Raw genomic sequence first — 135,574 nt, 5'->3', positions numbered from 1 at the left:
GAAGGGGGGGGCGAATCAAGGGGGCAGAGATGCCCGGGGTCAGGCTCAGAAGGCCCAAGAATGAACCTGGCTGTGTGCCAGGCTCGGGGGGCGTTGTTTTATGGTGGCGATGGGGAGAATCGAGCCCTGTGCAGTAGAGGGAGCAGACGATACCAGGGAGGGAGACTGGGAAGAGGCCCCCCACTAGACCTTGGCACCCCGAGATTGGGCCTGGGGTCCTGGGAGGCTCTGAGGGTTCCGAAGGCTCTTGTCTTTCTAGAATTTACAGTGATGCCCGATTCTGGCTGTGGCTCAAAGATTTACAGGGTCAAGGATTTGGGGTGGTGTCAGGGACGTGATGTTCCAGAGGCTTGCGGACAAGGGCATTTTGCCTTGGGGTCTCAGCCCTCATGTGCTCTCAACCTTCCAGGCCCCAGCCCCACCCAGAGTGGTGAGGAACGCCCAGGGAGGGCCTGGTTGGGCTTGCACATGAACTCAAGCAACATGCTCCCTGCCCTGAGCGTCAGTTTTCCCCTGTGAATGAGGACAAGACTGGCCATTGGACCCTCCAAGCCCCCTGCCAGCTCTAACGTTCTGGCTGAGAGGGGCCTGGAGAGCAGTGGCATCTAAGACTGGATGGGGGAGCTGAGACTTCGTCCCATGGGTGTTGGGGCAGGGATTCTCTAACCACCTCCCAGTGAACAAAATGGGAAACTGAGGCCATGCCCCAGGTCATGCAGGGGAGTCAAGGTGGAGCTGAAGTCGGCCCTGGGCTCTGTCCTCTCCCCGCCCCCATTCCAGCTTTGCCCAGTCTGCCCTGCTTTCCCGTGGTCAGCTCAGCCCCAGGACTCCTCCTCCTCTAAACGCCGCATCAGTTCCCTGGTCCAGCCCCACCACCGAAGTCCATATGCCTTGAGTGGGCTCTGATCTCTCCTGGCTCCAGGCATTGTATGTGCTGTTCCCTCAGCCTGGAATGCTTTTCCCCTCCTTGATCCCATGCCCAGCTCTGATTCATGCTGAAGAGGCCCAGCACCGGTGTCCCCTTCTCAGTGCAGCCTTCCCAGCCTCTGGAAAGAGCCCTTCTGCCCATTGCACTCGCTCCCGGGTCCCACAGGCTGGGGGCGGCTGTGTTTGGCTCCGGAGGCTCTGGAACACCCAAGGTCCAAGTTCTTTCGGCGCCTCCAGTGTTTTTGTCCCAGGGTGGGACACAAGGGGCCTCCTGCAGCCGGCCCAACAGGAGACACCATGGTGGCCGTGGTCCTTGTGTCCTTGGCTGCCCCTCCTGTCCTGTCCTTCCCTGCACCAGCCCTTACAAAGGCTGCAGCCACCTCCCGATTTTACAGAGGGAGAAACTGAGGGTCTCCAGGTGAACGACCTGCCCTGGCCCCCCAGCCAAGAGAAGAGAGAGGCAAGCCCCAAAGCCATGTCTTCTTCGTCCTTTGGGCAGCAGGCGGCCTGAGCTGCAGCTGCAGATTCGGCCTCTGGGTGTTAAACCCTCAAGTGGCCTCCGGGGACCTACTGACGATCTGAGACAGCTGGGGACGGGTACTCCTGGGAGCTCAGCCCCCTCCCTCTGCTGGCTTCCCTTGTGCGAGGGTGAATTATGGGTCCCACAGGGGACAGACACAGAGAGTCAGAGATTCAGAGAATGTAGGAAGGGCCACGGAGTCACGGAGGCGCTGACACTCTGCCAGGCAGGGGGACAGGGAGAGATGTAGGGTCCCAGCGTGCCTGCCCATCCCCCACGCTCACCCCCCATGTCAGCCAGGACGCTCGACGGGGTGGTCCAGCTAGATCCCCAACCCTGGCCTGCCCTGACCCATCGGATCCAGGCCAGGCCGTATCCGTGGAGAGGGGCTTCCTGCCCCGCCCCTGGAGCTTCCCTCCCTCCACCCTAAGGTTCTGATGTAACACCCAAAACTGGATGGCTTACACTCATATTCTGCAGATCCAGCCACTGCAGGTTCTGAAACGCCATTTCACCCCGAATGGAGTGGAGGCCTGGAGTGGAGGACACAAGGTCATGGTCATTGGGAGGCTCCCTTCCCTAAGGGGTATTCACCCATACACACACGCACGCACACACACACACACACCCCGCCGAACCCGCTCGGAGGCCCGAAGCCCCGCACCCGCCGGCGGTCCCAGCCCCGGGCCGCCATTGGCTGTTGCCATGGCACCAGCCCATCTTCCCGTGCCGCCATTGGCCGCCGCGCCTGCATCCCGCATCCTCCCCCGCTCGCGGTGGTCTCGCCCAGCGCCCGGAGTGGCGGCGCCGCCTGGCGAGGCCCGGACTGGGCTTTGTCTAACGCGGAGTCCTCGTCCGCCCCGCCGAAACCCCGGAGCCCTGGAGCCCGCGCCCCGCGGCCGCCCCAGCCCCGGAGGACTGGGAACTTGGGCGGGGCCGGCGTAGCTGCGCGGAGGGAGGAACCCCCAGGCCCTCGGCACCGCAGCCAGCCCAACCCCAGTGAGATAAAGTAAGCGGGCGCCTTCCCTGGGTGGAGGGCAGCGCGGGTGCGGCCTCCGCCTTGCCGGAGTCTCTGTCCTTTTCTCTCTGCCGCGCCTGTAAGCACACAGGCTGGAGCCTCCGTTTCTTCAGGGCGGAGCCAGAGGAGAAACTGTGTCCCAGGGAGGTGGGCGTCTGCGTCGCTGCAGTTGATCCCACGCAAACACCCACTCACAGGTGTCAATACCCAGACCTCCCAGAGTCTTCGGACAAGACACTGTGTGTCTTGGGGAATGGTGCTGCACCTCTCTGTCATTCAGACAAAACCCCTAGCTATTGGTGCTTTCCTATCGGTGCACACATATCGGATGCGGTCCCCCGAGGCAGCCTGGGGGTGAGGGGCAGGCAGGAGGGAGGAGGTGGCCTTGTGACGATGGCAGGAGTTAGGAGAGGTGCTCCGGGCAGGAGAACTGCATGTGAAATGGCCTGGGGGAAAGAGAGCTGCCGGTGGCAGTGATGCGGGCTGTATGCAGAGGGCTCACAGCTTATGCTGAGGGCACTGGGGAGCCGTGGAGGCATTTGCGCAGGGGAGAAATGGAATCCAACTCGCAACTTTCCCTCTGTCTGTGCATGAAAAGGGGATCGTGGGAGGCCGGGAAGAGGCTGGCGAGGCTGCCCTGGGAGGGGCCAGCTGGGTAGAGCTTGAGGAGCTGGTGGGAGTGTGGTGTTGGGGACCCAGGTTGGAATGGGAGGGAGCCTGATGCGTGGCCCTGCTACCAAGTTCAGTCTGATGGGGACGCAGGAGTGACCACTGGGTCACTCCTGTGGGGGGAATGAAAGGTCTGAGGCTCTGTCTGGGCCATTCCAGAAGAGCTCCTTGGGGGCAGCCTGGGGAGAGGGCCCCAGGAGGGGTCTGGGTTTGCCGAGTGGGAGGGGCATGCACGGGACTAGTGCTTCCCCCTGGCTGGGCATGGCATGGTGGCCTCAGCCAGGACACAGGGCCCCAGTCGGACCCCAGGGATCTTGCTACAGCGCCAGTGGGTCCTGATCCCCAGCTGGGACCCCCGACTGAACCTCGGGCAGGATCAGTATCAGGGTAAGAGAGGGGACTGTGGTCCTCAGGCGCCAGCCTCCCCCACCTGACACACTGTCACCCATGGGACTGTCCTGTCTGCTCCATGACCACCATCCCACCTGGCCCTCTAGTTGGCCCATAAGATAAGCCTGGTAGACCGAGTTCTCCCCATTCCTCAGATGTGCAAACCGAGGCCTGCAGCGGGGGAGGGGCTTGTGTGCTTCCAGCACTGCCTGGACTTGTGACCACTTCCAGGACAGTGTCTGGGTCCCAGTCATGCCTGCTGCGTCCCCCCAGGCTCAGTTTCTCTCTCTGGGAACAGTCGAATGCTGATCCTTGAGGCTCAAGGCTCAGGACTGTGACAAGGTGTCAGATGACAAGGCCAGGCACGCAGTAGGTCCTCTGAGTGGTTAGAATGGACTGACTCCTCCTTGGGGCCGAGCCCCCCCTACCCCTACTCCAGGCCCAGCTGTGCCCACAGTGGGTGGGGGGGCTCCTGGGGGGAAGGAGAGGGAGAATGAGTGAGCGAGTGAAGGAATGGGTGTGCCCCGGTGGTGGAGGGAGAGGGAAGGGGCAGGTGCCCCCCTGTGGGCAGGGGCGGCTGACTGATTTGGGGAGGGGGCTCAGGCGGGCAGGGGGAGGGGGCTCCCAGGGAGGAGGTGGCAGAGGGGATGGGCTGCCATTGGTGCATCTCAGACAAAGGCGGAGGGAGGGGGTGAGGGCTGATGGGAAGGGAACAAAGAGGAAAGGGGGGCCGGTGGTGGGACGGCTCGGTCAAGAGGGCCAAGCCAGGGAGGAGACACCGGCTAGCTGGACAGAGGGAGGAGGCTGGGCTGTAGCAAGAAGGGCAGCCAGACACACAAAGAGCAAGTGGCAGTGGCGGCTCCAGGGGCGGGGGCAGGGGCCTCCGGGGGCTCTAGGGACAGAGGGCTGACCGGAGGGGCATCAGGGCCGAGCAGGTAGCTACTCCGGATCCAGCTGCTGCTGGAGGGGGTGTCCAGGCTGCAGACCCCCAGGATGACTACGGTGGGTTTGTGTCTGGCTGGCTGGCTGTCCAGCTGCTGGGGCCACCATCAGCCCGTCCATCGCTTTCTTAGAACCTTCACGGCGTTCTTATTGGCCAGCATCTGGGCCAGCTGGTAGTCTGTCCACCCAGCCTCTGGGCGGCTGTGCTCATTCAGGAGAGGGTCTTGGCTGTCCGTCCATCTGTCTGTTTGTCTCTCTCTCTCTGGCTGTGTGTCTCTGAGCCTGGTGGCATTGGACTGGTGAGTCCCCCTGCCAGTTTCAACTGTCTGGCTGTCCGTCTGTGTGTCTAAAAGCCCCACAGTGAGGGCCAGTGTCTGTCTGTGTCTTGTCTGTTGGTCAGTTCAGCTGTCTGTCTGAACACCTCTCCGACAGTTCTGTCCCTCTGTCTCCCGTTGTCCCTGCCTATGTCCGTCACTCCACCTGCCAGGCCGTCTGTCCCCCAGATTCCCTGGGCCAGCACCATCCCGCCTGCAGCAGTCCACGCCAGCCACCCCTGCCTGAGACCCAACCCAGGGCTGGAACTTAGGTCGAGGGCCGCCCCCTACCCAGACCCTCAGATCATCCCTCTCTCCTGTGGGCCCAGGCGCTGCAGGAGCTGAAGATGACGAGCTCCGTGGCGCCCTACGAGCAGCTGGTGCGGCAGGTGGAGGCCTTGAAGGCCGAGAACAGTCACCTGAGGCAGGAGCTTCGGGATAACTCAAGCCACTTGTCCAAGCTGGAGACAGAAACGTCGGGCATGAAGGTGCGAGGGGAGGCTGGGCGGAGGACGTGGACCCGGGTCACAGGGACAAACATCAGGGCGCTGGGCCCAGGGATGGGCAGGCAGGACAGGGGCATCTCAGAGGGGGCTGGACCACTGACCGCTCTCTTTCCGTCCTCCATGTTCAGGAGGTCCTGAAGCACTTGCAGGGCAAGCTGGAGCAGGAGGCCCGTGTGCTGGTGTCCTCGGGGCAGACCGAGGTGCTGGAGCAGCTGAAAGGTGAGGGGCTGGCCTGGGGAACCCCCCCCGCACGTTGGGGCCAACCCTGGTCTGCTTCCTGAGGGAGCTGGGAGGAGGGGGCGCAGGGGGCGTGCTGACGTCAGCCTCTCCCTCTGCGCCCATCCAGCCCTGCAGATGGACATCACCAGCCTGTACAACCTCAAGTTCCAGCCCCCGGCTCTGGTCCCTGAGCCCACTGCCCGGACCCCCGAGGGAAGCCCGGTGCACAGCTCTGGGCCCTCCAAGGACAGCTTTGGGGAGCTGAGCCGGGCCACCATCCAGCTGCTGGAGGAACTGGACCGGGAACGGTGAGATGGTGGGGAACCTTGCCACAGGCAGTGGTCACAAGGCTCCACCCACATCATGAGCCCCCTTGCCCACTCCCTGCCCCATCCCCATGTGGTGCCTCAGCCCCCTTTCCTGGCCCAACTGACCTCAGCTGGAGGACAAGGGCGGGGGGGGGGGTGTTCCTGGCAGAGGGGAAGGCTCCTGGGAGACGTCCCCAGGGGTCCTGGACACACAGGCGTCACCAGGGACAGGGCTGTGTCCAGTGCCAGGGCTCACAGTCAGGCCTGGAGCCAGAGAGACTCAAGGCAGCCTTTGTGGAGAAAGGGCTGCGGCCCAAGAAACCTGGGCTTGAGGCCAGAAGGAGGAGGCAGGGTCTGGGTGCCTAGCTCAGCTCAGCTGTGTTGTGTGCGGTCAGACAGGGAAGTTCTGGAGCAGCCTGGAGTTAAGTCCATGCTTTGCTGTCTGACCTCAAGCAAGAACTCTAGCCCCTGCCAGCCTCAGACTTCTGCTCTGTAAAATGGGAATAGCAGTGTCTCCTCACAGGGTGTGAAGAGGGAGACTCTACTGCACCTGGAGCAATCCGAGCCTGAAGTTTGCCCTGTGTAGGCTAGAGGGAGATTAGCCGGTGTTCGAGAGGTGTTAGAACAGCCTCCTCAGAGCCTTTCTCCGAGGACCAAAATTTACAAAAGAGTTACCTTTTTTACTTTCAAATAATTTCTGCACTCCATCCCCACCCCAGTGCCAGGGGCACCACGGGCGAGACTTTGCCACACTACCTATTAAACTTGGCACCCAGTAAGCACCCCAGAAGTGATTACGAAAGTCAGGGTAAACAAACACATGGCAACGTCTCCCGCTCCGTGAGCCCGCGTCCACCGACCGGCCCTCCGCCAGGTGTTTCCTATTGAATGAGATCGAGAAGGAGGAGAAGGAGAAGCTCTGGTATTACTCGCAGCTGCAGGGCCTATCCAAGCGCCTGGACGAACTCCCGCACGTGGAGACGGTGAGCGCGCGGAGCTGCCCGGGATTTTGCAGTGCCCCGCCCCGCCCCGCCCCGCCCCGCCCATGGCGGGGGGCGGAGTGGAGCGGAGGCCCAGCCCTCGCCCGGGTATCGCCCCCCCTCAACTCACCGAGGCCCACCCGCCCCTCCCAGCAGTTCTCGATGCAGATGGATCTGATCCGGCAGCAGCTGGAGTTCGAAGCCCAGCACATCCGCTCGCTGATGGAGGAGCGCTTCGGCACCTCGGACGAGATGGTGCAGCGGGCGCAGGTGCGGCTGGGGCGGAGCCTGGGCGGAGCCATACGCCAGCGGGAGGATCAGAGCGCAGATATTGTTGTGGGAGGGGCGCAGATATTGTTAATGGGCGGGGTTATATGCCTGCGGGCGAATCAGAGGACAGAGACTCCTGCGGGTGGGGCCTGACGCAGGAAGCGGAGCCAGAGTTAAGAGCTGAGTGTGAGCGGAGCCGTAGGGGGCTTAGCGCAGACCCCGGCTCAGAGAAGAGTCCCAGAACGATAGGGACGGGGCCACCAGTGCGAGGAACCGTGTCTGACCAGGACTTGGGCGTTGACAGTCAAATGGCGGGACCAAGTCAGAAAATAGGTGGGTCCGGAGGGATGGCCTGGGGTTTAAGTTGTGGGCGGGGCCAGAGCCTGGGCTTGAGGGTTGGACCTTGGGTGGGATCAGGAAGTGGAGTCAGATAACTGGGGGTGGGGTGGGGGTGTTGAGAGTGGGTGGGCCATATCAAGGAGGAGGCGGGGTCAGAGCCCAGGGTGGGGTTTTGGCAATGGATGGGGCCAAACCAGGGACTGGGTGGAGTCAGCATGGGGCAGGATTTGGACTGGGGACGGGGCCATATTGGGAGTGTGGGCGGAGTCGGAGCCGGGTGGGATTTCCTCAGTGTGCCCTTTCTCCCACGCAGATCCGTGCTTCCCGCCTGGAGCAGATAGACAAGGAATTGCTGTCGGCACAGGACCGGGTGCAACAGACCGAGCCCCAGGTACCAGGAGGGGCGAAGTCAGAGCCCTAGTGCGTGGTGACAGCCCCAGGCAGCAGGGAGACCCCCGGGCCCTGCCCAGGGTTCAGGAATCCGTCTGCGGCCCCCGCCACATCGTCGTGGGGGTAGGGCAGGCATCAGCAGCCTGGGCGCTTTGTGGGGTGCCCCTGGGCGGAACCCGCAGGCCTGGCGTTCTCCCCACAGGCCTTGCTGGCAGTGAAGTCGATGCCGATGGATGAGGACCCAGAGGCCGAGGTCCCCACGCACCCTGAGGATGGTGCCCCTCAGCCGGGCAACAGCAAGGTGAGGGGAGTCTGGGGGGGGGATGCTGAGAGGCGGGGTGGGGGCAGTGGCGGCCGGCTGGGTTGGGATACACAGTGAAGTGGGTCCTGCATCCCTGCTGCATTTGAAGGCCCCTCCCTCTCCAGGCCTCCCTAAAGCATCCCCAGGTGTGGGAGGGTCATCCTGAGTTGGAGTGAGTCGGGAGGTTGGGTTGTGGTGCGGAGCCTGGCGTGGGTGTGGATACCTGTTCTGTATATTTGAGGGGCACTCTGCACTTAGATGTAGGGGGCCACCCCTAGGAGTACTGGTGAGGCTGATGGGGTGGACATTTGGCTCTCATGGGCTGGGGGCATCTCTGCAGTGGTGTGTGTGTGTGTGTGTGTGTGTGTGTGTGTGTGTGTGTGTGTTGCTCCCCGGGAGGATGCAGGGTGAGGGTAGTGGGGTGAGCAAGAGATTCTCCTGGGCTGAAGTCATAGGACTCTCATCCGTTTAGGGGGAGTGCAGGTGGGCCCGTCTGGGGCCAGGTGAGCCAGGCGGGGCTCCCCACCCTGACATCTCCTGCCCCTCGCAGGTGGAGGTGGTCTTCTGGCTGCTGTCCATGCTGGCGACGCGTGACCAGGAGGACACGGCACGGACGCTGCTCGCCATGTCCAGCTCACCTGAGAGCTGCGTGGCCATGCGCCGCTCGGGCTGCCTGCCGCTGCTGCTGCAGATCCTGCACGGCACCGAGGCGGGGGCTGGGGGTCGCAACGGGACCCCAGGGGCGCCGGGAGCCAAGGATGCGCGCATGCGCGCCAACGCAGCGCTGCACAACATCGTCTTCTCCCAGCCGGACCAGGGTCTGGCACGCAAGGAAATGCGCGTCCTGCACGTGCTCGAGCAGATCCGTGCCTACTGTGAGACCTGCTGGGACTGGCTGCAGGCCCGGGACGGTGGGCCCGAGGGCAGCAGCGCCGGCGGCGGTGAGTGAGTGAGCAGCTTCTGTGCGCTGGGCGGCAGCCTGGGCTCCCCGGGGGCCAGGGCAGCACCACTGGCAGTAACAGCGGCCTCTGGCTTTTGCCGGGCACCTGCTCTGTGCCACGCGCCGGCTGAGGCCTCCTGGGAACCTGTGAAGACAGACTGGTAAAGGGATAGCCACAAGGTGGACGCTCAAGAAACGGTCGTTGATTGAATGGATAGATTGTAGTTAACCCTCGAAAGGCGGGGGCAGAGTTTGAGATTCCTAGCTGTTGGGGCCGCCTGCAAAGTTAGTATCAGATGCTAAGCACCAGGCGGGGTGAGGCAGGCCCCCCCCGTTCACTTCAGAGGGGCCGATGCTCTGGGGGTGACCCCGTGCGCCCGGCGGGCAGCACTTTGTAAAGCTCCAGGTCTTGGCAGGTCTGCAGGGTGGAGACTGCAGGGAGGGGCGGGGACCCACCAGGCGACATTTCCTGCAGTGGAAGGGCTCTGACCCGGTCCCCTTGCCCACAGCCCCGGTCCCCATCGAGCCACAGATCTGCCAGGCCACCTGCGCCGTGATGAAGCTGTCCTTCGACGAGGAATACCGCCGTGCCATGAACGAGCTGGGTGAGTGCCCCTCGCCGCCCCTGCGAGCTGGAGCTACCCCCGATCTGGACGGCCTCCGGGCCTCACCCGGTGCAGGGCAGATTCTCGGCACTAGTGGTCCTGGGGCTCAGAGAACAGGGGAGAGGCCGGGAAGGCAGGAGAAAAGGTGAATCGGAGCTACTGGGTGGTCGAGGCGGAGCGACCCTGTGAAGTTTTAGGTTTGGGAGTACTGCAGCATCTTTTCCGCATAAAAGTAATCAAAACATGGGGAAAGGAAACATCAAGGGCCAAACGAGGCACTACTTCTCACCCAGCAGATGGTCAAACCACTCAAAGGTTCTGTAAGGTCTCACGTGGTCCGGCCACATAGACTCGGGCGCTCGAAACCCAATGTGGGTGTGGGGGGGAGCGCCCAGGCGCAGCCTTTCCGGGACGGGCATCTGGAGTGGCAGACATTTTACAAGAGGGCACAGGTCTGGAGTCCTTCCTCCGCCAGCCGGTCCAGGGACGGCTGGAGGTTACCAAGCTCCTTCCGAGAGGCCTGCACACTCAGTGCTATGTTGATAATTCCACGAAGATGCGATCTGCCTTTTTCACTCTCGTGCGCATGTGTGTTCAGAGGGGTTTTTCCAGGCACTCCTACTCTGAGGACCGCTGGGCTGTGCGTTCTGGGGTTAAAAGATTTCTCCGTTTTCATTTCTAGTGTGGTAAATATTTTTTGTTTATTGAAGTATAGTTGATTTACAATATTGTGTTAGTTTCAGGTGTAAAGGGATGCAGTTACATATACATTCTTTTTTCATATTCTTTTCCATTGTGGTTTATCACAGGATATTGAATATGGTTCCCTGTGCTCTACAGTAGGACCTTGTTGTGTATCTATCCTATATATAATAGTTTACATTTGCTAACCCCAACCTCCCACTCCATCCCTCCCCCCAACCCCCTCCCCCCGGCAACCATAAGTCTCTTCTCTGTGCCCATGAGTCTGTTTCTGTTTTGTAGATAAGTTCATTTGTGTCATATTTTAGATGCCACATAAAAGTGAGATCATATGGTATTTGTCTGACATACTTCACTTAGTATGATAATCTCTGGGCTCATCCATGTTGCTGCAAATGGCATTATTTCATTCTTTTTTTTAAGGCCGAGTAATATTCCATTGTATCTATATATACCACATCTTCTTTATCCACTCATCTGTCAATGGACATTTAGGTTGCTTCCATGTCCTGGCTATTGTGAATGGTGCTGCTATGAACACAGGGGCGCATGTGTCTTTTCAAATTATAGTTTTGTCCGGGTATATGCTCAGGAGTGGGATTGCAGGATCATATGGTAGCTCTATTTTTAGTTGTTTAAGGATCCTCCATACTGTTCTCCATAATGGCTGCACCAACTTACATCCCCACCAACAGTGTAGGAGGGTTCCCTTTTCTCCACACCCTCTCCAGCATTTGTTATTTGTAGACGTTTTAACGATGGCCATTCTGACGGGTGTGAGGTGGTAGCTCATGGTAGCTTTTTTTGTGTGTGTGGTAAGCGGGCCTCTCACTGTTGTGGCCTCTCCCGTTGCGGAGCACAGGCTCCGGACGCGCAGGCTCAGCGGCCATGGCTCACGGGCCCAGCCACTCCGTGACATGCGGGATCTTCCCGGACCGGGGCACGAACCCGTGTCCCCTGCATCGGCAGGCGGACTCCCAACCACTGCGCCACCAGGGAAGCCCTCATGGTAGTTTTGATTTGCCTTTCTCTAAGAATTAGTGATGTCGAGCATCTTTGCACGTGCCTCTTGGCCATCTGTATGTCTTCCTTGGAGAAATGTCTATTTAGGTCTTCTGCCCATTTTTCGATTGGGATGTTTGTTTTGTTGTTGGTGGCAGTATGATAAATATTGAGCTGTAACCCAAGTGAACTCTTTGGGGTCCTCAAAAAAATGTTCAGCGTGTACAGGGGTCCCGAGATGGAAATGCTGGCATGTCACTGGTGTCTGTCAGTCAGGCAAGGGATGCGTGATGAGCTGAGTGGCTCATCCAGTGAACGTGCCCCACTCACAGTTCAGTTCAACCTCTTTTTCCCTATTGTTATTTTTTTCCTTTGTGTGGGTTCCCGGGAGTGGAGTTTCCAGATTAAGAAGCAAAAAGGCTTTGGAAGCTCCCCACTCCGACTTATAATTACGTATTTAAACATTTTTAAATTTTAATTTTTTTTGGCCACGCTGCAGAGCTTATGGGATCTTAGTTCCCCAATCAGGGATTGAACCTGGGCCCTCAGCAGTGAAAGCACCGAGTCCTAACCACTGGACTGCCAGGGAATTCCCTAAACATTTTTTTAAACTGTGGTAAATTATATGTAACATAAAATTTACTGTCTTAACCATTTTTAATCTTTTCTTCCCAAACTGAAACCCTGTCCCCATTAACCACTCAGCCCCCCAGCCCCCTCCCCAGCCCCTGGCAACCACGAACCCATGCTGTGTGTCTGTGGTTCTGCCTGTTCTGGATGTTTCCCATCAATGGAATCACACACTCTGTGTCTGGCTTCTCTCTCTGAGCATCGTGTTCTCTGGGTCCGTCCATGTGGTAGCGAGGGTCAGGGCTTCACCCCTTTTCGTGGCTGAGGGACGTCCCCATGTGTGGAGGGACACGGTGTGTTCCTCCGTCATCTGGTGATGGACACTCAGGCCGTTTCCACCTTCTGGCTGTTGTGGCTCGTGCTGCTGTGCACACACACGTACAGGTTCGCTTTGGAAGTTTGTAGGTTTGTGTTGCTAAGCCCCTTCCCCAGGGTGGTCCCCACTGGCGTGCTCTTCAGCAAAACTGCCTCACCGGTCCTGGGTCCCAAGGACGATCCTGTTGCCGAACGAGGGGGAAGGGCTGCGTGTGTTTGGGTTCCTGCAGGTTTTTCCCTTCTGCTCCCGCTGACCATTTACTCTTTAAAAAAAATTATTTATTTGGCTGCACCAGGTCTTAGTTGCAGCATGCAGAATCTTTTTTTTTTAACTAAAAAATTTTTTTTGGCTGCGTTGGGGTCTTCGTTGCTGCGCGTGGGCTTTCTCTAGTGCGGCAAGCAGGGGCTGCTCTTCGTTGTGGTGCACGGGCTGCTTCTCATTGCGGTGGCTTCTCTTGTTGCGGAGCACGGGCTCTAGGCGCACGGGCTTCAGTAGTTGTGGCACATGGGCTCAGTGGTTGTGGCTCGCGGGCTCTAGAGCGCAGGCTGAATAGTTGTGGCGTACGGGCGTAGTTCCTCCGCGGCATGTGGGATCTTCCCGGACCAGGGCTCGAACCCGTGTCCCCTGCATTGGCAGGTGGATTCTTAACCACTGCGCCACCAGGTAAGTCCCCATGCAGAATCTTTTAGTTGGGGCATGCAGGCTTTTAGTTGCAGCATGTGGGATCTAGTTCCCTGACCAGGAATCGAACCCCGGGCACCCCTTGCTTTGGAAGCATGGAGTCTTAACCGCTGGACCACCAGGGAAGTCCCGACCATTTACTCTTTCTAAGGTGAGAACCCAGTTGTCCTAGTGAGTAAAGAACTGTGTGTGCAGGAACCTCCCTGGCGGTCCAGTGGTTAAGACTCCGTGCTTCCACTGCAGGGGCCGCGGGTCTGATCCCGGGTCGGGGAACTAAGATCCCACATGCTGCGTGGATGGCCAAAAAATTAAAAAAGAAAAAAAAAGGAAAAAAAAGTCGCGTGTGTGGGCCATCAGCAGTGGCTCCTGAGCACACGCCGTCTGGTCCGTCCTGGGGACGCAGCGGGGCAGCCACCAGCCCTGCCCTCAGCGGCTTGCTGGCTAATGCTTTGGGAACTTCTCATCTGGGGAGTTGGGGGCTTCCCTGAGGAAGTCACTCTTGAGCAGAAGGGGACTCAGGAAACTGGGCGAACAGTGGGGAAGAGCATCCCGGGCAGAGGGAACAGCATGTGCAAAGGCCCGGCAGCCGGACAAAGTGTGACTGGGGGCTGAGGGCAGAAAAGAGGCGGGCGTGAAGGCGCAGGGCACGCAGGGGGCTGGGCCAGCCAGGCTGCCTGGAGGAGGTGTCCTCAGAGTTGGGCTTCAAAGGTGGGCTTGAGGAGAGCAGATCGGAGGGAGGGGAGGGCGTATGGGTAGAGTGAGCTGCGCGGGCAGAGGCTGGGAGGTGGGCAGGCGGGGTGGTGAGGGGCGCCCCCCTGCCCCCAGCCCTGCCGTGTCCGCACAGGTGGGCTGCAGGCCGTGGCGGAGTTACTGCAGGTCGACTATGAGATGCACAAGATGACCCGGGACCCTCTCAACCTGGCCCTGCGCCGATACGCCGGCATGACCCTCACCAACCTAACCTTCGGGGACGTCGCCAACAAGGTGCCTGGGTGGGCCGGCGGGCGGGCCAGCATCCCCCAGGCCAAGCCCTGCTGGCCTCCTCCCTGCCTCGAAGCAGCACTGAGAGGCGGGGACAGGCGGGGAGACTGAGGCCTGGGGTCCAGGCCACCGTCCTCTTGGCCCCTTTGCCGCCGCCCCTGTGGAGTGGGGGCCTCTGGGCCTGGGCAGGGTGTCTGCGCCTGCCGGAGCCTCAGTCTTCTCATCAGAGCAACAGGGCGAGTGCTCTCCCTCCGCTGTGGTGGTGAAGATGGGGTGGGGGTTGGGGTTCGAGCTCCAGCATGGAGCAGGTGCTCAGTCAACGCGGTAGGTGCCCCCGCCCCACCCCCCGCCACGGCATGACTCCCGTGTCACCCCACAGGCTGCACTGTGCGCCCGCCGGGGCTGCATGGAGGCCATCGTGGCCCAGCTGGCGTCCGAGAGCGAGGAGCTGCACCAGGTACCCGGGGGGCTGCGGTGCTGCCGGGGGCCGGGGGCAACCCTGGGCTCTGCCACCTGCCACCGTGGGGCTTGCGGGTGGGCCCCGTGAGCCACCCTGAAGCCTGGCCCGGGCCCAGACAGCCTGCCCTGCACTCGCCCAGGTGGTGTCCAGCATCCTGCGCAACCTGTCCTGGAGGGCGGACATCAGCAGCAAGAAGGTGCTGAGGGAGGTGGGCAGCATGACGGCCCTGATGCAGTGCGTCCTGCGAGCCTCCAAGGTGGGCACTGGGCGGGGTGCCAGCCACGTGGCTGGGAGGCACCAGCAGCAGGTGGTGAGTTCGCCACCTTGGGGGAAGTCAAGCCAGATGGACAGCCCGCCGCCTGGCAGCGGGTCCAGGCCGGGGGCTTCCAACCCAAAAGATCTTGCTGTGGCCGGTTGTGTTACTTTTTTTTTTTTTTTGCGGTACGCGGGCCTCTCACTGTTGTGGCCTCTCCCGTTGCGGAGCACGGGCTCCAGACGTGCAGGCTCAGCGGCCATGGCTCACGGGCCCAGCCGCTCCACGGCATGTGGGATCTTCCCGGACCGGGGCACGAACCCGCGTCCCCTGCATCGGCAGGCGGACTCTCAACCACTGCGCCACCAGGGAAGCCCCTGGTTGTGTTACTTTTGACTTCTACTCGAAGAGGCATTTGGGTGCCTTGTGCCGGCGCCTCGAGGGAGAGGGCGCGGGGGTGGGTGGGGCTGGGGACCCGCTGCTGACCCCCTCCTGCTCCTGCCCTGTGCCCAGGAGTCCACCCTGAAGAGCGTGCTCAGCGCCCTGTGGAACCTCTCAGCGCACAGCACGGAGAACAAGGCCGCCATCTGCCAGGTGGACGGCGCCCTGGGCTTCCTGGTCAGCACACTGACCTACAAGTGCCAGAGCAACTCGCTGGCCATCATCGAGAGTGGAGGCGGCATCCTGCGCAACGTGTCCAGCCTCATCGCCACCCGTGAGGACTACAGGTCAGCAGGGCGCGGGAGGGCGCTGGGCAGGTGGAGCCCAGGAGCGGCTGGCACGGGGCTGGCGGCTCCCCCTTGGCGCTGAACCACGGGGAGCCTCACCTCGGCCACCTGTGAATGGGTCGGCACGATGCATGCCCGGTCGCTGACTGTTTTTAGTATAAATACATCCCCGATATTGCCTGGGATATACTCGTACCACATTTTAAATTAACTTAGTAAAAATATACGTAGCATTCTAAGTCATATTAATAATGCTTGTTCTTTTTCAAACTATTATGCGCTAAGTAGTAAACAAAGATTATTCTTCATTAACATACATATTAACTTCTTACTAGGTAACGTTAACACTAAGTAATACTTCTAACGTATGAAAATACGTAACCATTAAAAAGTATAAATACATCCCAAATAATGCATGGGATATACTTGCGCTAAAGATTTTACCAATTAAAATAAAACATTATTTATTAATAATGCTAATAACAAACAATATTTAGATTTCAGTTTACTTTAAAAGTACTATCTTTAGTATAAATACATCCCAAACACTGCACGGGATATACTTGTACTAAATTGTAAATTAACATAGTAAACATATACATAATTTTCTAAAGAATAATTAATAATTACTTGTTCTTTATTAAAATGTTATTCACTAAGCAACATTAATAAATAAAACAATGCTTATTCTTCATTAACATAACTATTTATTACCTACTAGGTAACATTAATAATAAGTAATACTTCTAATGTATGAAAATACATAGCTATTAAAAAGTATAAGAATATCGCAAATATTGCGTGGGATATACTGAATTTTAAATTAAATTATTAAAAATAAAAATGCAGGGCTTCCCTGGTGGCACAGTGATTGAGAGTCTGCCTGCCAATGCAGGGGGACGCGAGTTCGTCCCCCGTTCCGGGAAGATCCCACATGCCACGGAGTGGTTGGGCCCGTGAGCCATGGCCGCTGAGCCTGTGTGTTCGGAGTCTGTGCGCTGCCACGGGAGAGGCCACAACAGTGAGAGGCCGGCAAACTGCAAAAAAAAAAAAAAAAAAAGCAGCATTATTTTCTAAATAATAGTAAAAATGTGTTCTTTATTAAAATAAAATTATTTGTAAATACTACTAATAAATAATGCTTCACATGTAGGAAAACACATAACGTTTAAAAAGCATATCCTAAATACTGCTTGTGCTAAAGACTTTATAAATTAAAATAAAACAATTTACTAATTACGCTAATAATTAACAAACAATACTTAGATTTATGTTTTCTTTTAAAAACACTACCTTTAGTATATTCCCGAACGTCGCATGGGAGATACTTGTGCTAAAGATCTTACCAAGTAAAATAAAACATTTATTTACTAGTAATGCCAATAATTAAGAAACAATACTTAGTATTTTTAAAAGCAAACAGAAATATGTCTTTACTATATCCCAAGTACCACAAGATTTAGGTGCCCTAAAATGAGTTATACTATACACTACTATACATAAAATAGGTAATCAACAGGACCTACTGTGTAGCACAGGGAACTCCAATCAAAGGTCTGTAATAACCTAAATGGGAAAAGAATCTGAAAAAGAAAGGATATGTACATGTATAACTGAATCACTTAGCTGTACACCTGAAAGTAACACAACACTGTAAATCAGCTACATTCCAATGTAAAATAAAAATTAAAGAAATAAAATGTGATGGTTTTAATGAAATTTCATTTTAAATAATAAGTAACAGGGGCTTCCCTGGTGGCGCAGTGGTTGAGAGTCCGCCTACCGATGCAGGGGACACGGGTTCGTGTCCTGCTCCGGGAATATCCCACATGCCGCTGAGCGGCTGGGCCCGTGAGCCATGGCTGCTGAACCTGTGTGTCCGGAGCCTGTGCTCCGCAACAGGAAAGGCCACAACAGTGAGAGGCCCGCGTAACGCAGAAAAAAAAAAACCAACCAAAAAAATCGCAACACATTATTTTCTAAATAATAGTAAAAATGTGTTCTTTGTTAAAATAAATAAAATTATTTGTTAATACTACTAATAAATAATGCTTGAGTTGTATGAAAACACATAACTTTGAAAAAGCATATCCTAAATACTGCATGGGATACGCTTGTGCTAAAGACTTTATCAATTAAATTAAAACGTTGATTTACTAATTATGCTAATAACTAACAAACAATACTTAGATTTTTGTTTTCTTTTAAAATCACTATCTTTAGTATATTCCCGAATGTTGCATGGGAGATACTTGTGCTAAAGATCTTACCAAGTAAAATAAAACATTTATTTACTAGTGATGCCAATAATTAAGAAACAATACTTAGCATTTTTAAAAGCAAACAGAAATCTGTCTTCAGTATATCCCAAATATCACAAGATTTAGATGCCCTAAAATGAGTTATACTATACACTACTATTCATAACATAGGTAATCAACAGGACCTACTGTGTGGCACAGGGAACTCCAATCAAGTCTGTAATATCCTAAATGAGAAAAGAATCTGAAAAAGAACGGATATATGTATAACTGAATCACTCAGCTGTACACCTGAAAGTAACACAACACTGTAAATCACCTGTACTCCAACGTAAAATAAAAATTAAAGAAATAAAATGAGATGGTTTTAATGAAATTTCATTTTAAATAATAAGTAATAGGGGCTTCACTGGTGACGCAGTGGTTGAGAGTCCGCCTGCCGATGCAGGGGAGAGGGGTTCGTGTCCCGGTCGGGGAAGATCCCACATGCCGCTGAGCGGCTGGGCCCGTAAGCCATGGCCGCTGAACCTGTGTGACCGGAGCCTGTGCTCCGCAACGGGAGAGGCCAGAACAGTGAGAGGCCCGCCTACCTGCCCACCACAAAAAAAAAAAAAAAGCATTATTTTCTAAATAATAGTAAAAATGTGTTCTTTATTAAAATAAATAATTTGTTAATACTACTAATAAATAATGCTTCAGATGTATGAAAACACATAACTTGTAAAACCATATCCTAAATACTGCATGGGAAATGCTTGTGCTAAAGACTTTATCAATTAAATTAAAACATTGATTTACTAATTATGCTAATAATTAACAAACAATACTTAGATTTTTGTTTTCTTTTAAAAACACCATCTTTAGTATATTCCCGAATGTTGCATGGGAGATACTTGTGCTAAAGATCTTACCATGTAAAATAAAACATTTATTTACTAGTAATGCCAATAATTAAGAAACAATACTTAGTATTTTTAAAAGCAAACAGATATCTGTCTTTAGTACATCCCAAATATCACAAGATTTAGATGCCCTAAAATAAGTTATACTGTACACTACTATTCATAAATTAGGAAATCAATAGGACTTACTGTGTAGCACAGGAAACTCCAATCAAGTCTGTAATATCCTAAATGGGAAAAGAATCTGAAAAAGAACAGATATATGTACATGTATAACTGAATCACTCAGCTGTACACCTGAAAGTAACACAACACTGTAAATCAGCTGTACTCCAATGTAGAATAAAAAGTAAAGAAATAAAATGAGATGGTTTTAATGAAATTTCATTTTAAATAATAAGTAATAGGGGCTTCCCTGGTGGCGCAGTGGTTAAGAGTCCACCTGCCGATGCTGGGGACACGGGTTCTAGCCCCAGTCCGGGAAGATCCCACATGCCGCGGAGCGGCTGGGCCCGTGAACCATGGCCGCTGAACCTGTGTGTCTGGAGCCTGTGATCCGCAACAGGAGAGGCCACAACAGTGAGAGGCCCGCGTTCTGCAAAAACAAAAACAAACAAACAAACAAAAAAGCATTATTTTCTAAATAATAGTAAAAATGTGTTCTTTAATAAAATAAAATTATTTGTTAATACTACTAATAAATAATGCTTCAGATGTATGAAAACACACGTAACTTTGAAAAAGCATATCCTAAATACTGCATGGGATATGCTTGTGCTAAAGACTTTATAAATTAAAATAAAACAATTTACTAATTATGCTAATAATTAACAAACAATACTTAGATTTTTGTTTTCTTTTAAAAACACCATCTTTAGTATATTCCCGAATGTTGCATGGGAGATACTTGTGCTAAAGATCTTACCATGTAAAATAAAACATCTATTTACTAGTAATGCCAATAACTAAGAAACAATACTTAGTATTTTTAAAAGCAAACAGATATCTGTCTTTAGTATATCCCAAGTATCACAAGATTTAAATGCCCTAAAATGAGTTATACTATACACTACTATACATAAAATAGGTAATGAACAGGACCTACTGTGTAGCACAGGGAACTCCAATCAATAGTCTGTAATTACCTAAATGGGAAAAGAATCTGAAAAAGAACGGATATATGTACATGTATAACTGAATCACTTAGCTGTACACCTGAAAGTAACACAACACTGTAAATCAGCTGTACTCCAATGTGAAATAAAAATTAAAGAAATAAAATGAGATGGTTTTAATGAAATTTCATTTTAAATAATAAGTAATAGGAGCTTCCCTGTTGGCGCAGTGGTTGAGAGTCCGCCTGACGATGCAGGGGAGACGGGTTTGTGTCCCGGTCCAGGAATATCCTACATGCCGCTGAGCGGCTGGGCCCGTGAGCCATGGCTGCTGAACCTGTGTGTCCGGAGCCTGTGCTCCGCAACGGGAGAGGCCAGAACAGTGAGAGGCCCGCGTACTGCAAAAAACAAAAAAAAAAGTTATTTTCTAAGTAATCGTAAAAATGTGTTCTTTGTTAAAATAAATAAAATTATTTGTTAATACTACCAATAAATAATGTTTCAGATGTATGAAAACACATATAACTTTGAAAAAGCATATTCTAAACACTGCATGGGATGTGCCTGTGCTAAAGACTTCATCAGTTAAATTAAAACATTAATTTACTAATTATGCTAATAATTAACAAACAATACTTAGATTTTTGTTTTCTTTTAAAAACACTACCTTTAGTATATTCCCGAATGTTGCATGGGAGATACTTGTGCTAAAGATCTTACCATGTAAAATAAAACATCTATTTACTAGTAATGCCAATAATTAAGAAACAATTCTTAGTATTTTTAAAAGCAAACAGATATCTGTCTTTAGTATATTCCAAATATCACAAGATTTAGATGCCCTAAAATGAGTTATACTATACATAAAATAGGTAATCAACAGGACCTACTGTGTAGCACAGGGAACTCCAATCAATAGTCTGTAATTACCTAAATGGGAAAAGAATCTGAAAAAGAACGGATATATGTACACGTATAACTGAATCACTTAGCTGTACACCTGAAAGTAACACAACACTGTAAATCAGCTGTACTCCAATGTAAAATGAAAATTAAAGAAATAAAATGAGATGGTTTTAATGAAATTTCATTTTAAATAACAAGTAATAGGGGCTTCCCTGGTGGTGCAGTGGTTGAGAGTCCGCCTGCCGATGCAGGGGTGACGGGTTTGTGTCCCGGTCCGAGAATATCCCACATGCCGCTGAGCGGCTGGGCCCGTGAGCCATGGCCGCTGAACCTGTGTGTCCAGAGCCTGTGCTCCGCAATGGGACAGGCCACAACAGTGAGAGGCCCGCGTACCCCCCCCCCAAAAAAAAAAGCATTACTTTCTAAATAATAGTAAAAATGTGTTCTTTATTTAAATAATTTGTTAATACTACTAATAAATAATGCTTCAGATGTATGAAAACACATAACTTTTAAAAACCATATCCTAAATACTGCATGGGATATGCTTGTGCTAAAGACTTTTTCAATTAAATTAAAACAGTAATTTACTAATTATGCTAATAATTAACAAACAATACTTAGATTTTTGTTTTCTTTTAAAAACACCATCTTTAGTATGTTCCCGTATGTTGCATGGGAGATACTTGTGCTAAAGATCTTACCAAGTAAATTAAAACATTTATTTACTAGTAATGCCAATAATTAAGAAACAATACTTAATTTTTTTTTTTTTTTTTTTTGCGGTACGTGGGCCTCTGTCTGTTGTGGTCTCTCCCGTTGCGGAGCACAGGCTCTGGACGCACAGGCTCAGCGGCCATGGCTCACGGGCCCAGCCTCTCCGCGGCATGTGGGATCTTCCCGGACCGGGACACGAACCTGCGTCCCCTGCATCCGCAGGCGGACTCTCAACCACTGCGCCACCAGGGAAGCCCAATACTTAATATTTTTAAAAGCAAACAGAAATGTGTCTTTACTATATCCCAAATATCACAAGATTTAGGTGCCCTAAATGAGTTATACTATACACTACTATACATAAAATAGGTAATCAACCGTACCTACTGTGTAGCACAGGGAACTCCAATCAATAGTCTGTAATAACCTAAATGGGAAAAGAATCTGAAAAAGAACGGATATATGTATATGTATAACTGAATCACTTAGCTGTACACCTGAAAGTAACACAGCACTGTAAATCACCTGTACTCCAATGTAAAATAAAAATTAAAGAAATAAAATGAGATGGTTTTAATGAAATTTCATTTTAAATAGTAAGTAATAGGCGCTTCCCTGGTGGTGCAGTGGTTGAGAGTCCGCCTGCTGATGCAGGGGACACGGGTTCATGTCCCGGTCCGGGAATATCCCACAGCCGCTGAGCAGCTGGGCCCGTGAGCCATGGCTGCTGAACCTGTGTGTCCGGAGCCTGTGCTCCGCAACAGGAAAGGCCACAACAGTGAGAGGCCCGCGTAACGCAAAAAACAAAACAGAACAAAAGGAAAACCACATTATTTTCTAAATAATAGTTAAAATGTGTTCTTTGTTAAAATAAATAAAATTATTTGTTAATACTACTAATAAATAATGCTTCAGATGTATGAAAACACATATAACTTTGAAAAAGCATATCCTAAACACTGCATGGCATGTGCTTGTGCTAAAGACTTCATCAATTAAAATAAAACACTGATTTACTAATTATGGTAATAATTAAAAAAACAATACTTAGATTTTTGTTTTCTTTTAAAAACACTATCTTTAGTATATTCCGGAATGTTGCATGGGAGATACTTGTGCTAAAGATCTTACCAAGTAAAATAAAACATTTATTTACTAGTGATGCCAATAATTAAGAAACAATACTTAGCATTTTTAAAAGCAAACAGAAATCTGTCTTTAGTATATCCCAAATATCACAAGATTTAGATGCCCTAAAATGAGTTATGCTATACACTACTATACATAAAATAGGAAATCAACAGGACCCACTGTGTAGCACAGGGAACTCCAATCAAGTCTGTAATTTCCTAAATGGGAAAAGAATCTGAAAAAGAACAGATATATGTACATGTATAACTGAATCACTCAGCTGTACACCTGAAAGTAACACAACACTGTAAATCAGCTGTACTCCAATGTAAAATAAAAAGTAAAGAAATAAAATGAGATGGTTTAAATGAAATTTCATTTTAAATAATAAGTAATAGGGGCTTCCCTGGTGGCGCACTGGTTGAGAGTCCGCCTGCCGATGCAGGGGACACGGGTTCGTGCCGCGGTCCGGGAAGATCCCACATGCCACGGAGCGGCTGGGCCTGTGAGCCATGGCTGCTGAACCTGTGTGTCCGGAGCCTGTGCTCCGCAACAGGAGAGGGCACAACAGTGAGAGGCCCGGGTACCGCAAAAACAGAAACAAAGAAACAAAAAAGCATTATTTTCTAAATAATAGTAAAAATGTGTTATTAAAATAAATAATTTGTTAATACTACTAATAAATAATGCTTCAGGTATATGAAAACACATATAACTTTGAAAAAGCATATCCTAAATACTGCATGGGATGTGCTTGTGCTAAAGAGTTTATCAATTAAATAAAACATTAATTTACTAATTATGCTAATAATTAACAAACAATACTTAGATTTTTGTTTTCTTTTAAAAACACTATCTTTAGTATATTCCCGAATGTTGCATGGGAGATACTTGTGCTAAAGATCTTACCAAGTAAAATAAAACATTTATTTACTAGTAATGCCAATAACTAAGAAACAATACTTAGTATTTTTAAAAGCAAACAGATATCTGTCTTTAGTATATCCCAAATATCACAAGATTTAGATGCCCTAAAATGAGTTATACTATACACTACTATTCATAAAATAGGAAATCAACAGGACCTACTGTGTAGCACAGGGAAGTCCAATCAAGTCTGTAATATCCTAAATGGGAAAAGAATCTGAAAAAGAACGGATATATGTACATGTATAACTGAATCACTTACCTGTACACCTGAAAGTAACACAACACTGTAAATCACCTGTACTCCAATGTAAAATAAAAATTAAGGAAATAAAATGAGATGGTTTTAATGAAACTTCATTTTAAATAATAAGTAATAGGGGCTTCCCTGGTGGCGCACTGGTTGAGAGTCCGCCTGCCGATGCAGGGGACACGGGTTCGTGCCGCGGTCCGGGAAGATCCCACATGCCACGGAGCGGCTGGACCCATGAGCCATGGCCGCTGAACCTGTGTGTCTGGAGCCTGTGCTCCGCAACGGGAGAGGCCACAACAGTGAGAGGCCCGCGTACTGCAAAACAAAAAAACAAAAAACCCCATTATTTTCTAAATAATAGTAAAAATGTGTTCTTTATGAAAATAAATAATTTGTTAATACTACTAATAAATAATGCTTCAGGTATATGAAAACACATATAACTTTGAAAAAGCATATCCTAAATACTGCATGGGATGTGCTTGTGCTAAAGAGTTTATCAATTAAATAAAACATTAATTTACTAATTATGCTAATAATTAACAAACAATACTGAGATTTTTGTTTTCTTTTAAAAACACCATCTTTAGTATATTCCCGAATGTTGCATGGGAGATACCTGTGCTAAAGATCTTACCATGTAAATTAAAACATTTATTTACTAGTAATGACAATAATTAAGAAACAATGCTTAGTATTTTTAAAAGCAAACAGAAGTCTGTCTTCAGTATATCCCAAATATCACAAGATTTAGGTGCCCTAAAACGAGTTATACTATACACTACTATACGTAAAATAGGAAATCAACAGGACCTACTGTGTAGCACAGGGAACTCCAATCAATAGTCTGTAATAACCTAAATGGGAAAAAAATCTGAAAAAGAACGGATATATGTACATGTATAACTGAATCACTTAGCTGTACACCTGAAAGTAACACAACACTGTAAATCAGCTGTACTCCAATGTAAAATAAAAATTAAAGAAATAAAATGAGATGGTTTTAATGAAATTTCATTTTAAATAATAAGTAATAGGCGCTTCCCAGGTGTCACACTGGTTGAGAGTCCGCCTGCCAATGCAGGGGACACAGGTTCGTGCCCTGGTCCGGCCATGAGCCATGGCTGCTGAGCCTGCGTGTCCAGAGCCTATGCTCCGCAACAGGAGAGGCCACAGCAATGAGAAGGCTGCGTAGCAGAAAAAAAAAAAAAAAAGAAAAAGTAAATAATAAGTAATGTTAACACATTAGTATTGTTTCATAAATAGTTTGTTGAGATTAATAAATGAAAGCTTTCACACAAGTACAGCGCATTCAATGTTTGGGATATGCTTTTACTAAAAATGTATCCCTTCCTTTGAAATGCAATGTTACCTGGGCACCTTCCGTTTTGACTTGCCCCACGTGGCCACGGTCCTGCCGGCGGGCGGGTGTCCGGTGGGCTGGGGTCCGGGCTGGGCGGGGGTCTGACGCACCCCTCCCGCCCCTCCTCACCCCTCCGGCCCCCGCAGGCAGGTGCTGCGGGACCACAACTGCCTGCAGACGCTGCTGCAGCACCTGACGTCGCACAGCCTGACCATCGTGAGCAACGCATGTGGCACGCTCTGGAACCTGTCGGCCCGCAGCGCCGGTGACCAGGAGCTGCTGTGGGACCTGGGTGCTGTGGGCATGCTGCGCAACCTGGTGCACTCCAAGCACAAGATGATCGCCATGGGCAGCGCCGCCGCCCTGCGCAACCTGCTGGCCCACCGGCCCGCCAAGTACCAGGCGGCGGCCACCGCCGTCTCCCCCAGCGCCTGTGCGCCCAGCCTGTACGTGCGCAAGCAGCGGGCGCTGGAGGCTGCGCTGGACGCGCGGCACCTGGCTCAGGCACTCGACCACCTGGAGAAGCAGGGCCTGCCCGAGGCCGAGGCCGCCTCCAAGAAGCCGCTGCCGCCCCTGCGCCACCTGGACGGCCTAGCCCAGGACTACGCTTCCGACTCGGGCTGCTTCGATGATGACGACGCACCCTCCCTGGCCACAGCCGCTGCCGCCACTGCCGAGCCCGCCAGCCCCGCCGTGCTGCCCCTCTTCCTGGGCAGCCCCTTCCTGCAGGGCCAGGCGCTGGCCCGTGCCCCGCCCGCCCGCCGGGGCGGCCTGGAGTCCGAGAAGGAGGCCGGCGGGGAGGCAGCTGTGGCAGCCAGGGCCAAGGCCAAGCTGGCACTGGCAGTGGCGCGCATCGACCGGCTGGTGGAGGACATCTCGGCTCTGCACACCTCGTCTGACGACAGCTTCAGCCTCAGCTCTGGGGATCCCGGGCAGGAGGCCCCACGGGAGGGCCGCGCGCACTCCTGCTCCCCTTGCCGGGGGCCCGAGGCGGGGCGGCGAGAGGCCGGCAGCCGGGCTCACCCGCTGTTGCGGCTCAAGGCGGCCCATGCCAGCCTCTCCAACGACAGTCTTAACAGCGGCAGCACCAGCGACGGGCACTGTCCCCGCGAGCACTCGCAGCCCTGCTCGCTGGCCGCGCTGGCCGAGCATTGCGAGGGACCCCTGTGTGGCCAGGCGCGGCCCAGCCGGCTTGACCTCAACCTGCCCAGCGGCCAGGTTGAGCCCAAGGCCCGGGACACCGCGGCCACAGATGCCCGCGTGTGCACCATCAAGCTGTCACCCACCTACCAGCATGTGCCACTGCTTGAGGGCACCGCCAGAGCGGGTGCGGGGTCCCTGGCCCCCAGGGCCCGGAAACAGGCCTGGCTGCCCGCAGAGGACCTGAGCAAGGTGCCCGAGAAGCTGGCGGTGGAGAAGGCGCCCCTCTCCCTATCCCGCTGCAGCTCCCTGTCCTCACTGTCCTCGGCCGGCCGCCCAGGGCCCAGTGAGGCCGGGGACCTGGACGACAGCGACTCGTCCCTGGAGGGGCTGGAGGAGGCTGGCCCCAGCGAGGCCGGGCTGGACGGGGCCTGGCAGGGGCCGGGCGCCGCCTCCCTGCCCATGGCCATCCCGGTGCCTCAGCGGGGCCGGGGCCTGGGGGTGGAGGACGCCACGCCGTCCAGCTCATCTGAGAACTGCGTACAGGAGACGCCGCTGGTGCTGAGCCGCTGCAGCTCAGTCAGCTCGCTGGGCAGCTTCGAGAGCCCATCCATCGCCAGCTCCGTCGCCAGCGATCCATGCAGCGGGCTGGGCAGCGGCACAGTCAGCCCCAGCGAGCTGCCCGACAGCCCCGGGCAGACCATGCCACCGAGCCGCAGCAAGACGCCCCCGCCGGCCCCCGTGCCGCCGGGCGAGCGTGAGGTCACCCAGTTTAGCCTGCAGTGGGAGAGCTACGTGAAGCGCTTCCTGGACATCGCCGACTGCCGGGAGCGCTGCCGGCTGCCGTCTGAGCTGGACGCGGGCAGCGTGCGCTTCACCGTGGAGAAGCCCGACGAGAACTTCTCGTGTGCTTCCAGCCTGAGCGCGCTGGCCCTGCATGAGCTCTATGTGCAGAAGGACGTGGAGCTGCGGCTGCTGCCCCCGGCCTGCCCTGAGCGCAGCAGTGCGGGAGGCGTGGGCCCCGGGCACCGCCGGCGGGACGAGGCCAGCGGCCGCCTCGAAGGGCCAACATCCACCGACCGGGACCTGGAGCTGCTGCGCGAGTGCCTGGGTGGGGCCGTGCCCGCCCGGCTCCGCAAGGTGGCCTCGGCGCTGGTGCCTGGCCACCGCACCCTGCCCGTGCCCGTCTACATGCTGGTGCCTGCCCCGGCACGGGAGGATGAGTCCTGCACCGACTCGGCCGAGGGCACGCCGGTCACCTTCTCCAGCGCCACCTCCCTCAGCGAGGAGACACTGCAGGGACCCCCCGGGGATGGCGGGCCTGCGCAGGGGCAGAAGGCTGCGGGCCGTGCCGCCCCCACCAGGCAGCCCGCTGGGCACCGGCACAGGGCGGGGGGCACGGGCCGGAGCACAGAGCAGCCCCGGGGGGCTGGCAGGAGCCGCGCAGGGCTGGAGCTGCCCCTCTGCCGGCCCCCTAGCGCCTGCAGGGACAGGGACAGCTCCCGCCCGGGCCAGGCACGTGGGGACGGGGCCCTGCAGTCTCTGTGCCTCACGACGCCCACCGAGGAGGCCGTGTACTGCTTCTACGGCAACGACTCAGACGAAGAGCCGTCCGCGGCAGTGGCGGTGGCACCCCCGCGGCGGGCATCTGCGATCCCCCGCGCGGTGAAGAGGGAGTACCCGGCTGGTGGCAGGAAGGAGGTGCAGGCCGTGCCCAAGGTCGCGCCGCCCAAGGCTGCTGCGCCCAAGGTCGCGCCGCCCGCCCGGGCTCAGCCCAGCCTCATCGCTGATGAGACGCCACCATGCTACTCCTTGAGCTCCTCCGCCAGCTCCCTGAGCGAGCCTGAGCCCTTTGAGCACGCGGCCAGCCGGCCCCGAGCCCGTGAGCCAGGGGTCACCAAGGACCCAGGCCCCGGGGGCAGGCGGGACAGCGCCCCCCGCCCGCGGGCCGAGGCAGAGCTGCTCCGGCGCTGCACTGGCTCAGCCGTGCCCAGGCGCCGGCCCCAGGTGTCTGGCCCAGGGTGCCGCCAGTCCAGAGCGGTGCAGCAGGAGAAGAGGCCAGCAGAGGGGCCCCGGGAGCACAGTGAGGAGGCAGCGGGCTCGGACCATGCCTCAGACCTGGACAGCGTCGAGTGGCGCGCCATCCAGGAGGGGGCCAACTCCATCGTCACGTGGCTACACCAGGCAGCGGCGGCAGCCACCCACGAGGCCTCCTCTGAGTCCGACTCCGTTCTGTCCTTTGCCTCAGGGCGGTCGGTGGGCTCCACCCTGCAGCTTCCCCCGCACAGGAAGGGTCGAAGGCCAAGGGCAGAGGGTCAGGCGGGCAGTGCCATGCGGCCAGAGAAACGGGACAGGGCTCTGGCCCAGCGCAGCAGCGGCCTGGAGAAGCCACGTGGCACTCAGAAGGCCGCGTCTGGGGTGCCAGCCGTGCTCCGGGGACGGACGGTGATCTACATGCCCAGCCCAACCACCCGGGCCCAGCCCAAAGGTGCCCCTGGGCCCCGCAATGTGCCGAGAAAGACGGGAGTCCCAAATCCAGTGCAGCCAGCAGCCCCCGCCAAAATCCCTGGCCCCGGGCAGCAGCGGTCTCGAAGCCTGCACCGACCCGGCAAGATCTCGGAGCTGGCGGCGCTGAGCCCCCCTCAGAGGAGTGCCACGCCACCTGCCCGCCTCGCCAAGACCCCCTCGTCGAGCTCCTCCCAGACCTCCCCGGCCTCACAGCCTCTGCCGAGGCGGTCACCCCCGGCCACCCAGGCCGCAGGAACCCTGCCCGGCCCCGGGGCCTCCCCCGCAACCAAGACTCCCGCCCGGGCCCTGCTGGCCAAGCAGCACAAGACACAGAAGTCGCCCGTGCGGATCCCCTTCATGCAGAGACCCACCAGGCGGGGGCCGCCACCCCTGGCCAAGGCAGCCCCGGAACCAGGTCCAAGGGCCCGAGGGGGCCGCCCAGGGCTCGTGCGTGTGGCCTCCGCCCGCTCCAGCGGCAGCGTGGCCTCCGCCCGCTCCAGCGGCAGCGAGGCCTCCGACCGCTCCGGTTTCCGGAGGCAGCTGACCTTCATCAAGGAGTCGCCGGGCCTGCTGCGCCGCAGACGCACCGAACTGTCCGCCGCCGAGGCCGCCACCCCGGCTGCCCAGGCAGGCCTGCCCCGCCGCGGCCGGCCCGCGCTACCCGCCGTCTTCCTATGCTCCTCGCGCTGTGATGAGCTGCGGGCGGCCCCCCGGCAGGCTCCCGCCCCCCAGCGGCCACCCACGGCCCGGCCCGGCCTGGGCGAGCGGCCGCCCCGGCGCACCAGCTCTGAGAGCCCGTCTCGCCTGCCCGTCCGCACGCCAGCCGCCCGGCCCGATACGGTCAAGCGCTACGCCTCCCTGCCTCACATCAGTGTGGCCCGCGGGCCCGACGCCCCCGTGCCTGTGGCAGACAACGCGCCCCGCAGCAGCACCGGGGAGGCCGCGCCGGGCACCACGTGGCGTCGCATCCGGGACGAGGACGTTCCGCACATCCTGCGGAGCACGCTGCCCCCCCGCGCCCTGCCCCTGCTGGGCTCCTCACCGGAGGACGGCCCCACAGGCCCTCCGCAGCGCAAGACCAGCGACGCCGTGGTCCAGACCGAGGACTTCGCGGCTACCAAGACCAACTCGAGCACGTCCCCGAGCCTGGAGAGCTGGGTGACCCCACAGGCCACGACCGGCGGCGCCCCCTCCCTCCTCCTCGGCAGCGACGTGGACGGGCCGGGTCCCGCCAAGGCGCCCGCCCCCGGCCCCTTCGTCCCCGCCAGCCGACACGGTTCCCCCAGCCGCTCCGCCCGCGTCCCCCCCTTCAACTACGTGCCCAGCCCCATGGTGGTAGCCACCACTGACTCTGCCGTGGAGAAAGCCCCCGCCCCCGCCCCTACCGGCCTCCTGGGATAGGGGCCAGGGCTGGCCTTCCAGAACGTCCTCTCCCGGCCCAGGGCCGTCTGGCTGCCCCAAGGGTGGTCCCAGCACCCGCCTGCCCACCCGGGCCCCCGCCCTCTGAGCCTAAGCCCTGCCCGTACGGGCCCCACCCTCACTGCGTAGGCGCTTGCTTCCGTGCCCAGGGGGCTCTGCAAGGAAAGTGAGCTGCAGGGTGGACCTTGCGTCCCCGCCAGGGGGCGCCTACGAGGGCGCCGTCCCAGCCTGGCAGGGGCTGTCCTCAGTAGTGCCCTCCTGGGCTCCTGACCCCACCGGGCCCAGCATCAGCACCACACCCCCTCCCCTCCCCTCCGGGGAGCCGCAGGGAGGTGACAGTGCCCGCCCGCCGACGTGGGGGACCGGAGCCTGCCAGCTGGGGGCATTGGCAGGCAACCGTGGCAGAGCAGGAAGCCTGTAATTACGGGCAAGGCTGAGTAATTTGCTCACGAGGGCTTAGCCGGTTGGCCTGCCTGTTCAGCCTCAGCGGGGGGCACGGGGGAGGGGCGTGGTTGAGCCCCACAGAAAGGCAGCCCCACCCGAGACGGCGAGTGTAGGGAGCCTGGAGCACCCCGGGACTGGCCGGGGGTGGTCTGGACACAGCACCCCCGCAATCCTCGTAAGGAACATGGAGAGGCAGGCGTGCAGCGAGGGCTCTGGCCGAGGCGGGCGGGGCACCGAGGGGAGGCCGGGGCCCGGCTGACCGCCCCCCCGCCGGGCCTGGACTGCACTCTGAGGACGTCCCGGGAGGCGCCCGACCGGCCCCCGGCCTTTCCCTTTTCGATCTCAACCTCCTTTGCGACGCGGGAAGCCCTGGATCTGTGGGCTCCGTGCGGGCACGGCCTCCTCCCTGAGGTCCAGCACAGCTGTGGGACTCGGAGCGGGGGCCCTGGAGCCCACAGGTGCTGGAGGGAGCTGGTCCCAGAGAAGGCAGAGGGGGGAGCCCCGGCATACCTGCACGAAGAGCCGCCCACCGCCTCCCTGCAGAACCCAGCTCTGGGCGGGGCTGCTCTCGGTCGCCCTGCGGATCTAAAGTCACAGTCGCCCTGCAGAGCTGCTCCTGGGGCCGGGGACCCTGTGCCGGCATCCGTCCCTTCTCTGGGAGGAGGGGGAGCAGGGCTGAGTCAAGAGGAGGTGCTGGAGGGGCCCCATCTCCACCCCGGGCACCACCGACTGTCCCTCCCCTCCCTTGGACACCGTGCCGCTGCTGAGACACACAGACTGCAACCTCTCCCTCACACCCGACACACCGTCCTGCAGGACAGGCGCCAGGACTCTGCCTGAGGGCCTGAATGCAGCACGCGAGAAGGGCTGCACCACGTGCCCCTCCTGTGGAGGGCCAGCCGGCAGCAGCAAAGGAGGCCGGGGGCTGAGCAGGGTGCCAGGGACCCGGCCCCCAGGCTGATCACGATCAGATGCGTCTCAGATACCGGCCGCCCCCAGTCCCCGTCAGTAGCCAGAAGGGCGGGACTGGGGGGGTCTTCCGAGCGCCTTCTCAGATATGGGGGCTGAAGGATGCTGCCCACCACCACCATGGGCCAGCCTCCCCTGGAAAAGGGGGACCCACCCCAGCTCGCCCAGCCGTGAGGGCCGGGGTGGGAGCCCCCCGCACTGGGAGACCCGGGCGGCGCTCTGGCCGCTGTGTGCCTGTCTCCCCACGTGGGCCGTGGGGCGAACTCCCAGAGCTACCTCTTGGCGAGCAGCGCAGCCACCGTGACTGGGGGCAGAGGACCCTCCCCGGCTGCCCCCGCTGCCCTCTGTCTGGACCAGGCGTTCTCTCCCCAGGCTGGGGCCATCCTGTCAGGGCCACCTCTGCCTTTTCCAACCCCTGCAGCGGGGCCAGCCATGCCTCATCACCCAGCCCAGCAGGCCAATGGGGGCCCAGGGCCCTGAGAAGATGCGCTTCCTGGAGGAAGGCACTGGCGGTTGCTGGACAGTCGTCTGAGGCAGGAGCTGGAGGACCAAAGTCTGAAGCCCTCAGGATGCCGCCCGGCCACCCGCTGAGGGGACACAGGACACCCACTCCCGGACCTCGGCCCAGGAGCAGACGGACACCACGAGCTGGGTGCTGGATTCGGTGCATCACCTGACCCCTGCCACCCTGCCGGCTGCCGCCCGAGCCCAGCTGTCTAGGCTCCCCCTCCACCCTGCATCTCCCTCCTGGGTCTGCAGTGCCACCGGACATGTGTAAATACGTACAGCCCCGTCCCATCCTGTCCCCCCAACTGTAAAGCCATCATCTGGCGGAAGGAGGCCGCGGAACCAGGCGTCTCACATGCACCTTTAATAAACAGCTGTTGAGTTGCACTCCACAATGCCTGCGCCCGTCTCCGGGGGGACAAGCCAGGGTGGGGGTCCACGTGCCGCCTGCAGAGCCTCGCTCGCCACAACCGCGAGGACGCGAGGGGACGCTCGAGGGCTGAGCCCCAGCGTGACCCGGGGGTGCAGGGAGAGCGCTCAGAACAGGCGCAAGGGGAGGCACCCGGCAGGAGTCAGTGGAGTGTCTCTGCCTGATGCCGGGGGGGGGGGATCTGGAGGGTGGACAGTGCCCCAAAGACAGGCGGCCCCACCCGGAGGCCAGGCCAGGCAGGGAGGGGGGAAGCAGCTCACCCCAGGGGCCCGCTGTTAGCCAGCGCACCCTGGAGGAGGCAGCCTGGCGTCCACTGCTGCCACTAGAGACAAGCCCGCACTGGGCTTGTCTCCTGGGCCTCCAAAGTCAAGTCTCCAGTTTTGGGGTCCCTGAGGGTGAAGCAGACACTCTTTCTTCCTGGGATGCGCAGGGTCTCCCTTGTCAGGGCCCTGCGTGCTGGGTCCCAGCACTGCCCCGAGCTTCTGGGGACCCTGCAAAGGAGTGGTCTATGGGGGCACTGTTCAGGCAGCTACACACAGGGATTTCATCAGAGGGACTCGGGCTCATCCACGACGGGCCTGGCCCTGGGGCCACCTCCAGCCAGCCTACTGCTTCTCTGGTCTTCATGGGATGGGTTTTTTAGGGTGATGCCCTTTTCAAGATCCTCTCCTGCCCCACCACCCACCTGTCCACAGACGAAGGTGTACGGACAGGAGGGCAGCTGGGTGATGGCCCGGGGCAGTGGACTGACCACCACGTCCTCTCATGGCGCCCCCATGTGACAGAACCCCACAGCTGACAGACAGACAAGTGCCCTGGGGGAGCGCCCAGGCCCTAGGTCGGGGTGCCGGGGGCCCTGAGGGGTGGCACCCACCGCGAGGCCCCATCTCAGATCTGGGCCCTGGGGGGGCCACAGCTCCTCACATAACCTTAGCCACTACGCGTCAGGGAGGACACTGAACTCCCCACCCTCTTCTCGGACCCCTGGGGCCCCCCAGTTAACACGGAGACGGCAGAACCAGAGGGGTGGGTCCCACCAGTTCAGTCTGATGCGGGGGGCAGTGAAGCAGGGTCACCAGAGGAAGGAAGGGAGGATGGACGGAGGGCCCTCGAGGGCTGGGCCCCGCAGTAAGTCCAGTCGGGGCTCCTGAGGGCGAGGGGCATGCGCACAACCCGGACCCCACCCTCGGGGAGGGGCCTGTGCCTGGCTGAGGCAGCCCCACCCCCTGGGCGGGCTGTGTCCCCTGGGGTCTCTGGGTGCCAGGCGTGCCTAGGCCGTGGAACAGAGAGCCTGGACCCTGGCTCCGGGACCAAGGGGCCAGGTGTCAGGTGAGGTGCGCCAGGCCAGGTGTCGAGCGGAGGCCCCGAGGCCCCGGGGAGCCGGGTCAGCCCAGGAAGGTGGCAGCTGCGGTGCCCGGCAGAGCCACCTGGCCCACGTGGCTGACCTCCTGCTCCAGCTCCTCGCGTGCCCGCCACAGCTCCTCACGCTGCTGCTTCAGCTGGGCGCCCGCGCGCCACAGCCGCTGGTTCGTGGCCACGTAGACCCGGCTCTGCTGGTAGAGCTGCTCCCGCTGGGCCTCAGTGTCCTCGGCCCTCCCCGAGGGGGCTGGGGGGTCTGGGGACAGGACACGGCAGCATCACTGCCCGCTGGCCACACAGGGGACTCAGTTTACCCCCCAAAGAAAGCAGTGGACCGAAGGGCACAGGTCACAGTAAAGGCCAGACTCCACTGTCCCTCGGCCCCGCCTGGGGGTGGGCTCCAGCTCCTGGAAAGGGCCTTGACCCTGACCATGAGCCGGCCGGCCTCACCTGTGCTCTCAGCAATCAGGGAGGTGAGAGGAGGCCAGGAGGGCATGGACGCACATTTCCCAACGACCACGCTTCCTAAAGGGCGTGGCGGAGGGGTGGGGGGACCAGGGCAGGAAAAGCACAGGTTTCAGGGCCACCTGGAGATACGTCAAGGTCCTCTCCGCTCTGCCTGGTTCCCTTGTCTACAAACAGGCCCAGAAACGCTGGCATTTAACTAAAAATCACTTTATCTGCTTTAGTAACAAGGTGGGAAAGGCCAGACAGTGCACACGGAGGCCAGGTATGGTCCTAGATGTGAACACAGGCCGGCAGGGGAAGCCCCTCGCCCTTGAGTGGCCCCGGCACTGCTCATGGGGTAACTGGGCCCAGGATCCTTAAGTTGGGGCTCAAGTGGCCTCTGAAGACCCAGCCGCGAGCCAGGGATAAATACAGCTCCTGTTCCTCGGGCTGCCCCGTCCAACACGATGCTCCAAGTGATGGAAACGCCCTCCAGCTGAGCCACCAGGGGCTCCTGAGCCCTTGAAATGTGGCTACATGGAACAAAGAACGGAATTTTTTTTTTTTTTTACTATTAAGAAAAAAAAAACTGTCCCACAGCCACGTGTAAATCAGTGAAGTTAGAACACTCCCTCACACTATACACAAAAATGAACTCAACATGGCTCAAAGACTTAAATTTAAGATATGACACCATACAACTTCGAGAAAAAAGCACAGGCAAAACATTCTCTGACATAAATGGTACCAATATTTCCTTAGGTCAGTCTCCCAAGGCAACAGAAATAGAAGCAAAACTGGGACTTCCCTGGTGGTCCAGTGGTAAAGAATCTGCCTTCCAACGCAGGGAATGAGGGTTTGATTCCTGATGGGGGAACTAAGATCCCACATGCCGCAAACTACTGAGCTTGCGCGCCTCAACTAGAGCCCGTGTGCCGCAAACTACAGAGCCCACACACCCTGGAGCCCGTGCGCCACACTAGAGAGAAGCCCACGTGCCTCAATGAAGATCCCATGTGGCACAACAAAGACCGAACGCAGACAAAAATATATAAATAAATGAATAATGGAAATAAAATAATAAATAATAAACAGATGGGACTTCATCAAACTCACAAGCTTTTGTACAGCAAAGGAAACCATCAAAGCGAAAAGTCAACCTATGGAATGGGAGAAAATATTTGCAAATGATGCGACTGACAAGGGCTTACTCTCCAAAATACACAAACAGCTCATATAACTCAATCAAAAAAAACAAAACAGCCCAATCGAAAAATGGGCAGAAGACCTAAACAGACATGTCTTCAAAGAAGACATACAGATGGCCAACAGGCACATGAAAAGATGCTCAACATCGCTAATTATTAGAGAACTGCAAATCAAAACCACAATGAGGTATCAACTCACACCAGTCAGAATGGCCATCATTAAAAAGTCTACAAACGGGGCTTCCCTGGTGGCGCAGTCGTTAAGAATCCGCCTGCCAATGCAGGGGACACGGGTTCGAGCCCTGGTCCGGGAAGATCCCACATGCTGTGGAGCAACTAAGCCTGTGTGCCACAAGTACTGAGCCTGCAAGGCACAACTACTGAAGCCCGTGTGCCGAGAGCCCGTGCCATCGCAATGAGAAGCCCACGCACTGCAACGAAGAGTAGCCCCCGCCAGCCACAACTAGAGAAAGCCCGTGCAGAGCAATGAAGACCCAACGCAGCCAAGAAAAAAAAAGTCTACAAACAATAAATGCTGGAGAGGGTGTGGAGAAGAGGGAATCCTCCTACACTGTTGGTGGGAATGTAAGTTGGTGTAGCCACTGTGGAAAACACTATGGAGGCGCCTCAAAAAACTAAAAATAGAGCTACCATATGATCCAGCAATCCCACTCCTGGGCATATAGCTAGACAAAACTCTAATTCAAAACGACACATGCACCCCAATGTTCAGAGCAGCACTATTTACAATAGCCAGACATGGAAACAACCTAAATGCCCATCAACAGATAAATGGATAAAGAAGATATGGTGTGTGTGTGTGTGTGTGTATACACACACACACACACACACAAATGGAATACTACTCAGCCATAAAAAGGATGAAATAATGCCATTTGCAGCAACATGGATGGACCTAGAGGTTATCATACTAAGTGAAGTAAGTCAGAAAAAGGAGGACAGAAACCATATATTACTTATATGTGGAATCTAAAATATGACCCAGGGCTTCCTTGGTGGCACAGTGGTTAAGAATCGGCCTGTCAATGCAGGGGACACGGGTTTGGGCCCTGGTCCAGGAAGATCCCACACACCCTGTGGAGCGGCTGGGCCCGTGCACCACAACTACTGAGCCCGTGCTCTAGAGCTCATGCTCTGCAACAAGAGAAGCCACCTCAGCGAGAAGCCCGTGCACCGCAGCGAGGAGTGGTCCCCACTTGCTGCAACTAGAGAGGGGCCCGCATGCAGCAACGGAGACCCAGTGCAGCCAAAAATAAAATAAATTTTAAAAAAACAAAACACCATTCACTTTATAGCAGTACACCATATACTCAATAAATATTTGTTAATCAATAAATATTTTAAAAATTTTAAAAATAAAATAAGGGGCTTCCCTGGTGGTGCAGTGGTTGAGAGTCCGCCTGCTGATGCAGGGGACACGGGTTCGTGCCCCGGTCTGGGAAGATCCCACATGCCGCGGAGCGGCTGGGCCCGTGAGCCATGGCCGCTGAGCCTGTGCATCCGGAGCCTGTGCCCCGCAACAGGAGAGGCCACAGCAGTGAGAGGCCCGCGTACCGCAAAAAAAAAAAAGACTCAAATTGGACTTCCCTGGTGGCCCCGTGGTTAAGACTCCACACTTCCACTGCAGGGGGCATGGGTTCGATCCCTGGTCGGGGAACTAAGATCCCACATGCCGAACAGCGCGGCCAAAAGAAAAAGAAAAGAAAAAAAACAACCCAAATGAGCTTATCTACGAAACAGAAACAGACTCACAGATATAGAGAGCAGAACTGTGCTTGCCAAAGGGGAGGGGGGGCGGGGAAGGGACAAATTGGGAGTTTGGGATTAGCAGGTGTAAACTATTATATACAAACCGTATAAACAACAAGGTCCCACACTAGAGCACAGGAAACCATATTCAATATCCCGTGATAAACCATAATGGGAAAGAATATGAAGAAGAATGTGTATGTACGTATAACTGAGTCACTTTGCTGTACATCAGGAGTTAACAAAACACTGTAAATCAACTATACTTCAACTTTAAAAAAAGACACACCAAAAACAAACAAACAACAACAAAAAACAAAGCCCCAAAGCGTTTCTCACTTTCTATCGTCCCACAAGCCCTACATATTGAATGTTTCTACCCACTAGAATGGCCCGAGGGCAGGCAGGGTTCCCCCCCCCCCTTAGCCACTCCGCGCAGCAGCGGGGATCTGAGTTCCCCGACCCGGTAGCGAACCCGTGGCGCCTGCAGTGGAAGCGCCGAGTCTTCACTATTCGACCGCCAGGGAAGTCCCAGGCACTTCCATCTCTTTTGATCATCTATCCACCTCAGTGCTTAGACCAGAACCTGACCCACAACAGGTTCTCAATGAAGGTTTGTTGAATGAATAAACGAACCTCACAGAGTGGAACACAAAATTCACCGTACAACTGTATGACACTCATGTGCTTCCAACCTTCTGAACAAGGGGCGGGCACACGTTTTCTGCAAAAGGCCAGACCTACGTATTTTTGGCACTGCAGGGCCAGACAGTCTCCGTCCTGACTACTTAACTCTGCCAGTATGTCTTAAAGGCAGCCAGGCGCTTCCCCCCGCCCCTTCCTGCTGGGGTCTCTGGGCCGCCTCTCCCCCGCCCGACCTGGGCTCCCCCTACCTTCCCGGGCCACGGCGGTGAAGACTAGGTCCTCGGCGGGTGCCCCCCGCACGTCTTCCAGGATCTGCTCCACCGTGGGGGGCGCCGGGCGGGTGGGCAGCACCACGCGCTTCTTGGCCTTGGAGCCCATCCCTGCAGGTGGGAGAAGGGAGCATGGACCAGGCCGTTCCTGCCGCCCAGCAAAACCTACACGCGCTCCGGAACCCCGCTCCCGGGGAAGCCCGTCCTGCCCCGCTCCTCCCAGGGCCGAACAGCACAGGGCCAGGGGGTTCAGCCTCCGTCTCCACCCAGGTCCCAGCTTCCCGCTGAAGGCCCCAGTGAGACCGCCGCCTCACCTGGCGGAAAGCCTTCAGACCGCAACCGCGGCCCAGTGGCCACTTCCGCTTCCGGTTGGCGCGCGGACCCACCCTACAGGCCCGTGACGCGCACTTCCGGCCTCCTCCGGCTCCCGCCTGCCGCGAAGCCACGCCCCTCTTAAAGGGGCCGGGCCCGCTAGGGTCCGGGTACCATCTGAGCAGCGAAGTTGACTGGACCAGAACTAATAAGGACGCGATATCATCCTCCCCGCGCCGGGCCTGGAAGCCCAAGGGGTGGGCGTAGGGTCCAATCCCGGCTCTTCTCGCTGCCTAACAAGGCATCCGAAGCCCGGTTTTCTGCAAAAGGGGGACACGGCCCCCAACGTGGCTGTCGTGGGAACAAAGTTACTGTGCAGCCCACGCCAGGTGGCGGGCGGACAGCGAGCGCTCCGTGAATGCCAGCTGCGCCAGCCCCAGCGAGGTGGCCAGGGGCGTAGCACGCGCGTCTGGTCCGGCCTCTCAGATCCCCGTCAGGCTCACCTCTCCTGTCTCTAAAACCCCCTCCCCACCGGGGTGCGGGCGTAGCGCTGGACGGTGATCTGGGCCCCTCCCCTCTTGGGTAGCAAGGGAAGACAGGCTCAGAGCCCAGGGGGGTTTTTGCATTTCTAAACAACTTTATAAAAAGTAATTTACAGGGAATTCCCTGGCGGTCCAGTGGTTAGGACTCTGCGCTCTCACTGCCGAGGGCTTGGATTCAATCCCTGGTGGGGGAACTAAGTTCCCACATCCCAGAAGACGCAAGTCGCGGCCAAAAAAAAAAGCAATTTACATACCATAAAGTCCACCTGTTTAAAGTGTACAAGTCAATGGTTTGGGAATATATAGAGAGACCTGTTCTGGACGTTTCCCATCAGTGGAATCACACACCGTGTGTCCTTTTATGCCTGGCTTCTCTCACTGAGCATCGTGTTCTCCAGGTTCATCCATGTCGTGAGGAGTGTCAGTGCTTCACTCCTTTTCATGGCTGAGTGATGCTCCCATGTGTGGAGGGACCACACTGTATCTATTCATTCACCCGTTAATGGATGTTTAGGCTGTTTCCACATTTTGGCTGCTGTGAACATCCTTGCACAGGTTTTTGTGTGAATGTGTCTTTAGTTTTCTTGGGCACGTACCTGGCAGCAGAATCGCTGAGACCTACAGTAACTCTATGTTTAATTGTCTGTGGAACTATTTCCCAAAGTGGCTGCCCCAAGATGGCATGTTTTGGGCACTTACTATGTGCCAGGCGGGAAAACTACCTCTTTGGATCCTTGAGAGTATTTGGTGAGGCAGGTGCCAGACTTAATGCTGTTGCACGGGTGCAGCCACCGAGGCTCTGAGAGGGAGGCCAGGTGCCTCTGGACCCACAGACTGGACCTAACTTCAGAACTAGGGGCTGAGCTTGGTGGGACTCTGGGGGCCGTGGGCAGGACTCAGAGAGCAGCTGGCTGTCTCCCCTCCCTCACTAGCCACCTGCTTCCATTGGGTCCAGCTGCAGCCCTAGACAGAGCCTCATTCCCTTCATGGCTTGAGGCTGGCCAACCTGGGCCTGGTGGCCAAGGAGATTCTCAGGGGCCCAGGGCCACTGGATACCGGGGCTGTCTCTGGGGCTCCTGACACAAACCAGGACCGCCCCTTGGAGTTCAAGAGAAGCCCATGGTCAAGGCACAACCAGCCTCCACTTCCTTGTGGAAATTGCCTCCCCGCTCTGAAAATCAAGAGGAACATGTCCCCACCCCACTGGTGTGTGTGAGAACAGAGGAGGGACTCTTACTAACTCCATCCATGACTTACCCCACCCCCACCCCCACACCCCTGCACCTCAGGATCCTCCTTCTGTTCCAGAGAGGTGGAGAACCCATTTTCCAGATGAGGAGGTCGAGGCCTGAAGGAGTAAGATCAATGTACCCCAGCTCATAATTCCCTCAGCATCCCGACGACCTCAGAAAATAGACAAAGGTGTAATTACTGGAAGCTGGTAGACAGGCTGAGTGGATGGAACGCTGCGTGAACTGTCCTTTGCAAATTGCACTTCTGTTAGTTCTCCACGTTAAAGAGAAACTCACGCATAAAGATGGAAAAGGAGGGCTTTCCTGGTGGCGCAGTGTTTAAGAACCCGCCTGCCAATGCAGGGGACACGGGTTTCAGCCCTGGTCCTGGAGGATCCCACATGCCACGGAGCAACTAAGCCCGTGCGCCACAACTACTGAAGCCCACGTACCTAGAGCCCGTGAGCCACAACTACTGAAGCCCGCGCGCTGCAACGAAGAACAGCTCCCACTTGCCGCAAGTAGAGAAAACCCACACGCAGCAACAAAGACCCAACACAGCCAAAAATAAATTAAAAAAAAAAAAAAAAAAGATGGAAGAGGAGCCAGAGCCACAGGGGGCCAGGCCGCATCGTGGGGCCTCAGAGGCTTTGCAGCACATGGGTGGATATCACTTGGGACCCTACCCCACCCCACCCCCAGAACCCCAGCTGACCCGTTCTCCAGGGACAGACGCCCCGGGGAAGGCAGATTCCACACGATACGCAGGGGACTCCCACAATCATGCTGTGGAGAAGGGGCCGGCGCCCCAAAGGAGCCCACAGACTTGCACCTCCTATTCAACCTTTATTTCCAAACTCTGAGGTCGCACGTGGTACCCGAGACCCTGGACGGTGTCATCTGCTCTCCTTCCCGCTTCCCCCATTCCGGAAAGGGAAGGGATGGTGGTCACTGCCGGGCTCTGCCCCAGCCTACCCTCTCCCTACCCAAACTGTGCAACGAGACTTCTCTCTCTCTCTCTCTCCCCCTCTTTCACCTGGACCTGCCAAGTCCGGGATGCAGGGTCCCACGCGGCCGCCCCTGGCCCACGGCCTTGGTGGCAGCCAGGGCCTTCCCGGGGCAGGCTCCCACAGGGCGCCCGTCTGGACAGCGGGGCAGCGGTGCCCACAGGGACCTGGGTGGAGGCGCACGCTAGCTGTCCTTGTCAACCAGCTCTGGGTTCCAGCTTGCAGCGGGGTCTGGAGTGGTGATGGGAGTGGCCCCCTGCTCCGGGGGGTCCCACCCATGGTGGCGGGCAGCCTACAAGGAGGACGCGGCAGAGGAGGGGGCTCCCGAAGGCCACGGCCAACAGGGCCAGCACCACGGCCTGGGCCGGGCCATGGCGGCAGGGGCAGGCGGTCGCAGTGGGCTGGGGGGGGCCCTCAGGGGGGTCGGGTCCCGAGCAGGAGCCCCGCTGCACGTCCAGCATGGACGGCGGGGGGCAAGCGGTACAGTCCAGCGGGGAGCTGCCGCGGCAGGTGTAACAGGACGGGTGGCAGCTGGAGCAGACCCGCAGGGCAGGCGCGGCTGGGCGCCCACGTTCAGCCGTCACCGCCTGCTGGGTGTGGTTGAAGTACCTCGGTGGGCAGTAGGTGAGGCAGAGGTGGCCCAGGATGTAGGCGGGGCTCTGGCATTCTGCACGAGGGAGGGACACGTCCACCGGGCTGTGAGGCCACGACCTGCTGCCCCGGCCCGCCCGTCCCCTGCCCCAGGCCGCACACGCACACTGCCCGCCTGCCGCCTCCCAGCAGGTGGGCCATGCGGCACCGGACACTCACCCTGGCACGGCCCCTCTGTGTCCCGCTGCACACACGCGCTGCTGGTCACCTGGGGGCCCGAGGGCCGCGCCGTCATGTCCTCAGCCGTCCCATAGAGCAGCAGCGTGTAGCGGTATAGCATCCCTGGGCAGGGGTCGTGGTGGGCACGGGGAGAAGAGGGAAAGGCTGTCGGCAGCCTCGTCCTGCCATTCTGGGCCCGCACCCTCCCCGGATCCCCAGACTCAGATGGTGCCCAGGGTCGCCCAGTACCCTCTAAGCGCTGGTAACTGGATACCTCCTGCCCCTAATACCTGAACCTCTACTGTGCACTGGTAACCAGACACCTATTACATTCCAGCCCTGTGTGCTCAGTCTCTCAGAGGACACCAGCGGGAGCCCTGTGCCTTGGGCTTGGGGGCAGTAAGGAGGCCACCAGCTCCAGAGCATGGGGCAGGTGGGGCTCGAGCCCCAGCCTGTGCCCGGCTCTCACCTGTGTTGAAATAGTAGCCCTTGTTCTCCAGGACCAGGGTCCACAAGCCGCGCGGGTCCTCGTCCCAGAAGTGGGTGGACATGAAGATCCAGTTGTTGTAGCCTTGGCCACTGACGTCAAAGGGTCTGGGACAGACAGGCAGGCGGGGGGATGAGGGGGGCTTCACAACCAGAGTCCTGACCAGCCGCGAGCACAGTAAGTGTCTGTGATGCCAAGGGGTGGGGTCCAGCCCGCCTGACCCCACGGGGCACTTGTCTCCTCCTCGTGGGGTTGCTCAGGAAAGAGAGTTTGTGGCCCGGTCCCCTGCCCCCGCACCTGATGGCCACAAGCGTGGAGCGGGTGCCCATGGGGCTGGTGAGCGAGATCTCCAAGTCCCCACGGCGGCTGTAGGACAGGGACAGCTGCACCTGCACGTGCTCCAGCGAGCGGATGTAGTTGGCGTGGCCGAAGCAGGCCGACACGTTCTTCCTCACGTGCATCACCCCCAGGATGGGGCTGGGGGCTGCAGCACGTGAGGTGAGGGCCCCTCCTGCTGGCCTGCTGGGAGATGGGCGGCCAGCAGGCAGGGTCTGGGCTCAGATCCTGCCCTTTCCTTGTACAGATGGGTGAACTGAGACCTCAGGGCCTGCCTCCACGTGTCCACCCACCAGGGTGGGGGGAGAGGTCTGGGGACGTGGCAGTGGGGACGTGGCTGGGGTTAGATGTGGGCGTGCAGGGGGCAGAGGAGGGCGCTCACGTGGGGGTGTGCACGATGCTGATGATGCATTTCCTCTGGGGCTGTGTGGGCAGCCACGAGCGAGCCAAGTCCACCAGCAGCCCGGCGTCCAGCAGCCCGTAGCCGTAGTGGTGGCTCACTGTGTGGAGGGGCGTGGTCATCGCCCTGTGGGCGTGGCGTCCCCAACCCCGCCCGTCCTGCCGCACCTTGGCGCCCCACGCCGTTGGTCCTCCAGTCCTCCGCCTGGAGCTGCGCTGGCCTGGACGCCCGGACCACCAGATGCTGCATGTCCCTCCACGTCAAGAACGGGCTGGGGGTGGGTGAGGGAGGGTGAGCCGGGGCCACGCTGGGGAGCTCCGGCAGTAGGCGAGACCCCTCTGTCACCTACTTGGCCTCCAGAGCCAGGGCGATCATGCCCGCAGCCAGCGGGGCGGAGGCTGAGGTGCCCGTGTGCTTGTCCGTGCACCGGTGGTGCAGGTCTGTTGTGACCTGCATGCACAGAGAGGGACTCAGGCGCCTGGTGCACAGGAAAACCCAGCCCTTGTTCAAAACGGCCCAAGTGCTCCAAGGAAGAGGCACCTCAGAGCACGACAGCAGGTCTGGGGCCGTGAACACAGCCGCCCAGCTGCCAGCCCTGCCTGGGAGACACAAGGGCATGTGAAGGGGCGCCAACCATGGGGCCTGGTCCCTGAACCCCAGTCTATGTGTCAGACGTGAACCGGGCAGCCCTGGGAAGAGGCAAGGTAGGGGACAGGAGGGAAGGCAGGGCACCGGGTGGGGCGGGCGCTTACGATTTGGGGGTTGGCAGCAACGCCGCTGCTGTAGGTAGTGGTGAGCGTGGAGGCGCAGGCCTCGCTGTACCAGGGCACGCGGCCCTGCTGGGTGGTGCTGCCCACCGAGAGCGTGTGGATGCTGTTGGTGTAGCCGTCACAGTTGCAGTTGTCATAGTGCAGGCCGCCATTGCCCGACGCCCAGATGAAAAGGGTGCCCAGCCCACCTCGGCCCTGCAGATGGAGAACCAGGCCAGAGACGGGGACAGGGTGTGGGCCTCGCATGCTGGCCCAGGCCCTCCGTGCCCCATACCAGCTCACCTTGGTCACGCCGCGCCTGAAGGCCTCTCGGGTGAGGATGCCCGGGCCGTCCACTGTGCGGCCGTCGTCCTCGGGGCCCCAGCTGGCGCTGTAGATGTGGATGTGCTGCGGCTGCAGGCTCAGCGACTGGGCCTCGATCACGTCAGTGATGGTGCCATCCAGCATGCGCACCCCTGCACAGGCGGCCTTGGTGAACACCCCGCCTGTGCCCCGCACTCTCCCCGCCCTGGGGATGGAGGTGTCTGTGGGGGTTTCAGCTCTCCCCGACCTTAGCCTGGGCCCTGAAATGGCCCAGTGGCTAGTGTGGGGCCAAGAGGCGCCCCGCCACCCTCCTGGCCTGAGTACCTCCGATTCGGGCATTGTAGGCGACGCCAGCACCACAGAACCTGTTGTTTGCTGTCGCTGCCACTTCCCCAGCACAGCGGGTCCCATGCCTGGCGCCAGGACAGAGACAGGTGCCCGTCACAGCCCCTTGGCCCCTCGTAGGGTAGTGCCCCCATGCCCTGTGGGATGCTGGGCTCACCGGTTCTCATCGCTGGATGTGTATCGTGGCTGGGGGTCCGGGTCATGGTCATTGAAGTCGTAGCTGGCTAGGGGGTCCTGGGGGGTGGAGACATGAGGGGCTGCAACCAGCCGTGGGACCTGGGGCAGCCCCCACCCCAGCCCCACAGGCTCACATAGTTGGCCCAGAGGTCTGGGTGGTCCTTCTCGATGCCGTCGTCCAGGACAGAAACCACGATGCCCTGGCCAGAAAGCCCCTGGCTCCAGACCTGCAGGATGTTCAGGTCCGGCTGCACCTCCTTGTTCTGTGCAAGGCGGGGCCGGGGTCAGTGGGGCTCTGGCCTGGCCTGGCCCCACCGCCCAGCCCGGCCAGCTCACCATGTACCACTGCTTGGAGAACCAGGGGTCCGTGGGCACCACCAAGGAGCGTTTCACCCGCCGCTGCACCGTCTGCTGCTGGAACCACTGCACCTGGGGGTGGGGAGACCACACCGTGGGAGGGGCTGGACCCACGAGCAGCCCACCCTCCTCCCAGCTTCCTGCCCTCACACCAGGCTGCTTTAGAGGGCCCTGCCCCTCAGCCCTTCCACCAGTTCCTGGTCAAAGGGCCCAAATCTGCTTCCAGGGTCTGGCATCGGCCTCTTCCCTGGATCTGCCAAGGGTCAGCGGTGTGGGGCTGAGGTTTAATGTGTCTGGGCTGTCACCTACTTGTCCTGGGGCCCACGTGGTGTGTGATGGGGCCAGGGACCCCGTGTTTGCTGGGGCTGCTCTTGGGGGTCCCCGTGTGCCTGGGGCTCTGCCTCCAGAGGGGACTGAAGCCCTCAGAGCACCCATCCCCTGTGGCCCACAGACATGTGGTGGCTGCTATTCAGGGTGGTTGCGGCTCCTGGGGTCCCACCCCTGCCCCCGTCCCCATCCCTGTTCTAGAATCCCTCTCCCCAAGACATGCCCATATCCCCTTGCAGTATTCACTTCTCTCAACCGCACCCTCCCTGGTGCAGGACACTCCTGTATGGCCACACCCACCTCCTCCCTGGTCTTCCAGCAGCCCTGCCCTGCTGCCTCTCTACAGCCCATTCTTGGCACACTGCAGCCTTACTCTCTGTGGAACCCTCTCTGTGAAACCCGTGCCTGTCCAACACCTCTCCAAAGCCCACAAGGCCCCCTGCCTGTCTGACCCCCAGCAGCCTTCCTCTGCTGCAGCCACAGTGGCTGCCTCACCCCAGGGCCTTTGCACATGCCCTTCTGCCTGACCCAGGCCGCCCTTTCTCAGACCTTTGCCCTTTCCCCTTTTTCCTTGTTCTGCTCCCAATACCCCCCCAACCTGGTTCATGTTCCCCCGTCCCCATCTCAACAATCAGGGCCATCTTCTCCCCGTTTTCTCAGCTCCAGACCCTGATTTCTCTCTGTCCCACACATCCAATCCATCAGCAAGCCCTGGCCTCTGTCCTGCAAACCACGTCTCGAACCAACCACTTCTCTCTGTCCCAGTGCTCCTGGTGGGGTTTCCATCTGTCATGCTTCTTGCCTCCTTACCAATCAGCACCCCCTCCCCCAACCCAGCCTCTTTATGGGGTACCTGGGAACTTTGATCTTTCAGGGTGAGATAGAGGAGGGAAGGGGAGGTGACAAGAAATTGTTGACAGTGCACCTGCCCTGGGGTGAGTGCTCTGCACAGATCTTCCCCATTTGACTCCCCACTGTATGGACTAGGGGGCCAAATGGACACCAAGACTCAGAGAGAGCTGGTGACTTGCCGAAGGTCACACAGACATTTATGACAATTACAAGAATAACGAGAGGTGCTGACATCCCTCAGGAGGCAGCCTCAAGGCCAGGCTCACCTTGGGGTCTTTCTTCAGGCGCAGGCGGTGGCCCCAGTGTGGGGTAAGGGACTGCTGGACCACACCCCGGTGCCGCAGATGGAAATACTGCCCATCAGGGAAGATCTGGGAATAAAGGGGAGCAGCTGCATGGCTGGGACCTGGTTCCCCTGTTGGAGTCCCTCCCAGGACAGGGGCCAGCCCCCCTTCCTTACGTTTCCCCCAACCAGGTGCCCAGGTGGGAGCTTCAGATGCCCTCTGAGGGTCCCAGGATCTGGAGATGGTCTAGGCAGTAGTGAGCTGGGGGGTCCTTGATATCTGGGGAACCTAGCGAGGTACGCTCTCATCTGCCGGGGTCTGGGGTCGTCCAGCCCTCGCCCCCTCCCGTCAGTCCGGGTCCCACCCACCGGCCCCAGGTTGACGAAGCCGAATTTGCGCGCCAGGCGCTCGATTTCCTGGTAACCCTGGGACACCCGCACGGCCCAGCTACTGACATAGATGGGAGCCCGGGGTGAGGCCCACCCCACAGCCATGGGGCCAACGAGTGCCAGGCCCAAGGCCAAGGTCAGGCGCAGCCAGAGCGCACTCCGGGCGGGCCGCATGCCGGCGGGGGCGGGGCCGGGGCCTCAGAAAAGCCCCTCCTCCTGGCCAAACCGCCGAGATGGCCCAAGCGCCCGCCCCGCCCCCGGCGCCATAGCAACCCCTGAAAGCCTTCAACTCCCAGGGGGCCTTGCAGCTCCCCAACTTGATGGACGCGAAGATCCGACAGCAGGGTGGGGGAGAGACATGCCCACCCTGTTCTTCCGCAGACTCGAACCTTCTGGAGCCTCAGTCTCCCCATTTGTACAATGATTCACCAATTCTTCTGACCCAGAGGTGCGGGTTCACTGTTGCTATAATTGACCCCGCCCCTTATTTTGCCCCGCCTACTTTCCTATACACCCCCTCCCCCTAGAATAAGCCTTGCCTCCTCTCCGGTCCAACCAGAATTGCTCTTTCAAATAAGTCCCACCTCCCCATCTTAGCTCCGCCCCATCCCTGCCTTTCAGATTCCGTCCCTCCTCCTTTACGTTCAGCCCCGCCCCCTCTCTGTTTTTGCTAATGAATCTCTTCTCGTTTCTCCAATCAGCTCTGGCCTTTCTCCAGCCCCTCCCACCAGCTCCGCCTCCCCAGCACTCTTCTCTCCTCACCCAGCTCCACCCACAACGGCTCAGCGAATAATCCCCGGCCATGACCCCGCCCCTCCAATCAGTTACGTCCCACTACCGCTGGGCCAATCGGCGCCCTCAGCCCCCGCGCCCCGCCCCCTTCCTCCAAAGGGGCGGCTGCGGCAGCCGCGGCCGGCCCTGGGGCAATGCGGCGGAGGAGACGGGGCAGGCCCCACCTCCTTTGTCCTCCCTGCCCTCCCATTGGCCAGAGAGGGGGACAGGAGGCGGAGACCAGCCCGGGGGCGGAGACCAGCCCGGGGGCGGAGACCAGCCCGGGGGCGGAGAGTGGCCCCGGGGTCCGGCGGTGCGGCTCGCGTGGAGGGAAGGCAGCGCGCAGGCTCTACGGCAGGTGCACGGGGTGGCGGTCAAGTTCAAGCTGCCAGCCCCGGGCCCGCCGGTGCCATGGATGGCCTGCGCCAGCGCTTCGAGCGCTTTCTGGAACAGAGGAATTTGGCCACCGAAGCGCTAGGGGCGCTCGAAGCCAAGACCGGTGTCGACAAGCGGTACTTGGCCGCGGGTGAGACGTCGGGGGGGCTCTCGGGGCCGCCGCCCCATTTCGCCGACGGGCACACTGAGGCCGTGGGCTACCGGGGCCTCGGACCTGCACCATCCGGCCAGCTCCGGCTGCGGGGTCCAGCTCAGGCGAAGGGCGCGCCCACAGTTCAGGAAGGAGACTGAGATCCTGGGTAGGGTCGTGGACCGGGACCTTGGGTCTACCCGCAGCCCCTCCCCGTCCCCGCTGTGCGACCTCGGTCGAGGACCACCCCCTCTCTCGGCCCCGCAGCCGTCCTCTGCTCCCTCCCTCCGGGCCCTGGGTGCCCGCCAGGCAGAAGTCCGGTTCTTCCAGTTGTCCTGCTGGCCCCGTAGGAGGACGGGGCAGGTAGGCAGCCAGTGCCCTGCCAGTCTTGCCACCCTCTTCCCGGATGGACTCCAGCATGGAAGCAAGTGTAGAGATCTTCCCGTTCTCCCAGGGGATGCTCCAGACGTGGAGGGGAAGGGTCACTCCCACCTCCCCTCAGGTTGTTTTCCTGCTAATATCACCCCCTACCCCTGCCCTTGGCCTGCCCTCTCCCCTCCCCCGTCCGGAGTTGGGTTGTTTGACTGCTGTGGTGGGGTTGAAGAAAGGTTGGATGGGGCCCACGGAGAGGGAGGTCCAGCCACCCCGATTGTCACTTCCATTCCAGTCCCTCCTCTGCCTTTCTTCCTCAATGACCTTGGGTGGCCCCTGCCACCCTCTGAAACTGTCCAGTAAGTGTCCCTTAAGTGCCTCCCCTCTTTTTTGGTGCTTCAGACCCGACTGCCCTCTGCCACCTCTTCCAGGAAGCCCCCCTGGAATGAATCACAGGACACTTTGTTCGGACACTGGGGGGCAGCTCTGGCTGAGGACATGCCACGTGTTTTGAGCACCTGTGTACAGATCCTTAGAGTCCCCTTTCCTCCCATTTCCCTGCCAGCTGGGGGATTCCCATGCCAGACAGCCCAAGGAAGGTCCAAAACCTGTCCCCCCAGCTTCCTAGTGCCCAATATGTGTCGGGTCAGCCAGGGACCTGCCCCTGGGAGCAAGCCCTTGACCTCCTGCCTGGTTTTCAACATCCCTGATACCAGTGGGCGGGGAATTTAGGTCATAGAACACAGGGGAGGGGCCTGTTGGGAGGGGCCTGCTGGGTAGGCTGGGGGGTCACAGGGAGGAAACCGAGGCCTGGAGTGGGAGGCTGCCCCTGCTGTCTGCCCTGTCTGGAGCATCCACCCCCACCCCACCCCCGCCCCGTATGCTGCTGATTGGACTGTCCCCGCCCATGTCCAAGGTCATCCTCCCTTTGCTGAGGCTGCAGGAATAGGGATTGAGCGAGAGGGGCCCTGGGAGAGCTGCTTCTCCCCAGCTAGCAGCAATTGCCAGGGAAGGGGTGCCATTTCCCCCACCCCCTCTCCCAGATGTTGGAACCCTTGGGCCCCACCGGCCTGAGACGGCCAAAATACCCCCTCCCAGGTAACCGAGGAGGAAACCCAGAAGAGGCAGTGACCAGGCCTCCTAGGGCCAGCTGGGGATTCCCCTCCCTCTCCTGACCCCAGACCCCCAGGATAAAGGCTAATGCAGGTGGAGGGGAGAGTGGAGGGAACTCTGCCCTTTGGTCCACTAGTGGCCTCTGTCTCTTTCTGCAGATAACAGCCTGGAGGTGGGGGAAGAGGCTGTAAATGCTCCCAGGAGCCAGAGGCTCCCCGAGTGATGAGCATGAGCCTCTTCAGCCACCCCCACCCCCAGCTTCCGTTTCGTCCTGGCTGTTGAATGAGACAGAGCAGGGAGGGACAGAGACCTGCACACAAGAAGCGCTTCATAAATGCAGCAGCAACCATTATGATTTCAGAGTGGCTAACGCTCCTGGCCCCCATCCCCCACACCGTTCTCCTCTGAGCCCTCATTGCTGGGAGTGTGCTTGGGCCACCGGAAGGGGTTCCCTAGACGTGTAGGGCGGGGTCCCTTCTACTGAGTCTTGTTTAGCTAACTCCACAGCAGTGCTAGGAGACAGGGCCACTACCCGCCCCACTGACAGTTGGGGAAACTGAGGCTGCAAGCAGAGAGACACTTGCTAGGTGTCTCATAGTGGGTGAGGGCTCTCCTCAGTCAGGGGGACTCTCAATACGGCGCTTTGCATCCTCCCACTAAGACAAGGGCTCTCAGAGGGGGCCGTGCAGCCCTCAGGAGACACCGGGCGATGTCTGGGGACATCTGATGGTCACGACTGTGGGGGGCTCCTGGCATCAAGTGGGTGGGGACCAGGGATGCTGCTCCACACCCCAGATGCAGTGCCCAGGGTGGTTCCCCCCGCCCCAGAGTCAGCAGTGGTGAGGGGAAGAGACCCTGGACTAAGAAAAAAGTTAGAAATTGTTGCCTTTCTCCGCTCTCCAGGAATCATGTCTTGGTTTTTCTCCCATTTACTTATATTCAAACTCTAGCCTCTTGTGCTCAGCCCCTCCTATAGGACCCAGAGTGAGGTGGTTATAATTGCAGAGATCACATATTCATTCAACAAACACGGGGCAGCCACTCAGTACAGACCAGTCCTAAGGTGCCGGCCTGCCCTTGGGGAGCTCACAGTCCCGTGGTGGAAACTGACATGTTAGTGGGGTTCAGGGCCACGATGAGGGTTGCCCAGGTGCTGCAGGGCAATAACCCCTCCTAGAGGGGCCGCCGAGGCTTCTGGGAGGAGTGATGGATGCAGGCTGCATGGGCCAGGCCAAGGGGGCTCTGGAGACTGGGCTCAGCACGTGCAGCCCACACCCAGCCCCCTCTCCGCAGGAGCCGCCACTCTGCTAAGCCTGTATCTTCTGTTCGGGTACGGGGCGTCTCTGCTGTGCAATCTCATCGGCTTTGCATACCCCGCATATGCTTCGTGAGTGCCCGCTGGTTTGGGGGCGCGGGGAAGGGCGTCTGGGGCTCTGAGCAGCCCCTGACCCTGCCTTGCCTCCCCCAGGATCAAAGCTATCGAGAGCCCAAGCAAAGAGGACGACACTGTGTGGCTTACCTACTGGGTGGTGTACGGCCTGTTTGGGCTGGCCGAGTTCTTCAGCGATCTACTCCTGTCCTGGTTCCCTTTCTACTACGCGGGCAAGGTGGGCACCACCCGGGACACACCGTGGTGGCTGGGGTTCCCAGGAGCGGGTACCCAGGGGTGTCTGACGGGGTAGGCCAGGCCCATCCCCAGGGGTGTCTGACGGGGTAGGCCAGGTCCACCCCAGCCCAGCATCTGATGGAGGAGACCCCCCCAACCCGAGGCACAGAGTGGGGGCCGAGTGTAACTCCTGCCCTGTGTCCGCAGTGCGCCTTCCTGTTGTTCTGCATGGTTCCTGGCCCCTGGAACGGGGCTCACATGCTGTATCATCGCGTCGTACGTCCACTGTTTCTAAAGCATCACGAGGCCGTGGACAGCATCATGAGCGACCTCAGCGGGCGGACCCTGGACGTGGCAGCCGGAATAACGAGGGACAGTGCGTGCTCGCAGGGCGAGGGGTGTCTGTCTCTCCGGTCTCTGTCTGTCTGTCTGTCTCCCGGCTCCCCTTGCCCCACTCACCTTCATTCCTGCCTGCTGTCCTCCTGACTCTGACTGGGCTCTGTCTGGCGTCTGGACCGCCTCTGCTGGGTGCTCGCTAAATCTTCCCCTCTCACTGTCCGCCTCTGTCTCCTATGCTCTCCGGAACCAGTCCTGCAGGCCCTGGCCCGCAGCCGGGCTCTCATCACCCCGGCGGCTGCGGCAGTGGGCCCCTCACTGCCCTCGGAGCCGACTGTACGTAATGCCCGCCCCTGGGAGGTAGGGAGGGCCCACACGTGTGTGCGCACGTGCGTGTGTGCATGCGTGTGTGTGTTTGAGTGCCGGCACCTGCCTCTCTCCCTGCCAAGGCCGGCTGTTGGCCACTCAAGTGAAGCTGGCCCCCGGCAGTCCCCAGCAGCCTCTGTCCCAGTCTCCACCGGCTTAGCGCAGCCCTTGGGCCCCTGGACACAGCCAGACCCGCCTCACTCACCCTCAGGGCGCTCTCCCCACAGTCAAAGCAAGCGTGACTCAGCTCCCGAAGAACAGGTGAAGTCCTTGCCCAGCCCCTGTGCAGAAAAGCCGGCCGGCCAGCTGGAGGACGCATTACACTCCAAGTCCTCCGTGGATTCCCCAGCCGCCTCCCCAGTGGAGTCCACCACCAGCCCCTCGTCCCCAAGCAAGCCAGCCCTCAGGAGCTCCACCAACTTGGGCCACTCCCAGCCTCAATCCCCTGCCACTGGCTCTGCCAATGGCACCCAGCTGCCCAGCAAGCTCCGGGGTGGGCTTCTGTCTCGAGCCAACTCCTCCAGCCAGCCCCAGGCCCCAGGGCAGCCCCAGGCTCCCGGGCAGTCCCAGTCCCCCCGACAGCCCCAGGTCCACGACCAGCAGTGCGCCCGGCCCTCCATCACTTCCTCTGGCCCTTCCCAGACGGCCCACCAGTCCTCAGGCTCCACGCAGCGTCCCAGCACCTCCTCCAGCCAGGGACACCCCCTTGTGCAGTCTCCCAGTGGCATCACCATCCCCCCTCTGCCCCCCAACAAGACCCCCGATGGACCAGAGGCCTCAGCCCCCAAGTCCAGCAGACGGCATCAGAAACGGCCCGTAACTAAAGCCACCAGCAGCACCTCGATGCCCAAGCTGCCTGTCTCCTGCCAATCCGAGTCCAGCACTGAAGTCACCTGCATCTGGCCCCACCACAGACACGGATTCCACTACCTGCAGCACTGCTGGCGGCTGAAACACCTGGCCTGATAGGGAGGGCTCAGTAAAGCTCATCTGGACCAGCCTTATGTCACCTTCTGTCCGCTGGGCTCCAAGGAGCGGGGCTTCTTGGGCACAGGGTCTCCTCCAACCAGGGCAGGTGCTGGGCAGCCCCACTTTACAGATGAGAAAACCGAGGTTCAGAATGGAGGTCTCACCAAGTGGCTGAGAAGGACATGAGCCCGGGCAATCCTTGTCCTCACGCTTTCTCTCTCCCCTCCTGGGGTAGCTCTCAGGCCCACTCACCACAATCCCCTTCCTTTTTTTTTGGCTGTGCCGTGCGGCATGCGGGATCTTAGTTCCCTGCCCAGGGATCGAACCCATGCCCCCTGCAGTGGAAGCACAGAGCCTTAACCACTGGACCGCCAGGGAAGTCCCCATAATCCCCTTGTTGTGAAAACTCTTCCAGACAAGCAAGCTAGAGGCAATAGCCCCACCTCACTTGCGTTCCCTCTAGAAGCAGATGGCAGGGCAGGAATTTGAGTACAAGTCCTTTACGTGGGAGGGATCCCAGGAAGAGCCGAGAGGGAGAAGATTGAGGTGGGAGGGGAAAGAAGCCAATAAAGCAGGTGTGGCTAAACCCAGCACACCTGCCAGCCCGTGGCTCTCCCTCCCATGTTGAATGCACACCTGAGACTTATCCTGTCCAGGTCCTGAGGGGCTGGATCCACCACCCTGCCGGTCACTGGGCGGAGCGGTACCCATTCACTCCACCCAGCGCCCCCGCAGGCAGCATAGGGGCCAGGGCCAGGCAGCCTTCAGCAAAGAGGCCCCGGGAGGCTGGCCGTGGACGTCAGCCTGGCCTTCATGGAAACTGGGAGGCGGGAGCTGGGTGGGCACGGACAGGACCTCCTAGGACCTGCCGTTGCTTTCCTTTGTGAGGCCAGCACAACCCTGATTGTAAAAACAGGCAGAGACAGAACAAGTAAGGAATGTGATGCACCTGTCATGTGGATATAGACGCAAAAACATCTAAGCAAAAAATAGCAAATCCAACCCAACAGGATATGAAGAACCAGAACACTCTGCCCCCACTGCCCCGTTCAACTTCATGTCCCCGGAAGCACAGCCTGAGTTGGAAGCTGGGGGGTGGGGGGAGCTGAGTGAAGCAGTGGTGGTGGTGGTGGAGGGGTCTGGAGCTGGTACTGCACCTGGAATCGGCCCCCCTGGAGCCCAGGGGCCTGTGTTTTGTGCCTCCACATCTGTCAGTCACTGGTTTCAGCCCACCCCCGGGAGGGGGCCTTAACCCCACGGGCATCTCCGAGTGGCAGCTACCGTGGCCCAGAGACAAATCTCCCGTGAGGCAGCTGCAGCCACAGCTGGGAGGACACTGTAGCGCCCGTCACATTCCGCCCCCTGCCCGCACACACCCGAGCTCTGCTTCTCCCAGATTCTGGTTGGTGACAACTTCTGGGGCCAACACAAGGGGAGGGTTAGGAGGAGAAACCACGAACCCCGACAGGGCAGTGGCTTTCAAGGCCATAAGTCAGTGGTTCTCAACCGGGGGTGATTCTGTCCCAGGGCCATTGGGCCATATCTGGAGACACTTTTGATTCCTGCCCGAACACATCAGCCAAGTACTGCAATCCTTTGACGTGTCATCCCTCTCCCCACTGAGTGGCCCAGCTTGTCCCCAGCTGGTGGTGACCCTGTCCATCACAGACAGTTTTCCTGAAAAGGAGGCAGCTCTGTGTAGCTGCCAACCTCCTCATCCTTGAGAACACCAGTGAGAGAGGAAGAAGCACGGAGCGAGTGCTACTGGTGAGCAGTGGGTCCAGTTCATTCAATCAGTCATTGCAAAGGCCCCGAGGCAGGACCGTGCCTGTTGGGTTAGAAGAAAAGCAGGCAGGCTGGTGTGGCTGGAACCACATGGGCCAGGGCGAGAGACGAGGTGGGTCTGGGGGGTGGACCACGCAGGTGCCTGCCTGGAAGGTGTGGTGAGGACTTTGGCTGTTACTTGAGAATGTTGGATTTGCTGGGAGGAAAGGATCAAGGGTAATTATTAATGAGCCCCCACCCTGCTGAGAAGTCCGCCTGGGCTCTGGGGACAGTGACCCCTTAATCTGCTTATTGCTGGCCCAGGTGTTTGAAGCAGGTGGTGTGGCCTGGGTCCAGGGCAGGAGACGGGGCCTTGCCCCACCCCCTGTGCCCCTTGAAGATTGTCCTTGGGCCCCGCCCCCCCCAGGTCAGGTCACCTGGGAGCACAGGTGAGCGGACACACACCTGTCTCCCCAGGTGGAAGCAGTGACGTTGACTTAGCCCCTCAGATTTGTTTTGGTTTTAATTTAAATGTACAGAAGAGTGTAACCCGCGACTTGGGGGCAAGTCTCACAACAGGGCCGGCCCCTCCCAGTCACTTCCCCCTCAAGGTAACCCCCATCCTGCCTCCATTGCCTCTGGCCTTGAAGGTCACTTGTGTCATGTCCACAGGGTCTTCTGTCCCCTCCTGCCTGACTCAGACTCACCACGCTGCTGCGGGGATGATTGGTGCATCATTCTTTTTCGTTGGCAGAGAGCATGTCATTCTGTGAGGGCCAGAGAATGATTCAGTCCACTGCTGATGGGTGTTACAGTTGTTTCCAGTGGGGGGCTATTGTGACTAAAGCTGCTAGGAACATTCTAGAAGCAGCCTTTGGTGAGCGGAGCTCTCCTTTGTCTTGGGCGTATACCTGTCAGAGACTGCAGGGTGTAGGGTGAGCCTCTGAGTCTCCTGGGGCTGCTGTAACCAGTCACCACCAACTGGGTAGCTTGGGACAACAGGAATTTTTCCTTTCACCATCCGGAGGCCGGAAGTTCAAGATCAAGGTGTCACAGGGCTGTGCTCCCTCTGGAGGCTCCAGGAGATGGTCCTTCCTGCCTCTTCCAGCTTCTGGGAGCCCCAGGCATCCCTGGGCTTGTGGCTGCATCCCTCCGATCTCTGCCTCTGTCTTCACACGGGTGTCTTCTCTCTGTCTTTCCTCTGTGTGTCTCTTACAAGTCACTTGTCACTGGATTTAGCGTCCATCTGGATACTCCAGAATGATCTTCTTGAGACTCTTAATTACATCCTCAGGGGCTTCCCTGGTGGCGCAGTGGTTGAGAGTCCACCTGCCGATGCAGGGGACCCGAGTTCGTGCCCCGGTCCGGGAAGATCCCACATGCCGCGGAGCGGCTGGGCCCGTGAGCCATGGCCGCTGAGCCTGTGCGTCCGGAGCCTGTGCTCCGCAACGGGAGGGGCCACAGCAGTGAGAGGACCGCGTACCGCAAAAACAAAAAACAAACAAACAAAAAAAATTACATCCTCAAAAGTCTGTTTTCCAAATAAAGTTCTGTTCACAGGTTCCAGGCGTTAGGGCGGGGACATGATTATTCAAACTTGTACACAAGTGTGCGTTCAGCTGTAGCAGAAACAGTCAAACTGTTTTCCCAGGTGGTCAAGCCATTGTAACCCTCAACTAACCCTCAGGGTGTGAGACAGCCCAGGGGTTTTCAGCAGCCCTTCAACCGGACTCATGTCCTCCTGTGGGTGAGCCAACTGGTACAGGGTCGGTGAGAGAGAAGCGCAGACAACAGAGGGGTGCTGTCTGCAAAGAATTCAAAACAGTAAGAAAAGCATCGCACCCCCCAGAGCTGGTACTCCACAAGTTTGTTGAATACAATATTTTGTAGGGTTGATGAAAGAACTGTTGTGATTACTATTGTTTTATTAACATAGACACAAGTTTCAAGCTTGCCCGTTTTCATTCTTTATCCTTTAATAAACATCGCTTCCTGCGGGAAGTCCATTTGGGGAATTCCCTGTTCTGGACCCTTGAGGACTCAGCTGTGAGCGCTTCCCTTGAGAAGCAGTTCCGTCTGTAATCACCTGCGGTGTCTTCGGGCAGCAATCCAATCTCTAAACCAAATGGGCCCTGCGCGTTCCTACAGGGACACAGTAAATAATAAAACCCCAGAGCCAGGGATTGTAAAGACACAAAGATGCAGATCTTGAGTCTCTCCGTTTCCGTTGTTGCACCTGGAGTTTTTATTCGTCTTTAAAAGTAAAGCATCAAAGCAGCGTGGAATTTTTGCTGGGCAAGTAAGTGCAAATGCTAGTTCCACCTTCAACTGGGTTGCTGAGTTTGAGTATCTTTAAAATTGCAATGTTTTCTTCTCTCTTTAAATGGTTCCATTGATTGTTTGTTACATGACCATTACCGGAAACAATGTTGCCGCTCGGAGAACGGCATGTGGGAAATCGTGGCTCCTGTGGCCACAGGCCATCCTGTCTGCTAGAGTGGGCCCTGCATTGGCCTCTGCCCCGGCAGGAACCTCACCCCTGCAAAGCGGTCCCGCTAGTTGCGGAGTAGATGGCAGGGTTGCCCCACAGAGCTCCGGGGAAGAAGAGGCCGGAGGCTCCCATTTCCAGACACTGAACACACTCCCACACTGCAGTGAGGCAGAGGGGACCATCTGGGGCCATCGGGGACCTGAAGCCCTTGGGGGCTGCAGGTAACACCTGAAACGCTGAATTCCTTCTCCCCCCCCCGTCCTGCCACCAGGGGGCGCCCAGACCCCACGCCTCCCTCCAGAACTGTGCCCCACTCTGCCCCACGGGAGGGGGCGTTCGGGAGATTGTCCGGCTTCAGCAGGCTTCAGCACTTGTTACAGAAGACAGGGCCAGGCCGGGGCCGCCCCAGGCGCTGCTGGGTCCCAGGCATACAGTAGGTGCTCAATAAATACTCTTTGGAGGAATGCACGAATGAACAGAAGGGCTAGGGAAGGAGTCTGGAAGAGTGAGGTTCCCAAGGTCAGGGCCGGGAGGGGCTGAAAGGGTATACACAGATGGGGAAACTGAGGCCCAGAGAGGGGCAGGGCTTGGCCTGAGGTCACCCCCAAAGTCAGGGGCCGAGTCCATTGAGACTCACATGTCCAGCACCCCTTGCACACTCCCACCATCCCGCGCCCCAGAGGAAGACACAACCACGGATGGTACAGACGAGCAGGTTGTCCCAGATCACGGTGCGAGTCACCCCACGCAGGATGGGGAGGCAGAAGGGGAGGTTTGCTGGGTGACTATGTGACACCCCACTGACACTTCCAATCCACACATGATCTAGGCCTGCCCTCCTGTCCCTAGAATCTATGAGGAGACTACATCCAGGACACATGAGGGCAGGGCACACGCTGAGGGTGGGGGCTCTGACCTGCCTGCTCTGCTCGGGGGTGGGGAGGGGGCCCCCTGAACGGCCTGAGAGGAATATGTGGCCCCAAGGGGCATTGGGAGGGGGCTTGGAACCTCAGAAAGTCCCGCCTTCCCGCATCCTCTTATATTCCCCGTCCTCACGGTTGCCCCAGGGTCAGACACACTGGGGGGAGGTGGGGGCTGGACCAGGAGGAGGGGATGAGGTGCACGTGATTGCGTGTGTACAGGTGGTGACAACGTGGCTGTGGATCTGAGTAACAGGGCATCCTGAAGTGTCTGCAGCCAAGTATGTGAAACTGGGGTGCCCTTGCTAAAAAAAAACTGCTTGTAAAAATTAAATAGGAATAGGGCTTCCCTGGTGGCGCAGTGGTTGAGAGTCCACCTGCCGATGCAGGGGACACAGGTTCGTGCCCCAGTCCGGGAAGATCCCACATGGCGCAGAGCGGCTGGGCCCGTGAGCCATGGCGGCTGAGCCTCTGCGTCCGGAGCCTGTGCTCCGCAACAGGAGAGGCCACAACAGTGAGAGGCCCGCGTACCGCAAAAAAAAAAAAAAAAAAAAAGGAATAAAAAAGGGGTGAACAGCAGTGTTGCCTGGAGGGAACCCTCCCGCCTCCCCCCGAATTGCGGAAGCTGTCAAGATTATCTCTGAACTCCCTGGTAGCCAGGGCAAAAGGGGAAACTGGTACGTTACAGTGCCTGGGTAGGCATGTTTACTAGGGGGTCATGCCTGTTTTTAACAGTGTCTCTGAATACGTGAGGGTGCGTGTGTTAAGTGGCAATGAGAAGGGAGAGACAGAGTGTCAGGGGGTTAAAGAGTGGTGAGCTTCCTGGTAGCCAGGGCAAGAGGGGAAATGGATACATTACAAGGTCTCCTTAGGCATGTCTTCATCGGGGTCATGCTTGTGTGTGACAGTGTCTCCCAGCAAATGAGTGTGAGGCAAGGGGAATAAAAGCAGACACAGAGTCTCTGAGAGTAAAATAACTGAGTTTCCAGGGTGAGAGAGAAAATCAGAGCTAAAGAGTCCATTTAGTGTATCCTCCTCACCAGTGCGTGCCTGCTTCCGACAGTGGATCTGACTGAGTGCAGGGGTGTCTGAGTGTGTGTGGTGGGGAGTCACAGAGCTGCAGGTGGGAGATAGTTCTGAGCTCCCTGGAAGCTATGGCAATAGGGGAAATATGCTGACTTTGAGCCTGGTCCAGGGGCTCAGAGGGGGCAGCGTCTGGCGGCCAGGCGCACGCGGCTGTCCTCGGCGGGGCTCCAGGGCCGGGCGTAGCCAGCATGGGGGAGCAGCAGCCAGTCCTGAGTGCCATCGGGGCTGATGAGGCGCCGGGCCGCCAGCAGGTAGTCCCGATGGAGGGCCAGCGGTGGGCAGGGGCAGCGGCTCGGCGCCCACACATACTCGAGGGCCCGCAGTGGCGAGCGGTTCTTGTAGATGAGCTGCACGCGCACCTCATATCGGGTCTCCTGGGCCTGCCGGACGCGGCCCAGCACGCGGGCCCGGAACACTGCGGGCAGGGTGGTGCTGAGCCCAGCTGGACGCTCCGCCCCGGGGCCCATCCACACACCCCTTTCCAGACGAGGGAACTGGGGGTCAGGTGGGGCATTGGGGGCCCCTGGGGACTGTGGTCAGCTGAGGCCTGGGGTAAGGGTCAGCTCAAGGATCAGTGAGGGGTTAGGAGTCAGATTAGGGCAAAGGATTAGATCAGGGAGTCAAATGAGCGTCAGGAGGGGTCAAGCTGGAGTCAGGTCAAGGAGTGAAAGACAAAGTCTGACCAGGGTCAGAGGTCAGCTGGATAAGGGTCAAGTTCATGTCAATTAGGGGCCAGGTGAGGGATGGGGTCATGGGCCTCTCACCAAAGTCGCTGCCGCAATAGTGGAGCAGCCGGTGGGCACGACCGCGGGTGTCAGGGCAGGGTGGGCAGGGGTCTGCGGGGGCAGTGCAGTCAGGGGCACAGGCCTTGCCTCCCTGCTCGCCCCCGCCCAGGCTGTCCCCAGCTCACCTGGGGTGGGGCCTGGGGTCCGTGGGGGGATAACAGTGGGGGCAGCGGGAGACTCAGGGGACTGAGGATCTACCTCCCGAGGCTGCGGCTGCCGCAGGGACCAGCCCTGGGCCTGAGCCTGCGCCTGGAAGGGGCCATAACGCTCCCGGGGGAGCCAGAACTCGAACTCAACGCCGGGGTTGGGCTCCTGCAGGAGGACCTGGGCGGCGGGGGTGGGGGGGGGTGTCACATACTAGGGAGCTGCCCTCGGACCTGATGGCCCAGCGTCCCCCAACACACACTCTACCCAGCCCCCCCCCCCCGCCCCGCCCCGCCCCCTGCTTCCCAACGGATTCTTTAACCCCACACTCCCAGACGCCCTCTCAGAGGCCCGCCCCCACCTGCAGGAGCAGGTCTTCGGAGGTGGGCCCGGCGGCGCGCAGCGTCTCCTCTGATCCTGTGACGCGGGTGTAGACCACGCGGGTGCCCGCTGCCTCGTAGGTCCCGGGAGGGCTGACCGCCCAGTTCCCGTTGAACACGTAGCGCCCGTCGCCCCCCATCAGCGCTGCAAGGGAAGGGTCAGCCCGGGCTTCCCGGAAGCGGCCCCGCCCGCCTCCCGACCCTGTCGCCCCCCTCCCCGCTGGATTCGGGCAGCCAGCAGGGCGCCTCCTCCCTCGGACCCTGTGATACCCAGGTGGTTCCGGCTCCGGTGGGCGGCGCGGATGTGCCTGGCGCCCTCAGGAATCAGCGTCACGTTCCAGTACCCAGCGAAGGCACCTGGGCGGGAGGGAAGGACGGCGTTGGGGAGCAGGTGGGGTGTATTTGAAGGATGATTTGAGGATTAAGTGAGATACTGCGGTAAGAAGGTTAGCCAACGCCCTGGTACTTCGAAAACGCTTCCTAAAGGATTGGAGTTACGATGATTATCACTTAAGTGCGGCAGCAAAGGAGTTAAACCCCGTCTGCTCTGGGAAGGGCGGGACAATCTGGCAATGACCAATCAGAACGATGAACGAGGGGGGGACTGAGCAATAACCAATCAGAACGTTGAGCGAGGAGGGCTGGGCCGCAGACTGCCCAATCAGCGCGGGACGTCTTAAAGGGCCCGCTCTGGGAGAGCGCGAGGACGGGGAGGGCGGTCACCGGCATCCCGGAATACGCGCTGCACGAAGAGGCACGAGTTGTTGGCGCCGCCGCAGCGGCCGCAGCGGTCTTCGCGGGCATCCGAGCCCAGCAAACCGTCACAGCCGGCTCTCTAAAGGGGTGGGGAGGGCACGCGCGCCGTCAGACGGGCCCTGCCGTCGAGGGGGCGGGGCCCATGGAAGAAGACAGGACCAAGAACTAAAAGGATGGAACCTGGGGGGCGGGCCCTAGTGGGAGGAGGCTGGGGATGAGGCCTAGTGATAGGTGGGGCAGGGGAGGTCGGAGACTCGGTAGGGGGCGGGGCCTAGGGAAGAGGGCGGGACCAGGAATTTAGCGAATGGGGTCTGGGTGCGGGGCCTGGAGGGAATAGGCCGGGTGGAACCTAGAAGGGGCAGGGATGGGGGCGGGGCCTGGAGTTCTTACGAGGCAGCGGCCAGCCACGCAGAGTCCCTGGGTGCCCGGGCTGCAGGGGGTACCGTCCAGCACGCGGCCGAAGCTGTGATAGAAGTCGTGCCCCTCCGCCAGGCAGTTGAGGTCGCACTGGTTGGGTGCTGGGGATGGGAGGAGTCGGTGGCAGTGGGGGACATATCTGAGTTCCAGCCCCCTTCCTGCCAGTCTCCCCTCAGGCAGCCATCCTCTTGGGCAGATGAGGCCCAGAGACTCAGCCAAAGCCACACATGGAGGCTGAGGCAGAGCCAGGACTGGAACTTAGGCATTCTGCTTCCCGTTCGCTGGGACTGTCCCAGGCAAGTATCCTGGGCCTGCACTCATTCATTCATTCATTCATTCATGTTCAGTCCTAATATTAGGGGCCTACTATTAACATCATCACCCATTCTTCACTCATTCTTCCATACGTTCATTCCACAAACACTCATCGAGCACCTACTATTTTCCAGACAATGTTCTAGGCTCTGGGGCACTGAGGTGGGCAGAACACACTCGGCACTTGGGCTCTGCACCCAGAAGGTGCCCCCAAAAAGGTTTTGGCCAGTTCTGACTGAGTCCTGCATAGCCTGGGTATGTTGCTGGCCCTCCCCGGGACTCAGTTTTCCCCTCTGCCTGGCAGTGGGGCATAATGGACAGTCTGACCACACCCGAGGCCCACAGACCTGATCCCTGCTCCCCCTGCTCAGGCTCCCTCTGGCTCCCGATGCCCTGAGGCTGGCTGACAGACCCAGCCTGGAATACAGCCTGAGCTGGCCCTGGCGGGCCTTTGTGGGGGTGAAATCATGGCAAGTTTCCGCCAATTCTTAGGGTGAAGGAAATAAAAATCTGTGAGGTTGACGGTTGGAACTTTCTCCATTCTAGGATTTTCTTATCTGTGTCTACCCCCACCGTGGCGTCTGAAGCTGCCTGTTTCCCTTAAATCTGGAGGCGCACTGCCCCAGGCACACAATTATATAACTCGCTATTTTCAGCTCAGTGCGGCAATATTTCCTGCTACTGGTGTAAGTTTGAGAAATGTTGGCCTCTGGATACAGCTCCCAGTAAATCCTCAGCTTCGTGTTCGACCCTGTGCAGAATAGACCCTGCCTCCTTCTGCCCCTCTTCACAACTCACACTTGCTTTCCACCCTTCACTTCACTAACTCCTACATATCCCTGAAAGCCCCAGTGCCAATGCCCCCTTCTTGCACCCCTCCAAGTCCCCCTTCCTTCTTAGCAGCTACTTTTCCCTGCCAGCTCTGAGGGAGCTGGACTAACAGGAGCATAGGCTACTCACCACCATAGAAGGGCACCCATTGGTAGGTCTTCTGGGTGCCCAGGACAGGGTGGCCATTGTAGAGGGCGCATTGGAGGTCTCGGAAGGGCACGGCCCCTGGGGGACATTCCTGGGGACACAGATCGGTGGAGCAGAGGCTGGGACAGCCCCGGGGATGCCCAGAGAATCTGGCATGGTGGCAAGGATATTTGGGGGCATGAGTAGGGAAGCAGGAGGGCTCCAGGGAGAACTCAGTCTCGGGGGTGGTTGGATAGAACTTACGGGCAGCTGGCAGAGGCGGTACTCGTGGGTGTCCCCCCAGCACAGCTCTTCCCTGGGAAACCTTCGAGGAGCAGGGTGGCCAGACTGCGGTCAGCACCTCCAGAAACCCTTCCCCAGAGCCAGCCTGCCCACCCATCCACCCCCGCTAACCCCACCCACATTCCAGCTGGATTAGCGGGATTAAAAGGCACAGCTTGTGTGGGCAGGTCGAGGGTGCGGCCAGGGGCTGGTCCAGCCTGACAAGAGAGGAGGGGCAGGGACCCCCTCCCATCCCACCCAGCCGGGTCCCAGGAGCCTCCTCACCGGATGCATTGCCGGCTGCGCACGGAGAGCCCTCGCCCGCAAGAGCTAGAACAGCGGCTCCAGGAACCCCATGGAGTCCACTCACCCGGACCCTACTTGGGGAGACAGAGGCAGAGTCAGCCTGGAAGGGAGGCTGGTGACCCCCACACTGCCAGCTGGGTTCCCATGCCCACTGCCCCCTGGGCTCATGTCCCCCTTTACCTGAGCGTTGCCCCCCAAACCACAGTTCAGGAGGGTCCACAGCAGGAGCAGGAGGTTCTGGAGGGGGTGGGGTCTGGGGGACAGGAGGGGGCGCAGCAGTGGGGGGGCCAGCAGGCCAGGGGTTGCACCCCAGCTCTTCCCTGACTGGCTGTGTGATTTTGGACAGTATCTCAACCTCTCTGAGCCTCCCTTCTCATCTCTGAAAAATGAAGTCATAATAGAGCCCACCTAACAGGAGAGTTTTGAGGGGTTCGTCAAATTAGGTGAGGAAAACGGGGACCACAGAGCCCGGTCTGGAGAGAGAAAACTCAAGTAATTATTATTGGTTGTTTACTGTCTATGATGCACGTAGTAGGTGGAAGGAATCATTCCAGGAGCGTGCACAGGTGTCTCCAGGGTCCTAAGGCCCTCCCCAATCTCCCCACCATCTTTGCTCCTACCTTCCGGTGTGGCCAGGGGCCAGGTGCTCCTCTTCCTCCCGCCTCAGTTTCCCCATCTGTGCAGTGGGGACCAGCTGGGCACAGTCCAGGACTCTATGGGACCTTGCAGAGGGTGTGGCTGGTGGTGGCTGGGTCTGGTGCCTGGCAGAGGTCCCCCCACCCCACGCCCGGGCGGGCCCCAGCCTCCAGGGCCCCCTCAGCTCCCAGACCTGCAGCAGCCAGGAGCTCCCGGATGGGGGGCGGGACGGGGCAGGGTGACCTGGCCCCGGTCCAGTGGGTGCCTCATAGCCTCATGTGAAGAGGGTGTGGGATGGAGCCCCAGAGCCGCCTGCAGAGGGAAAGGGGCTGCCAATGAGGATAACCCAGGGAAGAGGGAGGCGGCTGTGTGGGGGCGGGGGAGAGGGTGGCTGGGAGGCTTTGCCTCCCTGGGCCTCAGTTTCCCCATCTGTCAGGGGAAGAATGAAGTCACTTGCCATCCCCACCCTCCCCATGACCATGGCATTGGTGGAGAAAGTGGCGGGCTAGGGCCAGGGAGCCCAGCGGTCAGCAGTGCCCAAAGGACACGCAGGCCATGCTGGAGGGCTCCAGTCCTGGAGGTCCCGGGCAGCGGATGGGGGAAGGCAGGGCCCCACTGTATGTTCTCGAGCAGCAGTGTCCCTGGTTATCAGGCTCTCCTGGCTCTGACATTCAAACCTGGGGCACCAAGGGTCTGGGGCCAAGGTGGCTCCAGATGCTGAGAACCTGGGGGACCACGGGGTGGGTCTCCCCCCTCTGACCAGAGCTGTGAGGCTGGCTGCATCTCTGAACCCCAGCCCTGGCTGGCCCAGGAAGCAGGAAGAAGTCCGGGTTGGAGAGCAGAGGTAGGGGGAGGGGGCTTGACCCTCGGACACCCGCTCCCCTCTTAGCACTGGCTTGTGGGGTGGGGGTCTAGGTGATGCAAAATGAGGGGCTTGAGGGATCACCATTCCCACTCTCCAGAGCCCCCTGCCCGAGGAGCAGGACACACCCCCCGTTTAGGCTGCAGTCCTGACTCTCGGTGTGATCTCAGGGCAAGCCACGCCTCTGGACCTCAGTTTCCCAAGTAGGAAGTGGGGATGAGCTTTCTCCCACCCTGGGGATTGCTGCCTCGTCACCCTCCAGCTTAGGGACGGGGAGAAGACTCCGGCCGGGATAGTGGGGGGATAGGAAGAGGGACTTACCGGCTACGTAGAGCCCAGGCGGCGCGTCCAGGTTCCCCGGGCTGCCCGTGGGCGAGCGGAAGCCGCGAGGCCCGCGAGGAGGGGCGGGGGGAACCCGGGACGGCCCCTCCCACACGGCCTCCCAGGGCGCGCCCCGGCCGGGGTCCAGAGGGGCGGCGGCGCCGTGCGCCCCCGCGCGGCCGTTGCGCGCCTGGGCGCCGATCTGCGGCAGGGGACTGCTCCGCACGCGCCGCGGCCCCCCAGAACTGCGGCCTGGTGTCCGACCGTCCGCGCCCCGGTGACCTTGGGAAGCCCAGGGCGGGGGAGCCACGCGGGGACTGACCGCCCTTACCCCCACCTCGGGGCTGCTATTCCGGGCGCCGCGCTCAGGGCCCGGGAATGTGAGCGAACCGAGGTCGCCCTGTTGAGGCTCCAGGAGGGCGCTACCCTCTCCCCACCGACGCCCAGATCGCGTCCCCACGAAGGTTCCCTTTCCTGGCCACTACCCCTCCCCAAATCCCTCTCCCTACCCCTCCCTCAAAGTCACCCTACTCAGGAACCCGCGCGCCTGGGTTCCCGCCCCAGGTCCCGACCACCCCCAGCGCAGGGCCCCAGAGCACTGGGGGGAAGCTCAGTCCCAGGGGCCTGGCGTGGGGGGCGGAGAGCCCCCTCCCAGCCCGGCGCATTCCCGGGCACTGCTGTCACCAGAGGACGCGCCCCACCCCGCCTCCCGCCCTCCCTGCCCGGCCCCAGGCTGCAAGCCGTGGCTTCGCAGCTAGACCCGGGTCCAGAAGGTCCCCCTCCCACGCGACTGTGGCCCCACCCTCCCCGACCTCAAGTTCCCCATCCGGGCAATGGGGCCGGCGGGGGTCTCCACAGCGACAATTCCAGGTGGATCTCAGCTCTTTGCGCAGACGGGCAAGGACAGGGTTACCCCAGGGTTCCCCACCACCAGACCTTTCCCCGGTTTAGCATCTGGGCGCCCCCCACCCCTCATCCCCCGCCCAAGTAGGGACGCAGCAGGCCCCCTCCGCTCGCCCCCTCCCCTGGCTCCTCGCTGTGGCCCCAGGATGCTGCCTGGCGAGCGGGTTGAGGAGATGGGGGCACCAAGGGGGGGCGTTGGGTGGACAGCTCTTCTGCTCCCTGGGCTCGGCCCAGGCTCAGCTTGAGTGCCCCCTTCTCCCGGGAGCCCGCAGTGGGGTGTTCCAGCCCCGACCACAGGGAGGGTGTACCGCCGGTCCAGCTCTGTCTGTCCTCCAGCCTGGAGCAGCTCAAGGCAGGGCCATCCAACGCCGTTCATTCGTCCAACACTTACTGAGCATTTACTTTGTGCCGCTACAGCTGTGAATCCGGCTAGTGAGGGGAGACAGTGCCCTACGAGAGCACCATGGTACCTTCCCATCAGGACGTTCCGCAGAGATAGCCCAAGCCCACGGCAGATGGGGTGGGGGGGCAGGAAGGCCCTCACGCAGGTGGTCATTGCCGAAGGGAGGTGGGGGAAGGGCAGCCCAGTCTGCCTGGAACAGCACATGCAAAGGCCCTGAGGCTGGAAAAGGGAATAAGGGACAGTGGGAAGGTTGGGGTGGGTGGAGCCAGTAGCCAGCCTGGGGGTGGGATGTGGTCAGAGAGGGGCCAGAGGGATGGCAGCCCTGGGAGGTGGGAAGGGGTGCTCTGGTTTGGGAACAGCTGCCTCTGGCTGTCATGGGGGCAGGACAGGGGACCTGGAAAGCAGTGGGGAGGCAGTGGCAGGCATGCTGGGGTCAGGGGCTGGGCTGGGGGCGTGGGGGGTGGAGAGGGCACTGGGCAGCTCCCAGCTGTTTGGAGTGGAGTGTGCAGGCCTTGGGACAGATCCCACGGGGGAGGCACTGGGAGGAGGCAGGTGGGAGCTTGGGCTGAGCAGCCAGTGAGGGGAGGCGCCCCATTCCCTGCGGGGGAGGGAGAGGCACAAGTCCGGAGGTCACCTGAGGATGGGTCTAGGGTGAGGCAAGGAGAGCTGGGAGTCCAAGGGCCGCGTCTGGCTGGGGATGGACATGTGGGCATCATCTGCACACAGGGGTGTTTAGAGTCATCGATGAGGTCATGGGGTGAGAGTGTGGACAGAACGGAGACTGGGGCCTGAGTGTCAGAGGCTGAGGTGGGCATGGGGTCCCCCAAGGTCGCAAGATGATGGGCTTCCAAGAGGAGGAGGGGCAGCCTGAGTGGGTAAGATGAGGCTAGAGCATGGACCAGTGGCCAGCGGATCGGCATCAATGAAGGCAGTGACCTTGACAAGGTTCAGCCTGGGGGAACAAGGCTCGAGAGAGGATAGCAGGAGAGAGAGGGGGATGGTGAGGGCAGGCACCCTCTGCAGAGCAGCTACTGTGTGCTGAGCTGGGACCTCGGGCCTGGGCGGCATCAGAGAGAAATCAGGCTTGGCCAGGAGTGCCACCAAGTGGACAATCTCATCCCCCGCACCCCCACCCCCATGTGCCTTATGCCCCAAGCCCCAGTCCACCACGCTATGCAGGGTGTGCATACAGCAGGCAGTGTACCCTGCAAGGAGTGTATATACCAGGCATTGTGATCTGCAAAGAATGCATACAGCAGGCGCTGTGTCCTGCACGGAGCATATACAGCAGGCATTATGCTTTGCAGGCAATGTATGCAGCAGTCCCTGCATCCTAGACATGCACACAGTAGACACTTGGCCCTGCAGGGAGTGTATACAGTAGGTACTGCACCCTGCAAGGAGTGCATTTAGTAGACACTGACCCTCCCAAGGAGTGTATACAACAGTCAATGTAGCCTATGGAAAGTGTATACAGAAGCCACCGCACCCTGCAGGGAGGGTATGCAGAAGGCACTAAGTCCCACAAGGAGTGCATGCAGCAGGCACCACGCTCTACAGAGAATGTCTACAGCAGGCATTGCACTCTGCAGGGAGCGCATACAGCAGTCCCTGTGCCCCGCATGGGGGCCCTAATGCTTATGGGATGGCCAGATGGGGCTGGGGTGAAGGTGTGGAGTCCTGTACCCACCCATGCCCCCTCTCCCCAGTCTTTGTCGCCCTGCAGATCTCCAGCCTCCCATCCCCATGCAGGAGCTAACTCAGCTGGATTCAGCAGATCCCCAGAGGAGGCAGAGAGCTCGGCTCGAAATACCTGCTGCAGGTGGAGGGGTGGTTGTGAGGTTTGGAGGCTCCAGGTGCGGCGGCATCTCACCCCCACCCCCCCGCAACTCATGCCCTGGTCTGAACTCAGGCCCAGGGGTCGGCAGGGTCCCCCTACGCTGAGCTCCAGCCTGGACCACATCCCTGACGCTGGGCCTGGACAGGATCAGGCCAAGTGGACACGAGTCCTGATGGATGTGGGTCAGCCTAGGCTCCCTCTGTGGTCTCACAGCCTTGAGCCTCCCCCTGCCCCCATCCCCAACTCCCTATGGCCTCCCACGATCCCTCAGGCCTGGGCACGTGGTCCACAGGATACTCCAGTCTCCTGTGTAGATGGGGTGGGAGGGGTCCTGCAACCCCAGAACCCGGGTCTCTGGAGCTGCCCAGCTGTCCCTGGGCATGAGCATGAATAGAGCAGGATCGGGGACCCACCATGGCCAGGGTCGCCCATGTGAGCTGGGATGGTAGTTTTCTCCACCACAGGAGAAGCCAACAGAAGCAGGAAGCAGAAAGGGCGAGATTTCTGAGACGGTTGTTTCAGTCCCTGGATCAAGCTGCACCTGAAGCTATCCATCCATTATTTTTCACTTTAGCAATTTGGAGTTTCTGTGACTTGTTATCAGGAGGTCCTCTCAAATAGGGAACAACGTTTTTTTCATCACCCTCACCCCCCTGGACAGGTCCTGTTTCTTAGGTCACTGATCCTGTGATGGAGTATTTCACCTGTACACATCACCACCACCTTGGAGGCCTCCATATCTGATGTGACACCCCCAGCTGCCCCCGTGAGAGGAATCCTCACCCCCACCTCATGGGTCAGGATGCTGGGGGGGCAGAGGGGCAGAGTCACACGCAGTGACACTTGGAGGGCCTGGGATAGCTTCACAGTCACATCCGAATGGGTGTCCTGAGCTCCTTTTGAGGCAGGGGGCTGGAGGGACTTGCCTGAGTGGGGAGATGCTTGAGGCAGGACCTGGAGAATGAAGGGGAACCGGACGGAAGAGGGTGTGGGGGAGAGGGTGTTCCTGGCAGATGGAACAGCACGTGCAAAGGCCAGGGGGCCAAAGGAGCAGGGTGAGGACCAGCCCAGTGAGGAGGCTTGTGTAGCTGGAGAGCAGTGAACATGAGGCCAGAGGGGGCAGGGGCCTCACATATTGTGGGGACTGGGAGCATGGGAAGGTTATTCAGAAACGGCAAGAAGTGTTAGGTGAGAAGGAAAAGTTATGCATGATCTGATGCCGTTTATATAAAAGGAAAAGTACCTATGTTAGCATAAACTCAGACAGGAAGTGGACAGGAATAAACCCTCACGGTCGAGCATGGTGATCTAGGCGGGGGTGGGGGGGGGAGGGGGTTGGGGTGAGTTTGAGTTACTGCCTTTTAGGTTTTAATTTATTGTAGTCTTTTCATTCTCTTTTTTAAAGAGAATTTTTATTTTGGAATAATTTTAGATTTACACAAAGTTGCAAAGATATTACAGCAAGTTTCTATCCTTTGTCATCAGTAGTATAATGTCACCCCCCCCCACACACACACACAGGATGTCCATGTCCTGGTCCTGGGACCTGTGACGTGTCACTTCACGGGGCAGAGGGGACTTTGCAGGTGGAATTAAGGCCCCTGGGATGGGGAGGTCCCTGGATTCCCCAGGGGCCCCAGCATCGTCACAGGGTACTTATAAGAGGGAGGCGGGAGGGTCAGAGGCAGAGAGAGACGGGAGATGCTGCACTGCTGTCTGTAAAGATGCAGGAGGGGCTGAGAGCCAGGGATGCGGAGCCTCTAGAAGCTGGAAAAGGCGGGAACCTATGCTCCGTTGGAGCCTCAGGAAGGACCGGCCCTGCCCACGCCTGGATTTTAGGACTTCTGACCTCCAGAACGTGAGGTGATAAATGTATGTTTTCTTAAGCCACCAAGTTTGTGTTAATTTGTTCCAACAGCCATAGGAAATGACTATTTGTCACATCTAAGGAACTCACGTTGGTATATTATGATTACTAATTGATAATATTAGTAATTACCATCAGTATTGACCAAACTCCAAACGTTATTTGGATTCCACGAGTTGCTGTTTTCTTTTCCTTTTTCCCCAACTAATTTCCTTTTTCTGCTCCAGGATCTCATCCAGGAGCCCACATGACATTGAGCTGCTTCTCTCATAATTGGTCAAAAGACCTAAGCAGATGAAATACAGATTATTCCTGTGGAAATCTGGCTGGTTCTGATGGCACCCAGTACTTTGCATGCAGCGGAGTCAATCTATGTCCCCAAACAGAGGTTGAGAAGGCATCCAGCTGAGGACACTGGGGGAAGAGTGTCCACCCGGAGGGACAGCACCCACTCAGGACCCTGAGGATGCCCACCCAGCAGGCAGAGTCTGAGGCAGCTGGGGGAGGGTTTGGACTTTCCCAAGGCCCCCCAGTGAGTGGGTCAGCACCTACACGGGACATAGCACGGAAGTGCACAGCCTGTCTCTGCCATGGAGCCCCCAGTCCTGTAGGAAAGAAGTCAGCGAACTAGCAGGGAAATGGCATGATTGCAGGTTGTGAGGGTACCGCAGAGGGACTCATAGGGTGTGGGGGGCCCTTGCCTGGGTCCCAGAAGATGAGAAGGAGCTCCTGGACGAAGACTGGTGGGGGGGGGAGTCCTTTGGGCCGCGAGAATGGCATGTGCAAAGGCCCTGAGGTTGGGATGAGCTTGGTATGGGATCTTAGACCAACAGAGAGGCCAGGGCGGCTGGGCCAGGGTGAGCGAGTGGGTGTGTGGGAAGGCCATGGGGGCCCACTATCAGGCTTTGGATGTGATCTGATTTGGTTCTGGAAGGCTTCTTGCTGTCAGGAAGAGGCTGGACTGTGTCTGAGCCCCACAGCATCCCCTGAGTCCAGTTCTCAGGCAGCCGCTGGTTCTGTGAGCCTGTGAGGGCCCAAATACATCGTGGCCCCCGACCTGGCCATAGCTGTCCTTAAAGCTCCTGACCCAGGGCCCTGGCTGGTCCTGAGCATTGTGCCAGGGAGACCCCACGTGGTGTCTTCAGTCCCATCTCCTCCTCTGGATCATCCTTGGGCTCCCCTGCCAGGCATCTTGAAGGCAACGTCCCCAAAACTGCACTCTGGACCTCCCCTCCCTGACCCTGTCTGCCGCCCCACACCCTGACTGTGGACATGTGTCCTAGTGTCACGGGCCAAAGGGGAGAAGTTGGAGTGGTTGAGCCCAGGCTCTGCTCCGCTCTGGGGGGGCATCAAGCCCCTCAGAGCTCCCCACCCACATACCTTCCTGTCCCACATTTCACTCCATCGCTCTCCGAGCTGCAGTTGGACCATGTATGGGAGCCATTCCAAGCTGGGTGTACAAGACAATTAATGTCCAAGGTGGAGGCCCCGGCCAACGGGGGGTGGATGCCAGGGGTCCATGCACCCCTCGTCCTCCCCTCCCATCCTCCCCGGCCCCTCAGTCCTGCTCTTCAGATCAACTCACGGCACTAAACCCTTGCTTCAGGGTCTGCTTTTGGCAAAGGCCGGACTAAGACAGGCGAGGAGAGACAAGCCCCCTGCGTCAGTCTTCTGCTGGCCTGGACCACATCAGCGAGAGGGAGTGGACAAAGGGGATGCGGGGGGCTCTGAACTGAGTCCTGGGCACCGGGAGGAGGAGCCTCAAAGGAGAACCTAAAAGATGTAACAAGAAAGGTGGGAGGGGCTTCCCTGGTGGCGCAGTGGTTGAGAGTCCACCTGCCAATGCAGGGAACGCGGGTTTGTGCCCCGGTCCGGGAGGATCCCACATGCCGCGGAGCGGCTGGGCCTGTGAGCCATGGCCGCTGAGTCTGCACGTCCGGAGCCTGTGCTCTGCAGCGGGAGGGGCCACAACAGTGAGAGGCCCGCGTACCGCAAAAATAAAAAAAATAAAAAAAAAAGAAAGGTGGGAGAATAGCCTACAAAGAGGTGTCCCAGAGGACATGAGGGGACAGAGCTTCTACAAGGAGCCAGTGACAGTGTGTGCTGAGAGGCAGGAGAGGCAAGGGCAAGGTTTGTTCCCGGAGGATGGAAGCTCAGGGAATGTGGCACCCAGGTCCCCACAGCCCCAGCTGGGCCAGTCTTGAGGCAGTGGGCACTGCAGTCATGAGGTGGCCTCCCGCCCGCTCTGCTCACGGGGCCCGTCCCTGGGGACCTGAGAGGTCTGGCAGAGGGCTCCCGAGTACAGACAGGCAGAGGGGAGTCCACTGCGTTTCAAAGTCCAGGAGGCAGGAGGCTAGAGAGGGACCCAGGAGCCGGGCTGAGTCATGCCTGCCTGCCTGCCTGCTCCCTCCCCAGTTCTGGAAGGAGGGGCCTGCACCACCGCGGACCCTGTGCCCAGCCCACCTGCCAGCCTCCTGAGGGAGGCCTCCCAGGGTCCCGCCTGGGCGCTGTCTCAGCAGCCACCCCCTCCACCTGCGGCAGGTATTTTGAGCAAGGCTCCCCAGCACTTCTCCTGGGAAATCTGCTGAGTCTGGGGAGTTATCTCAGGTCAGGGAAAGAACAGACTGGAGACAAATCAAGCCTCTGGCCTGGAGCACGGGGGCTCAGGGGACTGCGCGGCCAGGCTGGGGCTCCAGCCCACGACCACCCCGGCCTCCTGAGCCCTGGGCAAGGGTCGGCAGGGAGGGTCAGGCAGCCCCACTGAGTTCCCCCCTCAACGCCTGCCCCTTTGCAAAACTGCGATCCTGTGCTTGCTACACACACTAGGCTTCAGTTTGCTCATCTGTAAAATGGGGGTATTAGCTCCCTAGGCCTGTGGTTTTTAGGGGGGTGGGGAAGCTAAAACGGTTTTCACTTTCTGATCGTGGCAAAATATACAATCACACAAAATTCACCATCTTCACCATTTGTAAGTGCACAGCTCGGTGGCATTAAGTACATTCACACTGTCGTGAAGCCATCACCACCATCATCTCCAGAACTTTCTCATCTTCCCAAACTGAAACTCTGTCCCCATGAAACCCTGACTCCCCACCCCTCCCCCAGCCCCTGGCCCCCACCATCTACTTCCTGCCTCTCTGGATGTCACTCCTCTAGGACCTTCTGTGAGTGGAATGACACACAGTGTGTCCTTCTGTGTCTGGCTTATTTCACTGGGCATGATGTCCTCAAGGTCCATCCACATTGTATCAAGTGTCAGAACCTCCTTCCTTTTTAAGGCTGAATAATATTCCACTGTATGGGTGGAGCACGTTTTGTTTATCCCTCATCAGTCAATGGACACCCGGACTATTTCCACCTTTTGGCTGTTGTGAATAAAGCTGCTATGAACATCTAAGGTTTTCCTTTTATTATAAAGTTTTCCATTCTAGAGTGCTGGGGGAGGGCATCCCCGCTCGAGGGGGCGCAGGCTGGCAATGGGATGGCTCCCCAGCCCCGTGGAGGAGGTTCAGCCATGAAAACAGTGGGCTGCCGGGAGATGGGGGCAGAGCTGGTGTCTGCAGAGGGTGTCAGCTGACAGCCCTGCTGTGAGGCACTGGGCCAGGAGCTTTGGATTTCTATCCCCCAGGAGGCTTCTGGGGGTCCAGTGGGCTCAGCTGCCTACTGCAGCGTGAGGCCTCTTCCTATGCTCCCGTAGCCCCCGGAGGAGAGGCCTAGGGGGCAGTATCATGGGGGCAGGGGCTCCAGACGCACCAACCTGCACTGCAGGCCAGGTTCGGCCACAGTCTGGTGATTCTGGCTTGCATGTCCCTTCCTGAGCCTCAGTTTCCTCATCTATAACGTGGGGCTAAGGAGAGCACCGACCTCTGGGATAAGCCACTTCATGGAAGGGGTCTGGCTTTCTGACGTTGGCCTCCAGAACCCGCCCAGACCCCCGGCTTTGGTTAATTCTGGGTGATCTCCTCTCCACCGTTTCCTGAGGGCCGGGTGGGTCTGTCTTGGGCACAAGTGCTGAACAAATACCTTAATTCGCAGGCAGCAGAGGCGTGCCACTGAGAAGGACCTGGATTCCTGCCTGCCAATGTGGATTCCAGGGCGACAATGATGTGACAGCTCAGACCCCCGGGCCCCCCAGCTGCCTTCCTTCTGTCACACCGCACCTGGTTCTCATTAGCAGAGGACTCGGGCTCCCCTGGCCGCAGCCAGCTGGCCCCCTGCACTGGCCTGGATGGAATCCTTGCCCTGGAGCTGAGGCCGGCCCCCCGCAAAGGTACCAGAGGATGGCTCCATCCAATGCACTGGGGCCCCCGCAGAGTCCCCCATGCCCTGGGTGCCCCCATTTGACATGCCAGGCAGACATGTGACAACGCAGAAGGTGTTTCCTATCCCTGGTGGCTTGGCTGGGCCGAACTCTGAAATCTGGTCTCTGGAAAATTCCGAGGCCTGATTCCAGCCCCACGGAGCCCTGCTAACCCCTCCCCATTCATTGTGTTATGTAACTTTTAGGGATTAATACCGAGGCATCCAGAGTCAGCTGCCTGGATTCACGTCCGGCACTGTCCCTTCCTGGCTGGGTAAGCGACTTAACCTCCCTGGGCCTCAGTGTGTTCATCTGTAAAATGGGGACAAGGCCAGTTCCTGCATCTCAGAATCGGTGAAAGGGTGACTTGAGACAATACAAGGAAAGAGCTGGGAACTGAGTCTGGGGAACAGCTCAGAGATGCTCCCATGGTTCCCGGGGGGCCCAAGCCTGCCCACTTGTTCTCCATCCCCCTGCCTCTCTTTGGCTGCCCAAGCCAGGAGTCACAACCCCCAGTGTCTGTCCATCAGTACCCAAATCCTGCTCCTTCTCTCCACGGAGTGTCCATCATATATGCCAGCCTCCCAACCCCAGCAGTGCCCCTTTGGGCTTCACGCCCCTCCCCACCTCCCTGAATCCTGCTGTGGTTCCCTAGTGCCAAGATAATCAAGCCTCGTGCATTGTCATATGGGGCCCGGGGACCCACCTGCCAGGAGGACCCACAGTCACACGTATTCAGGACGACTAGACACAGACCTCAAGCGCAGTCTGGGGAGAGCCCTGCCAAGCCCTCCCTCCCACCCACCCTTCCCCTCGAAGCCTCGAGAGAATGAGACAATCCCTCTGACCTCAGTCTCCTGCTCAGAGAAATGGGCGTGTTGACAGTTCACAGCTTGGCGGGAGGCGCAGGATTGGAGGAGCAAGCGAGCTGAGCGCGCGCGGGACTGGCGCTGGGCTGGCGTGCAGGGTGCCAGCGCCGCTCTGGTCCCTGAACTCCCGCCAGCCCCGCGTCCCCGCACGCCCAAGCGCCCCCACGCGCCCGCCCCCTCCCGCGCTGGCCGCCCCGAGCGTCTGGACTCCACCCCTCCCCCCTCGGCCAATAAGACGCGTCCAGGCAGCGCGCGGCCCCCAGAGCAGCGCCGCGCGCGGTGGTCCCGGCCGAGGCTGCGCCAGTGCGCCCGCCCCGCCAGGCTCCCGGGAGGGATGGAGCCCGAACCGCGGCGGCGGCGGCGGCGGCGCAGTTGCCGCCCGCTGGTCTCCGTCTTCCTGCGCGACCCGAGCTCGGGGCGCGTGTACAGGCGCGGGAAGCTGATCGGCAAGGTGGGGACCCCGGCACCCCAAGTCCGCTGACGAGGGGGCCGGGCCGGGCAGGGGTCCCGGCGGGGCGGGGCGCGTTCGCACGATCGCGACCGCAAACGAGCCAGCGTGCGCCCCGGCTTTTGTCTCTGCGTGTGTCGCGTGTCCACGCGAGTTTGGGGCTGGCGTGGGTGGGCGCCCGGGTCTGCGATGTACCCGCTGTTCTGCGTGCATCGTGTGGCGGGAACCGGTGTTGGGCACGTTGTGCTGTGTTGTGGGTTGTGTGTCTAGGGTGTGGGTGTGCGCCCAAGTGTTCTGCGACTTGGAGCCTTGGTGCGGACCCAGACTCTGTTGTGTTGTCCCTGTGCGTATGTGTCTGAATGTGTCATAGGTCTCTGCTTTCTGTGTTCGGGCGTTGTACCGTGTGTCCGGGGACTGTATTAGGGTCCGTGGGCTCTATATATCCAGGTGTGGATGTGTCTGTGTGTCTGAGTGTATGTGTCCCTGTGCCTTCGTGTACTTCTGTGTATTGTGTTGCCTTGGGTATCCAGGTATGAGGATGTGAGCTATGCATCCATGCGTCTCAGGGGTGTGTGTGTGTGCGTGTCTGTGTGTGAAGAGGCCTGGCCATCTGTCCCCCACCTGTGTGCCCTGAGCTCGTGAATCGCCTGCCCCGCAGGGCGCCTTCAGCCGCTGCTACAAGCTGACCGACATGTCCACTAGCTCCGTGTTTGCGCTCAAAGTGGTGCCTCGTGGCGGTGGTGGGGCTGGACGGCTGTGCCCCGGCGACAAGGTACGCTCTGCGCATCAGTGCCCAGGGGCCCTGTGACCAAATCGGGTCCGCAGAGACGTCCCTGCCCTGGGGGTGGTGAGCATGCCCGTGGGGGCATGGGTACCTCGGGGGTGGGCACCTGCCGGGTGTGTACACGTGGGACCCCGCCTGCAGGTGGAGCGCGAGATCGCCCTGCACAGCCGCCTGCGACATCGCAACATCGTGGCCTTCCACGGACACTTTGCTGACCGTGACCACGTGTACATGGTGTTGGAATACTGCAGCCGCCAGGTGCCCAGGGGGCGGGGCCTAGAGGGAGCCATGCCCCCCCCAGTCCGCTGTGCTCATCTGTGGCCCCCTCCCATGTCTGTCTCTCCTTACCTGTTTCTACCTGTGACCACACTAGGCCCACCTGTGCTCACCCTTAATGCTCTAGTGCCCACCTGCCCACCCAGAGGCTCTCTCGACTCACCTCGGCACACCTATGCCCACCTGTGCCCCTCCTGCACTCAGCCAGGCCCCACCTGCCCACACCTGGCCTCACCTGGGCAGTCCTGCCCCCATTCCCCAGGTCCGGGGCCCTTGGGGCCACTCACATGGTGCAGCCCAGAGCCCAGATGTCCGACAGGCAGGAATGCCTGTTCCTGAACCCACTTGGACTTAGTTGCACCTTCATAGACCCCTTGAACTGCCTGAGCCCAATTAAATACACCTGAGCTCTCCTTTGCCCAGAATGTACCCACCTTGGGTTCATCTCTTGCCGAAAAGCTCACTGTGGCCCCCTCGGCCCATCTGAACTCGTACGTTCCTCCTGGGGCTCAGAGCTCACCTCTGCCTGTCCCACAATCAGCCACATCCACCTGAGAGGTGAATTTACCTTTGCCTTCTTGGGTCCCTGGAACTCACTGTACCGCCTAACCTGGGCTCACCTGTGTCTCCTCGGCGCCGGTGCTGCACCTGCCGGTCCCCTGCAGTCACTGGCCCACGTGCTGGAGGCGCGGCAGACGCTGACAGAGCCTGAGGTGCGTTACTACCTGCGGGGCCTGGTCAGCGGCCTGCGCTACCTGCACCAGAGGCGCATCGTCCACCGGGACCTGAAGCTCAGTGAGGGCGCGGAAGGGGCCGCAGGGGCGGGGCGGGGGCGGGGCGAGGGCGGGGATTCCACCCTCACGCCGTGCTCCTCCCCCTCCCATCCCCTCCGCCCCCCGCCCCGGCAGGTAACTTCTTCCTGAACAAGAACATGGAGGTGAAGATCGGAGACCTGGGGCTGGCCACCAGGGTGGGCCCAGGAGGCCGCTGCCACAGGTGACTGGGAGGCTCTGAGCGGGCTCTCTGGGTGGGTGAGAGTGGGCCGGCTCTGGCCCCAGCCTTCCTGAGCCCCCGTTATGCCCCCCAGAGTGCTCTGTGGGACCCCAAACTTCCTGGCCCCGGAGGTCGTGTCCAGAAACGGGCACTCCTGCCAGTCGGACATCTGGGCTCTGGGCTGCGTCATGTGAGTGGCCCCCGAAGCCCCGGGCCTGGGGAAGGGGGGCAGGACTGCCCAGCTGGGGCCAGGTGTGGGCAGGTGGGAGCGGGCACCGGCAGGTAAGGACAGGTGTAGGCATGTACAAGGGACGTTGAGTGGGGGCACAGGCAGGTATGAGCAAACACAGGACCAGTGTGTGCAGCTCGGGGGGCAGGTGGGAGCACACACCTGCCATCATCTGAGCGTGCAGGTATGAATAGGGCATATGGTGGGGTGATAGTTTTGAGCGTGCACAGAGGTGTGGACAGGTGTGTGGAGGTGGCAGATACACAGGCAGATGAGGGCATATGTACAGGTATGAGGTGTGAGCATGCATAAACTAAACCTGGAAAGGTATATGCAGGTGTGTCCAGGTATAACCCAGGAGCAGGCAGGTGTACAGACAGATGCTGGTGTCTCCTGAGCAGACAGGAATGGCCAGGTGGGAGCAGATGTAGGGCAGCTATGAGAAAGTGGATGTGACGTGGGTACGGAGTCAGGAAGTGTGGGAAGGTGTGGCCAGGTGTGCACAGGTAGGTGTGAGGCAACCCTGGATGCCCAGGACAGATGCAAGCAGGCACCCAGGTTCCTGCCCCGACCCGGCCCAGGTACATGGTGCTGACTGGCACCCCTCCCTTCGTGGCGGCACCCTTGTCGGAGATGTACCAGAACATCCGAGACGGCCGCTACCCTGAGCCTGCACATCTGTCCCCCAATGCACGCCGCCTCATCGCCCGCCTGCTGGCACCCAACCCGGCCGAGCGGCCCAGCCTGGACCACCTGCTGCAGGATGACTTTTTCACGCAGGTGTGGGGTGTCAGCGGGTCGGGGCTGCCCTTCTCTGGGGCGTCTCAGCAGACCCAGGTGTGGGTCAGGACCCCCAGCTAGCCCAGGTACTCAGGAGTGGAGTGCTAACGCCCAGCTCTCCACTCCGAAGGGCTTCACCCCGGACCGGCTGCCGCCCCACTCCTGCCACAGCCTGCCCATCTTCTCCATCCCCCAGCCTCTGGGCAGGCTCTTCCGGAGGGTGGGCCGGCTGCTGCTGCCCCAGTGCCGGAGGCCTTGTGAGTACCGCCCCGCCCCCTCACCTGCTCCTACCTGTGCCCCGCATCTCACACGCCTGTCCTCCTCCCTACCTGCTCTGAAATGTCACCGCCACGGCAGAGGCGGATGTCGGTGGCAGAGGTCTCGCCCTGCATGGGGTCAGGCTCTGCCCGCCCCCCAATCCTTGTGCCTCCTGCAGGCCCCTTCACTCCTAAGGAGGCTTCAGGTCCAGGAGAAGACGGCCCTGACCCTGACTCCATGGAGTGCGGTAGTGAGGTGAGGGCGCGGGGAGGGGGGCATGGTGGGGAATGTGGAGGGCATCCTCACAGGGAGGCTGGGCAGACGGAGAAGCCAGGGGGTCTTCAAGGGGGGAGGCCAGAGCCCCCAACCCCTGCTGCTCCCTCCCCAGGCCTCCCTGTCAGAGGGAGGGGCTCCGTGCCCTGAAAGCCCTGTCCACCTGCTCAGCCAGGGGACCCTCGGGAGTGACCCGGCGGGTGAGCAGACTCTCCATCGTAGGTGGGAGCTGTGGGCAGGGCTGAGGGTCGAGAAGTGGGGGGCAAAGATCCTGCCTTGCCAGGACCACGTCCCCTCTCCCGGCCTCAATTTTCCCACCTGTAAAATGACAATGATGTCTGGAATCCTTCTGGGGTGAAAATAGGACTTTCCCGGATATGGGAGTTTGGGGCGGGGCTGGTTGGAGGGGCCCTGGCCTGTCTGTCCCCCACAGAGATCTGTCTCCCCAGGGCCCCAGGGGAGCCCGAGGCAGGAGGTAGAGGCAGCCATCAGGAGCCTGCAGCTTTGCCTGGACTCTGGCGCCCCAGGTAGGAGCAGCACAGATAGCTGGCGATTGTATTACAGACTTCCAGCTTCTCCTGTGGCCCAGCTTCCTGGGCCACTGGAGTTTCCCAGGGTTTCCATGATTGCCCTTTTTCTCTTCTGCAATCCAATCTAGGATCCCACATGGCCTTGAGCAATTTTTATTTTTTAATACAAAAAATGTTTAATGAAATAAAGCAAAGCCCTACGGTATTTTGGACCTTACAAGCATTTCAGATTTACTCATTTCCAGAGGCAGCTGTGATCCCAGGGTCCCCCAGTCCTCCCCTCTCAAGGCAAGAGTTGGTTGTTTTTTTTTTTTTGGCCGCATGTGAGATCTTAGTTCCTCATCCACGGATCGAGCCCGTGCCCCCTGCAGCGGAAGCACGGAGTCTTACCCACTCGACCGCCAGGGAAGTCCCAAGAGTTGGTGTTCTATTCCTTGGACTTTACTCTCCATCTCCTGTGCCTCTGCCGTCCTTCCGCCCGCCCCTTCCAGGACCCCTGCTCACTTCATTTCATCCTGTGCCAGCCACGCAGGACCCCCCAGGAGAGCAGCGGCCCATCCTCTGGGCCCCCAAGTGGGTGGATTATTCCAGCAAGTACGGCTTCGGCTACCAATTGTCAGACGGGGGCAGTGGTGTCCTGCTTCGGGATGGCACCCACATGGCCCTGCGTCCCGCAGAGGGGTAAGTTGTGGAGTTCCTATCCCCCTGGGAGGCCAGGCCCTCCTCCCTGCCTTTCTTCATTCACTCCTCACAGATTTATTACACATCTACTGTGCACACCTACAGGCGCTTACTGCCTGGTCGGGGAGAACACTGCTAAACAAATGAATTACTAAGTTGATTTCAGGTGGCAGTTTTCTGAAGGAAACGAAGCAGGTGAGGTGACAGATTGGGGAAGTGGAGACGACTCTCAACAGAGTGGTTGTGGAAGGAGGGGCTTTCTGAAGAAGTGACGCTCAGGCGAGACAGAAATGATGAGAAAGAGTCCGTCAGGAACAGCATCTGAGGCCTAGGGAACAGCATGTGCAAAGCCCCCGAGATGGGACTGAGCATGGTGGGTTTTGAGGAATGGCAGGGAGAGGGGAAGGACATGAAGTCACAGAGCCTCACAGGCCACTGTTGGGGTTGGGGCGGGAAGGAGGGGTCAGACTCACACTTTTTTTAAAAAAATTAATTAAATTAATTAATTTATTTTTGGCTGCGTTGGGTCTTCGTTGCTGCGCGGGCTTTCTCTAGTTGCGGCGAGCAGGGGCTACTCTTTGTTGCGATGCACGGGCTTTTCATGGTGGTGGCTTCTCTTGTTGCGGAGCACAGGCTCTAGGCAGGTGGGCTTCAGTAGCTGTGGCGCACAGGCTCAGTAGTTGTGGCTCGCGGGCTCTAGAGTGCATGCTCAGTAGTTGTGGCGGCCCGTCAGGATCTCAGCGTGGACAGGCTGAGTCTGTGGCTCCAAGGGTCTGGAGTTCAGGGGAGGGGCCGGGGCTGGATGAACAGAGGGGGCTGGATGAACAGAGAGGGCTGGTCCGTGCAGAGCTGGTTTCACATCATGGTCCAAGAGACACGGCTGCGTGAGAAGGTGTCCTTGGGTGTGAGGTGTCCAGGATGGAGGTCCTGACAGCTGGCACCGCCCTATGCAACCCCCCACCCCCATCAGCCAAGTCATCTATATGCCCGACCGGGGAAGGCTGGAGACGTTCGCCCTGAGGGATGTGCCCACCCTGCTGGGTGCCAAGCTGGCTGTCCTTCGGCTCTTTGCCCGATACATGCAGCGGCGGCTGCGAGAGGTGAGGGCTGGGTGCGGCTGGGGGGTGTGCCAGGCGGTGGGAGCCCTCGGCCCTGAGGCCCCGTGGCTGGGTCTGTCCACAGGAGGGGGGCCTGTCCACAGCCGCCTGGCCGGCAGCCCCCAGCCTCTGCCTGCTACGCTTCCTGGTGTCCGAGCGGGCCGCACTCCTGCTGTTCAGTAATGGGACGGTGCAGGTGAGTGAGGGTCCCCCCCGCAAACAGGGCTGTTACATTGCACGCTTCTGGGGGGAGCCCCAGGAAAATCGGAAATAAAATGTGTCTGAATGACAGCAAAATGTCCCTCAGGGTCATCGTCCTGTGTGGTTACCTGTAGCAGCTGTCGAAATGTCATTTTGTTGCAGAATCATTTTTAGGTTTTCCTGCGCAGTCCTGGCAATCCCTGGGACATCATAGCCACTCCTAAAACAGATTTCAAACGCACTAGTATACAATACTTATTATTTTTAAAAATTAGTATGATTTTATTTTATAGTAAAAATCCCCTCTCTGTTCAGACCAGAGTACCCTGGCCTGGGCCAGGTCTTAGAGGATTGTCTTCAAATGGCCCTGCCCAGCAGCTGTGGAAGCTGGTACCCATGAGGAGCTGCTGTTCCCCAGGGCACAGGCTTAAGAGTAGGAGGTCTCACTGGGCGGCTCTGGGCGGAGGAGTCTCATCTGAGCCTCAGTTTCCCTGTCTGTGTGGTAGAGCCCTGGGCTCCTGACCCTGAGTTCCTATGGGTGGGGCAGCCACTGAGACTCAGATCAGGGGGACCTCAGTCTCCTATCCACTTGTCCTCCGAGGGCCAGGGCCCCTTCTCCCCTCGAACCCAGCTCCTCCCACCTTGGTAGGTCAGCTGCTGCGGAGACCAGGCTCAACTCGTGCTGAGTGGTGGGTGTGAAGAGCTGCGGCTCACGGTCTGGGAGCAGGGCCAGCCTGGCACCTCCTACCCGCTGGGCGTCCTGCGGAGCCACGGCTGTGCTCTGGCTGCCCGCCAGCACCTTCAGCATGCGATCCACATGCTTCAGAGCATCTAGCTTCCCTGAGGGTCAAGGTGGACCTCTGCATGTTGATGCCCAGGACCCAAGCTCCATTTCTGTCCCTTTTGCTCCCCCAGAGGGGACGTCCTTGGGGACAGCTGGGGGAGCATGCAGGGGGTATAGGAGGTGGGAGTCCTTGCCTCGTGGCATGACTGTTTAACCCAGACTTGTGTTTGGAATTGTTCTTTTTTCATTAAAGTAAACTTGACTCTGCAGCCTGCCGTCAGCCTCTCTTTGGGGGAATTTGAGGAGCTTTGCCAAGGGGGCACCGTGATCTGAGCCCACTGCTCCTTGTGGCAGAGACAGGCCAGATTTTCACCAACACAGAAATTCTTACTAGAGTGGGGTTCTGCCACGACCAAAAGTCTAAAATATGGAACATTCGCTCAACTGCTGGGCAGTGAGGACACAAGTGTTGGAGGCTGGGAAGATGGCGACCCATGTCATGCCGGGACAAGACACTGGACCAGGGTCACCCTGATGTGCTGGACCTGTGAGCCAAGAGAGCCAATTGCCAAGGGGAACGAGAGCTTGCACTCAGGACTTCCCCTCCCCACGCCCCGGAAATGCTTTCCAGCTCCCTGACTGAGAATGTGGTCCCTCTGGGTTTTTGTGAGTTTCAGTTATTCCAACTCACAGTGGCTGAAACAAAGAAGAAGAGCTTATTGGTGCCTATAACTGAGAGGTTGGGACACATGACCTTCAGGCAGGGCTGCATCCAGGGCCTCTCACGGCAAGGTAGGGAATTCACCCTGGCCTGGTCATCTCTCTCCCCAAGGGCTGCAGTGTCTCTGGCCTCACACTTACAATATTCACAACCCTGTACCCAGCAGTAAGCAGTCTCTTCAGGTGTTTCTGGAAAGTCCTGGGACAGCACTTCCTCAGACCAGCATAGGTGACAGCCCTGCCCATGGTTGGGGGACCACCCGGTTAACCATTGCGTCTTCAGAAACCTCTCCAGGGGGCTGGCTTTGGCTGGTCTGGATTTGGGCTTCGGCCCTGGGCCTCACCCTCCCCTGGTGGGTCCTTCAGCCACCCAATCTCCACGATCCCCTACCAAGCTCCCGGGCACCTGGGCCCTTTGGGGCCCTTCTCTCCTCTTATTTCAGCAGCAAACTGACAAGCCCACTCCCTGCAGCTCCCCAGAGACCCCTCAATTCCTTACAGACACCAGGCCAACACCCCTTCTGCCCACCCCTGTCGGGACCCTCGCTCAGGCTCCAGGTCCCACCTCCCTCCCGAGGATGCACGCCCACCACTATAGACCCCTTGGCCGGGGTGGGGGTCAGCCACAGCTCTTCCTCTTGCTCTTGGGGCCAAACTGCAGGGGGGTGGTCTCCATGCCTCAAGTCCCTGCTGCCTCCGTAATCCTCTATGGCCTGACTTCGCTCCAGGTCAGCTGGGGCCACTGGCGCCACCACTACTCCGCCACCGAGGTGTGGGCCGGCCCCGGGTTAAGCATCGCCCTCCCACCCACCCATACTGGTTTCCTGAAGCTCTGTAACAAATTATCACAAAGTAATAGGTATTTGTTCTCCACGTTCTGGAGACCAGAAGTCGGAGACCAAGGTGTGGCAGGGTCACGATTCCTCTGAAGGCTGCAGGGCAGGCGGGGAGGGCGGGGGGTGGGGGGCGGATTCTTCCGACCTCTTCCAGCTTGTGATGGCCCCAGGCATCCCTGGGCTTGAGGCTGCATCACCCTAGCCTCTGCCTCCGTCTTCACACAGCTTCACCCTCTGTGTCTGTCTCTCCTCCTCCGTCTCTTATAAGGACATTAGATTTAGGGCCAACCTAATTCAGGATGATCTCATCTCAAGATTCTTAATTACATCTGCAAAGACCCTTTTTAAAAATTTTATTTATTTATTTTGGCTGCGTTGGGTCTTAGTTGCTGTGCGCGGGTTTTCTCTAGCTGCGGCGAGTGGGAGCTGCTCTTCGTTGCGGTGCGCGGGCTTCTCATTGCGGTGGCTTCTCTTGTTGCAGAGCACGGGCTCTAGGCACATGGGCTTCAGTAGCTGTGGCGCGCGGGCTTAATTGCTCCGTGGCACGTGGGATCTTCCCAGACCAGGGCTCGAACCCGTGTCCCCTACATTGGCAGGCGGATTCTTAACCACTGCGCCTCCAGGGAAGTCCCTGCAAATACCCTTTTGTAAGCTCCCATCCACAGGTTCCAGGGGTGTATCTTTTGGGGGCCACGAATCAATGCACTCCACCCCCTGAGCCTCATCAGAGCTGGTTGCTTGTACCTAGGTGTATCCCCATTTTTCTGTTGCTTTTGAGCCACACTGTGCGGCATGTGGGATCTTAGTTCCCCGACCAGGGATCAAACCGGTCCCTCTGCAGTGGAAGCATGGAGTCTCAACCACTGGCCCGCCAGGGAAGTCCCAGGTGTATGCCCATTTTACAGATGGGGAAATTCCAGCAGGGCTGGGCTGGAACCCTGCGTGTATGTGGCCCTTCCCGAGACCCACCTGTGGCCCTGCAGCCTGGGGCTACTACTCTCAGTTGGAGGATCTGGTGTGGCCGTCACTCGCTCGTGGGGTGCCCTGTCCATCTCTGGCTACTTCCTCTCCATCCCTGTTGCCCCATCAGACGCTCCTGTCATCCCAAGCCCCTGGCCTCCTCCTGGAAGCCCTCCAGGCTACTCTGCTATGCCTTCCTAGCTTTCCTAGCGGGCTGTGTCCCCCAGACCCCTCATTGCCCATTCCTCAAGCCAGCAGCCTGTGGTCACCTAGCCCCTGGGTTTGTCCCTGGAGCGGTCCTGGGCCCCTCCCTGTCACCACACCCCGTCCTCCACACACTGCAGCGCTTCCTTCCCCACCTTTGGAACTTTCGTGGCAACCGCCAGCTGACCACGGTGCAACCCATGGTCCCCCAGTCCTCGACTCCAGGCCAATCCCAGTCCCGAAGAGATGTGTCCAGCAGCCCCACGGGCCATGGTCCTCTGCTCCCAACTAGGTGACAGGGGGACACCACCTGTGGCTCATCGCTCAGATGTTCTTTGGGGACTGGTAGGTGTTAGGAGTCATCCTGGGACGAAGGTTTGCATACCTCAGTTTCCCTGTCTGTACAATGTCAGGTGGACCCCGTCCTACTGGAGATGGGGGTCCCACACACACCACGGAGGCGGGCCGATGCCCTAGGAAGTGACCCCCTGGCACCATCCCCTCCACATGGGTCATAGCCATTCCCATGGCTGGCTGTCCCCTGGGATGTCAGGTCCTGAGCCTCAGGAAAAGGGGACCTGGCTGGACCACCTTTCGGTGTAGCCCCGATGCCGACAGCACCTGGCTTGTGGAAAAGCCTGGAATTGGGGTATCCTGAACTCAAACTCTTGTATCTGGAAGACTGGGGGGGGGAGGAGCTGGATCTGAGCCCTCCCCCCCACCCCTCCCCCATGCCCACCAACCCCACACCAGGCCAAGGGCTCACATGTAGTAAAAAGACTTTATTAAGAAGGCTTTGAAGTCAAAAAATAAAACTCTTGATACAATTTTCTGAACCCTTAGGTCAGCTCAGCAAATATATAATCAGTAATTTAGCTGTGTAAGATTAAAGGTCCGTTACTTTATTTAAAATAAAATATATTTTAGTTTTCTTAAAATTTATTCCATAAAGTACATATTTCCCTATAAATTCCCTACATATACACAAGAGGTAAAAAGTAAAAGTTTAAAAAAACAAAAAAATTAAAAAACGGTCAACAGAAACCACAGCAGAAAAAGGATTAATAATTAAAAAAAAAAAAAAAGTTCTGGACGCCCCCTCCCCCCGCCCCCCTCCAGCCTGCGCGCGGCTTACATACTAAAGGGTAACCAGTTGGCCCCAAAAAGGGAGCCGTCCTTCTGGAAGTTTCTGCAGAGGTTGAGGCCGTGGGAAAACAAACACTGTCAAATCGGTATCAGCTACGTACAAAAGGACAACTGGGAGAGTTGTAAAAATCGTGTTGTTTTTTTTTCCTTAAAAAGATCACCCTGGGGAGGGGGGGGGGTGTCTTAAATAAAAAGTGCAAGCAGGCCTTTTCTCTCTGGTTTATTTTAACCTGTCGACTCAATACTGTCATTTGTTAAGAACTGAGGTGTCGCTGGGCCGCCGGGTCGCTGTCTCCACGCTTGGGACTGGAGTTAAAGCTCGTCTGTAAACACTGGCCAGCCCACCGCTCACCCCGCCCACCCCCTCCCCTTCCTCCCCACCCGGCCCTGGGCACCCACCCCGCGTCCGTGGACGGGCCCTGAGGGCCGCAGGCGCGGCGAGGTGACCGGCTAGGAAAAGATATGAATGGCCTGGGTGGCAGGTGTGCGGCAGGCTGGGCACTCGGGGTCGCTCTTGCCGCAGATGCGGACGGCGCAGTCCATGCAGAAGAGGTTGTGGCCGCAGGGCACCAGCGCGGCCATCACCTCACCCTCTGCACACACAACGCACTCCCGCGCCAGGGCCGTGGAGGCGGGGGCGTTGGGGGCCGGGGCCGCCTGGGGCTTGCGGCCACTCTCCGAGGCGCTCGAGTCCAGCGCGGAGCACGAGGAGGCCGAGGAGCTGCCGGGCAGCGAGGTGGCCGTGGAGAAGCTGGCGCTGCTCGAGAAGGATGCCAGGGAGCCCTGCGGGGGCCGCCAGGGCAGGGCGCCCACCGGGTCGGGCGCAGCGCGGCGGGCCAGCGGGAGCTCCAGGCTCAGGCCGCCGGGCTCGGGCAGCGTGGGCGAGTGTCGTGGTGTGCCAGCCCCGCTGCTGCGCCGGGCGCCCGGGGCGGGCGGCGCGGGGGCCCCGTTGACGGCGGCGCAGCCGCTGAAGGCGGGCAGGGGCGGGGCCCGCTCAAAGGGCGCCCAGATGGTGGCCGCGGTGGGCACGGTCAGGTCCAGCGCCAGGAAGTCGAAGCCGAAGTCGCAGTCCTCGGGGGCGGGTGGCCCCGCGGGGGCCCCCGGACCGTCCCCACCGAAGGTGAAGCCTCCGTTGCCCGAGGCGCCATAGGGGCTGGTGGGGTCCGCGTCCGGCACCGGCATGGTCGGCCCCCCTCGGCCGCCCGCATAGAAGGCCTCGGGGCCCCCCGGGGTGCCCAGAGCAGCGTCCCCCCGGAGGCTGGCCGTGGGCGCGGGGGGCCGGCGGCCCGGGTTGGGGGCCTTGGCCCAGAGGCCCGCGGCTGCCCCGAGCAGGTCCAGGCAGACGTCGGTGCCGTTGGAGTGGAAGTCGCTGTCGGGCCCGGTGTCAGTGAAGGCTCCCGTGCGCAGCGTGATGTGGGCCTCGATCTCCTCGCGCGCCCGGTCCACGTTCTCGGGCATGCCCGTCACAGCAAACACCGGCTCCTTGTCGCGCCCGGGCGTCACGATGTACGTGTGCGTCCGTTGCTGGATGCGCTTGATGGTGGCGCCCTTGGGGCCCACCACCAGCCCCACCACGCGGTAGGGCACGCGCACCTGGATGGTGGTCTGTCCCGGCAGGTTGGGCGGGCCCTGCGCGGTACCGGGCAGCCCGCCTGCCTTGCTGCGCGTGGCGCGGATCACGGAGAAGTGCTCGGCGGCCGACAGGATCTCACGCTTGGCCATCTCCACGTCCTCTTTGCGGCCGGTCACGATAAAGACCGGCTCCTCCCCACGCACCGGCGTCTTGATGTACGTGTTCGTCTTGGCGCGCAGTGCCTTGATCTTGCACCCTGTGGTGGGGGAGGGGGAGACACAGTGAGGGCAGGGACCCCTCCCCAGGACAGCCCCTCCTGGGCAGCAGCTGCAGGGGCCAGCCAGTGCGCTGGGTTAGGAGGCCCCACCTTCGGGCTGTGATCTCAGGCACTCGGCGTCCCTCCCTCCAACCTTGGGCGTCAGTGTCCACTCTGGTCCTGCAACCCCTGGCTCTGTAACAGGGGGATTGTCCCAAAGGCAAGGAGGGACCCTGTTTTAGGTTGAAAGGCGTCCCCCCAAATCCATGTCCACCTGGAATGTCAGAATGTGACCTTATTTGGAAATAACGTCTTTGCAAATGTAATTAGTTAGGGTGAGGGCATGCTGGATTAGGGCGGCCCTGAATCCAATGACCAGTGTCACTATAGAGGAGGGACATGTAAAGACACAAGAGAAGATGGCCATGTGAAGACGGAGCCCAGGATTGGAGTGAGACAGACACAAGCCCAGGAACGCCAAGGCCTGTCAGTACCACCAGAAGCCTGGGGAGAGGCTGGAAGATTCTCCCCTGGAGGGAGCATGGTCCTGCCCACACCCTGATTTCCACCTTGCAGAACTGTGAGGGTTCATTTCTATAGTTTCAAGCCATCCAGTTCATTTTACCAGATGTAGGACACTAATGCAGACCCTCCAACACCAACTCCCTGACAGGAGGGGAAACTGAGGCTCGGATTGTGGAAATGGCCTTCGACTTCTTCCTGACCATGTGACCCTCCCCCAAGAGCAGATCCTGGGCCCCATATCAGGACGCCTCCAAAGGCCCTCAGTGGTCCCAGCCTCTGAGGGGAAGCTCGGGGACACGGCCTTGTGGCTTCATCTTTGCTGCCTGGGCTGGGCTGGGCTAGGGGGCTGACCCTGCGGAAGGGGGCCAGGGTGGCCGTTGGGGAGAGGGTCAGTCGAGCAGGTTCTTTGACTGGGTGCCTCTCCCACCACCTAGGCAGCCCTCCTGAGGTCGACTGGAAGCTGCCCCTGAGACATTTAAACACCAGGCGTGGCCGGCCCGGGGCCCTGACACCCACCCCCCCACCCAGGGGCCTTCTGACACATCTTGAGTCCGGACCCAGGAGTCTGGGAGGACCCCCCACCCCCAAGTTCTGGGGACGCCAGAGGGACACAGGGATATTGTTGCAGTGCAAACAGAGGGCGGCATTGAGGGGAATAACAGCGTGGCTAACTTCTCAGCGAGGGAAAATACAAAGTTAGCGGGACGAGCTGTCTGCCTGCAGCCAAGGAAGTCAGAGACACGGGGCCTGGGCGGGGGGCAGCCTCACCCCCAGCACAAAGAGGTGAGGAGGCAAAGAGGGCAGGAGCCCCCCATCCATGGCTGAATAAAAGGGAGCCAGCTGAGTGGGGGGTCTGAAATCTCCCAGGGAGACACTGCTTTCCTCCCATCTCCCGGCCTCGCGTCCTGGCCCCCAGCCATCCCCACTGCACCCGGCGTCCTCCTCGTCGGTGGCTGCTGACCTGGGCTGCCTCCACTCCTGCCTGGATGATCTCCTCCCCACTTGGCTGGGGAGGCCCCTCCTGCAGTTCCCCTGCGCCTGACCTTTCCCATTTGTCACGTCATCCTCACTGCTGCACCCCACCGTCCTCTCCCTTCTCTGCATCACATCACAGCCCGGCACCCTCTCTTCCAGGAAACCCGCCCTGACTATGCTGGGCCAGGCCCCAGCACACACTTCTCAGAGTTTCTCCTCACACCCTAAGTCTGACTTTCTGGACTCCCCGAGGCTGGGGGACTGTGTTGTAAGGGCCGGCGGACTGGGATTGCCCTGGGCACTCAAGGGACCATCCCATGCCTCAGTTTCCTCACCTGCCAAAGGAGGGCACAAACACACCCAGCCTCACAGGTTTGGGGCAGGACCCGACCGGCCACAGACTGGAGAGTGGCCCCAGACCGGTGCCTGTCCTCATGGGGGAGCCTCGGTGGGGAAGGGACCCCTGGGCAGGTCAGGGCTGGGGAAGGACCCTGCAGCTTCCCGCCCCCCATCCTGCCCTGACCCAGAGAGCAGCCTTGGATGGAGGCCTCAGTGGCCAAGTAGAGCCCAATTAACCATCCAGACTTCAGCTGTGACATCCACTATCCCCCAAACCCCACCCACGCTAAGACCCTGAGAGGTGGCAGAGCTTGGGGGGGGGGGGAGTGGAACTGCACAAGCCAGGAAATTGGGTTTCCAGGAGTGACCCTGGGGGCTACCGCCAACTGGTGGGTGCAGCAGAAATGCAGCTTCCCGGGCCCTGCCCCAGGATTCCAACTCAGATAACCGGGGAAGGTGGCTGACTGCCCCAGGTCCCAGCAGGCCCCACCCTGTGGCAGCCGAACCCTCCTCAAGAGTGGCAGGGCCAAGGGTCCCCACGGGGGGCCTAGATGCAGGCAGCCCTGCTTCCCATTGCTCGTGACCCTGTACTGGGGTCCAGGCACCCCTGCACTGGGCATTCAGGGAACCAGGCCACACGGGCTCTGCTCCAAAGGAGCCCACGTGGTGACCACAGGCCACACTTATCAAGGGAACCTCAAGGCCGTGTGCGGGGAGCTGAGGGGCCGCCCTGGGAAGGAGGCTGCGTGCCGGGGGAGCACCGCTGGCTAAGGGGACAGCAGGGACAGAGTTCCAGCAGGCCAGGGCTGGGACAAGTCAGCCCGATATACTGCCACTCCCAACACAGCAGGGTGCTGTCCCCAGGGCGAGGCTGAGTCACAGTACGATGTCTGGGGGCAAAGCTGGCTCACCTGTGAAACAGGGCCAGGGAAAGCCCCGTGCAGGCACGGAAGGGTGTGACCTGCCACCCGGGGGCCCCGTTCTTCCTACGCCCCCCAGTGGGTAGGTAAGAACGTCAAGGCAGGGGCCCCCGACAGGCCTGCAGTGTCCCACAGGGGTGGGGCCCCGCACAAGGGAGAGAACAGCGAGCGAGGGATGATGGAAGGGACCCTGGCTGGCTGGCAGGTCACTCGCTCCCGACCGTGAGCCGAGTGTGCTGCAGACCCAGGCCTGGCTCTGAAGACCCAACCCCGGCCACCCCACCCACGGCCATTCTGCCAACTGGGGCAAAGGCAGCAAGGCGGGGGGCGCAGGGGAGGGTCTCAGAAGGAACTGGGCGCCAGCCCCCTGACATTTGATGACCAGCTGGGGTGACAGGCTCTCCACCGGCCCTTCTGAGTTTCCACTTTTCCTGTTTGTGGAAGGGGGCCACCTCCCCACCACCCCCAACCCTGGAGCTTTGGAAGGTGGAAGGTTCTCTCCTGACTCACCCCTGCTCCCTGCAGGGCAGGAAGAGCCAGGAGACTAGGGTTCATATCTGGGCCCTGCCGACCAGCTCTGGCGGCACCTCCGCTCCTGCAGCCTCTCCCTCCCCGTCTGTGACCCGAGGCTGCAGGATCCTCTCTGGGGGACACCTCAGGGCAGGTTGAGGCTGCCTCTCAGTGGGTCCAGGGCACCTTCTGGGCCCCTCGGCCTCCGGGAGGAGAGAGCAACGCAGGGGCTATAATCTCCTGCCTGTGCTCAGAAGGTGCATGGACCCATTTCAGGGCTGAGAAAACCAAGGCTCACAGAGCAGCAAGGGGGTGTCCAGGAAAGGGCGAGCCCGGGTCTGTGGCTCTCGTCAGCACAGGAGGTCGGGCAGGTGAACCCCCTGGCCCTGCACTCCAGAGAAGGGGGTGGCTGTGGGCCTGGGGTCAGACAGAAAAGAATAAGTTCAGGGTAGGCCGTGCCGCCTGTCCTAGGGACAGCAGGGGACAGGTTCCATGTCCAGGGACCCACAGGGTGGACAGCGGGGTGGGTAACCGGAGGAAGAGCACAGAGTCCTCCAGGCTGTGCTTGAGAACTGGTGGCAGAAGCTGGGAGCCACAGATGCTTCTAGAGTGGGGAGACACAAGGGCTGCTGCAGTTGCCAACCTGTCCTGGCATTCGTATTCCCCTCCCTGGTGCCCTGCACCCCACTCATGGGGTGGCTACAGTGTGCCGGCCCGGTGCTGGGATAAGAACCAGCATCTGGCTTGAGAATCCTCACGACAAGGGAGCTGCTCTCCCCCCTGTCACAGAGAGGGGCTCTTGTGCTCAGAGTCACAGGGCCACCCTAGTCTGCAGGGAGAGCTGTCGGGGCCCAGGGACCCCCAGAGCCTGCCTTGCTGTCTGCCATCCGCAGGAACCCAGGCTGATACCCTGGGTACCAGCGGGTACCAGAGGGACACGCGGTACCAGTGGTCAGTGTGGAGCCTGGCGACCCAGCCACCAGACTGCTCAGCATGTAGGCCAGGGATCGGTGCCCCCTGCTTGCGGCCCGCACCCCCGGGGGGCTGACACGTGCATTCACATGGGACTTGTCCTCAGGCTCCACCACCAGGTGGATCAGTCTCATGACCTCGGGTGACAGCCCCCAGCCTCAGTCTCCACAGGCTCCTGGACACTCAGCTGGGAAGCAGCTGTCTTGTTACAGGTCCCAGTGAGGTTACTGGGGACAGGGGTGGCAGGAGGTGATGTCCTGAATAGGAAGGAGGCAACTGGGTGGCAGAGGGGAAACGTCCGGTCGTGGTCTCGTGGTGCCTGCCGGTAGCCGCAGGGCCCAGAGAACGGTTTACGGGTCCCCCTCCCCCCGGCTCCCATTCCTAACAGCGGGTCCCCGGTCCCAGCACCACGCCTGGTCCTCCTTGTGTCCACACATGGGGAGGACAAATGAATGACTGAACGTACCTGCGCCCGAAGCCAGAAGGCTTGCTACCCCCTGGCCCCACCCACCCAGAACTAGTAGAGAGCGGTGTCCAGGGCATCCCTGCGGTCCTCTGCTCGTAGCACTTAGGGCGACAGGTCACCTTGAGACTCAAGCCCCTCAACACCCTTCTCTAGCTCCTGTTACCGAGGGTCCAGAGGCAGGGACCCCTAGCCCCACCTCAAGCCCCGCCCAGGCCCCACCCCAAGTTCTAGAACCTGGCTGAGCAGCAGGGAGCCCGGAGGTGCGGGCAGGAAGGCAAGAAAGTTGAGGCTGGTGGGCAGGCAGCTAACAGGGTGGGTGGGTGTGTGCTGGGCCGGGCACTGCCCACCACCCTCCAGCCCGCCCGCCCCGCAGCTCCAGGGCCAATGAGCGGCCGCCGGCCTGATGTCACCCTGCAAATCTCAGCCTGGCTCTCTAACAAAGAGAACAATGGGGCAGCCACAGGGACACTCCGACAATGCCGCTCCGGGACCCGCACACCCTGGGTCTGTTGCTGGCCACCTGGCCAGGGGAGGGCTGTGGGGCAGGACCCCAAAAGTGGCTTTTACAGGGGAGGTCCTTGTGCATCCCCCAAATCCCTGACTGGGGGCGGAGAGCCCGGTAGGGATCCTCTCTCATCCTGTCCTGCTCCCCTTCCCCAGCAGGGTGCCCAGGCCGGCAAGTCTCGATGCACCCTCTCTGTGCCGCCAAACTTATCTCGACACTGCCGGAGCGCCCGCGCCCCCAGCCCCAGCGACCCCCCAAACCCGAGCGAACCCGCCCCGTGCCAGTTTTGGGTGTGGAGCGGGCACTGCCCAGCCCGACCCCTTTATCCTCGGGATGCCACCGCTAGCGGCCCAGGGTCCGGGCAGTGAGCTGCACGCAGGGGCCTTTCCCGGCTGCAGGCGCCCAGACAAAGGCGGCAGCGGGGCCGGAGCGCCGAGGGGAGGAGCGCGGGCTGCGCCCAACTTTCTCCCGCGGCCAGCGGCAGGACAAAGGCACACAGGCGGCCACCGAGGCCCGAGCCCACGCGGGGCGTGGCCGGGGTCTGGTGTCCAGCCGCGGGCTGGGCTGGGTGGCCCCTCCTGGGGCGAGCCGCGAGGGGACCCCCGGGGAGGCGCCCCCGACGGCGGCCACTCACCCTGGCGACCCACGATCTCGGCGACGTGCTCGGAGCTGGGCACGGGCACGCACTCGGTCATGTTCACGCTCTTCTTGCGGCTGCCGATCACGCTCATCTGCTCGGCCAGCAGCGTCGGGGGACCCAGGGCCGCGGGGTGGGGCGCGAAGCCCGCGAACACGTCGGGCGGCGATGGCCGAGGCGGCGGCGGGGGGCTCACGTCGGGCTCCAGCAGCGGCAGCGGGCCGGGGGCCACGGCCACCCCGGGCGCGCCCGCCTCGGGCCCGTCGGGGGGCGCGGGCTCCGCCGCGGCCCCGCAGTCTGCGCCTCGCGCCGCCGCCACCCCTCCGTCCCCGCCGCCCGCGGCCGCCCCCTCCTCGTCCTGGTCGCCCGCGCCCCCCAGACCGAGCCCTGAGAGCTGGTCCAGGGCCAAGCGCAGCGCGGCGGCCGCGTCGTCGGGCTCGGGCGGCGGCCGGGGCGCAGGCGCGGCCTCCTCGGCGCCCTCGGGCGGGGGCGGCGGCGGCGGCGGCGGCGGCGGGGGGCCCGGGCTGGGGTCCCCCCCGGCCGCCGCCCCGGGTCCGCCGCTGCGCTTGCCCCCGCCGCCGTCGGGCTGTCCGGTGGAGCTGGGCATGGCGGCGCTAGCGCTCGGGCCCGCGCTCCCGCCTCTCGGCCGCCGGCCGCCCCCGCCGCCGCCGCCCGCGCCGCCGCCCTCCGCCTCTGGGAGCTCGGCCGCCGGCCGCCGGCATCCAGCGGCGGGGCGGGGCGGCGGCGGGGCTGCTCGGGCGCGGGCGGCGGCGGCGCGGCGCGGCTCGGCTTGCTTCTAGGCGGCGGCGGTGGCGGCTCCTCGGCGGCGGCGGCGGCGGCGGCGCGGACGCTCCTTCCCTCCGCCCTCCCACCGCCTCCCTCCGGCCGCCGGCCGCCCCGCCCCGGCCCCGCCCCCGTGACGCGGCTGCCGCCAACAATGGGGCGCCGGGCAGGGCGCACGCGCGGGACGGGCGGGGCGGTCACGTGGCGCGGCCATTTCCCCCCCCCCCCCCCCGCCACGGGCTTTGGGGCGGGCCGGGCGCTGTGGCACGTGCGGGCGCGGCCGCAGGTAGGTGCCCGAGGCGGCCCGGGCCCTGGGGGCGCGAAGGCGCCCCGCCCCAGTCCTCGCCTCTGGGCCGGTGTCCCTCCCCCGAGGCCCCTAGCGCCGGGGCTGGCCTCCAGACTCCTCCCCCCTTCCCCCGCGCGATCCCCGCACGCACCTGGCCCCTAGGGCCCCCCCCCCCGAGAGGTCTGGGGCACCCATATCCCCCATCCCGGGAGAGTGCCCCGAGCCGAGATCGCGCCACGTGGTGGTGCTTCCCGGCTTGGGCTGGTTTCTACCCGCCAGAGCCCTCAGACGTGAGCACCGCCCTCTAATGCTCAGAGAGCAGCCCAGCGTGCCCACGCCTAAAGCCAACCTGTCCCGGTGGCCCTTCCTCCAGCGGCCTTTCAGGGCCTTCTTTTTTCCTTTGGGGCGAAGGAGCCGTCCGGTTTCCCCCTGTGGGATTTCTTTTGGTGAATGGATGGGCTGGGAGCGACCCCACCCAGATTGTCCTACCGGGTCTCCGAGGGGACCCGGGACCTAGTCCCTGCTTGGCTGCGGGACCTCAGGCCAATTGCATGGGCTCTTTGGGTGAGAGAGGGGGCAGCCCGCCCCTTTTGTCCAGCACTGACCTCTCACCTGGTCCACTGCCATCCTCACCCGACCTGGGTACCTGCCCCCCACCCCATGGAGTCCTTCGGCCACAGCTGTCCACGACTGGATGGCCCAGAGTTCGTCACCTCTCTTCACGAACTCTGTCTTCCCTGGCAGGTGCCCCTCCCCCTCTCTTAAGGGACCCCAGTTCCTCTCTTAAGATCTTGGACTTCTCTTTTGTGTGCTTGAATGCTCGCTCGGAAGTATTAATTACTTCATTATAACTTATGTTCAGGGACTTCCCTGGTGGCGAAGTGGTTAAGAATCCGCCTGCCAATGCAGGGTACACCGATTCCAGCCCTGGTGGGGAAAGATCCCACATGCTGCAGAGCAACTAAGCCGGTTCGCCACAACTACTGAGCCTGCGAGCCACAACTACTGAGCCCCTGCGCCTAGAGCCTGTGCTCTGAAACAGGAGAAGCCACTGCAATGAGAAGACCACGCACTGCAACGAAGAGTAGCTCCCGCTCGCTGCAACTAGAGAAAGCCTGCGCGCAGCAATGAAGACCCAAGGCAGCCAAAAATAAATAAATTTCTTAAAAAAAACCCAAAAAACAGGAGGAAGGGGAGAAGCATCATAAATAACTTTAGAGACACGGAGGAAAATGCCAGAAGCCACCAAAACTGCTGAAAGGGGGTCTGGTCCGGGGAGCATGGGGCTGGGCATGGCTATTTTCCATGATGGGGATTTTAGTGATTTTTTTTTTTTTTTTTTTTTTTTTAGCTACACATATATTAGTTTTTAAACGTGTTCAGGCAACACTGTGATGAAAACACCACGGCCAGTGAGGCTCAGTGGGGGCCTGGGTCTGAGCTCTGCTGCTGAGCGCCCCTCCAGCACTGCCCAAGGCGGGGTGGCAGTGGTGCCTCATCCAAGGTCATGTTTTGAGAGAATAATAGTCAAGGAAAAGAACTTTGTTGCCAAAGAATATAAAACCACAAAACTGCCTTCCCTGCACCATTTCCACGTTCAGTCTTCCCCCTCCAGTTATTAAAATGTGCTTGTGGCAGTTGATTTTGGAGTGGGCTCATGGTTACTTTTGTGAATTGAGTTGGGTTTGAAATAAAATTTACACGCAATGAAAGGCATCTGCTTTCACTGCCCTGTGCATAAGCTCTTCCTGCCCAGATGAGCGGCTGCAGGACCCAGTTGGCTCTCCCCTCTCTGTCGGTCACCTGGAGCAGTTTTGCCTCCTCTGGGGCTTCACGTAAACAGAATCTTTTTTTTTTTTTCCCCCTTTTTGTCTGTACCGCGGCACATGGAATGTCCCTGACCTGGGATCGAACCTGTGCCCCCTGCAGTAGAAGCTCGGAGTCCTAACCACTGGACCGCCAGGAAGTCCAGGGAATCGCTTTGTACTCCCTTGTGGGGCGAGTGTTTTGCACTCGGCCTAAGTTAATTTTTGTCATTTTTTAAAGACTCCCGGCCAGGCAGCTGTGCATCCAGGCTCCTTCATGGGCCCGTGTGGGCTGCCTGCTCTCCCCAAGGCTGCCAGGGACCCTCTGTCTCCCGCCAAGCTGGTTCCCCACACCTCTAGGGCCGGCCAGGATCTGTGCACAGACGTCAGGTTCCCTGAACCCCTGATATATATATATATATATAAAATTTTTTGATAATTTAGTTTTGGCTAGTTGGGTCTTCGTTGCTGTGCGCGGGGTTTCTCTAGTTGCGGTGAGTGGGGGCTACTCTTTGTTGTGGTGCGCGGTCTTCTCATTGCAGGGGCTTCTCTTGTTGTGAACCACGGGCTCTAGGTGCGCGGGCTTCAGTAGTTGTGGCTCGCAGGCTCTGTAGTTGTGGCACACAGACTTAGCTGCTCCGCGGCATGTGGGATCTTCCCGGACCAGGGCTTGAACCCGTGTCCCCTGCACTGGCAGGCGGATTCTTAACCACTGCGCCACCAGGGAAGCCCCCTGATATTGTTTTATTTTTAAACTTTGAGATATAATGTACACATATTAAGGTGCACCCTTTAAAAGTACACAATTCAGTGGTTTTTTTAGTAAATTAAAGAGTTGTGCAGTCATTACCACCATCAATTCTAGAACATTATCAGGAATTCCCTGGTGGTCCAGTGATTAGGACTTGGCACTTTCACTGCTGAGGGCCTGGGTTCAATCCCTGGCTGGGGAGATAAGATACATCCCGCAAGCTGGGCGGCGTGGCCAAAACAAAAAAATGATCATCGGCCAGAAAATGAAACCCCTTACACTTGCGCCATTACCCCCAAGCCCCCTACAGCCCCAGCCCTGGCAACCACTCATCTACGGATTTACCTTCTGACATTTCACATGCACGGAATCAGACACTGTGGCCACAGCAGTCAGGGTTCTCCAGAGAAACAGAGCATAGCAGAGGTTTACCATAGGAATTGGCCACACAATTATGGAGGGCTCTGTGCGATTCAGTCCGAGGCCAAGGGCGCGAGAACCAGGAGCTCCAGGGCAGGAAGAGAGGGACGTCCCAGCTCAAGAAGAGAGAAGGAACTTGCCCTTTTGCTGTCTTTTTGTTCCACTTGGGCCCTTGATGGGTCGGATGACACCCAAATGGGTGAGGGCGGATCTCTCAGTCTACTGAATCAAATGCTAATCTCTTCCAGAAACATCTGCACAGACACACCCAGAAATGTTTTACCAGCTATCCAGACGTTCCTCAGCCCGGTCAAGTTGACACCTACAGTTAACGTCACAGCTTGCTTCTGTGTCTGGCTTCTCTCACTGAGCATCGTGTTCTCAAGGTCCATCCACGTTGTAAACGAGTGTCAGTGTTTCTCTCCTTTTCACGGCGAAGTGATGCTCCCGCGTGTGGAGGGACTAGATTTTTTGTATCGAACCATCCCTGGATAGACGCTTGTTTCATCAATTTTTTTAAATAAACAAATAAATAAATTTTTGGCTGTGTTGGGTGTTCGTTGCTGCGCGCGGGCTTTCTCTAGTTGCGGTGAGCGGGGGCTACTCTTCATCGCGGTGCGCAGGCTTCTCAGTGCAGTGGCTTCTCTTGTTGCGGAGCAAGGGCTCCAGGTGCGCAGGCTTCAGTAGTTGTGGCACGCAGGCTCAGTAGTTGTGGCTTGCGGGCTCTAGAGCTCAGGCTCAGTAGTTGCGGCGCACAGGCTTCGTTGCTCCACGGCATGTGGGAACTTCCCGGACCAGGGCTCGAACCCGTGTCCCGTGCATTGGCAGGCGGATTCTTAACCACTGTGCCACCAGAAGCCCAAACTCCATCCTTTTTAAAAATGTGTTCCTTCCACCCTCATGGAGGAGGGGTAGGGGATGGGGAGGAGTGACAACCCGATTTGCAGGGGTCCTGTCGCAACCCCTGAAGGGGACAGGGGGAGGATCTAAGAGGTGGCACGACCCCCTAGTGACAGGTAACAGCTGCACCGCTGGCCCTTCCTGCACCAGGACCTGAGCTCAGCTCCCAGGGCGGCTGGAGAAATGCACTGCTTTTGGTGAGATGCCCTTACTTACTGTGTGGAGGCTGCTCCGGCTGCCCTGGCGACCACACCCCCGCAAGGCTCTGTGCCTGTCCTCCCTGCCCCCTGCCCAGGGCTCTGAGAACAACAGTCTCTGTGGGGCAACCTGCTTCCAAGTCCTTCAGTGACCACGGAGGACTGGGAACGGGCTGGGCTGCCAGAGAGCCTGGGCATCAAACACCTGAGCTCAGCCCTGGGGGCTGATGTGAGGGCAGGGGCTGGGGGGTGGGCAGTGAGCAGATGGGCCTCCAGCCGGCATTCAGTCTGGGCCCTGGACCTGGGGAAAGGCCTCACCCTCTCAGTCCTGACCTGCCCGCTTGGGAACCCTGTGGCCCACCAGCCCGAGGCCTGTGGCTCCTGCAACGGACTGCCCAGCACACAGCTGGGGTGCCAACGCCACACCTGGATTTTGCACCAGCTGGGGACCATCTGGGGGCTCGGTGCAGAGGAAGACGAGCAGCCCCCAGGCCCCGACACGCCACTTCCATATCCATCGAGAGGTGCCCGGACGGAAGGCAGGTTGTGCTCCTTTTCGAGCCCCAGGTAATTCATACGAACAGCCCTCCTGGCCACGGGGCACCCACCCACCGGCTCTGGGCCAGCAACCAGCCCAGAACACAGAAGGCACAGAAGTGGGTGCAGGGAGCTGAGCCAGTGCTGCAGAAGGGCAGACACCACAGCCTGGTCCACAGCCGACTGGCCCAGGGCGGGTGAGAACGGGCGGGCAGGCTGAGGGGAGGACAGAGCGTGGCACGGCCTGCCCGCCTGGGCCCCAGGGAGAAGGTCAGGGTGCTACCCGCGCCCTCGCTCCGCTGCCTGGCGTCCTTTGTGGGGACAAAGGGCTGGAGGCAGGGCTCCCGAGGAGCTCAAAGGCCAGGGAAGGACACACAGGACGGTCCAGCCCACCCTACCGCTCCAGTGGTGCAGCACCCTCTCTGAATTCCTACTGCCACCAAAAAACACTCCTAAGGCCTTTGGGAAGAACTGCTAGGACCCAGGAAGACAGCCCCTTGCTGTGGCCCAGACTTCACGAACTGCCGGCGACCAGAGGAAGCCAGCCGGCCGGCCGTGAGCAGGACAGGGCACGGGGACAGGGCCAGCCACGGCCGGGCTCCCCGCAGCTGTGCCCACCGCCAGAACCAGCTCCCGCCAATCACAGCCCCCGACATGCCAAACAGTGACGGGCGAGAGGCCGGCAGGAGACTGACACCACGTCACTGGAGAGCCGGCCCGGCGAGGGTGGGGGGGCCATCCCCGTCTGAACTCACCCCACAGCTCAGCCGTCTCCCAGTGACCCAGACGCGTCACCAGCGGAGAGCAGCCTTCAACGGCCCCAGGGCCGATCCCCGACCAAGGTCAGAACTCCCGCCAGAGTGATGGCCCCCATGCCACTCCTGTGGTGGAAGGGATGGCAGTCAGAGACCAGGACTGGAGCCTTTTTTTTAATGCCTCCATTTCAAAGAACCGTGTTTTAACCAGGAAAGCTCCCCAGGAAGGGGCTGTATTAGTGCAACAAGTGGGAGCCTTGACGCCAGGCTCTCTAGACACATCCAGGTGGAGGCTTTTGGCCCAGGCCGGCCGCCGGGGACTCAGGGGCTGGGGGGACACGCGGCCCCTCCCCTGCCCCGGTGGGGCGCTAAGGCACCCGGCCCACTGGGGTGGGCAGAACCCTGTGCCGTCAGCAGGCTGGCGGCTCGCAGTCCTCAACCTGCAGCCCTTTGCTCAGGAGGAAGGCGTCCTGCTTGGGGTCCCGACCCAGGAAGAGCCTTAACATGACGCTGGCGTCCTGGGAGCCGCCCGGCCTCAGGATGCAGCTTCTGTAGTCCATGCCCACCTGCCGAGAGGGGGCGGGGCTGCAGGAGGATGGAGTAACCCCACCCGTGGCTCCAGGGGCCAGCAGCATCCAAGGGAGGGGATCTGGGGGTGTGGGTGTGGCCACCTCTGCTGTGGCTGAACAAAGGGCAGGGGAGCAGGAGGACCAGGGCAGGGTCCTCAGGGCCGGGCAGGCCCAGGCGGGTGGCACAGGCATCTAGGCCCAGGCCGAGGAGCGCGGTCTTGGTCTGCGCGGCAGGCCGGCCTCTCACCTTGCCACTCAGGACGCCCTCCTGCTTGAAGCGTGTGTGGAACATGTCCGCGGAGTACACCTCGCTCCACAGGTAGCCATAGTACTGGGCGTCGTAGCCGCCTGCCAGGTGGCCGAAGGTCGCGGGCATGTTGGTCCCTGGGACACACGTGGAGAGGCTCCTGCCCGGCCCCCTGGCCCCTCAGTGCCCCTTCCCGAGAGCGGGGGCCTCAAAGCAGCCCTGTCTGAGACCCCTGCCACTAGAGGGAGAATTGGCCCAACACTTCAAGAAAACAGGGACCTTGCGGGCAACTCAGTGGAGGGACACAAATAAATCTTTGCCCACTTTCTGCTGAAGCTCATGAGGGTTCACCTCTAAGCCTCTTACAAGGTCAGCTGCCGAGGCTCCGAGGGACGAAACGGGGCTCGCCCTCCGCCACGGGGAGAGCGCGGATTAAAGCGCTCACGAGGGAGTGAACCGCGTGTCCACACCGACATGCACGTGCAAACCTGTGGATGCGTTCCGTCCGGGGTATGAAGCCCTCTCCTGCCCCTTCCAGGCTCTCCAGAAAGCACCTGCTGAGCCGCCCACCCCACCCTTGGCCTCCACGGGCCACAGCGGGAGGGACCAGCCCAAGAACCGAGGCGGGAAGAGGCCAGAGGTCCGACGGCCTCGGCCGGAGGGTGTCGGTCGGTCCCCCTTCACACACCACTAGACGATCTTCCTGACCCGGGCAGTGGCCGCCACCCCAACCCCTAAGGTGGGCCTGCGTCGCGCGTGGCTACCTGGCGTGGCTGGGACCCCGAGGATCTCCTGGGAGAGGCGGGCATACTCCTCGGCTGGGTCTGCGGCCGTCTGCGTGTGCAGGGCCTGGTCCACCTTGGCCAGGACGATCTGGCGCAGGTTGAAGAGGCCTGGGGGGCAGGAGGAAGGAGACGTGGGACTGGCTCTGTGTCCAGGCCGCCCTCTCCAGCCGGGCGGTCTGGGAGCTCCCTTCCCTTCCCTTGGCCCGGCCGCACCTGTGTTGGCCTGCCGGGACTTGATGAGTTTGTCCAGCAGCTCCTGGGGGACGGCGCTGCCCGTGCGGTAGTGCTGGGACATCCTGAGCAGCGGCTCCACCTCCCACACCCAGTTCTCCAGCATCTGCGAAGGTGCCTCCACGAAGTCCCGCTCCACGTGTGTCCCACTGAACATGGCGAACTCGGCCTGCAAGGCAGGCTGTGGAGCTGCAGGAGGGCCCACCCCGGACCCTAGACCTGCCCGGAACACAGGGGTGCAGAGAGCCCGCCACCCCGTGGATCACCGCGCCCCCTCCCCACCCATGGAGCCAACACTCTCCAGCCAAAGCCCCGCACCCAGGAGGCAAAGGTGCGGACACGGCGCAACCGGATGGCGGCCGTTGGCAGGCGCTCTTTGCTCCTCTTTCGTGCCTGAAATTCTTCCTGAATACACGGCGCCTGACGCAGTGCGGCTGGAACCCAGGCCCGGCAGGTGTGGATCCACACGAGCCCAGTGACCCCGGCATGTCCTCCCCAGGCCCCAGGGAGCAGGGCAGACGCTGCCTCCTCACTCCTGGGTCACTTGACCCCCAACTTCCGGTTCCAAGCCCCAATTGCAAACAAGCGTCCTTCTCACGGTCTGCTGAATGCTCCAATGTGTGCATTTTTGTGTTTCTGGGGTGATTTCTCGGCTCAACATGGCTCCGAGCATAGAGCTGAAGTGTTGGCTGGTGTCCCAAGTGCAGGAGGGCGGTGACGTGCTCACGGGGACAGTGCGTGTGTCAGATGAGCTTCCTTCAGGCGAGGGGTACAGCCCCGCCGTGAGTGACTCAACAATTGCTATCAGACCAGGTGTCTTTAAACAGAAACGCACATCACATGTGGCTGCGCGGGGATCGGTGGCGACAACGTGGTGACAGAGGGCGACCCCCAGCCTCACACCACAGACAACACTCCACCATAGTGGACAACAACAAAATTAAAGGCTTGATTACAAAACTTCTAGGCAGAAAAGGCAGAAGAAACTAGACAGGAGAAACTCAGTACCTCGGGTTAGAGAAGGATTTTTTCCATAGGACACAAAACGTGCAAGAAAACAGTTAATAGACTGAACTTCAAAGTCAAAACCTTCTGCTCATAAACATACTAGTAATAAGTGGTCCCTCCACACACGGGGACATCCCTCAGCCACACAGAGGGGTGAAGCCCTGACACTCACTACCACGTGGATGGACCCTGAGAACACGATGCTCAGTGAGAGAAGCCAGACACAGAAGGACACACAGGGTGCGACTCCACTGATGGGAAACGTCCAGAACAGGTAGATCCACAGAGTCAGAGAGTGGGTTCCTGGTTGTCACGGGCTGGGGAGGGAGTGATAGCTAAGGGCATGTGGGACATTTTCAGGGTGATGAAAATGTTCCAAAACATGGCAGTAGTGACGGCTGCACAGCTCAGTGAACTGTCCCCATGTGCTCCGGTGCAGCCTGTGACAGCATCGCTCTCGGGACGGAGGGCTGACCGCAGGAAGGCTGAGCAAGCAGTGGGTCCTGGGCCCGGCCGCTCAGCTGGGGGCCCCACGTGGGGAAGTCACTGGGACTTGCTGAGCCTCCATCGAGACTGCCAGCAGCCCCAGGGCCTCACTGGGCGCGGCGTTCCCGGCCCCAGAGCCTTCCCTCTGGTTCTCATCACTGGCTGTCACCAGACTTGCAGGCAACGTTCCTTTCTTTTTTCTTTTTTAAAGGCAACTCTTGAGTACATGTATTTAACATGTAAGGAACCAGCCCTGACACCTTGATCAGTGGCTTCCAGCCTCCAGAGGCTCCAGGACATCCATTTCCGTTGTTTACGTGCTCAGTGAGTGGGGTTTGATGATGGAAGCTGACACTGAGGGCGTTGCCACATCCGGGGTGACGTCAGCTGAAGAATCCCGCGGCGAGGACATGCCTGAGGACCACGCGCGCCTGGGCCCTCCCCCTCTCCTGCCCGCAGCCCAGCGCCCGCACCCACCTGGGAGCAGAGCTGGTGCATCACGTGCCCAAACTCGTGGAAGTAGGTCTCCACCTCATCGTGCTGCAACAGGGAGGGTGCGTCGGGCGTGGGCTTGGTGAAGTTGGCCACCATGGCCGCGATGGCGATCTGGCGGCTCCCGTCCTGCCGCAGGCAGCCCGGCTGCAGGCCGAAGCAGGCCGCATGCCCGTACTTCCCTTCCCTGGGGAGGGACGCGGGGTGAGGCCCAGCTTCCGCAGAGGATCCCCGGCCCATGGCCGACACGTTCCCCCAAGCACACACCGAGGGTAGAGGTCCAGGTAGAACTTGCCGATGACCTTGCCCGAGGCCGTGTCCCGGACCGTGTAGAGCGTCACATCTTCGTGCCACACGGTGGCGCCCTCCTCAAGGTCGAAGGTCAGCCCCAGCAGCTCCTGGTAGATGCCCAGCAGCCCGCGCGTGACCACCTGCATGGGGAAGTACTCCTTGAGCAGGTTCTGGTCCACGCGGTAGCGCGTCTCCTCCACCTGGTTCATGTAGTAGCGCATGTCCCAGGCGTTGATGCGCCCGTCAAAGTGCAGGCCCCGCCTCTGGCACTCGGCCTCCTTTAGCTCCAGGATCACGGCCCGTTCCTGCTCCCCGAGGGGCTTCAGCTTCTGGGCCAGCTCATCTGCGGGCGGAGGGGAGAGGCTCGGCTACGTCCCTGGGGTGGCTCCCCAGCCGCCCCCAGCCCTGCGCCCCTCGAGGCAGAATGAAGGGTCTGGGAAGGTGACCCCCAGGCTGACACAGTGGGGTCTCAGGCAGCACCGCGTCCAGTCCAGGTCTGCCTGACCCCGCTCCCCACTGGGCCCCAGGGGGAGGCAGGGTTACCTAGGAAAGTGGCCACCACCTGGCTGGTCTTGGCCATGTTCATCTCCAGCACGTAGTCGGCATGCGTGCTGAACCCCAGCAGGCGGGACTTCTGGGCCCGCAGGCTCACCAGCTCCCCAAGGATCGCGCAGTTCTCCTGGAACCCAGAGACGGCCGGCGCTGGGGACCATGGGCCATGCCCTCCCCGTGGGGCCCCGGGCCAGGTCTCTGCAGGCGGGCAGGGCTCCCAGGCCGCTGGCGCGCACAGCCAATACCCCTCCCTCCTCCTCCTGGCCCAGATTTCTAGACACTTTGGTGCTGTCCTACCATGTGGTCTTTATAAACAGGTCCTTCGGAACCAGAAAGGTCGTGAACCGTGATGGGCTCTAAGGCCAAGGGCGGGAAGCAATGCGGCCAGGCTCTCCAGGAGCCACCAAGGGGCCTCCCCAGGCTCAACAAGACAAACACGGCTGCCGTGCAGACAGTAGCTCAACCCCACGGCGCCCGAACACCCAGCCCCTGGACGGTGAGACACCTGTTGCTGCAGGTGGCCCGTGGCTCACTGATGAGGCCCGGCCCCAGGCGTACGCCACCTTCTCGGGGGCCACCTCTCCTGTCTGCAGTGGGGTTCTCCTGGGAGCCCCCCGTCACCACAGCACCAGCGTGGCCTGTCTGTAGCCCAAGAAGGCGGGGACACAGGACTGTCCCCCGTGCCCCCCGCATCCCCCGCGAGGCCGAGCGAGCACCAGTGGTGTCTGCGGGGAAGATGAAGGGCTCACGCACAGCCCCCATCTACTGAAGATGCTAAATGGGAGAAGCACAGACTGCAGCCACACGCGGTATGGACCAAACACAAGTGTCCTTGCAGAACCCGATGTCTGAATGTCAAGGCCGTGCCCGGGCCACAGCGAGAAGGCCCAGCCCACATGCTAGGCACAGAGAGGGGATGCGGGGGACCTCTGCGAATCCGAGCTCCTCGGGCATCCGGCAACACCCGAGAGGGAGAGGACCTGAGGCTAAGGCTTGAGAGCGAGGGAGCAGAAGCACGAGCTCAGGAAGAGGCTCAGACCCCTGCCCCGGGGAGCCTGGGGGACGGAGGCAGACCCCCGGACACCTGCTAGGGGCGGAGCGAGCTCGTGGGCCCCTCCGGGCACTGAGCTGGCAGAGGCGGGCTCCTCACCCGCTTGCACCGACAGTTGAAGGCCTCCTCCACCTTCCTCCTGGTCTCGGGCACGTGGCATTTCTTCAGGAGGGGGAAGTAGTGCGGGTACTTGAGGGTGACCTTCAACTTCTCATCCTCGGTCTTCTCCAGCGAGTTCAGGAAATCCTCAGGGAGCCCTCCTGTGGGAGCCAAATCAGGGAGCTCTGAAAGGACCCCGTGGGCTGCCCGACCCAGGTGGGAAGGGAGGGCGTCCCTCCCGCGTGGGAAGTGAGGAACGGGAGCCAGCAGGGAGCACAGTGCCCGGTGCGGCCTACCCAAACGCCCACTTCCCACCTCTGCAACCAAAGGAGCCACGTCAAGGGCTCTCCCGCCTCAGACAGCCACTGCTCTCCTCATCAAGATGCCCTCGGGGAGGAAAAGCTATGTTCAGCTCCACCCAGGCCAGCCTGCACCTGCAGACGGCGTTCACCCTGGGACAGGCTCCACCCCGGGACAGTGCCCACCCCGGGACAGTGTCCACCCTGGGACGGTGTCCACCCCGGGACAGGCTCCAGCCTGGGACAGCGTCCACCCGGGACAGTGCCCACCCCGGGACAGTGTCCACCCTGGGACGGCGTCCACCCCAGGACAGGCTCCAGCCCAGGACGGCATCCACCCCGGGATGGCATGGGCTGCCGTCTCCTCTGTGTCCTTTCTGGGTGGATGGCACCAGTGGAAGGCAGAACCCGCCAGGCAGCCCTGACTGGGCGGTGCCCCCGCCCCATCCCAGCTGTCAGCACTGCTGCAATGGCTGGCCTCCAACCTGGCCTGTCCTCTTAGCATGGAGACCCGGGTGCATCGCCCTCAGACTAAAACCTCCAGGGACCTGTGCCTCACAGCCTGGGCGATGCAAGGCCACCACCCCTCATGCCCCAGCCTCGCCACCCAGCTCAGCCCTGGGGCCTGGGAGCTGAAGGAGGGGTGGAGGAACCCTAGAGGATCCCCCTCAGGTGGGCCGTCTCGGCAGGCCCCGACAGGTGTGCCCGTGACTCTAACCCTAACCCAACAAGAAACAGCTGAGGGAGAGCCACCCTTGCCCCGAACCGGCTCTTCCTCCCTACTGGGACTGGAAGACCCTGTGACTCTCTCTCAGCCTCACACTTACCCAGGAGCCGGTTCTCACTGTTGGACAAGGTGGTGAAAGCATGGAAGGGGTGCCACGAGGCGAATCCCTAGATGCTCGACCTGAGCTGAAGGCACTGGTAGGCACTCATGGATGTGTGTCTGTGCGCGTGTGTGCACACAGCTCTCGTCAGCTGAGGGGGCCTAGAAGCAATAACTCCCAGCATCTGGGCGCACACCCAGCAGCCAGACCTTCATTCTGACTATCCCGCCAGGGCCAGGCCGGGCTGGGCCAGGGAGAGGACAAAGTGAGCCCGGCCCACCCTGTGTCAAATAGCAGGTGCTTGAAGAACCACAGGGACACGTCCACTTGAGGGGCTCTTCGAGGCCACACTGGGACAATGAGCATCTAAGTAATGACAGCAGGGGACCGCACCCCACCAGGAAGACCAGGACCTGGAAGCCCACACATACAAAGACACTGGTCAGCAAGTACTGGGGGGTGGGGTGGGGCAGGGGGGTGAGTTCTGACTTACAAGAAGATACAAACTAAGAGATTACACAGGACTAGTGGGTGAAAACAAATGAGAGGAACCAACCTCCAAGCTTCTCTGGAGAAATGACTGACTATGAACGGAGAATGGCGCCTTTACAGAGAAGACGCCTAGAGGAAATTGCCTTAGGACTGAGATTTAGGGAAAGAAACCAAAGTGTTATGTGTGTGTATGACTCTCTCTCGAGAGGGGGAGGGAGGGGGATGGTGAGAGGGAGGGAGGGAGAGGGGGAGAGGGAGGGAGGGGAAGGGAGGGAGACGGAAGGAGGGGGGAGAGGGAGGGAGAGGGACAGAGGTAGAGAAAGAGAGGGAGGGAGAGAGAGGGAGAGAGGGAGACAGAGGAAGAACAGGAAGCAGGGAGAAAACAGAGAAAGAACACACCATCTATGTTTCTGTAAAATGACACCAGGGATCCTTCCACAACCGGAGAAAATAACCCAGCGAGGCTCCTGCTCAGCTGGAACTGAAACTGCAGACGGGGTCAAACCCCACCAGGCTGGCCACACATGTCCAGCCACCACCCCAGCCCTGTGAGACAGGTCACCAGGGCTCTGAATGTCTGCTCCATGGAGCTGGGGTTCACCCTCTCGCCCGGGAGGCCGGGCCATGACAGCAGGGCCCCTGGGCTGGACAGATGGGGGGAAAGCAGCCCCACAGGACAGCTTGTGCCAGCAGATTCAGCTGCCAGTTTCCGGAGGCCCGGGATCACCCTTTGGCCCGTGAACCCCAGGAGCCACATGGGTCTTGCTGCCCGGGACAGGGGGTTGGGGACCAGAAGTTAGGGCAGCAGAGGTTGGCGTGATGGACCTGAAGCATCTGCCTGGGTCAGCGTGCATCCGTGGGTGTCCCCAAAACCCACCCGCCCAGAGGCAAACGAGGTGTCACATCTTATGCAACAGCCTGTTACACAGAACCGGTGACGATGCTCAGCCCCATCTGAACCCCGGGCAGAGCTGACAGGCCGCTGCCCACCTGGCCTAGATTTTGCAAAACTATCAGCGTGGGCAAGACGGAAGCAAGTTTGTAAAAGGTTCAGGAACCGATCAGCAGGGAAGGAGCCTGGAGAGACAGGAACTAAATGCAATGCCTGAGGCCTGGCTCAAGCCAGATGGGGCCAGAAACGTAAAGACTGCCATCGGGACGGCTTGGGGGACCGCTCCATGCTCTGCTTCCCGAGGGCTGCCTGTACCCGGGGACTCAGGAGGTGCCCTTGCTCCTAGAGACATGTCCGGAGGCCCTGGCGCAGGAACAGCACACACAGCATCCACGTAGGGAGGCCGGGCCCGGGGAGCACATGGGGTCTCCCTGGTGCTATTCTTGCCACTTCCCTACAGGTGTGAAGTTTTCAAAATAAAGCATTCGAGGAAGAGGGCAGAAGTTGCAAAAGCCGCCCAGGCCCCAGCCCTTCAAGACCCCACGCCTGGTCAGACTGGGGAGGACCCTGTGAGATTAAAGAAACATCACAGAGAGCAGGGTGGGGGTGGGGTCTTGGGGGACAACTCCCTTTGGGGCAGAATCTCGGTAGACAGACCGCAACCGCCCCCAAGGAAGGATCCAGAACATTGGGACCCAAACACTCTGAGCACCCCAGCGGAAGAAGGCCCTCCCGGGGGTCAGGGGCACACAGACGCCTCTCCACCACCGTGCGGGGCCCGCACGCACCCAACTCCTCGCGCGTGAATGGCAGGAAGGTGGTGTCCTCGTTCAGGTTCTTGTTGAAGTCGATGCACAGGAGACTCAGCTTCTTCTTGATGCTCTTGATTTTCTGAAGGAAGAAGACGGCCGTGAGATCGGGGGGCGGGGGCACAGAGGGGGGTTAAGGCAGAAGAGGCGGATGAGAGGAGGGAGATGGGAGAGAAAGGGCCTCGGGTCCTAACTGTTAGGACCCTCCTCAGGAGTTACCCCAAGGTGACAGTCTAAGATTCAGCCATTTCAACGGAGCTAAGTTTCTGTCCCTTCAGGGTCTATCTGGTTTTCAGAAACAGGGAGAAATGGACCAGCCTGGGGGAGGGAGCGACGTGGGGTGCAGAGGAAGGCACCGGCTCCCTGGGGCCCCTGCCGGGCCAGCAGTAGGAGGGACGCCTTGAGGACCTGCCCAGGCTGCACCCCCTGCCCGGCCCAGGACTCAGCGCGCCCGCCCCGCTCCCGGGCTGAACAGCCATGCCTATCGGAGGACAGGAGGGGCGCTGGGGGAGCGTGCCCGCTGGCTCTGCCAGGAGCAGGGGCTCGTCGGGCACGCCTGGCTCAGAAGCAGCCCGAGGGACGCCGGGCGTTTGCAGGCAGCAGGCGCCGTGCCAGACACTGGCCTCCCTACAGCCTCACGGCCCCATGGGCCACGACTGGGCAGGAGCACAGGGCGCCCTGGGAGGGCGGGGCGGCACTGAGGACCTCGCCCCGCGCCAGCAGGCCGCCTCTCCTGGGCGCCCTCCTCCCCGGGCGTCCCCGTGGTCCCTCCGGCCAGTGGTTCTCAAGCGTCAAGGCGGTCTGCGCAGCCCCAGCGTGCACACCCTCGGCTCCCCCAGCCTCGAAGCTCCACGCGCCTGCCGCTCCGCAGGACTTCGCACCCAGCCCACCCTGGAAGCTGGAGTCCCACAGTCCTCCGAGTCCCGGTTTCCTCCACCACAAGGCACAGAACCGGCCGAAGCGGGACAGCGTTTTTCTTGAGAAACAAGAACTGTCGCTGAGCCCTGGGTCGGGCCTGGTACCTGCATTAACCGCTTCTGTCACTTTCTGACGCAAACCAGCCAGCGCAGGGATGCACCCCAGCCCCTTCTGTACAGGGCTCCCACACTCGGGGCCACCGTCCCCCCGCGCTCATCACCCTGGGTAGGCCCAGAGCCCCGGATCATTCTAGCCGATCCTGAGCTGCTCCTTCCCGGGGACGCACACCTCAGGCTCCAGTCCCCAGCCACCCCTCCCCTCCTTGCTGCCGAACCCTCGTGCTCCCGGGAAGCCCTAGGTGACGAGGCGGGCCCCTGCCCAGAACCGCGAGTGGCAAGCTCTTTCCTCATCTGCTGGCCTCACTGTTCTCTGTCCTCCACACAAACCGACTCGGTCAGCGCTCACGACCACCTGTGAGGGGGTCCTCGGGTCACGCACGTTGCAGAGGGTGAACAGGGACAACGGGGTCCAGTGACCGGCCTCCGGGGACCCAGCCGGTTGGTGGCAGAGCTGGGTCTGATCCCAGAGGTCAAGACGCGTGCAGCCACGGCGCCACATGCCCCCCACCGAGGTGATGCGCTCGACCATGGGTGGCTCGCCGTGCCCGCCCCCCTCCCCACCCCACGAGGCTGCCTCCCGGGAGGGGCCGGGCTGCCCATCGCCCACCTGTCCAGGGCGCTGCAGGGACCCCGTCCTGCTGGAGCAGGGGTGGGAAGAGCTGAGGGCTCTGGGGTCCACGTTGGGGGCAGAGGGGTGTCAGGTAACTGGGAGGACCTGAAGGGACAGGCCCCGGGGGGCTGGGCCCACTGGGAACCTGCGTGGCCACAGGGCTCAGCCCAGAGAGGAGGGAGTGGGTGAAGGCGGACGCGCTTGTCAGCCCCCCATCACCCCCAGCCTCCGTGCCCAGCGGGATCCGCGCTGTGAATTACGGGAGAAACGCGTCGGATCTTGGCCCCCAGTCCTGGCACACAGCTCCTAAACCTAAAGCCACAGGATGGGTTGCATCTTACAGCCCCACTGCCTGCCCACCTCCTGGGAGGGGAGAGGGACAGGGGTTGCAGCGTGAATCAGTGGCTCATGGCCAACGATGTAATCGTGCTCATGGAACGAAATCTCGGTAAACTCGGGGCTCAGAGAGCTGCCGGGTGGGCGCCTGCAGGGAACCCGGAAGCCCCGGCCCCGCCCCACGCCTCCACACCTCCTCCAGCCACCTGGCTGCTCCTTATGATAACCCGGTGGTCTGGTCCGTGGACTGGGTGCCTGTGTTCTGGGGGGCCGCGCTAGCCGATGAATGGAACTCGGGGTGGGCGCGTGGGAACTCCTGACACAGCCTGTCAGCCACAAGCGCAGAGGACGACGTGGACCTGTGGCCGGCGTGGGCCGAGCCCTGACCTGCGGGCTCTGACTCCGGGTAGATGGAGTCCGAACTGAACCGTAGAAACCCAACAGTCACAGAGCTGCTGCTACGGGAGCCCCACGGGCCTGGCGTCGGGACGGAAGCTCTGTGGGAGCAGGGGCTGAGGGCGGAGTGGGCTCGGAGGAGGCGGTCCTTCCTTGAGACCCTCCCAGCAAAGCCACGGGGGGCGGGGGGCCCGGCTGAGGCGGGGCTGAGGCGGGACGCAGAGAGGGGCCCAGGCCGCCCGTGCTCTGGGGAAGCCCTGTGACCCTGAGGACCGAGGGCAGAGCAGGTGCAGTGGGACTGCTGGTCCACGTGGACCTTCCCTCCTGGGGTTGAGGCGGCAGAAAGATGGGCAGAGGCAGGCACGCGGGGCCCAGGCCAGGCGCTCACCTCCTGCGTCTCCTCGGGCAGGTGGAGCCCGTTCCTCCTGCCCAGGCTTATCAGCCGCTCCAGGTACCGCGACGCCTCTGGCCTCAGCGAGTCACTCTGGACCTTCTCCTAGAACAAGATAACCAAAGCTCTGCTCGCAGCAAAACATCGAGACGGTGCCCAGTGCTGGCGAGGCAGCAGAGAACAGGGGAGTCATCGCTGGAGGCCGCGCAAGTCAGTGCAGCCACTCTGGAAAGGAGTTGGCCAGTTTCCTAGAAAGCAAAACTTCCTAACAAAGCAGCCATCGCAGGACTCGGCAACCGCAGTCATGGGCACTTACCCCAGAGAAATGGAGACTGAAGTCCGCACAGAAACTGTACACAAATGCTCGCCTGACTGGGAAGAGCCCCAGACCGAAAGCCGCTGGGGACCTTCCCAGGGCAGCGGATGACACGGGCAGTTGTGTCAACGTCAAGAGCCTGCTGGGACGCTGACTTTACTTTCACAAAAGGTGACACTGGGGAAAACGGGGCCAAGTAGCCGGGACCACTCTGAATCATTTGTTACAACTGCACGTGAACCTACAATTAATTCTGTCAGTGAAAACTTCTGTTAAAAGCAGCACTGCCTGCGCTTTCAGAGGCCCCCGCCCTTGTGTCTGCACAAAGCACCCAGGGGCCTCCCCTGGTCCCGAGGGATACGCATCAGCGGGTTCTAAGAACCACCCACCAGCCACGTGAGAAGTATCTGTGGTCCCCCCGACACAGGCAGCAGTGCTCGGCCGGCTGCACGGAGCACCCACAGGAAGGCAGGAAGTGCACACACGTGTTACTCGTCCCTCACCTCACGTTGGAGACTGGACGTCCCCTCTAGGTGTGCCCAGCAAGGTCGGGAAAGTGAGGTGACGTGTGGACCCGGGAAGGCATTTTATGCTTCCTCTCCTCCCTCCCACTCGTCTTTGTCACGTTTCTAACGTCGTCTGCTGTGGTCCAACAGCCCCACCGTGAAACTCACCACCTTCCCCAGGCCCAGCCCACAGCCCGTGGTGCCCACTGCCCACCTGCGGGGCTGCCTCCAGCTTGACACCTCGTAAGCCCCGGGGAGTGGAACGACCCAGTCTGAAGAGGTCCCACCGCGCGCTCACCTGCAGCCAGACGATCCTCTGGTACACGTCCTGCCTCATGCTCATCTCCACGTCGAACTCGGACAGCTTCTTGTCCGCCTCCGTGCTGGCTGTCCGGATGTCCTTGGATGGGGAGACGTGCTGCGGGAAGTCAAGGATGTTCCTCTGAACTGAAACAGGGAGACGACAGGACAGGTGTGAAAACGGCCCCGGGTGGAAACGGGTGGGTGCCAGCCCCAGGCTAGAGATGGGCGCAGTTACCCCCGTCCTCGGGGACTCACATTCCAAAAGAGAAGGAACTTAGCTCAGGACACCCCAAGCCAAGAGGGACCGGAACAGGGAGTAGGATGAGACCGGAAGAGGCCAAAGGGACTCGGTGCCAGAAAAGAGCCATGGCTGCCCATGGCTACGCTGCAGCTCACCAAAGATTTTGTACTTCACGGCACACGTGTACGCTTCGTGAGACAGAACGTGTGGCGGCTGTGAAAGCACACGCTTCAGCCGAGTCACCACATGACCCGCAGACCCACCCCCAGGTGCACACCTGAGAGTAATGGAACATCCTCCACCCAAAACTCCTACACACGCCATCACAGTAGCATGATCCGTAGTAACCAAACAGTGGACACGACCCAGGCGCCATCAGCAGATGACTGGACACGTGTCCCTCCACACACGGGGGCATCACTCAGCCATGAAAAGGGGTGAAGCCCCGACACTCGCTGACACGTGGACGGGTCCTGAGAACACGATGCTCAGTGAGAGAAGCCAGACACAGAAGGACACACAGTGTGTGATCCCATTGATGGGAAACGTCCAGAACAGGAAGATCCACAGACACAGTGGGTTAGTGTTGTCAGGGGTGACTGCTGATGGGGTCGGGGCTTCTTTTTGGGGTGATGGAAGGCTCTGGAATTGGAGAGTGGTGAAGGTTGGATATGCTAAATACACTAAAAACCAATGACGTCTATGCTTTAAGTGGGCAGATTACGTGGTATGTGAATTCTATCTCAACACAGCAGTGTTTAAAAAAGCATATACTTTGCATGGGGGAGACCTGAATTAACATCACAGTTTGGTGGCTTCCACGGTTCCAGGCCACCGAGATGGCCCAGGTCTGGTGGGTCAGCTGCAGCGTGGAAACCTCTGCAAGGCAGTCACCGGCTCAGCTGACTAGGCCAAACACGGTGGGGCTCTGGGCGGGTCTCATGCCGGTGGCCTGAGAGCAAGCTGTGAAAAGGACAGAAACAGCCTTTTCTGTCCGTTTGGGATTTGCAGACTGTTACTGCACCGAGTACGACAACGAAACACCAGAGTGTGGGATTAGTCCAGGTGGCTGGTGTGGGGAGACGGGGCACAGGAAGGGGCGCTGGGCGGAGCTCAATCTGTGCTCAAAGAACCCGACACCCAGCCAAGCAGAGGGGAGGGGCTCCCCGGCTGGCACGAAGCCCCCAGACGGGACGCAGGATGAGGGGCAAGGCGGTGCACGGCTGGGCCCCAGAGGCCACGTCGAGGGCTCCCACCTTGACCCCCAGGGCAGTGGGAAGGCACCGGAGTTGGTCGAGGGGAGTGCCATGGTCCAATTCTAGTTTCCTTTAAAATTACTCAGGTTACTGAGGGGAGATGGAAAGAAAAGGCCACAGAAGTAGAGTAGGAGAGACCAAATTATGTCTGGCAGGGTCCCTGCCGAGGTGGGAATTTGCATCATCCACCCTCCAGAGCCTCCTGCCACAAATGAGAGGGGAGACTGAGCCCGCCACCCCTGTCCCGCGCCCGCCAGAGCAGGGGACTGGGGGGCAGAGCCGGCCTGCGGGCTCTCCATCCGCTGCCTGAGCCGCAGCCCTCACCCTTGGGCCCAAGGCACACTGGGTTCCCCCAGGGCGGACCCTCTGGAGTCTAAGCCTGCAGGCCAGGGGCAAGCAGACCCTGCACGGCGAGGCGTCAGGGACATGTGAGAATCCCGCAGCTGGAATTCAGGGATTCTAGACGGTTCGCAGAAAAACAGCTGCTCTAGAGATTCCGGCACAGGGGGTCTCCTCGGCTCAGAGTTCTCTGCCTCATCAACCTCCGCAGAGGGGGCTCTGGGAGGCGAGCTGTGTATCTGACATACAAAGGCAGCAGACAGACTGTGGAGGCGAAGAGGGAAGGACCCACGGGGTGGCGATGAGGACGCCTCAGGGTATCAGGGGACCCAGGGCGCCATGGGAGGAGAAAACCAAAGGGGACCAAGTTCAGCGGCTCAGAGAAAACAAACAGATCCCCGGGCAGGCACACGGGCAGGGGTGAGAAGGGGCTCCAGTTTCAAGGCTGGCACGTGAGCTGGCTCCCCAAGAGGAGAAGTGGCAGACACTGTCTGACGCTGCCGTTCTGGGCCCTCGGGGACAGAGCAAGCTGGCCAGCCCGGGCTGCCTTTCTCCACCGGGCCCCCGGGGAGGAGGTGGTGTTGCCCAGTCTGGGCAGGGCTCACCTGTGTAGGACACTTCCACGTCGGCCAGCGCCTTGAGTGTGTTCTCGTAGGACACATCTTGGAGCTCCTGGGAGCCCACGCGGTCGTACACGCGCTTGGTCTCCTCGATGAGCTCGGTGGTGAGCTCCCCGATTTGCTGGGCACTCAGATCCCACCGGAGGTAGTTCACGGCCGAGCACGGTGCCGCCACGTCCAGGGCGTCTCCTGCACAGGCTGGACCCAGAAAACAGAACCCCACACCCGGCGTGTCTGCTTCAGGCTCGGAATCAGGGTCAGAGTAACAGGCTGGGGAGAGCCCACAGTTTCCCAGAACAGATGGCGAGGCCCCAGGGCTTTCTGGGGACGCACAGGGCGATTGGTCCTCTAGAGCACAAGGTGATCCTGCCCCCAGGGGACACTGGGGGATGTCTGGGGACGTCTGTGGTTGTCACCACTAGGGAGTGATGCTCCTGCCTCAGCGGGGCCAGGCGTGCTGCTCAATACCCCACAGCAGCCAGGACCGCCCCCAGGAGAGGCCCCGCCCCCGAAGTCAGCGGTGCTGAGCGGGACATCCGGCATATACCTGCGTTTCACTGAAAGAATAACTGCACTGCAGGGTGGTACCCCCAACCTCCCTGAATGGAACCTGGAACATCTGTATTGTATTACTTCTCTAAAAGAGGGGGAAATCCTGATGACTGTGACGTCCCTAGCCCCAGGAGTTTTTGGATACAAGACTGTGGTCCTATAACAACAGCTGTCGGGCTTCCCTGGTGGCGCAGTGGTTAAGAATCCACCTGCCAATGCAGGGGACACAGGTTTGAGTCCTGGGCCAGGAAGACCCCACATGCTGCGGAGCAACTAAGCCCGTGTGCCACAACTACTGAAGCCCGCACGCCTTGAGCCTGTGCTCCGCAGCAAGGGAAGCCACCACAATGAGAAGCCTGCGCACCGCAACAAAGAGTAGCCCCCGCTTGCCACAAATAGAGGAAGCCTACGCGCAGCAACGAAGACCCAACGCAGCCAAAAATAAATAAATAAATTAATTAATTAAAAGAAAAACAACAGCTGTCACTTGAAAACCTTCTTGTGTGTTCCAGGGTGTTTTGACCTCACTGAACTCTCAGGCAGTTCTGTACTCTGCACCCTATGTGGCTCCACTTTACAGATGGGAATCCTGAGTTTGCCATGATGCCACAGCCAGCAAGCGACAGAGGTGGGGTTCAAAGCCGGACAGCTTACTTCCACTGATACACACTAAGTGGCGGGGGGAGCCTCTTCACCTCAATAGAGGTTCGATTTTTCTGGCCAAATGACTGCTTCAAATTAGAGAATATCTTTGCAGAATATTCTGGATTTCAAGAACTGCACAAGAGGGACTGTGAGTCTGCATTAAATCTGGTGGTAAAGAAGGGCTCCAGGAGCTCAGGAAAGGCGGGAGGTCCAAGTCAGGTGGAATTGTCGGGAAAACCTTTTGGAGGAACTAGGATTTGAAAACTTGGAGCAGGCACATTCTTTTCATAAATATTTACTGATTGTCACCTACGTCCCAGGTCTCTGAGCTAACAATCCCGCAGCAAACAAGGCAGACAACATTCCTGCCTCCCTGAGGCCTGAATAACCGTAATTATGATTATCAGCATGAATACAATTATCACCATCATCACAATGGGCTGCAGAAAGAGCAGAGGGAGGATAGGTGGGCAAGAGAAAATTCCAGGAGGCACCACTCAACATCCTGGGCGATTTTCTAAAACAGAGAATGCGGGTAGCATCGCTCCCCTAAATGAAAACCAACCCTTCCATAGCGCCTCTTTGTGCTTCCCATAAAAGGGACTCCCAGCTGTGTTCCAGCTAAAATGACCTGTTGCTCTCCAAACGCCCTGCTGGTGCGCTTGCCTCCCCGCCTTTGCCTTCGCGATTCCCACCACCTGGGACGCTCCTCCCGCAGGACAGCTGCTTCTCCCCACGGGGTCCAGGCTGAGTGAAATGCCACCTCCACCGAGAAGTCCTCTAGGACCGCCCTCCCTAAAGAAGCACCACCAGCCCCGGCACCGACGACTGTCTAAAGCCCTCGCTTAATTTTTGCCTGTTGAACGTCCGTCTCTGGCTCTGGAACTGCGTCTAGAACTCCCTCAGAGTCCACCCAAGGGCCAGACCCATCCTCAGCGAAAGCGACACGGAGTTTGCCGAATGAGTGAAGCGCTGGAAAAGTTGTTCATTCATTCGGCAACCGAGGGTTCGGGGTTCCGGGCTCGCTGACCCCCCTCCCATGCCTGGGCCCGGGTCACTCGAGAGTCACTGGGCTCCGCTCTTAGGCCCCAGGGGCCACCCCGAGGAGCGCGCGGCTCCTGGGTCCGGCGAGCGGGGCCAACACCAATGGGCGGCCGGTACCTGCGGGGGGCTTCATGGCTGGCGGGTGTGCACCGGCGACCTCTCCCTCCACCTGGCCTGCGTCGGCGTAACAGCCGTCAGCCTCCGTCCACTCAACCGCCGAAGCCTACTGGACTGAGGTGCCCGCCGCCCGCGCACCAACTGAATGCTGGGAGACGCGTGCGCCGGACGGCAGGGCGCACGCGCACCCCAGCTCCGCCCACAAGCCGAGGCTGTGCACCCGGGCGCTGACTCCTCCTGAGCATGCGCTGGAACCACCCCCGCCCGTCATTGGCTCTCAGTGGTGAGAGGGCAGAGCCTTCGGGGAGGCGTTTCCATGGAAACCCACACAGCTGGCACCTCGGAGCCTTCGCTAGGTTCTCTCTGCCAGTAGTTCGCTTGGGCTTCTAGCTCCTGTATTAATTTGTACTTGCCTCCTTTCTACCTTTGTTGGGTATTTGGCTAGTTTTACAAGTTTTCTCCCTCACTTAAGGTCCTCCGTGGTCGCTTCCCATATCTCAGGCTCTTATCCCATTCCCAGCATCCTGGCCAGCTTCTAGCGTCTAATGAACAGAGATGGTGCGCCACATATGTTAGCTGAATCCAGTTGGTCAATTAAATTAAACACACATTCATTTAAAAAACAGAAATGTAAGCAAGTATCATTGAGAAAGCTTCAGTGAACGGATCCACGACTTCAAACAACAGGTGTTTTGGAACAGTGCAGTTACCTGACCTATATCTAGGGTTCTCGGTTAACACAAAACCTTGAACCGTCTAAAACACCCAGAAAGAAAAAGTTGCGAGAATTAAACCGGCCCCAAAACCCACCTCCTTTATTTCTGCAAAAGAAATGAAAATAACCCAGGGTGTTAAGTGTGCATGCGTTTTAAGTAGGATAAAAATGAGTTAGGAGAACGCTTCTGGCAACTTTAACGCTAATTTACTGGGGAATTTCCCGTTACCCACCCTCGGTTTTTTCTCTCTTGAGGACATCAAGTGTAATTCTGTTACTCTTCATTTTCGCTGTTTCCTGTACTTGGAGTGCTTTCCTTCCGTTCTCCAAATCCACGTGTGAAAGAGAGGCCTTCCCTAATCATCCCAGCCAACTTACCCCCGCCCATCACAATCACAGCACCCCACTTTTTCTTCATAGCGCTTGCCATTAAGAAAAATTTGTTCATTTATGTACTAGTATACTAGTTTATAGTCCGTCTACCCCAATACAAGGTAATGAGTGAAAACATTTTGTTGGCCATTAGAGTTGGTGTGCAATAAACATTTTTCGATTATTAGACATTTGCTGTAAACAAATTTCTCTATTACTTTACTCTTATGGATTGAATAAATGATAGAACGCACTTGTAGGTGGATGGGTGGGTGAATAAATGAACAAATATGTTCAAAGAACGCCTGTAATTCTCTGGTCGCCAGATCCCTAAACACAACTGCACCACGTGGTCGACTCTGCACCACATGACGGCTCCGCCAACCCACAAGAGTCCGCCACTGTCCCACCATGCACCGCTCCATTCCAGCTGTAGAGGACTAGTCAGTTCTGATTTCCGCCCTCCTTTCGGTCGCAGAGGTCAGTTGCCCTAACGACCAGCTTGTCCCAGCCTCTAAATTGCGTCACTTCCCCCCCACGCCCGCCTAGATAATTGGTGCGCCTGAGCAGAATGAAAGCCCGCGGGTGCTGGCTCCTTCTGCGCAGGCGTCGCAGCTGGGGGGCGGGACCGGGCGGGGCCGCGGTACGCAGGCGCAGCTGTCGGTGGGTCGGGGTTCGGCTGCCTGAGAGGTGAGTTGGGGGGTGCTCGGCGCTGAGCCCGGCGGGCCTGAGGTCCGCGGTTCGGGGCTCTTGGGGCTCCCAGGGCTCCGGGCCCCGTAAGAGGACGTCGGTGTGGGGCTGGGGTCGCCGCGTCCGCGGGGCACTATGAGTGGGCGGCGCGGAGGGGAAACTGAGGCCGGACGGCGTCGGGCAGGCCCTCGCCGGCCGGGGTCTCGCTCCCCCAGACCCCAGGCCCGGGAAATGCGGGTTCGCAGGCCGGCGGGTGGACAGCGGGAGGCAAAGCGCTCCGCACATAGTGAGCGCTTGCTGGGTGTCCGCTGCTTCCCGGAAACACGGTCCTTTTGAATCGGGGCCCCCGTTCGTGGGGTTCAAGTCGGGGCTCCTGTCTCGGCGCCGCCACTCTCTACATGGGTGACCTTAGCCAGCCTCTTGGCTTCTCGGAGCCTCAGTTTCCCCTTCTGTAAAATGGGCGTCGTCTCCGCCACTGCCTGGGGTGGGAGGCTTCCGGGAGGATTAAGTCGCAGGGCCCCCAGCGCGAAGTGAGAGCTCAAAGGGATCAGCAGCAGTTAGTCTGATTTCACACGGAGGGCCTCTGCCTACTGTGCTGGAGGTGGGAGAAATCTGGGGTCGAGGACCAGCTCGTCCACCTCTCGCTGGCTGTGTAAGCTCGGGGAGATCGCTTCCACTCTCCACCAGCCCTTTTATTCTACTAATAGGGGTTCTAGAAGTACATGCCTCTTACAGGCATTTTGAGGTTAAATACACGTGGAACATTCTTTACTCAGTTTCCCTCCCCTTGTCAAGAGCTTTCTAGAGGACAGCTAGTTTTGTTATTAGGTGCCAGGAAATGCGTGTGCACTCTGCATCCTTGCTGAGTGATGTTCCCATTTTCTTTTGTTTCTGCCTCTCTGGTTATTTTTGTCTGCTTTTCCTCTCCGTAGACCAGGGATTTTGTCCTGTCAGGGGACCCGGGGCCGTGTCTGGGGACATCTGTGGCTTTCACGACCAGCGGCACTCCTGGCACCAAGTGGGTGGGGACCAGGGTTGTTGCTCCACACCCCTCAGTGCACAGGACGGCCCCCACAGAAAATGATCTGGCCCCAAATGTCCACAGTGCCAAAGTTAAATCCTACCCTAGACTGGTGATTCTTCGCCAGTGGGCTTCAGAGGGGGCAGAGGGTGTGAACCCCCAAGAAATCACGTGCACAGTTTTGTGTGCATGCCCACTTTTGTGGGATGAGGAAAGGGTATTTTGGAGTTTAGGCTCTGGAATCAGCCCGCCCAGGTTCAAAACTGCCGATTTGCATCTTAGCTGGGTGCCCTTGGGGGGGTGCCCCCATTTCTCTAAGCCTCAGTTTTTTGTTCTGTACAATGGGAGTTAGATTAAACAAACTGTAACCAGGGGGCCAAATCCCCCTGCAGCCTGTGTTTGTGAATGAGGTTTTGTGGGAACACAGCCCACTTGATTGCATACATGTTATCCATGGCCTGGGAAGCTGAACGTCCTCATTCTGACCCTCCTTTTCAGAAAATGTTTGCTGACCCCTGAAATAGGCCATTATGTGTACTCAGCTCAGGGCCTGGAAAGTCCTGGGCACTCCAAGGATTTCATTCAGGGGTTTATAATTCAGTCTTCCTGAAAGGGTGAGTGGTTCTAAATGGGGTTAAGCTCTGCCCCGGATTGAGAGCTATAGTCTTACTTGTTCGTCCTTTTTTTTTTTGGGCAAGACCCAATGCTGGCCTTGGCGGCCCATGCACAGTGAGGGTGAAAGAGTAAAGGGGATGGTTGGTAGGTAGGCTTGTCATCCCCTCTGCTGATGAGGAAACCGAGACCCAAGAGAAAAGACCTCCCAAAGGAACCTGGTCACGTGTCTCTGACCATGACAAGGATCCAAGGTTTCTCTGAGTCCATGTGGACCAAACGCCCCTGAGTGCTGGGTTCCCTGGGGGAAGGTGATCTGTCCAGTGGCTCACAGTCGGGTGCAGAGTGGGCAGGCCAGGAAAGAGTCGGAAGGCCTTGTAGGAGATGCTGGACCAGAGGCAGGACAAGTACTGGGCTTTGCTGGAAGAAGAGGGTGTCCAGCTCTGTCTGAGGAGGTGACCTTCTGGCTTGGTGTTGAAGGGGGAGTGAGTGGTTCCCGGATGGCAGGAGGGAAGGTGAGCATTGCGTTTGAGCAGAGCACAGGGGCTTTGATGAGGGGCCACATGTGCCTGCTCAGGAGGTTTCGGGGGGCTGTGGAGGGTTTTTAGAGTGCAGGACATCCTGGCAGCCCCTCAGAGGAAAACAGGGCTGCGATGTGGGGCTCGGGCTGGAGCCTGAGTTCCAGCTCTTGGGACCGCCCTTTCCTGGGAACCCTAGGTGCCCTGGGAGGGGAGGGAGGAGCAGAGGACCAGCTTGCACACACTGGTGTTGGTGAGAAGAGCTGGATTCGGGCTGGAGGCGGGGCAGGGCACCCCCAGAAGGGGTGGGCAGTCTCAGAAAGAGGGTGCTTCTCCTTCCTGGGGTCCGGGGCTGGGTCACTCATTTTCCTGAGTGTACCCTTTTGCCTCTTCGAATGATCAGTTCTGAGCAGGGAAATAAAAGGAGTAGAGGCTGGGGTGTTTGGGGGTTTTTTGGCCGAGCTGCACAGCATGTGAGATCTTAGTTCTCGGACCACGGATCAAACCCATGCCCCTTGCACTGGAAGCGCGGAGTCCTAACCACCGGACCGCCAGGGAAGTCCCAAGGCTGGGGTGTTTTTAATGATAAAATGGAAAGGTGGACGGAGAGCCGGCGGGGGTTCTGAATGCACAGGGAGGAACTGGCACCGGGACCCCCGCTGCAGCCGCACCCCGGGGCCAGCGTCCGTCCCCCGGCCAGGCTCGCGCCTGAACCCCGCACCTGCAGCCAGCGCCCCAGGTGCCTTTGGAGCCTCACAAAGCCCTCGCTGTTCGCAGAGAGAGCGGCCTGCCCCAAGAATTCTGTCCGGCAGCCAAAGCCCAACAAGTCGGGATTGTTCCCGAGACCCCAGTGCCCAGGGGCGGTCAAGGAAAAGAGCGTCCTGGCGGTCCTGGGCCGGCTTTGCAGGGAGCGGGAAGGCGAGGAAGGGCCGACAGCTGTTCCACGCCCAAGAGGCAGGAGAGCGGCAGTCCTCACGGCGCGCCTGTCTCGGACATGTGCTGGGTCCTCGCTGTGGACCCGCATCTGCTTTTCTGCAGTCCGGAAATCCCAAATACTCTGCAAACACAGGATTTGCTGAAAGTTTGCAGCTAAGTCGTTTGGCCAGAAACTCTGACCCGTGCTGACTTTTATTTTTCCCACTGAGTGTTTATCAGTGATTTTCAGCTGGTGGTGGTTTGGTGACGTCTGGAGACTTTTGTGATTGTTACCACTGTGGGGGAGGGGGGCTGCTCCACACCCCATGGTGCCCAGGACGGCCCCCACAGAGAGTGACCCAGCTCCCATGTCAGCTGTGCTAAGGGGGAGGGGCCCTGCATTCATTATTTGGGAAAAAATCGAGTTTGATCCGTGTTCACACTGGACACCAGAATAAACCCCTGATGATCAGACAGTGTAAACCAGGGTGACCCCCAGCGTGTGTGAGTCACCTCCCCTCCCTCCCACTCAGGTGTGGATTTAAATGTGTGTAGCATCCCGGGACCTCAAAGGTCAGATAGTCATGGAACGTAACCTCTGGGGGTCAGTGGAATCCCTAAGCCCGGGGGTCTCGCTCCGAGTGATTCTGCCCCCAGGGGACACTGTTGGACAGATGCCAGGGATGCTGTTAAATACCCTACAGCGCACACTCTCCACAAAAGGAGTGATCTCCCCCGCACCATGCGGATAGAGCCTGGGGGAGAAGCTCCGCGTGGGGTGCTGGATTCTCACAACGGCCTCTGTTACCCTGTTTTATAGAAGAGAAAAGAGAGGGCATCGCGGGGGCTCCTTCAGCCGTGACACGAGCATCCCGGCTCAGGGGTGGGGAGGCGATGTGGAGCTGGCCTCGGGTGGAGACGGCTGGACCTCAGGTGCTAAGACTGCAGAGCCCGTTGTTACCCCCAGCGCGCCTCCGGGAGCCCTGGTCTCGGTGCTCACTGTGTCAACTTGGGGGGCCGGCCCTCGGGAGGAGGTCATGTCAGTAGACCAGGAGAAGCCGGGAACCAGGAAACCGGGTAGCGGTTGCCTCGAGCCGTTTAGTTGGGGTGGGAGGGCTGGTAGCAGCATGTACAAAGGCCCTGAGGTACAAAGGGCCGGGGCCCTTGGAAGAACTGAAGCTGTGCCAGGAACGGGTGTGACTTCATGTCTCAGTTCTCTGCACCCTGACGGTCCCCTCAGAGTCACCCCCTCCGTCCTCACAGCTCAGTCATGTAAAGATCAGATTGCCTCTTTATCCTACTCTTAAGCAAACACTTGTCACCACAGGGCCTACATTAGTTCCCTGTGAGGAAAACAGATCCCCCCCATGCACAGACCCTCGAGCTCAGTGTGAAGCTCAGTCACCCAGTACCAGCTCCCATGGGTCTGGCAGGGGGGTCGTGCCCCTAAGTGCTGCCTGGAACATGTCGGGGGAGCTCCAGCTGCCCAGCCTGTGACCTTACCATGTGACCTGTCAACCTGTGACCCCCTCTGGGAGACCCTGGCACCCCTCCATCCCGTTCAGTGATTGAGAAGTCAGCTGGGAGGGGTTGGCAAACCTGAAGGCCCAGGTGGTAAATTCTGTGGGCTTTGGGGCCCTTGAGGAAAACCAAGCGTGCTCTGCAGACACTTCTATAACGTAGGGATGCAAAAGACATCCTCAGCCAAACAGGCAGCTGCCAGGTGTGGCCCTTGACCCCTGATTAGAACAGAATGTACAAAAGGATCAGGGTCCTGGGGTCTCGAAGCTTCACATCCTAAGAGGACCACTTTGGGCTTTGAAAACAGATTTTCTTGTAGTTACAGTAAAATAGATATACCGTAAAGTTTACCATCTTAACCATCTTTAAGCGCACGGCTCAGTGACATTAGGCACATTCACATCGTCGTACAACCATCCCCACCATCCATCTCCAGAACTTTCTCATCTTCCCAAACTGAAACTCTGTCCCCATGAAACAGAGTCCCCCAGCCCCTGGCCGCCACCATCTAGTTCCTGTCTCTATGTATTTGAGTCCTCTAGGGACCTCATGTGAATTGAATCACACAGCGTTTGTCCTGTGTCTAGTATATCTCACTGAGCAATCACGTCCTTAAGGTTCACCCAGGTTGTAGCAGGTGTCAGAACTTCCTTCCTTTTTAAGGCTGAGTCATATTCCGCTGTGTGGATGGACCACATCTGTTGATCCATCATCCATGCATGGACATTGGGCTCTGTCTGCCTTTCGGCTGTGGTGAATGATGGCTCTGTTTGTCAAATATCTGTAAAACCAGAACCTTGTTGACATTTTGGGCAGCGGCTCACTGGTTCAGCTGGGGAAGATGCCTCACCTTTGGGGGTTTCAGTGTCTTCAAAACGAGCGGGTTGTGCTGGCTGGTCTCCCTGTGCCCCTCTATGTTGCCCCTGAGAGCCTGTGCATCTGGGGCTGGCCGTCTGTCCTCTGGGCTCTAGCGTCCTGATCCCAGACCTCCCAGTTCCTGGGACGCTCTTGGGCCAAAGGCACTTGCTTGGTAAAGGCTCATTGTATCCAGAAATGGGGGAGGAAAGAGCTCATTACCATCCCTGTAGAGCTTTCCAGGGGTGGCCAGAGTGCCCTGTCCAGCTGTACAATATAGCTGCTTTAAGTCCTTCCCTTTTTAAAATTTGAGATATAATTCACATACCGTAAAACTTAGTAGATTTTAGTATATTCACAGTGCTGTGCAACCATCACCACTAATTTCAGAACATTCCGTGACCCCAGAAGAAGCCCCACCCCCTCCTCAGCCCCTGGCAACCACGAACCCACTCTCTGTGTCTGTGGATTGGCCTCTTCTGGACGTTTCCCATCAGTGGGATCACACACTGTGTGGCCTTCTGTGTCTGACTTCTCTCCGGTTTTTTAAGTTGTCGATGGATGTAGTTTTCTGTGAACCGGAAATGGCTCTGAGCGCGGCCAGCATCGTGTGTCTTGACTGCACTCGCCCGGCGGCTCTGGGCCGGCAGCGCCCGGCCTGCTGTCGGCCAGTGTGCGAAGCCTGGGGGTTATGACTTGCTCTGCCCGGTTTGATTTACCCGCTGCTGGCCAGTGGTGGGTTAATGATAACTCGGCCAGGAGGCCGCCTCTCGATTTCCAAGCCACACAGGCTGTTCACCCCACAGGGGCACGTTTGGGGGACCAAAATGCTTCACGCCATGGATCCCACCCTCCCGGGTGAGCCCTGCATGGCCTCGGGCAAGCGTGGGGTGCCCCCTCTGAGCCTGTTTCCTCTCTGCGTGGGAGATGGGCCTGTGCAGGGGGCGAGGCTGTGTGTGAAGTGCCTGGCACGTCACGGCCCACGGGGAACAGGCCCTTCCCACGCTTGTTCTCCAGGCTTCTCGCCTCAGCACTGTAGGGGGCCATCCCCCAAGTTGTGATGACCACAGCTGTCACCAGTGTCCCCTTGGGAGAGTCACACCTGGCCTAGGAATACAGCAGGTTGTAGAGGAACCCAGAGGAGGCCCTGAGGCGGCCTGGGAGGGGGTGTCAGTGCCCTCTGGGCCTTCGGTCTGCTCAGGCCCACTCAGGGGTCCTGTCTGACCCTCGTGGGCGGTGCGTGTCCCCCGGGTGTTCGGGGTCCAGAAACTGTTGGACCGTTTTCTTGTCCAGAGCATGGAGTAGCAGCAGGTGGGGCTGCAGCCTGCCCTCTGTGTCCCTGGGGAGCCCCATGCCCCCCATCCAGCTGGTGAGGAGTGATGACCACCGTGCCCAGGGCCACATCACCCTGGGGTTAGAGTCAGGCAGGACGGCAAGGGGCTCTGGACCTACAGCCTCAGCGTCTCCTCTGTGAAATGTGGAGAATTCACATGTCTGCCTCACCGTTGTCAGGCAGACACAATTAGCCAGTGAGTTAAAGTGGCTCCTGCAGGGCAGGGTGGGGGCGTGAGGGCAGAGGGGCAAAGGCTCGGCTGTGCCTGCCGCCCGTCCTGTCCTCACACTGTGGACCGCTGTCCGCAGATCCTGAAACCCCCAGACCTTGTCTGCTCCCATCTCAAGATGGATAACAAGAAGCGTCTGGCCTATGCCATCATCCGGTTCCTGCATGACCAGCTCCGGCACGGGGAGCTCTCCTCTGATGCCCAGGAGAGCTTGGAAGGTACGTGCTGCGGGCCACGCCTGCCTCCCAGGGCCTCGAGTCCCCTGCCCAACCCCCCACCTGCATCAGTGCCTAGAAGCTCCGCGGGGTGGGAGTGATAGGCTGGTCCCTGTCCTTGTTTCACAGGTAGGGACGCTGAGCCCCAGGCGGGTGCAGGGCTGCCCCCCACCTCCCTCACTTTAGGCTGGGCCTCCCGCAGCTGTTCTCTTCTGGAGGGATGTAGTTCCCGAAGGTTCTCCATGTTCCCCGTTGTGCATGTGTCCCTACTGGTCAAAGGAGTGAGAGAGGCCAGGGGTGGGGAGCCCAACCCAGACCTGGCTGCTAGCCCGCCTGGCAGGAGGTAGCTGTTCCATGCCCACCGGGCCGCGCTGAACCCCCGAGGCCCCCCACCCGGGCAGCCCCAGCATTGTGACCCCACAGAGAGGCCTGGCGTCACTACCTGAGCCCCGTGGGGCAGGGACGGCGGCTCCCCCCCTCCTCCCGGCCTCAGGGCTCGAGGGGCAGGTCCATCCTGCACTGCCCGAGGAATCACAACTGGCACCCATAGGGCCCCGCAGGGTGCACGCAGCGCCTGGTGCATCCGAGGCCTTAGCGAGCACGTCCAAGAAAGGAAGTGTGAGCACTGCCCCCCAGAATCGTCAGCTTGGGGTTGGGTTCAGCAGAGCACACCTTTGTCCCCCTGACAGTTGCCATCCAATGCCTGGAGACCGCTTTCGGGGTGACGGTGGAGGATAGCGACCTCGCGCTCCCCCAGACTCTTCCCGAAATATTTGAAGCAGCTGCGGCGGGCAGGGTGAGCCTCGGGCACTGCGGGGCTGTGGTTCTGTCTCAGTTCGAGGGCCTGAGTTACGCCCCAGAGCTCAGCTGTCCTCGGGCATCCCCTGGCTGGTTGGGGGAGGGGAGAGGGTGCTGGGCTTGGGGGAGGAGGTCGGCGGTTTCCTGCTGCCCCTCAAAGAGCTCATCGTGGCTTTGGGGCCAGGAGATACCACCTGATCTGAGGAGCCCCCAGCGAACCCCACCTTCGGAGGAGGACTCGGCTGAGGCAGAACGCCTCAAAACCGAAGGTAAGGAACGCCCCACACAGCTGGCCTCTGGGTGCTACGGGCGGAGGCCGGCTGGTCCCGGACTGTGAAGCGGATGGCAAACCAGCCTTTGGAGATGGGGCCGGAGGGCTTTTACCCGGATGCAAAGATGCAGAGAAATCAGACCCTTGACCAGGAGGAATTAAAGGGTGAGGCCACTGCGGAGGGTGGTCCGACAGCTTCCCAAATGGTTAGATAGAGTGACCATGTGACCCAGCAGTTCCACCCTAGGGTGTGCCCAGGAGGGATGCAATCGCACATCCACAAAGATGCTTGCGCACGCGTGTTCATAGCGGCATGGTGCACAACAGCCGAGGAGTGGAAGCCGCCCAGGTGCCCATCAGCTGACAAGTGGACACACACACATGTCCCTCCACACATGGGAACGTCACTCAGCCATGCAGAGGAGAGAAGCCCCGACACTGTCTTCAACGTGGATGGACCTTGAGAACAGGATTCTCAAGGAGAGAAGCCAGACACAGAAGGACACACAGTGTGTGATTCCGTTGATGGGAAACGTCCAGAACAGGCAGAGCCAAACAGAGAGTGGATGTGTGGTTGTCAGGGGCTGGGGGGTGGTGGTGACAGCTAATGGGGATGGTGTTTATTTTGGCTAATAGAATGTTCTGGAATTAGTGCTAATGGTTGGACCACTTTAAATATACTAAAAGCCGCTGAGTTATATACACTTTTAAAGGGTGAGTCTCAAGGTATGTGAATTCCATCTCATTAAAACTGCGCTGTTTCTGAAGGAACGAGCAAAAGTGATGGTATCTGAGGCTTAGGTTCCCAAATACCACAACCAGGACAGTGACAGCTGCTGCTCCAAGGGCTGGCTCCGGCCAGGCCCTGCGCTGGACGCAGACCCACCCTCCGCCTCACGCCACCACCCTAGCCTGTGTCTAAGCGTTGCATCCTGGGCCCCCAAAGTCTCGAACTGTCACATGGAAGCCGGGCGAGCTGCGAACGCCGTCTCAGAACTTCGGGGTCCGAGGGGAACAGCCGAGGGTACGTTTCCTTCCCTTTCTCTTCAGGGAACGAACAGATGAAAGTAGAAAACTTTGAGGCTGCCGTGCACTTCTATGGGAAAGCCATCGAGCTGAACCCTGCCAACGCCGTCTACTTCTGTAACAGGTACGGCAGGGACCGGTGGGGTCCTGGGTGGGCTGAACGGGGTCCCCAGGGGAATGGGGGGGCGGTCGATCTGTGGGTTAGTGATGGCTCAGCCGCTGTCCCAAATAACGAGCCCATGCCTGGTGGCCGGCCAGGTGCGGCCCAGTGTCAGTGGTGCTAGCGGCCGCACTCGTCTGGCCCTGCAGCCTCGGTTTCCCTGGTGAACGGGGCGGCACCCAGATTGCTGTATCCTCCGGCGCCAGCCCCGGCGTCCAGCCCCACCGGGCCTCCCATCCTTGGCAACCCTGCGTCTGCCCCACCTGACAGACGGGGAAGCTGCAGTCAGCTCCCCGACTGCCCTGGTTTGCCTTCTCCCAGAGCTGCGGCCCACAGCAAACTGGGGAACTACACGGGGGCGGTTCAGGACTGTGAGCGGGCCATCTGCATAGACCCGTCCTACAGCAAGGCCTACGGCAGGATGGGGTGAGTACCGCCCGCCCCATACATGCTGTCTGCCTGGGGTCAGCGCGGCCCCGCACGTTAAGGCCCCAGCCCACTGGGCTGCCCCACCTCATGCACCAATCCCGAGTCCAGGCTGTCAGCTGAGCTTCTGACCGACCAGCTGGAAGTCCGGGTTCCCACGACCCTCTCCTTGGGTTCAGCGATTCCTCGAAGGCTCACAGGACTCAGGAAAACGGTTCACTTAACCTTCCCTGGCTTATCGTAAGGGATGTAGATGAGCAGCAGGCAGAGGGCCGCCAAGGGCGAGGTCGGGGAGGGCCCCGAGGCAGAGCTGCTGTCCTGCAGGGTTTGGGGCGCGCGTCCCACCCAGCACGCGGGGCGGTCACCAGTGGGGGTGGGTTTTATAGCCCGTCTCTAACGCCTCCCTCCCGTCTTTGTGGCCAGCAGCACATCCGGAGGCTTCCTGGAAGCCCACCTCATTAGCATAAACAGGCCTCCTCGTTAGCATAAACTGCAGTGCAGTCCAAGGACACACCTGTGATTCAGCTCGCGGAGCAGGGAGGAGCTCTGACCACGCCTGCCCCGCCTCCTCCCAGCCCCAGCGACCCCAGCAGTTCGGGGCTGCTGGGCCTGGGCGGGCAGGCGGACGGCCTCCCAGGCCCTCCACGTGCACTGTCTCTCCTGCAGCCTGGCTCTGTCCAGCCTGAACAAGCACACGGAGGCTGTGGCCTACTACAGGAAGGCCTTGGAGCTGGACCCCGACAACGAGACCTACAAGTCCAACCTCAAGGTGGCGGAGCTGAGGCTGAGAGAGGCACCCAGTCCCGTGAGTCCTCTGGGGACTGGCCGCGGGGGCAGGGCGGCTCGGGGTCGAGGGCTGGGCCTGACCCGTGTGGGAGGAACGTCTCTGGTGCCGGGGGTCCGGCATCTGTTTAACGGGGTCCTGTTGTGAGGGAAGAGGCTTATCCTCGCAGAGCCCCCGGAAATGGGAGGGCGTGGGTCACATGCGGAAGCCCCAGCTCGTCAGGAGGCAGAGGGCTGGGGGCCCTGTGTGCCTTGGGAAGGAGCTGGCAGGCTGGGTGAGCAGGTGCGGGATCGGCTAGTTTGAATGGCCCCGGGGCAGGGGGGCTGCCCGGGGTGACCAGGGCAGGGGGACAGTGGCCCCGAGCCCCGTAGAGGCTGGTTTGCACGTGAAAGGTGCACTCGCGGGCCATTTGTTTACCAGTTTCTAGGGATTGGCCACCCCTGGGAGGGGCCATCCCGCCACAGTCAGCGTCACAAAGTGAAAGACACGGTTAATATACCGTGCTCTTCCGGGGGACCCACACCGTGGTGCGCGTCTTTCACGAAGCACCCGCGGCCGCAGGGCCTGGCCGCCCGGGTTGCTGGGACACCCAGGATTCCAACAGGCCCCAGGTGGGACCTTACCTCTCAGTTCCCGGGGGGCCGGCTTTCGAGGTTCTGTGTCGAGGCACCACTAACCAGGGCTTTTCTCACCCCACAGACGGGAGGTGTTGGCAGTTTCGACATCGCGGGCCTGCTGAACAACCCAAGCTTCATGAGCATGGTAACGGCCCCCGCCTGCCGTGTCACCACGGGCCCCGGGCCAGGGCCGCCCCACTGCAGACACCATGGACGCTGGGCACCGTGGGGTGTGGAGCCGGACAAGCTGAACCCGCCTCTCCCAGCCGAATAACCTGGGGAATCTCCACGCCCCTTCCCCCCCAGTCCGGGCCCCCTTGCGGTGTGGCCACGGTGACAGCAGAGTCGCTGCACCTGCTCCCTGAGGTGCAGACGAGACACCGCAGGGCGCGGGGGCCCCGCGGAGGAAGGGCCGACCACCTTCTGGTCCAGATGCGCGTGTTCTGCGCAGGGCCGTCCCCTGGAACAGGCACCCAGCGTATCCGGCACATGCCTGTCAGCCCCCGGGTGGTCTCACCGGTCCTCAGGCCACAACGCTGACTCAAGGGACCTCAGGGTGGGGGGTCTCAGGTCGCCAGGGAGAGAGGAGCCTGGAGCCCCCCCATCAGAGAAACGTCCGCACCTGAGTGGGAAGCGTCTGGCCTCCCATGTCTCGGAGCCTGGGCTGCCGCTCTTGTTCAGGGCGGTGTGGGCACAAGGCTGCCAGAGGACTCCTGGCGGTGGGGAGCGGCCTTTGGCCTTGTCTGTCGGGGTCGGCGGTCCCGGCCCCCCTTAGCTTCGTGCTGTGCTGTCGGCACCCATCCGTGCCCGGCACTTGCATGACCGTGGCCTGGACACCCAGCCATGCAGGGCAGTGGACTGGCCGAGGCCGGCTGGTAGCGCTCTCCAGCCCTTTTCGGAAAGAGCCACAGCCTGGAAGGTGCTTCCCTGGCTTCTGCTCGTGTGCACGTCTTAAAATCGGCCCTGAGGAGATAATCCCGACGTGGCTGGGGGTGTCAATGTAGGAGAGATGCCAGGATGATGTTCATCCACATAGCAGAGCTGGAACTGACTCCCAGGTGTCCCTGGTCGGGGAAGGATGACGAGGTTCCTGGAATCTTAAGATGAGAGTCCAGATGGGATCGAAGTGGGGAAAGGGCAGGGTCACAGTGTGTGGGGATGGGGTGGGGCCCGGGGAAGAGGCGGGCCTGGTGCTCTGGGTTCTGGGCTGGAGGCCCACGGTGCCTACGGGGAGACCTTGTCAATGATGAAATGCGTTTGGGAGCTTGCTTTTTCTGAGAAGTCTGTTTTCTTCTTCAGGCATCCAACCTCATGAACAATCCCCAAGTTCAACAGCTGTAAGTGACCACCGTTCTCCTTTGGGTCTTGTGGTTAAAACTAGTGTGGTGCAAGATGCATAAAATGTACCATTTTAACCATTTTAAGGTTTGTGATTCCGTGGCATTAAGTACATTTACGACGTCCTGTAGCTGTGGCCACCATCTAGTTCTAGACATTCGTCACCTGAAAAAGAAACCCCATCCCATTAGCACCATCCCCAGCCCCTGACCACCAGGAACCCACTCTCTGTCTCTGGATTTGCCTGTTCTGGACGTTTCCCATCAATGGACTCAGACTCTGTGTGGCCTTCTGTGTCACTGGCATCACCCGGTGTCCCTGAGTGACAGCATTGCCCCGTGGAGAGTCACTGTCTTTAAGCCAAAAAAGGGTGTTGCTGGGAAAGCTGATGGAATTGACAGGCTGCAGTCAGAAGTGTGGGCTGAGGGCAGGTTCGGGCCCCAGGAGATGTCCATTGCCGGCAGAGGGGAAGGGCCAAGTGGGGATCAGAGGAGGAGGGCTGAACCGTCTGCGAGTCAAGGGGTCTCTTTGCAGCATGTCCGGCATGATTTCGGGTGGCCACAACCCCTTGGGGACTCCCGGCACCAACCCCTCGCAGAACGACCTGGCCAGCCTCATCCAGGCGTGAGTGGACCTGCCAGGCGGGGCTCCTGGGCAGGCGGGGCGTGTCCCCACTCCCCCAGGAAGAGACACCTGCTCTGTAGGGCCCGCGTCCTCTGGGGAGCGGTCCCCCTGCCCTCGAGGGGCAGGCGGGGCGGGCACCCTGGGCCAGGCTGAGCCCGGGCGCACCCCCTCCCCGCAGGGGCCAGCAGTTCGCTCAGCAGATGCAGCAGCAGAACCCAGAGTTGATAGAGCAGCTGCGCAGTCAGATCCGGAGCCGGACCCCCAGTGCCAGCAGCGACGACCCGCGGGAATGACTGCCCGGTGAGTCCGGGGCCGGGCCCGCGTCGCCGAGGCCGCGCGGGGGCGTCTCTGGTCATCAGCCCTCTTGCCGGGGGTTCCCACCCGGATCCCCCACCCCTCTCAGTCCCGCTCAGTTGGGCTGTTTCTCTCTCCAGCCCCCCAGCGCCATCAGGTCCTTCCTGGCTGACCAGAAGCCTTTTCTCACTTTTCCGTCTCTCTTCCCATTGGACCGCCCATGAGAGGAAAAGGAATTGGACCTGCATGTTAAGACGGATTTTTATTATTTTTATTTTTTTGCCTCAGCCCTTCCCTCCCTTTTTGTACTCTCTCACGGCCCCCAGACCCTTCTCGAAACAGAGCCAGCAAGCTGTGAGCACAGACCAGCACCAGTCTCACTCCCAACCCCCCCAAAACCCAGTCTCTAAAGTGTTTTCTAGAATAATTTGGGGGGGGTCCTTTCGCCGCTCTCAAGAAGCGCCCACGGGGAAGCCGCGGCACGAAGCCCCTTCCGCAGCCCCGCCCCCTCGGCCTGTCTTCAGGGGCCTCGCAGCCCACGAGAAGCTGCTCTCTGCGTCGACCTTGGCCACCCCAGCCGCCCCTGCTCGGACGGGCTCCCTGCCAGCCAGCCCGGCCCTCGGACCCGGGTTCTCGCATGAGCAACTCCCGCTGCAGGTTCCCAGGAGCCGGTTCTGTTGCCCTGGGCCTGGGGGCGGCCCGGAGCGGACGTCCTGGATGTGCAGGACCCATTTCTGGGACTTTTCTTCCAGTCGAGCATTTGGATGGATGCGGGTCTGATCCCAGTGCTCTCTTCCCAGTACTCACGACCGACAGACCGTGAGGGGCCCTCTCAACCACCTTCAGCCTGGCCCCCGAGCCCATCCCGGCCTGGCCATGTGTCCAGCCACTGCCCTTCTGCCCACGGGTGGTCCCGCTGGCTCGGCGCCTCCTCCCGTTGGGAGGGGGGGCTGCAGGGGGTCCTGGTGCCACCTGCCTTGGCCTGAGATTGCCAGGCAGCCACTGTGGATGCCTGGCGGCCCCAGGTGAGACGGTATGGCGTGGGGAGGAGGGGTCGGCTGGCGCCACCGCTCCGGCAGCAGCGTTGGCAGCTGGATCGTCAGAGGCTCCCTGGTGGTGTCAGGCCATGTGCGAGGTGACCCAGCACCGTGTGTGTAGGTAACTAGTAGGGAGACGGCCGCCAGCCACCCGCCGTCTGGCACACGTCCGGCGAGATGTGTCCTAACTCTTGCGTGCTAGCCATGGTGACAAGCATAACGTAACGTGTGGGGAATAAATAGACATCATGACCTCTACCTGTCTCTGTGTTGACCTCTCAGCGCCGCCGCCCCTCCCTGCCCCTAGCTTCCAGGAACCCCCAGCCTGGACCCTGTGTGGGTTGCCTTGGAACCACTGAACCGGGTTGTGTGTGCATC

The 135,574-nt window shown here is 59.6% G+C and overlaps 9 protein-coding genes across 15 annotated transcripts in view; 4 read left to right on the top strand and 5 right to left on the bottom strand.

Moving 5' to 3' along the window:
- APC2 (APC regulator of Wnt signaling pathway 2) overlaps positions 1-32,490 on the top strand; it is a 33,616-nt gene extending 1,126 nt beyond the window's left edge. Inside the window, exons 2-15 of the mRNA XM_089905775.1 lie at positions 5,110-5,268; positions 5,415-5,505; positions 5,633-5,813; positions 6,688-6,796; positions 6,947-7,063; positions 7,716-7,793; positions 7,995-8,093; positions 8,644-9,034; positions 9,543-9,638; positions 13,814-13,953; positions 14,330-14,407; positions 14,550-14,666; positions 15,177-15,391; positions 25,113-32,490. Coding sequence (XP_089761901.1) covers positions 5,110-5,268; positions 5,415-5,505; positions 5,633-5,813; positions 6,688-6,796; positions 6,947-7,063; positions 7,716-7,793; positions 7,995-8,093; positions 8,644-9,034; positions 9,543-9,638; positions 13,814-13,953; positions 14,330-14,407; positions 14,550-14,666; positions 15,177-15,391; positions 25,113-30,015 — 6,774 coding nt within the window. The 3' untranslated portion in view covers positions 30,016-32,490. The remainder of the gene's footprint in view (positions 1-5,109; positions 5,269-5,414; positions 5,506-5,632; positions 5,814-6,687; positions 6,797-6,946; positions 7,064-7,715; positions 7,794-7,994; positions 8,094-8,643; positions 9,035-9,542; positions 9,639-13,813; positions 13,954-14,329; positions 14,408-14,549; positions 14,667-15,176; positions 15,392-25,112) is intronic.
- On the bottom strand, positions 19,638-38,482 carry CUNH19orf25 (chromosome unknown C19orf25 homolog). The gene is made up of 3 exons (XM_022565616.2): positions 38,396-38,482; positions 38,061-38,192; positions 19,638-33,998 (listed from the first exon to the last, which is right to left on the bottom strand). Exons 2-3 carry the CDS (start codon positions 38,188-38,190, stop codon positions 33,769-33,771), a joined length of 360 nt encoding a protein of 119 aa, XP_022421324.2. The 5' UTR covers positions 38,191-38,192; positions 38,396-38,482; the 3' UTR covers positions 19,638-33,768.
- A 2,503-nt stretch (positions 38,483-40,985) lies between these two features.
- Positions 40,986-47,822, bottom strand: PCSK4 (proprotein convertase subtilisin/kexin type 4). The gene is given in 15 exon segments (XM_089905774.1): positions 40,986-41,497; positions 41,500-41,841; positions 41,985-42,107; positions 42,454-42,578; positions 42,769-42,993; positions 43,190-43,307; positions 43,375-43,478; positions 43,557-43,657; positions 43,960-44,432; positions 44,605-44,693; positions 44,783-44,859; positions 44,937-45,065; positions 45,139-45,231; positions 46,605-46,716; positions 46,959-47,822. Coding segments are annotated over 15 exon segments (2,697 nt in total). The 5' UTR covers positions 47,186-47,822; the 3' UTR covers positions 40,986-41,138.
- Positions 47,823-48,109: 287 nt separating this feature from the next.
- Positions 48,110-57,010, top strand: REEP6 (receptor accessory protein 6). The gene is made up of 5 exons (XM_022565701.3): positions 48,110-48,308; positions 51,087-51,180; positions 51,262-51,400; positions 51,607-51,775; positions 51,989-57,010. Exons 1-5 carry the CDS (start codon positions 48,194-48,196, stop codon positions 53,065-53,067), a joined length of 1,596 nt encoding a protein of 531 aa, XP_022421409.1. The 5' UTR covers positions 48,110-48,193; the 3' UTR covers positions 53,068-57,010.
- On the bottom strand, positions 53,153-64,489 carry ADAMTSL5 (ADAMTS like 5). 4 transcript variants are annotated; one of them, XM_022565717.2, is made up of 12 exons: positions 64,294-64,489; positions 63,854-63,926; positions 63,653-63,744; positions 63,350-63,410; positions 63,089-63,197; positions 61,787-61,914; positions 61,364-61,475; positions 60,911-60,997; positions 60,622-60,785; positions 60,242-60,440; positions 60,096-60,167; positions 59,355-59,746 (listed from the first exon to the last, which is right to left on the bottom strand). In XM_022565717.2, exons 1-12 carry the CDS (start codon positions 64,347-64,349, stop codon positions 59,445-59,447), a joined length of 1,455 nt encoding a protein of 484 aa, XP_022421425.2. In that variant the 5' UTR covers positions 64,350-64,489; the 3' UTR covers positions 59,355-59,444. The 4 variants fall into 4 exon arrangements, with proteins under 4 accessions (XP_089761898.1, XP_089761899.1, XP_089761897.1 ...); XM_089905771.1 differs by having other exon boundaries at positions 53,154-59,746; positions 60,096-60,440; XM_089905772.1 differs by lacking the exons at positions 60,242-60,440; positions 64,294-64,489 and having other exon boundaries at positions 53,153-59,746; positions 63,854-64,271.
- An 11,519-nt stretch (positions 64,490-76,008) lies between these two features.
- PLK5 (polo like kinase 5 (inactive)) lies at positions 76,009-83,059 on the top strand. The gene is made up of 15 exons (XM_089905770.1): positions 76,009-76,125; positions 76,781-76,894; positions 77,048-77,164; positions 77,848-77,977; positions 78,091-78,178; positions 78,270-78,365; positions 78,986-79,184; positions 79,315-79,441; positions 79,621-79,697; positions 79,831-79,915; positions 80,165-80,260; positions 80,737-80,926; positions 81,897-82,026; positions 82,109-82,219; positions 82,874-83,059. The coding sequence occupies exons 1-15, from the start codon at positions 76,009-76,011 to the stop codon at positions 83,057-83,059; spliced, it is 1,863 nt and encodes a 620-aa protein (XP_089761896.1).
- A 3,423-nt stretch (positions 83,060-86,482) lies between these two features.
- Positions 86,483-95,394, bottom strand: MEX3D (mex-3 RNA binding family member D). The gene is made up of 2 exons (XM_089905769.1): positions 94,550-95,394; positions 86,483-88,703 (listed from the first exon to the last, which is right to left on the bottom strand). Exons 1-2 carry the CDS (start codon positions 95,157-95,159, stop codon positions 87,325-87,327), a joined length of 1,989 nt encoding a protein of 662 aa, XP_089761895.1. The 5' UTR covers positions 95,160-95,394; the 3' UTR covers positions 86,483-87,324.
- A 5,793-nt stretch (positions 95,395-101,187) lies between these two features.
- Positions 101,188-118,988, bottom strand: THOP1 (thimet oligopeptidase 1). Of its 3 annotated transcripts, none has more exons than XM_022565648.3 (13): positions 118,826-118,988; positions 116,453-116,665; positions 114,007-114,155; positions 112,884-112,991; positions 110,096-110,198; positions 106,798-106,958; positions 105,639-105,774; positions 105,072-105,438; positions 104,790-104,991; positions 102,801-102,987; positions 102,567-102,695; positions 101,803-101,939; positions 101,188-101,552 (listed from the first exon to the last, which is right to left on the bottom strand). In XM_022565648.3, exons 1-13 carry the CDS (start codon positions 118,839-118,841, stop codon positions 101,397-101,399), a joined length of 2,064 nt encoding a protein of 687 aa, XP_022421356.1. In that variant the 5' UTR covers positions 118,842-118,988; the 3' UTR covers positions 101,188-101,396. The 3 variants fall into 3 exon arrangements, with proteins under 3 accessions (XP_022421356.1, XP_089761894.1, XP_022421359.1); XM_089905768.1 differs by having other exon boundaries at positions 101,803-101,903; XM_022565651.3 differs by having other exon boundaries at positions 101,440-101,552; positions 101,803-101,962.
- Positions 118,989-120,546: 1,558 nt separating this feature from the next.
- On the top strand, positions 120,547-134,705 carry SGTA (small glutamine rich tetratricopeptide repeat co-chaperone alpha). Of its 2 annotated transcripts, none has more exons than XM_022565679.3 (12): positions 120,547-120,602; positions 127,686-127,824; positions 128,511-128,617; positions 128,804-128,888; positions 129,941-130,040; positions 130,398-130,502; positions 131,169-131,307; positions 131,986-132,048; positions 133,203-133,240; positions 133,776-133,865; positions 134,044-134,165; positions 134,300-134,705. In XM_022565679.3, exons 2-11 carry the CDS (start codon positions 127,725-127,727, stop codon positions 134,156-134,158), a joined length of 942 nt encoding a protein of 313 aa, XP_022421387.1. In that variant the 5' UTR covers positions 120,547-120,602; positions 127,686-127,724; the 3' UTR covers positions 134,159-134,165; positions 134,300-134,705. The 2 variants fall into 2 exon arrangements, with proteins under 2 accessions (XP_022421387.1, XP_022421388.1); XM_022565680.3 differs by lacking the exon at positions 120,547-120,602 and adding an exon at positions 127,424-127,573.
- The last annotated feature ends 869 nt before the right edge of the window (positions 134,706-135,574 follow it).

The sequence above is a fragment of the Delphinapterus leucas genome, unplaced genomic scaffold (assembly GCF_059928025.1).
Source record: "Delphinapterus leucas isolate spDelLeu-1000000601 "Yukka" unplaced genomic scaffold, BTC_Dleu_Yukka2 spDelLeu_asBTCV2_sq25, whole genome shotgun sequence".
Taxonomy (NCBI): domain Eukaryota; kingdom Metazoa; phylum Chordata; class Mammalia; order Artiodactyla; family Monodontidae; genus Delphinapterus; species Delphinapterus leucas.
This window is presented reverse-complemented; position numbering and strand designations above follow the sequence as displayed.

Coding starts and splice junctions, on each gene's coding strand:
- THOP1 (XM_022565648.3), bottom strand. Junction 105,775..106,797: donor TCAACTGTCGGTGCAAGCGG/GTGAGGAGCCCG, acceptor TCTGGGTTCCAG/GAGAACTGCGCGATCCTTGG. Junction 102,696..102,800: donor GTCCCGGCAGGCCAACACAG/GTGCGGCCGGGC, acceptor CCTGCCCCCCAG/GCCTCTTCAACCTGCGCCAG.
- SGTA (XM_022565679.3), top strand. CDS start 127,725: ATGGATAACAAGAAGCGTCTGGCCTATGCCATCATCCGGTTCCTGCAT. Junction 128,889..129,940: donor AGAACGCCTCAAAACCGAAG/GTAAGGAACGCC, acceptor CTTTCTCTTCAG/GGAACGAACAGATGAAAGTA. Junction 133,866..134,043: donor CTGGCCAGCCTCATCCAGGC/GTGAGTGGACCT, acceptor CCCTCCCCGCAG/GGGCCAGCAGTTCGCTCAGC.
- REEP6 (XM_022565701.3), top strand. CDS start 48,194: ATGGATGGCCTGCGCCAGCGCTTCGAGCGCTTTCTGGAACAGAGGAAT. Junction 51,181..51,261: donor GCATACCCCGCATATGCTTC/GTGAGTGCCCGC, acceptor TGCCTCCCCCAG/GATCAAAGCTATCGAGAGCC. Junction 51,776..51,988: donor AGCCGGAATAACGAGGGACA/GTGCGTGCTCGC, acceptor CTCCGGAACCAG/TCCTGCAGGCCCTGGCCCGC.
- MEX3D (XM_089905769.1), bottom strand. CDS start 95,159: ATGCCCAGCTCCACCGGACAGCCCGACGGCGGCGGGGGCAAGCGCAGC. Junction 88,704..94,549: donor CGAGATCGTGGGTCGCCAGG/GTGAGTGGCCGC, acceptor CCCCCACCACAG/GGTGCAAGATCAAGGCACTG.
- ADAMTSL5 (XM_089905771.1), bottom strand. CDS start 64,349: ATGGGGAAACTGAGGCGGGAGGAAGAGGAGCACCTGGCCCCTGGCCAC. Junction 63,927..64,293: donor GCCCCTGGCCACACCGGAAG/GTAGGAGCAAAG, acceptor CCTGTCCCCCAG/ACCCCACCCCCTCCAGAACC. Junction 59,747..60,095: donor CTATTGCGGCAGCGACTTTG/GTGAGAGGCCCA, acceptor CCCTGCCCGCAG/TGTTCCGGGCCCGCGTGCTG.
- PLK5 (XM_089905770.1), top strand. CDS start 76,009: ATGGAGCCCGAACCGCGGCGGCGGCGGCGGCGGCGCAGTTGCCGCCCG. Junction 78,179..78,269: donor CCAGGAGGCCGCTGCCACAG/GTGACTGGGAGG, acceptor TATGCCCCCCAG/AGTGCTCTGTGGGACCCCAA. Junction 80,927..81,896: donor GCCCTGCGTCCCGCAGAGGG/GTAAGTTGTGGA, acceptor CACCCCCATCAG/CCAAGTCATCTATATGCCCG.
- CUNH19orf25 (XM_022565616.2), bottom strand. CDS start 38,190: ATGGGCTCCAAGGCCAAGAAGCGCGTGGTGCTGCCCACCCGCCCGGCG. Junction 33,999..38,060: donor CACCGCCGTGGCCCGGGAAG/GTAGGGGGAGCC, acceptor TCCTGTCCCCAG/ACCCCCCAGCCCCCTCGGGG.